Below are 143,349 nucleotides of genomic sequence, written 5' to 3' on the forward strand. Positions count from 1 at the left end.
AATTTACAAAGAGCTAAATCAATTGTACAAAAAATCAAGCCATTCTCCAATTGATAAATGGGCAAATGACATGAATAGGCAATTTTCAGATAAAGAAATCAAAACTATTAATAAGCACATGAAAAAGTGTTCTAAATCTATTATAATCAGAGAAATGCAAATCAAAACAACTCTGAGGTATCACCTCACACCTAGCAGATTGACTAACATGATAGCAAAGGAAAATAATAAATGCTGGAGGGGATGTGGCAAAGTTGGGACATTAATGCCCTGCTGGTGGAGTTGTGAATTGATCCAACCATTCTGGAGAGCAATTTGGAACTATGCCCAAAGGGCACTAAAAGACTGTCTGCCCTTTGATCCAGCCATAGCACTGCTGGGTTTGTATCCCAAAGAGATAATAAGGAAAAGGACTTGTACAAGAATATTCATAGCTGCTCTCTTTGTGGTGGCAAAAAATTGGAAAATGAGGGGATGCCCTCCAATTGGGGAATGGCTGAACAAATTGTGGTATATGTTGGTGATGGAATACTATTGTGCTCAAAGGAGCAATAAACTGGAGGAATTCCATGGAGACTGGAACAACCTCCAGGAATTGATGCAGAGCGAAAGGAGCAGAACCAGGAGCACACTGTACACAGAGACGGATACACTGTGGTACAATCGAAGGTGATGGACTTCTCTACTAGCAGCAATGCAGTGATCCAGGACAATTCTGAGGGATCTACAAGAAAGAACACTATCCACATCCAGACAAAGAACTGTGGTTGCATAAACCCAAAAGAAAAAACAACAGCTTGACCACATGGGTTGAGGGGGATGTGATTGGGGATGTAGACTCTAAATGATCACCCCAATATATACGTCAATAGTATGGAAACAGGTTTTGATCAATAACATATGTAAAGTCCAGTGGAATTGTGCGCCGGGTACGGGAGGGAGTGAGGGGAGGTGAAGGAAAGAATATGATTCTTATAGCCAGGGAAAATACTCAAAATTGACTAATTAAATAAAATTTTTTTAAAGTTTATTAGAATTCACTTTTAAAATCTTGATTGAGGGGATATCTTCTTTGCAAGGTCATTAATAGTTTACTGAAATTCTGTTTCTAAGGGTCTCAACCACCTCTTTCGTTCCTTTATAGATCATTTACATTTTTATAACCATTCCTTTATTTTGTTGGACAAAATCATTTCTGGTTATTTCCTCTATTTCTTCTCCAACGTTGTTTTTCCCTCTCTCCTTTTGATCTAATTTGCTAAGGATCTATGAATTTTGTTAGCCTTTCATTCTGAGGATAGGATGGATCATTACTATTGACCCAGAAACATTTTCTATCTTTGTATTTGGATAGCCCCCGAGTCAGCAATGACCATGACCTCTGATGAAAATGAAAAGCATGCAGCACTCAGAAATATGGCAGATTTCCTAGAAGAATACTTCTGTGAAACACGGAGAGTCGGCCCCTAGAACATGGCCACTCTCCTTTCCTTTTCAGATTATTCTTTTCAAATCAATTTCTACAGATCTTGTTTTAGTAGAAGGCAGCCAGACAACAAATGTATGAAACCAGAGGACACCGCCCCAAGTCCCAGCTCCTTCCTAGAGGCAGAACTTCATGCAAGCCATCCTCGAGAATGATTTTTAAACTCTCTGGTTCAACCCAGAAGAAAAACTGCTCAACTACATGGGTCGAGGGGGATATGATTGGGGATGGAGACTAAATGATCATCCTAGTGCAAACACCAACAATATGGAAATAGGCTTTGATCAAGTACACATGCAAAACCCAGTGGAATTGTGCATCAGCTACGGGGAGGGAAAGAACATGACTCTTGTAACCAAGGAAAAATATTCTAAATTGATAAATAAAATAAAATTTAAAAAAAGAATGTGGAATCCTTGAGGAAAAAAACTCTCTGGCCCATGAAGCTCCAAATTCCTTCAGAAAAATCATGGACAGCATGCTTCAATGAACAGAGGCCTGGGTCTGGAGTCAGGAAGACATGGGATCAAATCCCACCTCAGACACTTACTAGCTCTGGAACCTTGGGAAAGTCACTTAACCTCTGTCTGTCTCACTTTCCTAAATCTTAAAGTGGTGATAATAACTATGCCTGCCTCCCGGAGTTATTGTGAAGATCAGATGGCACTTGGCACAGTGCCTGGCACTGAATAAATGCTTCTTCCCTTTCATTTCTTACTGCTGTCTAACTGAAATCTTTCTGTCTACAAATTAAGCCCATTTGTCAGGGAAACAGAAAGGAAAGTAGCCATTCTTCTAGAAGTATGAAGAGGATTGTGGGGGTCTCTTCTGTTTTCTCTACTAGCCTGGACCAGATCTTTAATCATTTTAATTCTCTCTCTCCCTCCCTGCCTCTATCTGTGTGTGTGTGTCTCTTTCTCTCCTTCCCTCTCTGACTCTGTCTCTCCTTCCCTCTCTGTCTGTCTCTCCATCCCCCTTTCTGTCTGTCTCTATCTCTGTGTATGTCTCTGTCTGCCTCTTCCTCTATCCCCCTCTCCCTGTCTCTATATCTCTGTGTCTGTCTCTCTATCTCTCTGTCTCTCCCTCCATCCCCCCTCTCTGTCTCTCTCTATCTTTGTGTCTGTCTCTCTGACTCTCCCTCTCCCTATGTCTCCCTCCCCTCTGACTCTCTATATGTGTATGTCTTTCTGTCTCTGTCTCCCTCTCTATCTCTATATCTGTGTTTCTCTCTGTCTCCCACCCATCTCTCCCTCTCCCTCTCTGTTGCTTGTCTCTCTCTATGTCTGTGTGTCTCTCTGTGTCCCCCCTCTCTGTCTCTATCTCTGTGTGTGTCTCTGTCTCCCCGGGCTCTGTGTGTCTCTCTGTCTCCACCCCCCCTCCAGCCATTCTCCAAGTACTGCAGATCACATGGCTGCAGTGAGACAGCCTGAACAAGTCACCTTTACTCCAAGAAGGGCAGTGAGAAGAACTTCATGGTTCCTCGAGGGTTTGGGGCCTAGCCGCCATTTGTGCCCAGGCCTGGCACTGTGGGTCCAGATGCCAGTAGGAGAGCCTCTGGTACCTCAGTGTTATCTTGGCCTTTGGAGTATTTTAAAAAGCAACAGAAATGTGGCTCCCTCTCCCCTTTCCAATGAGAATGAAAGACCCCCACCCCTTAGAAACAAACAGATGGGGAGGGAGGCAGAACAGAACATGAGTGTTTCTCCTCTAGCCCCTGCTCTGGGCCAAGGCTAAGGATTTCCTTGGATCCTCTCAGCACCTTCATGGAGCTTACACTCTTCTGCTCGGAACTCAAGGCCTCCTCGTCTAATTCAGGGCAGGAGGAAGGGCATTTTCCACAGTCTCCCTCCTGGAGGCCAATGGCGTTAATTCTAAAACTTCTCCCTTCTCTTCAGCATCCGGAGGGAGAATGCTAGGCCAAAGGTGTGAGGGAATGGGACTCCTGTGCCATGGCTGAGCTATGAGGGGATGGCAATTATCTCAACATTATTACTCATCAGGAGGGAGAGAGACGGAATGCCAGCATGGAAGGGTGTCTGTGAGCAGCCCCAGCCAAGGGCAGCTCCCACACAGTGGAAGAGGTGATTTGTGGACATGGAGTCAAGCAAAGTTCTCATACTCTGATTAAAGGACTAGCTGGAGTCCCTCTGTGGAGAGGAATAGAGAATTCTAGATAAAAAGTCAACAGGACCCCAGAAGGAGGCTGCCCTATTATCTGTAGGCCCCACGAAAGTGAGGGCAGCTAGGGGATTAAGTAGATAGATGGCTGGACTCTTCTTCCTGAGTTCAAATCTGGCCTCAGACAATCCCTAGCCATGTGACTTTGGGCAATTCACTTTACCCTCTTGGCCTCAGTTTCCTCATCTGTAAAATGAACTGGAGAAGTAAATGGCCAACCACTCCAGCATCTCTGCTAAGAAAACCTGAGATGGGGGTCAGAGAGTCAGACACGACTGAAAAACAACCAAGTGAGAATATTTCCTATATTTCCTAATAAGGAGTGAAAAATGAAGGTCAGGGACGTGAAGAACTTCACTCCAATTGCGCCAATCTATCAAGAGGCCAAGGGGGGTGGGGGGTGGGGGGAGAGTGCCTGGTCTCTGAGTTAATTAACCTTGCCATACATTCATGCTGGGGCTGTGCTATTCAAAATAACTTTCCCCAGTCATTGGCGCCTTTGGAGGGGGGGGGGTGCTTCTCTGTTGTTTGTAATAAGAGAAGAAACCAAGAGATTCTGATCACACTGATGGGCCAGAAGACAGTCTTTATCTAACGATAACATGTTCCCATAATTCTCGAACATCACGTCCCTAAAGAGAGACCTCTGATCGCAGGGAAATTGATCTTTTTCACTCCTCAAATGCATGACTACATCCTTGGAAGTCTCTGATTTCTCAACACACGTTCCTGTCTCTCCAGGGACAATTTCAAGGTAGTTCACCCCAGTATAGCTTACGGCAGGGAGGGGGGTAGGTATTAAGACAGAAAAGGAAGAATGACATGGGCGTTTGGGGGACCAAACCCAGGTTTTTCCATTTCTAAGTCAGCTCTAACCACTGTGCTCATTATATTCAAACAAAAACAGGGCAAACCAAAGTTCAAAGTGTGTTAGGGGAATACCCACAAATGACTTCTGCTCAAAAGCATCAATAAAGCGTATTTTAAAGAGGAGTCAAGCGATTCGGGTCCTAGTATTGATTTTCTCCCTAAGTGCTGAACAATAAAGATCAAAGGATCCTCCCTGGAACTCATTTCCACATCTGTAAAATGGAGCTAAGCTAAAGTCGTCAGTCAGTCCTCAGAGGAAAACACACATTAACAGAGTAGACAGAACACAAATCAACTGAAGGTTCAATGAAAAAAAACAGAAAATATAGTAGCAGACCCCAAAGGAGGCCCAAGAAGAAAATTAGACAATCAGAGGAAGAAAATGCAGATGGAGGAGCAGAAGGCAGAGAATCTTGGTGGGGGGGAGGTTGGACGGTAAATCTCAGACTATACCACTGGATGTTGTTAATCATTTAAATGGGTTTGGTATTGCTAAAAAAAGCAACCCCCAGATCAACCAATAGGAGACAGAGAACCGAGTGTTTGAGAGACCCCCGTTACTAAGGGACAGATCCGTTATTGAACCAAGACTGCTGGGAAAGCCGGAAAGCTTAGGAGAAATTAGGTTGAGACTGAATAGTCACAGCATATGGCAAGATCAACTGCAAGACCTATGACTTACACATAAACAGTGCCATGATAAATCAGGACTGAGGTTTCTAGCAGAGAAATGAAGATAAGCTCCACAAATCCGTGACTTGGATATGGGAGGTCACACAAGGAAGAAATTACCTTTTAGATCAATGGCTAGGAGAAGAGTTCATGCCCAAACAAGTGACAGAGGATCAAACAAAATAAAATGGACACGGGACCATAGGGAAAAAAAGTTAAGACCCTTACCCTCTTTGGGAGCATCTCGGTGGTTCAGTGGGTTGAGAAGTCCTGGGTTCAAATTTGGCCTCAGACACTTCCTAGCTGTGAGATCCTGGGCAAGTCACTTGACCCCCTTTGCCCAGCCCTTACCGCTCTTCTGCCTTGGAACCAATACACAGTATTGATTCTAAGACAGAAGGTAAAGGTTTAAAAAAAAAAAATATTCTTAACTTCCATCTCAGAATCAATCCTGTGTATTGGTTCCAAGGCAGAAGAGTAGTAAGGGCTGAGCAAAGGGGGTCAAGTGACTTGCCCAGGGTCACACAGCTAGGAAGTGTCTGAGGCCAGATCTTAGCCTGGGACCTCCTTTCTCTGGGCCTGGCTCTCAACTTACCAAGCCACCTAACTGCCCCTATTTGGAGTTTTCTTGGCAGAGATACCAGGGTGCCTTGCCATTTCCTTGTCCAACTCATTTGACATATGAGGCAACTGAGGCAAACAGAGTGAAGTGATTTGTCTAGGATCACACAGCTAGGAAATATCTGAGTACAGATTTGAACCCAGGACCTCCCCTCTCTGGGCCTGGCTCTCAACTCACTGAGCCACCCAGCTGCCCCCTAGGTCATAGAAAATTTATAAAGGTCTTAAACAGATCAATTGCAGTTGAAATTAGAAGAGAAACTGGTAAATGGAGAAAAAATCTTTACAGCAAGATTTTCTGATAAAAGTTCTGACTTCCAAGAAATATAAGGAACTGAGTCATATTTATATGGCTGTAAGGCATCTGTGAATAGATAAATGGCAAAAGGATACAATAGAAGGTAGATGGTGAAGGTGAGAATGCTGGGCTTTGAAGCAGGAAGATCTGGGTTCAAATCCAGCCTCAGATACTTACTTGTTATGTGACCCTGAGCAAGTCACTTAACCCTGTGGAGTTGTGAAATGATTTAGAAATATATCCAAAAGGGGGCAGCTGGGTGGCTCAGTGGATTGAGAGCCAGGCCCAGAGATGGAAAGTCCTGGGTTCAAATCTGGCCTCAGACACTTCCCAGCTGTGTGACCCTGGCCAAGTCACTTAACCCCTATTGGCTCACCCTAACAGCTCTTCTGCCTTGGAATCAGTTGATTCCAAGAGGGAAGGGAAAGGGTTAAAACAAAAGTATATCCAAAAGTTCCAAAGCTTTCATCAGTGCCATCTGACCATACTGCTCGTAGGCCTCTGCCCCAAAGAAATGGAAGAAAGAAGAAAAGACCCTCCTATATGAATAAAGAGATTTTTTGTAGTTGTTCCCGACTGGAAATGAAGGAGGTCTCTCCCTACTAGAGAATGGCTAAAAAATGATGGTGTCTGAATGAAATGGGGAGAAAGGATCAACCAGGCAAGCAGTTTCAGAGGAAACTGAGGCACGTCTAGAAATCTATGCAGTAAGCCCAATGAGGAGAAGATAGATAATACAGTGAAAGCCGTGGCATGGGAATGACTCCCAAATTCTGATAAAGAGGATCAGGAACTTGGAGTCCTGAGAAGGGCAGATTAAAGGCAGCCAGAGAGGAGATAAAATGAAAAGACAGAAAGAGACAGGCTTGGGCTTTCAGGCATGGCCAAAGAGGCCCTGAAACCTCAGGGCTGAGGTGATTTATCAAAGTCATGACGCTGGACAAGGCCTCGGGAGGCCCAGGGAGGGGGAACTGGAGCCTTGAGTGTCAAGTGAACGACTAGGGTCACCCAGCTTGGAAAAACAAGAGGGCCCGGGCCAGGGAGGTGGCTAATCGGCCCCAGTGGAAAGCAAGAATGTGGCCCGCTTTGGGGGATCACCTCTTTGGGGTGCCCAGCTGTTACTGAAGGAGGGAATTAAGGAGGACAGCTGGGGATGAGTGTGGTTGAGGGGGGGTTGCCTGCTGGAGCTGGGCTCCCTCCAGCCAAGGTGGAGCCAGTGACTGGCCTTGAGCATGGCTCTGCTGCTCTCTGCTGGCCTGCATGGGCCCCTCTCTGCCACTCAGGCCCAAGCTGCAGAGCTGCCCTGGGGCCCAGCTCTCCCTCACTCCACATCCAGGGCTCCCTTGACTGACTCCTTGGTACGTCGGAGCCTGGGCCTCTCTCCCCTTTGGGCCTCAGTGTCCTCATCTCTAAAATGATGAGGTAATTAGACTATTAGATAATTATACTAATTAGATCATCGCCGAGGCCTTTGGAGCTCCTATACCCTGGCCATGCCGGGTTAGCATATCAGGGGGAACAGAGAGGCACTGAAAACCAGATCCGAGCGCCCATAGGCCTCTTAATGAAGGTGCTTTCCAGGAAGATGAAAGGCACGGAGGGCCTGTACTCACAGGGAGACAAAACTGGGCCCCCCTCCGAAGTACATTGTGTATTAGGGAATATAATGAATCTTTCCTTGTCAGGAGCCATCTCATCACGGCTTCTCTATCAAGAAGACCTCCAGGCTAATCCTTCCATTAGGAGCCAATTAAGGTTGTGCAAATGTCATTTCACAGCCATTAAAGCCACATACTCCATCATCACATGACCCAAGATTAAACACCCTGGTTTGCCCTCTCCCAAAATTAAAACATTTCTATTAGGCCAGAACTATTGGGGGAGACAGACCTGAGCCCTAACCGGGGACCGAAGGTCAGGCCTTTGCCTCAAGGCATCCACATGGAAGCAATTGAGATGGGGGAGGCCCTGGGAGATAGATTGAGCAGGAGTGGGGTCACTGGCATGGGGGAGATGAGAGAAGGGAGGGTCAAGCGCAGCTCTACTACTGCATCCCTGATTGGACTTCTCCTTCCCTTCTCTGCCCTCCCCAGGCCCAGGAATGGCCTCCTTTGGGCACAGGCGAGCCGTCCTTTCATGCTCACCACCACTGTCCCTATTCCCACCTCAGTTGGTTTGCTTTTTTCCCTCTCTGAATAAATTTAGTAGTCATGTTTCCCAGGCAGCTGGAGTTTCTGGGATGGAGGGACGTTTGGAGGCTTCTTAAAGGGTTTATCAGAAACCTGTGGCTATCTTCCTATTCCCGGGGTTTCATGATTGCCCCCTAAACATGAGAGGATCCAAAAATATTCGCTCCAGGGGTCTTAAGGGATGATGTGCCCCAGAATAGAGAGAAGCATGAGCATGAGCTTGGGTGTGGAGTACAAAGAAACAGACAAAAGAACAAATTCCAATCTGTACCCCAGGTCCGAGTGCCCACACTGCTCGGTCACCAGATCCCCCAATGTTACCATGAGAACAATAACCATCTAGGCCAACTGAGGCCCACAGACATTAAATCAGTGGCCTGGAGATAGGCAGAGCCCAGACTGGAATCAGGGCAGGGACTAATTACATTTAGTCTTTGTATTCTCAGGGCCCACATGGGGCAGCACCAGAAAGGAAATTGATAGTTACCCCATGAAATTAATTTGGTAGACTCCAATTATTTGGCAGATGAGGACCCTAGAGCCTATGGAAGTGACTTATCCAAAGTCACACAGCAGGGGAGAGGTAGACTAGCATTCCAAATTCAAGGCATTTTCCCTGACTCAGTCTCCTAACAAAGGGATGCCTTCCCTCCAGAGCTTTCAGCAATTCAAATTAAAAAAAACAACACATTTATTCAGGGGCCTGCTATCTATTTGCAAAACAATGTTGAGAGCAATGAGCCTTCAAAGATAACAAATGGCACAGGGCCTGAGCTCAAGGACCTTGGTCTATGGATATTTGATTGTAGTAAACAAAGGCCTTGGAAAAGAGTCCACTGGGCTCAGGACATCCTGGGTTCAAATGTGATCCCAGATAAATCCCAGCAGCGTGACCCTGGGCAAGTCACTTCACCGCCATTGCCCAGCCCTGACCACTCTCCTGCCTTGAAACCATTACACAGTATTGATTCTAAGATGGAAGGTGAGGGTTTAAAGAATTGCTTGTGGAGGGAGCAATGAGGTGGCTCAGTGGATAGAGCATTAGGCCTACAGAAAGGAAGTCCTGGGTTCAGATGTGATCCCAGACACTTCCTAGCTGTATGACCATGGACAAGTCACTAAACCCCCATTGCCTGACCCTTACCATTCTCCTGTCTTGGAAGCAATACAAAGTATTTTCCTAAGAAGGAAAGTTAAGAGTTTAAAAAAAGTCAATAGTCATGGCTTTAAATTCTAACCATGTGTGACCCCAGTCACATCACGTAACCTGACTCTCTGTTTCTCCATCTATAAAATGAGGATGACAATATTAGAAAGAGCACTCTCAGGGGCAGCTGGGTGGCTCAGTGGATTGAGAGCCAGGCCTAGAGATGGGAGGTCCCAGGTTCAAATCTGGCCTCAGACACTTCCCAGCTGTGTGACCCTGGGCAAGTCACCTGACCCCCATTGCCTAGCCCTTACCGCTCTTCTTCTTTGGAGTCAATACACAGTATTGACTCCAAGATGGAAGGTGAGGGTTTAAAAAATAAAAAGAAAGAAAGAAAGAGCACTCTCACAGGATGGTTTCAGGGAACAAATGAAATTACTAAAATGAAGCCACTGTACAACTAATATGGTAGACAAACCAATGCCAACTATCATTGTTACTGAAGGAGAGGTAGAGCCTAGAATGCAGAGAAACAAGTAGAACGCTGAGCATGAGGGGCCAGAGGGTCGAGTCATCGAGGCCCCGGGCCCTGGGACACTGGAGGGAGCACAGGAGGCAGAGGAGCAGCCTGGCACTGGGGCTGGGGAAGGCGAGGCTGACCCCCAGGCTCTGAGGCTGCTCGAACCATAACTGACACTCCTCCAGCGCCGCCTGCGTGCCACGCTCCGTCCAACGAGGGCTTCGAATGTCGGCTTCTTTCTGTCTTTCTCTGGCCTCCTCTGCCCAGGGCTGAGCACAGAGCCTGGCACATGGTCGGCACTGAAGCAGCTCTGGCTGCCTGGCAGGCCTCAGGCCTGGGCATCTCCGCTGGCTCTGGGCCGGGATGCCCCCCTCTGCCCAGCTTCCCCTCCAGGGCTGAATTGGGGGTGTGGAGGCCCTGGCTGTGCCCACGGGCACTCTGGGAATGAGCTCAGGCTGCCTCTGCCTGCACACGCTCCCTCCCTCACGGCTTAAGTAAAGGACAGAGAAAAGAGCTGCCCAGGATGCTGTTTCCCTGCTTCCCCTCAATTGGTCTTTGAGAGGAAACTGGGGAAGATGAGCCCAGGTGATCAGGCGGTGATGAAGGCCTCACAATTAGGCTGTTAGGAAAAGGAGAATGAATGAATCATGGCAGGCTGAGCAAGGTGCAAATGCAGCCAGGACCCAGCCTGGCCACGTGATGAAACCCATCCCTGGACATGGCTTCAGAGTAGGGAGTCCTGCTGAGGCCTCCCCCCAGCGAAGGCCCCTCACGGGGGTGGCAGGAGACCCTGGTACTTACTACAAGAGTTCTTATCCCCATTTTCCAGATGGGCAAACTGAGGATCACAGGAGCCCAAAGGCTTCCCCAGGGTCCTCACAGGAGGAAGTTTCAGAGCCAGAATTCAAACTGAGGACCCGGCTCCCAGTGTTCCACTGCACTCTGGCCCCTCTCCCTCCCAGCAAACTGATTTACAGGATGAGTTGGGGTATGGGGGGAAGTGGGAGGCTGCCATGCTCACAATATTAAGAGCCATTCTTAAAGATCTCTCTTGGGGGCACAAAGATCCAGCCTGCCCTGGCTCTCAGTTTCCCCTCTGACAGAATTACTCCTTAGAACCAAGAACTTTTTGGTTCAAGAAAGAAATCGGTCAGTCAGCTTTTTGTTGTCCACTGGCCCCTCGGTGGCCAATTTCCTCAGTCAAGATACTGGAGTGGTTTGTCATTTCTTATTGCAGCCCATTTTACAGATGAGGAAACTGAGGCAAACAGGGCTAAGTGGCCTGCCCAGAGTCACACAGCTGGTTAAGTGTCTGAGTTAGATTTGGACTCAGGAAGAGTCTTCCTGACTCCAGGCCTGGTGGTCTATCCACAGCACCACCTAGCTGCCAGGCAGCAGGCCACTGTTAAGTGCTTCCTAGCATCTGGCACTGGGATAAGTCCTGTGGGCACAGAGAAAGGCACAAGAAGACCTCTGCCCACAGGGGGCCCAGAGAGCAGGCATAGCAGCTGAGGGGGGCCCAAGGGGAAAAGAAAATCAGCAAAACCCAAACCAATCAACATACTGAAAAAACTCTGGATTCGGTGTGGCATTCCACCTTCAGGCTATGCCCAGGAACAGGGCCAGGTGCCTTCTCCTGTCTCCTCTTTGGGCCAAACTTCCTCTTCCTAGGGGCCCAGCACCCAGTGGGATGACTTGGGGCAGGGGCACGCTGTTCTTTCGATGCTCATTGTCCCAAGCATCTGCCCGTTGTGTCCCTGGCTCTGATCACTTCACTCTCACTCGGGCTTCTCTGTGCCCCTCCTTTTGGCTTTTCCTCCAGTCTCTCAGCCCACCGGCATTTGTTTTTTAACCTTTACTTTCCTTCTTAGGAATGACTCAAAGACAGAAGGGTAAGAGCTGGGCAAACAGGCTGAAGGGACTAGCCCAAGGTCACACAGCCAGGAAGTATCCCAGGACACATTTGAACTCGGGTCCTCTTGCCTCCAGTTCTGGCACCGTATTCATTGTGCCACCTAGATGCTCCCTCTACAAGCTTTTCTTAAGGCCCTACTCTGTGCCAGGCACCGTGCTGGGCACTGGGGACACAGAGAGCTCCTATTCTGTACCATGAGCCATTTAGTTGTTTCCCCACTAATGCTTATCCAGTTTGTTTCCAGCTCTTTGCTTCTACGAAAAAAGGCTCTTAGGGAGACTTTGGTTGATAGAAAATCTTTCTTTCTGCCATGACCTTCTTTGGAGGATCTGGCTGGTGGTGGAATCTCAGAGCCCAAGGTATGGGCAGTGCTACCACTGGAGTGGAGGGCATCAGGGGAGGTCCTGAGGACTTGAGCTGAGCCTGGAAGGGAGCTCGGGGCTCCAAGAGGTGGAGGTGCCAAAGGGGGGCATTGGGGATCGATCGCCTGTGCAAAAGTGGGTGGGTGTAAGAACATTCTGCATGAACAACAGCAAAGAGGCCAAGTTGGCTGGAAGTCAGTGTCATGGCTTCCCAGGTCCCCTTCACCTCTGAGGTTCTGGGCTTCTTACACACTGGGATTCTCCATCTCAGGAAAATGCCCTGCACTGGCAAGGGGGAAGAGAAAGAGCATGTGCATGAGGAGGCAGGATCCCTGGATTTGAATCGGGCCTGGTGCCTACCTCTCTGCTAGAAACTGACAAGTCAGTCCCCCTTGATGGGGCACAGGTTCCTTAACAAAGTCAGTGAACGACCTCGTACCTCAGTTTCCCCATTTGTCCAATGCCAGGCTTGGCCCAGATCATCTCTGAGGTCTCTCCTGACTCTGGCATTTGATGAAAAGAGAAACAAACTTGCCAGTGGCATGGAAGGGGAGGAAAGAAACTGTTGAAATGTGGCAAGGGAACAGAAAGAGAAACAGTAGAGAAGCTCATCCTGTACTTGAGGCACTAGCAGAAAAAAGACTGGGAACATTTTGTATACTTTGTATACAGGAATCTTTCTGAGTCACGTGGAGGCCATTGTCCTTCAGAACCTTGCAAGGCAGTTCCACAAAGCTATGGGATGGATGTATTTTATTTTTTGCTTGGATTAGCCAGTGGACACAGGGGTCTCCTAACTGGAGGTCCCCAGGGCTCTCAAGTGAAGAAGGGACTCTCTTAGAACCTAAGCAAAGGCACTGGCAGGAAACTGAAGATCGCCTAAGGAGAACAGCAAGTAACTCATAGGGTGATGCTGAACCCAGAGCAGGGACCACTTTGTCCAGCCCCAACCAGTTCCTCCTTGGAACTGTGAAAAGAAAATTCTTCCTTAACTTTGCCTATTCTGAATTCACACTTGTGAAAGGGAATCCTTTATTCCCTTTCCCTATTTTGAGTTAACACACTTTTTGATTGAATCAACAAAAACTTGAACTAGGTGGAAGAACTTGCAAACCACTTAGAGAATTCACATCCTTAGAAATTCAATCAATCAGGAAACTTTGAACCTATTGAAGAGAAATTGACCTTCAGAGGATGACCTTCAGAGGCCTTTGATAAGAGGTGACCCCTTCTGAGGATGAGAGGTTTGAATCCCAGACACTGCCCCCTGGGTAGTGCTAGACAATTTGGAAACTGTGATTGACCCTTATGAAAGGGGTAAGAGACAAGGAGCCACTATAAAAGCCCCTGAATTTCTGGGGCAAGGGAAGTCAACTCCAAGAAGGAAGTCAGCTTAAGGAAGAAGATCGGCTCAAGGAAGAAAGTTGGCCTCAGGAGTCACCTTCAGCTCCAGTCATGGTCTTGACCTGCCTCTTGGAGGGAATTTGGGTGAGTGAATAGTTGGCTTTCCCTTCCTGTCTTCTGGAGAGAGTTTAATTCCAGTTGAAGGTCAACAAGTCCAGACTGAGTAGGTCTTCTCTACACCTTTGTATTTCTCTACTTTCACTCTTTCCATCTCTTTTGTAAGAAAAGCTATTAAAGGTCACTTTGACTGAGCAATAATACTTTGAATCATATATTTTAGTCAAACCCTTAATTTTAACCCTTATAGAACCCAAACCCCAAAGGCCGAGAGGATGTAAGAGGGGAAGGTATAAGTCCTCCGTAATAGTCACAAGAACCAAAACCTCAGTTAGCACTTGTGCCCCATATCCTTATTTCCCATGAAAGCAGAGGCCTTGCTAGCAATGTGGGAAGAGTTTTCACCTTACCACTTCCCAAACTGTCTGCCTGCAAGCACTCAGCCAGGTTACCAGTTCCTGTAACAGGTTACCAGACTTGAACCTGGATTTGCATCTTGACTTAGATATTTACAAGCTTTGTATTCCAAGCCAAGTCTCTAAGATGTTGAGTCTTAAGTTTCCACATCTGTAAAATGGGAAAATAATGAACATTGTGGAGAGGATCAAATGAGATCGCATATGTAAATCAATCACATATATAAAGCACTTTCCAAGGAATTCCTATGGACTTAAGGCTGCATGAAAGGAATGAAAACAGTTTAGCCAATAACTCAACACACATTTATTAAGCTGTTACTCTGGGCCAGACATTAGGCTAGCTGCAAAGCCAGTACCTGCCCTCTAGGAGCTCACATTCCGCTAGCTCAAAGAGCATGAATGCTTGTTACTATATCCATAATAAATACAAATGGAATACAAGAGATAGTGAAAGGCCGAGACAAGGATGGAGAACGTGGCAGGTATTGGGCACAATTAATCCAAAAGAACAAATGGGAGATGGAGGACTGTGTAGCCAACAGCCTAGAGATCAGGATAACCCCACTCCAGAGTTTGGGGAGGAAGAAGGCTAAGAAGGGGCCGGGCCATACTAACTCTTAAATGCCAGCTAAGTTCAGGTTTCATCTTTGAGGCAACATGGAGTGAGTGCAGTTTGTTAAACATATAGATAGGAGCTGTGACCATGCCCGAGCTGTTAAAAAATGGCCTTAGCAGCTATGTGAAGACTAGATTGGAATGGAGAGTAACTTAAGGGAAGAAGACTATTATAATAGCCCAGGCAGGAGGTGATGGATGATGTCCCAAATTAGTGTGGTGCCCGTGAATGGTGTGAGGGTGGCTACTCAGTGGAGAAATGTTGTGGAGACGGCATTGGCGTGTGATTGGATACGGGGACTGAGAGGAAGGAGGGGAACATAAACCTGGGTGCTTGGGAGGATGACGGTACCTCAAAGTCAAGTGAGAACTGTGAAAGCCGAGTAGGTGTGTGGAAAAGACAGGAAGTTCACTTTGGGACATGTTGACATACAGATGTTTCTGGGATCTCCAAATGGAAACAATGGCGGGGACTGGAACTTGGGAAATGGACTACTGTAATAGAAAAATCTAGGAATCCTTTACACAGAGAGGCTAAGTGATGCCACGGGATATGTGACGAGTACAACAAGTGAGATACTGTAGAGGAAGAAAAGAGGATTTAGGAAAGAGCTTTGGGAGACACCCACAGACCACAGAGTGGAAGATGGATGATGAATCACCATGAGGAAGGTCAGATACATAGGAAAAGCACGTGCCATCACTCCCTTGCCCCTCTCTCTACCTCAACTCTGGCAGAGTCTCCTTTTCTTATTCTCTTGGAAGGCTAGAGCTGGGTGGGCCCTTAGAGATCATCTAGTCCCGTGCCCTTACTGTCCAGACGAGGACACCGGAACCAGAGGATGAGGAGCTGTGCTAGAGGGGGCAGAAGTCCCAAGAGGTGGCAGCGGGATGGGGCCCCACAGGCCGTCCAACTCCACATCCGGTGCTGACACATGGTGGCTGGCACATAGGAATGTTTCTTGGGTTGGCCTGCAGGAGGCTGACCACCCACATGGTAGCTTTCCAAGCCATGCATGCAAGTTGGGGGCAGAAGGCGAGGCGCCCTCTCTTTCTGCGGCTCTGCACCAATGAGCCCGAAGCTTGCAAACCTCTGTCTGCCTCCCAAAGCCTTGTAGACGCAGGGAGGGAGAGAGTCCCAACTGGAACACACCCGATGGGTGGTGGGCAGCCAGCCGCAGTGGAGGGAGGGAAATGGAGTGGAAATCAGGCAGAGACTTCTCTCCCGAAGAACTGTAGCACTGGCCAGATACGCGGCAGTCAGGGGAAGACTCCCGAGGGAGGCAGGGCTCTATGGGAAGGGAAGGGGAGGCAGGGAGCCTCAGAGGCTCAGGGCCACTGTCCCCCATTTCATCAGAAAGAAGAGAACAAAAGCTCTGAACCATGAGGGCTGTGTCAAAGTGGAAGGGCTGAGTTCCCTGTTCCTGAAGGGCTTTGAGCAGTGACTGGATGGTGACTGGGTGTGGATGGAGCATGGGACACTTCCTGTTCTACTATGGGCTGGAAGGAGGTGGCCTCTGAGGTTCTCTCCAAAAGGGAGAGTGACCAGTGGAGAGGATGGTGGGATCAGAGAAGGGAGGACATGGAGCCAAGCACTTTCATTGGACAGATGAGGGACCCGAGGCTCGAATCGGGGAAATGACTTGGCCACAGTCACACAAGAAGGAGACTGGAGGTCCTGGTTCAAAGGCAGAGCCTCCCCCCAGCCCCACCGCCAATCAGGCAGTCATGACCCTGGGCCACTGGGTTAGGGTGAACCCAAAGTCCTCTCTCGAGAGGGACCACCGCCTTGGGAGGGTCCTGGCCTCCATGGTGGGCAAAAAAGGGCAGAGCATGCTAAAGCAAGACAGATCCACAGAAGGGAGGGCAGCGCCTGAGACCCGGGCAATGGCCCCGTGCCTCCTGTTTCCATGACAGGAGGGACAACTGTCTGTCAGGCCTCCTCAAGAGAAATAGCACCTTGGCTGTCCCCCTCATCTGTGGCTTATTTTGGGAGCCCTGAACTGCTCAGATTACTGCAGGCAGTCCCCTCACCCCTCAATTTCCCCTCCAATCGAAATTCTTCCGAGGCCACTCAGCTGAAACATCTCTTCCTAAAGGTCACCAACAGCCTTTTGGGAGCCAACACCAAGGGGCTATTTTCAGCCCTCCTTCTCTCTGCCCTTTTCTGGAGCTTTGCCTTCCTCCTTGCACCTCGCCCCTCCCCTGCCTTGTGGGACAGGTGCTATCTCGAGCCTTCTCTCAGCCTCCCCTTCCTGCCCCCCACCCCTGCCACGGGAGGCCTCCTCTCCCCCTCCTTTGGCCCAGGCCCACCTCTCTCCCTGCCTTGCACACAGCCTTGCTTCCCATGGCCTTTTTAGTGGCCTCCGTGGGAAGAACCCCACATCTGTGTGTCTGCCTCTGTCTGCCATGTTCTCTTTTGGTCTGCTCGTCTGCTCCCTGGTCCCTCCTCACCACGATGGGCCCCCAGACACCTCCCAGCTGCCCTCCTCCCTGCCTGGCCCCCAAGGCCTCAGCTTTGTCCTCCTGCCCTTTCCTTTCTTCTAGCCACTGCCCTATTGCTGCTTGTCTTCCACTCTTCCCCTGACTACTGCCATCTCTCCTCCCCCCTTCCAGCCATGCCCAGGTCCTCCTCTCTAAGCACACCCTGATCACCAACTTCTCCTCCTCAAAAATCTGCCATTGGCCCAATGGCCCAATTGGTGCCCTGGCTCCCCGCCTCTCCTTCCCCCACTCCATCTTCCCTGGAAGCAGCCAAGGACGTCTTGCCAGGGCCCAGGTCCCTGCCACCAGCCTTCATGGCTTCCCCTGGCCTCGAAGAGAAAGGAGCCATTCCCGAGCCTGGCATTTCAGGCCTCGGGCTGCCATTGCCCTCCGTCTCTTTGGCTGTTCGGTTCTGTCCCGTTTTCAAGGAACGCGCATTTCTGTGGCCCCATTCCTTGCCAGCCTCCTTTCGCAAGCCTCGCCACCTTCACAGACTCTTCAGGCTGAGGTCACACACGCCAGTCTCCTAAAGACTGCCGGGGCTCAACTCTGCATCCCCTGCCTCTGTGCATTTGGCCGAGGAGGGATGCCATGGCTAGAAGGCAGCTTCCTCCTCCCCTCCATGTCTTTGCCTTTCATGGAGGTGACGCTCAGATGGCAGCCGGCCCGTGAAGGCTTCTCTGCCCTCCCTTGTCCCTCAGTGGATCTCCTTGCTCTGCCTCCAGTCCATCCCCAGGAGAGGGTGAGAGAGGGGACCAGACTTTTCTTTGCTCTTTGTGTCTGGCACTGTGCCACGAGGCTTGTGCAGTGGAACTGATTGGAGAGCAAGTGGGCAGGTTTGGGTGGCGACGGTGGATGGGAGGGAAGGTGAGCGGCTGTCCCCTGCCATCTTGGCCAAGGCCGGATGCCCGCCACTGGGCTACGGTGGCCCGGGACTCGAGGAGCACACTGGACTGAGCTCAGGGAGGGAGGGAGCTCTTCCGGCCTTGCTGGGATGAGCCGCCCACCCAGGTCAGGCCCTGGGCTCTCTGCTGGCCTTCCCCTGGGTCTGACGGGCTTGGAGGCCAAAGCGAGGCTCTGTCCGGGCCCCTTTAGAGTCACCAGCCTCATGCCCCCCCTTCCCCTCGCAGACCAGGCCGCCGGACCCCGAAGAAGGGGAGGCACTGTTCCGAGCCTGGCCCAGGGTGGCCGGGCTGGGAGATGAAGAGACGTTCCCAGCATGGGGCTCTGGGGCTGCCTGGTCAGTCCCGGAGAGGACCTCGAGGCGGCCTCTGGTCTCCTTCTCCATTGCAGGAGCTCAGCTCCCTGGAATTCCCCAGGGCCCAGGCAGGGCCAGCTGACTCAGTGATCAGCTTACAGATGCATTCTCTTCATGCGCCCAAGTATCCCAAGCATTGGCAGCAGATGATCCCCTGCTAAATGGAGCCCTTTCCACGGCTGCGGCAGGGCCACAGGCTCCAGTGGACGCCAGCAAAGGCCGGGAGGGCGAGGGGCCCCCCAGCCCTCTGCGCTTTACAGCAGAGGATGGTGGATGCAGGAACTGCCGACAAAGGCCAGAAGGAATCAAGGGTCTGATTCCAGAGAGCAAGTGCTGAGCGGGGTGCCGGGGTCCCCTCGGGGGGCTCTGAGAGAGAGTGGAGCCAGAGAGAGTTCAGGCGCCTGGCGAGCATCCACGGAGGCCCGCTGGGAGGGAGGCTGCATGCTCAAAGCAGAGGCCCTGCCCTCATGGAGCTCACAGTCTGAGGGGAGCCACCCCGCAGAAGCCCAAGCCAGAGGCACTGGAGACCAGGCCTAGAGAAGGTTCAGGCTGAACAGAGACTGGGGGAGGCTTCTGGTAGAAGGCGGGATTCTGGCTGAGACAGGGAGGAAGTGAGGGTGACCGGGAGGCAGAGGAGGCAGAGCGTTCCCGGCTTGCCATCGGCCAGGGAGAGGCGGGAGATGAGGGGGAGCCACTGGGGGACCCCAGGGGCTGAGACAGTCAGAGCTGGGCCCCAGGAAGGTCACTTGGGCAGCTGGGTGGAGGCTGGGCCAGGTGGAGGAGAGACTTAAGTCTCAAAGACCCAGCAGAGGCTCTTGTCAAGGCTGGGACGAAGCTCCCAGGAGCTGGGTGAAGGCAGGCTGTGCCCCTGCTGATGCCCCAGGGCAAACCAGTGCCCCTCCGAGCGCCCTCCTTTGCCCGTCATCCGGGGAGTGGCCCGACGCCCCCAAGGGATGCTTTGAGCTCCCACCCTAGAGACCAGATCGTGGCCGGGATGGGGCACGACTTGGAGAAGCCCAAGAAAGCGAGGCCACGTGACGATAGCGCTCCCCCTTTTCTCCCTCTGCTCTTGCAGAAAGCCTCGGCTGCTCTGCTTTGTCAGGTCCAGAACAAAAATCAGATCAAAGGATCTCTGAAGGAAGGCCCACGGCTCCTACGGGGCTTGGTGGGACCTGAGACACTTCCTAGCTTTGTGACCGAACCTCTGCCTGCCTGCCTCAGTTTCCCCAAGGGGACAAAACGGAGATGATAACAGCAGCTTCTTCTCAGTGTTACTGTGAGCACCAAATGAGATCGCATTTGGGAAGCCCCACAAGAGACACTCATTAAGTGCTTCTCCCCTTCCTTTTCCTTCCCAGCACCCTGTGGCTGTTGAACGAATGGCTGAGTGACTGAATCTGTCTAGTGAGCGGGTGTGCAGCCAGCCCAACTGTGCCTGGGAAGGGTGGTGCCAGCTCACCGAGGAGTTTCCCAGGGGTCCCCCAGAAGGGCGGGGAACAGGCAGAGTGAGGGCACGGGCCGATACCCCGCCTCTCTCGGCAGCGGGGGTCTCCTGGCTGCTTGCTGGCCTGGGAATCTCTTTGGCCTGGGGGGAGTCAGAATAAAGAGAAGGAGGGCACTCCGGGGAGTCTGCCTGGGCCAGAGCTGGCCTCCGCAGAAACCGAGGCAGCTGCCGGACCCCCGAGTCTAATGTGGGGTACGGTCACCCTCCAGGAGAGAACTGGGCCCCCAGAGCCAGCAGCGTCAGTGGCTTCCTGGGGGGCATTCGGTGCCTCCTGGGCTGCAGTCAGGGAGATTTCAGAGGCTCCAATCGGGCCTCAGACCAGCTGGAGGAGGGCACGGGCAACTCAGTGCCCAGGCAGTGGACGTGACTCCCGCCAATTAGGGCTCCCTTGAGATTAAGCACGTGGGAGACGACCAGTGTCAGGGCTGGGTCGGGGCGGCGGCTGGGAGGCCAGCTCGGGCCAGGCCAGAAAGCTCACTGGTCACAGGGCCTTGTGCATGTGTTTAGTGGAATAGGCCCAGTGCCCAGAGGTCAGTGAGCACAAGATGGGCAGGAGATGCAAGTCCTACTGTAAGTCCAGTGGGCAAAAGCTCCATGTCCAGGAATTCTGTGGCAAGAGAAGGGCAAGCTGGGCAGCATGGGCAGAGCAAAGAGCCAAGCCTGGCATCAGGAGAGCCCAGCCACACAGGAAGGAACAGACGGGCAACAAAGCCAGAACGAGTGGGCCAGTTCCAGCCCCTGGACACCTCAAGGAAGCAGGAGGGGCTCTCTGGGCAGAAAAGGAGGCCAACAAAGCAGGCTGAGGGCAGGGCTCAGGGGCTCTGACCAAGGAGGCGCAAGGAAAGCCTGGCAGGAAGCAGCATCTCATCTGGCCAAGCAATGCATGGGGACTAGAGGGAACACTGGTGGGGGGACTAGAGGGAACAGTGGGGGGGGCTACCACCAGGACAGAGGCTGGCTGTTGCTTGGGACCCCCCTCCCTTCCTTGGACCCCCCTCCTGCTGGGGGAGCACAAGCAAGGGCTGGCAGCTGTGAGCTAGGATCCAGAAAGAATTAGGGGCTCTCTGCTCAGCTCTCCAAGGGGGGTTGGAGCAGCTGTTGGGGACACAGTCTGGTCTGGCTGGTGGTGAGAGCAGAAAATCCCCAGCAGACCACATGCCCAATGAATCTGTGACCTCTGGGTGAACCCCCGCTTTCCTGACTTGAAGAGAGAGTCCATGGCGAGCTTGAGAATGGGGCTCTGGCTGACTTTCCCTCTGGGCCAGGGGGAGAGGGGCTGAGTGGTCTGGAGCTGGGATTGGACAAGGCACTCTGGCTTGTGTTGCCCGGGAGCAGGAGAGATGGGCCCCCGGGTCATCTCGTGCTGGGCAGGATGGGCACAGAGTCCCCACCGGTGTGGTGGCGTGGGAAGAACCGTCAATGTGGAGTCGGAGGACCTGAGCTGGAATCCCCTCCTTGCCACTCATTCAACCCGAGGCTCTCGGCCAAGTCTCCGTTTCCCCCCTCCCAGTGCTCTTACAACTTGGTTCCCGCCACAAGTTTACTGACCCCATGGCATGCCTCTTTGCTCCTCTTCCCCCAAGCCCTTCTTCCTCCATTCAAGAAGGGACGTGGCCTCCATGGTGTCTCTCTTCCTTCCCAGCCCTAAAGCAACCATCCTCTGATCCTCTCCCAGTGCCTCATTGCCACCAGACAGCCCGCCTTGGTCCGGAAGGGAAGAGAAGCCCTGAGGGGGTTCCCTGATTTAAGCACCCAAAGAGGGAGTCTATTCAAAGCAAGGCCCAGGAACCTAAGGTTAGGGTTTGGATCCCAGGACATCCCTGGTGGGGGCCACAAGGAAGGAGCAGGTTGAGGGCCTTAGCTGACAGCAGTGTTGGGGAGCTGACCAGAAACTCGAGCGTCCTAGAGCTCAGGCACCCTACGGAGGGCATTCAATGGAGACCATCCCTCTCGGGTGAGCTTTGGCCCATTGGCAGGTGCCACCTGGCCCCCCAGTGCCTGGTCACAGAACCCAGATTACAGGCTGGGGCTTCTAGTGGGGCGTGAGTCTGGAAATGGCTCCGGAAGTCAAAAGGATGGATGCCGGGTTCTCATAGACAATGTTATTAGCGTGGGCAACCGATTCTGCCTAATGTGTCTAAAGGCTGATTGATCGTCCAAAGGACCCCGACGCCATCTTTAATAACAGGGAAATGATTTACACCCAAAGCCCAAAGCTTTCTCGAGTCTATGTAAGATGAATGGGACCAGGAAATACAATAACCAACCACATCCATTTAATTCAAGAGACACAGAGGAAGGCCCTGTACCCCTCCCCACCCCTCGGTATGTTGGGTAGACCTCAGGGAAGGACCAATGGAGAGAGATGGGCACGAGTGGTCCAAGACTGGCAGGCGTGGATGAGTTACACAGTGTGTCGCCATTGGAGGGAGGACTCAAAGGATGAAATGACAGCTCTCTCCCTCCCAGTATACACAGTGTCCCCAAGGTCTTAGGGCTGTTTGAGGCTGTAGAAGGTCCCCCCAGAAACTGGCTATGTCCTGGTGGATGGCCGCGAGCTTCTGCCCCTCACTTAGCGGAATCGGCCTCTAGTGGTACAACCCACCGGACCCCCCAACACACACACACACACACACACATGCAGACTCCCAGGGCCAGAGAGGCCTGGGGAGGAAGGCTGTATGTAGCGCCAAGAGCCAGGGATGGCCCTAGAACAGGAGCTGGGTAGGAGGACTAGGCTAGGGGAGGCTGCTCAAGGCATGAATCAGTGCCATGGGGGGTGGACGGGGGAAGTGTGCTCACAGAGACTTTTGTGCACAGACCAGCCATGCAGGAAGTCACCCAGCCAAGTGGACACCAGCAGCAGCACCCAGTGGGCCAGTCCTGAGGGCCCAGAGGGAAAAGCCTGGTCCTCGGCAGGCCCTGGCAGGGGGAAGCTGTTCTCCGTGACACCCATTTGAGGGAGAAGGGCTCCTTCAGTGCCATCCTGCTCGGGGCTAGAGCTTGGGCAATTACCTCGAAGCTTTTCTCATTTGAACAGCTTAATTATTTCATTAAAGTAAAGCAGGCTGGCAGCAAGAGCCCTTTTCTGGGGGAAATAAACATGCTTGGATGGCCCGGCAGTGAAGGGAGATTGGGGACCGCAGGAGCCGGCAGGGGCTCAGGCCATGACTTGATTAGGATTTCCCATCTCCCCAGCCAGGAGCTGCCTCTGCCTGGAGGGGAGCCAGAAAAGGGAGGGTTTGGGGAGGGGGGGACATGAGAGTTCTTTATGGTGGGGTGGCGGGGGCCAGGGCCAAAGGCTACCATGAGAGGGCAAGGCAGCCAGTGAGGCCTCTCCTCTCAGGTGGCTCCGCCATTCTGCCAGGCATGGCGCCTGAATGGGATCAGAATGTCATCTTGGCAGCCAGTGTCTCTGTCTCTGGTGAGATAGTTCAGGAGGCTAATGGAGGCCTGGGCCCAAGGGTGAGGAGACCTGGGGGACCCCCAAGAGGTCATGGAGCCCCCCTCCAGCTAGAACAGGGCTGGTTCCTAAGTGTTTGGCTGAAATCTCTGAATCCCCTCCCCAGGGCTTCCATGCTTCTCAGTCTTGATTCCTCAGACTTGGTGACTGAGGGTGAGGCCCAGTGGGTGGCAAGGCAGGCGAGTGGAAAAATCCTAGCCCAATGGTTTCCCCTCTTGTCATTTCTCCTCTCCCCTGTCCAGTCCTTGGGAAGGTGCTTTATTAAGCACCCATTGCATTCCAGTTTAGAAATATCATCTCAATTGATCTCATAACAACCATGTGAAGTTTATGTTACTATTATCCCTATTTTCTCATTGGGGAAACTGAGGCAATCAATAATGAATAATGCTTGCCCAGTATCACACAGCTAGTGTCTAGGTGTGACTCTGTACTCAGTTCTTAGTGACCGCAGGTGCAGCACTTCATCCACTGACCCACCCTGCTTCCCCTAGGGAGAAAGTGGAAGGGGGTGGGGCAGAGGAAAGGAAGAGGGTAGCCAATGGGGAGGGCTGCTCTAGCATTTTGCTCCTACTTGGAAGTAAGAGAATGGAGCCCTCTGCCCATTAAGGACTCTGCCTGTCAAGCCACACAATTTTCTTTTCATGGAATCTCTGAGCAAGATGGGATAGGACCTCCATCATCCTTTCTACTCCTTCACTGGAAGTGGCCTGGAATAGTGAGTGCCATGGGAGGAAGATTGGATGGAAGCCAGAGGACATGGAATCAAATTCTGCTTGTCATTCATTAGTTGTGTGATTTTGGGCACTGAGGCAAAGGCCTTAATGTTCTTATGTAGAACAGATGGCCTGAATCCCCTCCTACTCTACACCTCAGCCTCCAGAAACATCTCTGCCACAGTGACTATGAGAGCTCCATTTCTGGGTCTAGGAGGCAACTTCCCAGGGTCCCAGATGCTCTTTCGACATGATCCAAGGGTACCTTTACATCACTCTTCCCTTGCATTGCTTTTTGGGATTGTCCTGATCTCTGCAATGTCTGTCACACTGGGGTTCCTGACCTTCCTGGGCCCTGAGCCTCCATGGCAACTTCAGGTCAGAAATTTACTGCACTCCAGCTGTAACTCCTAGTCTCCCCCTTCTTTCGGGGCCCACAGCAGTTCCTACTTTCCTCTTTCTCTGTGCCCCATAATCCAGACCCCCAAGACACATTCTCCTCAGAGTGATTTACAGGGAACAAGAGAATATACAATAAATGATACAACAGTGAAATAGCCTATTAAAGAAAGCTCTCTAGGCCCACACTAATGGGGTACTTAAAAATCTAAGCCCCCCTCGGCCAATACTGGCCTTAAAACCCTTTGGTTTTTAATATTATAATGCTCTGCTAGGCATCACTCTATTTCTTTCTTCACCTCACCAACTATCCTCCTTGAGACAGGTTCTCTATTCAGTGTCCATTTCCTCTCCTCTGCCTTTCTTCTAAACCCTCTGTAGTCCGACCTCATAACTGAACTGAAACTGTCCCTTTCCAAACCACCAATGATCCCTTCATTGCCAGTTCCAGTCCTCATTCTTCGTGACTTCTGGAAAGCCTTGGACACCAACAATTACCCTCTTCTCCTGGCTACTCTCTGCTTTCTAGGTCTTTGGGACTCTGTTTTCCCCTCGTTCTCCTCCTACCTTTCTGACTGCTCCTTCTCAGTCTCCTTTGCTGATTCTTCACCCAGGCCATGGCCACCAACTATGAGCAACCCCCAAAGCTCAGTCCTAGATCCTCTTCTCTTCCCCTGCTATATAATTTTGCTTAGAGATCTCATCTGTTCCCATGAGTTCCATTATGATCTCTCTGCAGATAGCTCTGAGATATCTGTATCCATCCCTAAGCTCTCTACTGAGCTCTAGTCTTGCCTCACTGACCATCTCATGAATATCTGGATGTCTCACAAGTATCTCATACTTCTAGATCTAAACTTCTCTTTCCCCAGAAACGCTCTCCTCTTCTGAACTTCCCCGATGCTAGAGAGATCACCAGCCCTCACTCAGATACCTCATTGTCTTCCCTGACTCCTCTCTTCCATTCATTTCACAGAGCCCATCCATTGCCAAGACCCATTGTTTCAACCTCCATAGCACCTATCCAGTGTAGCCCCTTCTCACCTCAGGCACTGCCAGGCCCTGGCTGCTCTCTCTGCTTCAGCTCTTTCCAGGCTCCAGTCCATCCTTCATTCCATTAAGTTTCTAGAATCATCTTCCTAAAGCAGTGGTCTGTGTCACTCTCCTTCCCAATAAACTCCAGTAACTCCCATTGCCTCCGGAATCAAATATAAAATCATCTGTTTGGCCTCTAAAGCCCTTCCTCACCTCACCTCTTCCTACCTTTCCAGGCTCCTTCTACCTCACTCTCTCCCACATACTCTTCTCTCTGTCATTCCTGGCTCTACCATCCAAAGCCCAATGAGTGGAGTCAGCTTCCTCATCCACTGGATGGCCATTCCTAGCCTAAAGAGCCCCAGTCCCTTTGATGAAATGCACACATTAATCTCCAAATTCACAACAGACCAGTTCTTCCATTCCTGTCTAGTCTCCCCCACCACCACCGAAGAAATGCAATCTGGCCCCCCCTTATGCCTCTCACCTCCATGTTCAGGATTCTGCCACTGCTTGGCTGTGTCGAGTGACCTCAGACCTTCCTACTTTCCTGGGTCTCCTCTGACAGACCAGATGTCCACTGTGGTCTCTTCCAGTTGCACCTCTATAAGCTATGGCCCATTACTTCATTTTTAGAAACGATTCAACCAGAAAGTTGTAGAATGAACTTCCCTTTCCTCCTAAGAAACTTGTTCTCTTAGAAAAGGAAGGGATCAATTTTTCTAACACTGGATCCAGATACCGGGACAGCTCGAGCAGTCATATTTGGGAAAAAATGCTCCAGTTCTATAGGAGGGGTGAGATTGTTCTAGGCACTGGTTCCAAGGAACCCTGGTGACACCCCATAGGGACTGCTTGTGGAGCTCAGTCTGAGTCCCAAAGCTTATGGAGCTGATTTTTCAACTCGGCTTCAAAAACCCAAGGATTCCCCTTTAGTAGACAGAGCTTCCACTTACAAAATCTGCCACTGAAGGTTCAAAATGTCTCCATCTCCTGCATGATGCCCTGGTCCCAGCCAATGACATTTCCCTGGAAACTTTCTGTAAGCAGATATCAGTTTGATCAATGGAGGTTAGGGCACTGCTCATTTCAGCCACCCAATCAGACCTTTGATTTTAATGAGAAACACCATCTCTCCGGTCCCTAAGCCTTTGAGAACATCCAATCGGTATAGGCTATTGGTTCTTTGATGACAGAGACCATTCAGTCATTCACTTCTTCCTTCCTTCCTTCCTTCTTTCCTTCCTTCCTTCCTTCCTTCCTTCCATAATCACTGAAGCCTGGATTTAGAGTCAAAGGATGTGGCTCAGACACTGACCAGCTGTGTGACCCTGTGGAAGTCATTTCTATTTTCTGGGCTTCTATTTCTTCCTCTGTAAAATGAGGATCCTTGATCCAACAACATCTGAGGTCCTTTCCTGCTCCTATCATCTTCTGCCCACTCTGGGCTAGGGTAGAGTAGTAGAACTGACCTTGGAGTCAGCAGACCAAGGGATAAGTACTTTCTCCATTACCCATTAGTCACGTGACCTAAGTAAATCATTTCACTTCCTGGAGCCTCATGTGTACAATGGGGCTAAGTATGAGGCCCCTGCCCTCACAGAACTCATCATCTAATAGGGGGAAACCTGAGATTTTGGGAAAACAATGTCAAGATAATACGGTAGGATCCAGGCGGTCCATTCCCCCACTTGCAGAGCCCCCCCCCATTCTCAGTGTTGCTTTGTCAATAAGAGCTGTGGGTGGTAATGTTGTGCTTGAAGGCTCCTGAAGGACTCTGACATGGTGCTGCCTCATTTTAGAGTATGGGGGCTCTTACCATGGGGTCCGTGGATAGATTTCCAGGAATCCGTGAACTTGAACAGTGAGAAAATGACATCTTTATTCCCATTAACCTTCCCGCCCTGCCCCCTGCCCAAAATGTGAATCTAAGTACATTTTTAAAAAAGCAATCTCTCTGCAAAGGGGGCCATAAGTCTTAACTGCCCAAAGGCTCGACGACCGAAAAGAAGCTTTCAAAAAAACAGTCCAAAGCCACTAAGGGAGTGTCACTTGGATTCATATGGTCCTCTCTGGGGACTCGAGGTGCCCCTCCAAGGGCCCAACCTCTTTGTCAGTTGCTGCACTCAGGCCGATGTCTAGCTGAGACAAGTTTGGGTCATGTGCCAGTTGCTGAGTAGGGGTTCAGCAGAGGGGAGCCAAGGAGAGAGAAGAAGAAGGGGGCCCCTGGAAGCTGTCTCCAGTCTCCCTCTCCCCACCCCCAACCAATAGCAGCTATGACTCTTCCACAAGAGGAAGGTCATGGCTTGTTTCTATTGGCCAGGGAGAGAAGCTTGGGCCCAGGGGCAACTGCCCTTCTGGCCATTGGCTCTGTTTTAGTGGGACCAGTGACTCTCCTTGGTCCCGGATGAACAGAAGCCCCTGGCTACCTGCTCTTCTGGGTCTATAGGTCAGAGGGTCGAGCTGAAGGGACCTCAGAGGTCCTCAGCCGCTTTGCAGATGAGGAAAATGAGGCTCACAGAGCCTTTCCCAGAGGAAAAAGACCTTGTTTAAGATCACCCAGATTATTTTGTAAGGATAAAGGCTCTTTCCATTGAGCTAATATTTCTTGGGATTTGATTGGACCTGGATTTCCCTGGGGAAGGCTTCCTCACCTTAGCTCTTCAATGCTGCCTTTTCCTCAGAGTCAATGAGGCCTAGGGAGAGGGTAGACAGGCCTTAAGAGAAACCTGAGTGAAGAAGAGGGGCCGAGGCCCAAATGTGGCCTGCTGCCAGGTTCTGCACATCAGGCCACATTTAAAGAAACTTTCTTTTCAAATGTAAAACCCATCCTTAGCTCCTTGGGTTCACCCAAATCTGGTGGGCCTGCTTTGGCCCTCAGCTATGGTTTGCTCACCCCTGAATTAGTCTTTAAAAGAGGCCTAGGGATGCTGAGGGGCCCCCTGCTTTGTCAGAAAAGCAAAAAGAACAAAGTAGGGAACAGGCATGGAAGCCTTGGGTATGAGGTGACCAGAGTCACTCAGAGAGGAAAATCCAGGGAAGGAGGAAGGGGGGCCTTGAAGCCTCAGCTGGGTGGGGAAAACAGACCAGTGACTCAAATGTGTTCCTCTGCTGCCCTCTACTGGTCTTTGCGCCCCATTGCACTGTGGTCTCCTCTGTCCCTGCCCCTCCTCCTTCCTGGCCTCCCCCTCCCTTTTCTTCTCCCATAAGACCTAGAGAATGAATCTGCTCAGCAACAGTCAGCCAACCCTGTTGGTCACTTCAGTGACTCTTCGGGGCCTTTCCACTCAATATACTAGCAGTGCCAGATGCATGACAGCCAAGATTAGGAGGGAGAGACCCTGCAAAACAGCTTCCTGGTGCCCCTTGCGCTCTCTCTCTCTCTCTCTGTCTCTGTCTCTCCCCCCCCCCCCCTTCCTTCTTGGAATCAATACTGGGTGTTGGTTCCAAGGGAGAAGAGTGGTCGGGGCTAGCTGGGAAGTATCTGAGACCACATTTGAACTTGGGACCTCCTGTCTCTGAGCCCCAGCTCTCAACCCACTGAGCCACCCAGCTGCCCCCCCCCCCATTGCTCTCTTAATCAAAATTCCCCAACAGGATGAAAGTGTCAAAGACCTAGATCCTTGGGAAGACAAACATGGGAACCCATTTTGGGGTTCTGGGTATTATGGACTATCCCGACTCTTTCCTTGTTGGGGCCTATCTCGCCTTGGTTTCCATATCATTTGGGGTTCCAGAATATTCCTTCAGTTGGTTACCAGTTATGGCTATGCAGAGCTACTTCTTAGCCAATAAAGTCACTTCCCTGTCATCATATGGCCTAGGATTTAATCCTTTTATTCCCCTTCTTCCATCATTGGGCCAGACCTCGTGGGGAAGGCAAAGCTGAGACAGAACCGTGTGTGGAAGATTGGAGCTTTGCCTCAGATATCCACACAGGTGGTAGCTTCTCCTTTGCAATAATCTCTGGCCTCATACTTTGTGGTGCTGTCCTGGCCCAAGTCCCTCTGAAGATATTGGGGTGAAGTGGGGTGGGGGAAGGCTTCAAGAGAAGGAACAAGAGTAGAATCATTGGCAATGGGATGATGATAAAAGGGATCCTCCTGCATTATCTATCTCTTCTCCAAACATCTCTGCATCCAGAAGTGGCTTGCCCATAAGCAGCCCCTTGTGAGTCACTTTGATGCCACCTCTGGGGCCCTTACACCTTTCCCCACCAACTTCTCCATCTTACCACCTATGTGACCCTTCTCACCTGTAACAGCTCCCGACTCTGGTCCTCGGCACTTTCCTGCTAACATAGCTGCTTCCTTGCCTGTGTGACCCTTTCTCCTCTTTGGGCATCCATCCTGTCCTCTCCAGCTAGCCCGTTTTGTTTCATTTTTTCCCTTTCACCTTTGGTAGTTTAATGGAAATAAAGGTCTCAATTGGGAGTGTGGTTTCAGCTCTTGGACAAACTTGCCCTGTGAACTTTGGCGAGTCATTTGTCCTCAGTTTCTTCATCTGTCAAATCAGGGGAATGGAGCTATTTAAATTCAATAAAAAAGTAGAAAGTGCTCTAATGCCAGGCTATGCCCCAGGCTGGGCACAAAATAACCAACACAAAATTGTCTGCCTTTGAGGAGGTCCGTAGCTTAGAGTTCTCCATTTCTGATATTCCACTAGATCTAAGACCCAAAGGTCAACTAGGTTACTTGTGTTCAACTGGACGACAAGGCAGTGCATGACTCTCCCTTCTCTCATGATGGCAAGTCCAAGTACCCCACTCCTACTCCTCTCTTGTGCCTCCCTCCCCCATTAAATCCTTTCATGTGGATGCCTGAGACAGTCTCAACTACTGGCTGAGTTGTCTCAGGTCTGTCTCCCCCATTGAGGCTGGCCCAATGGAAAAGTATTAACTGAGTGAAATAGCCACAAAATTCTGTGGCCCCGTTATACTCAGTTCTAGTTAGAATTCAGATCTCAAACTCTCTGGCTAGCTTGCTTATACAGTGTAGTTGTAATTACATATTCTTTATCCTGAATAGGTCTTCCTGGTTAATTTTCAGAAACTCCACTTTCTACAAGCCATTTTCTGATCCCCTTGTGCCAGGAACAAAGTGACAACTGCCATGGTAGGCCTGTGATCTGGAAACTCTATGTAAATTTCAAGAAGAGGGCACATCCTGTACTGTACCATGGAACATCCAGGGCCAGGGAGGCCACATTGCCCTCTTATCTCTAGCTGAATCGTTGCTCATCTGTCCATACTCTTCTGTGCTGTACTTGGCTGGGAGCATTAACTACCCATTCTGACCCTTCCATGGAGGACCTCAAGTGACCAATCAATCAAAATCCATGTTAAATGCATGTGATGCTCTGGGGGAAGGAAGATTAGGCTGCGTCTTAAGAGGAAATGACTTTAATGGCTAAAAGATGAACTCTGCACCATGTTAACTGGTAACTCCTGGAAAGAAAACTCTGGAACTCTTAGCAATATGGAAGCTAAGATGAAATGAATCTCCTCATAAGGAAAAATTCTGTATAGTCCATAATAAGCAATGTTTCAGCTCTTGGATATTAGGATATTAATCTTTGACACTTTGCAATATGGCTCAGTGGCACTCAAGAGGTCTCTTCATCGAAGCTCCCTAATGAAATGCAATGTTTTTCCAACCTTTGGCTTTCCTGAGCTGGGCAGGACTCTATCTTGGCATTGCCAGAATACCAGAGGGGAAAACCCCTTGGAGATCACCTAGTTCAACACCTAACATTTTTCAGAGGAAGGGACTGAGGCCCAGAGAGAAGAAGGCCCCAAGCCAGAGTACTGTGCAGCCAAAAGAGCACTGGACTTGGGAGTAAGGAGACCTGGGGTCACAGGTCAGGTAGTTGGGTTCTATGCTCCATGACCCTGAGCAGGTGAGTGGCCCTCTCTAGGCCTCAGTGTTCTCCTGAGGGAGTGGGACTAGGTGATGCTGAAGCTCTCTCCTAGCTCTGATCTTCAGAATCCTCTGCTTTCCCAAGGCTGGCTAGGGGCAGCCCTGGGATTCAGGCACCCAGCTCTGACTGTGAAGCCATGATAACGTTTCTCAGTGCTGTGGCCCAGGACTCCAAGTTCATTTCTCTCCAAGCACTCCAGTGAACTGAATCAAAATACAGAAAAGGGAACTGTGTGGAGAAACAGATAGGGGAGAGGACTCCCTGAGATCACATGGGCCAAAGTGGTCAAGACTGCCATTTGAACTCTGTTCCACCGCTGCCTAACCCAGTGCTCTCAGCTCCAACAGCAGAGGAACGTTCCCACTCTTACAGGAGTGGAAACCCAGGTCCATGGAGGTGGCCTGCTGTGCCCAGGCGCTGCTCAGGGCCAGGACAAGGACTCCTAGCCCAAGACTTGGGATTGGGGCACTTTCCACCGGCCTGTAAAAGCCCCTCTGGATTTGTGAGTGCATGGAGAGCAGGGAAACTAGGAATAGTCAGAAGTGCTGTGCATAACAATGGCCAGCAGGTGGCAGCAGAGGGCAAATTGCGGGACCTAAGCTGCGCGCGCACCCTCGTAGGCATACCTACGTACACGCAAGCAGCACAGGATGCTTAGGTTCACACGTAGGCTTAGCACGCATGGGCACGCACAGGCACGTACACACGCAAGCATAGCACGCACTGGCGCGCACACAAACACCGTCTGGGGCTTGGGGGTCCCTCTAGCCCACTTTCACAAAGGCAAAGCCTTCCCGTCCCTGCCTCTCCTGTACCCTCCAAGCCCCAGCAAATAGCAGCAGCTACACCAGGCAGAACCCACACCTAAAGCCTGGAAACAGTGCAGTATTTACAGTCAAATGTTCTGAGTTCAAATCCCAGCTCTGTGACCTTGGGCAAGTCTCTTCTTCCCTCTGGACCTAAGAGTCAAGAGAAGATAAGACATTCACCAAAGTGTCCCTTCCAAATGTGGAATAGTGTGAATTATGCAAATAAAAGGAAGGACTCAAATGATCAGACCCTTGCCCCAGATTCCCCGGTTGGGCACACGCCCAAGGAGCCCATTGATAGGAAGAAGGGCCTTATACACACTGAAACATTTACCACAACACTTATTGTCATTGACTAGAAACAAAGCAGAAGTCCATGGACCAGGGAATGGCTGAAGAGAGCATGGCACCTGAACGATGGAATTAAGTTACAGTGCTATAAGGAACGACGAATGTGATGAATACAGAGAAGTGTGGTGAAAGCTTCCATGATCTGATGCAGAGTGACATAAGCAGAGCCAAAGAAATAATAGCCACCATGATGACCACCAGAAAACATTCAGAAACAATAGGGCAAGAGGACAAACATACATGGCACTTGGGCAGTACTCAGGACAGACAGACAGAAGACTGCAGAGTCCTAGATATTTACTAGCTGTGTGAACCTGCGCAAACCACTTACCTTGGCCTCAGTTTCCTCAATTGTAAAATGGGGTCATAATAGCACATTCCCCCCTGCCCAAGTTACTGTGAGGATCATAGGAGATAATATTTATTAAGTGCTTAGTACCATGCCCAGCACATAGTAGGCATTTAAGAAATTTTTATTTATATCTCTTCCCAAAGAAGAATGGAGGGTGTGCATGTCTGTGTGTGTAGTTGTTTAGTCATTGTTTAGTCAATTAGTCCTGTCTGACTCTTTGTGACCCCATTTGGGGCTTTCTTGGCAAAGATATATGAATGGTTGGCCATTTCCTTCTCCAAATGAGAGAGAGACAGACAGAGAAGGAGGAGGTGGGGGGATAGACAGACAGAAAGAAAGGGAAGATTAGAGACAGGGTTGTGACCTATCTCAGTCAAACTGGAAGCTAAGCAGCCATTCACAGGCCTAATACCAGGTGACAAAGAAGTTCTGACCTTCTCTGTTTTTATTACTTAGAACTTTTTACCTCTCCTTAGGGACCTCGTATCTGGCCCCTCACCGCAGTGGGGACACCCTATCAGCTTTAGTCCTATTGCACTTTAGAACTCCCAAGCCTAAGTACTTTACCAATGTGAGCTTTACCCAGGAGCAGAGGTACCTGGAGTGGATCGTGATGCCCTGCCAGTGCATATTTTCATACTCTTAAAAATGTGTTGATTGCTTTTTGCCAATCACATTCTCTTCTTCCTCTTTTTCTATGTTCCCTTAAGAAATATTATCAATCATATGGTCTATTAGACATCTTGAATTGGACTCCCCTTGGTATCTCAAACTCAAAATGTCCAAAACAGAACTTACTACTCTTCTCCAAACTCATGCTCCAGTCACTCAGATTCTCAGCTCCTTGACTTCTCTTCCTCACTCCCTCCTCAGACCAGTCGGCAGCCATCATCTTGTTGTCTGGGGGCTCTACAACATCTCTTCCCTCCCATAGCCACCACCATCCTTCAGACCCTGATCTCCTCTGACATGGATTATTGCCATGAGCCACTGTCATTGGTCTTCCTGTGTCCAGTCTTGACCCACTAGAATCCATGTCAAGATGATTTTCCTCAAGTATAGGTTTTATACTATCACCAACCTGCTAAAAGAATTCCACTGGCTTCCTACTATGTCCAACACCCAAGAACTTGGTGGTGGGAAGGAGGCCTACTTGTCACTTTAAGTTGGAACCCACTCTCATCAGGGACAGAGGCATGGAGAGAAGAGTCGATCTTACTGGAAGGGACCTTTTTTGGTACTTTAATTCTTGTCATATTCTTCAGTAACTATCCCGTTGCCTACTGATATACTGAGATAATACTTGGTTAAATAGATAATTGCTGCTAATCACTGGCATTGATAATAATGAGATACAATTGGGAGATATTGGGGGACACAAACCACAAAGGGTATTGACCTGATGCTGGTAGGAACTGAAAAGGGCTACATGTATGATGTATTGCACTTGGAACTGAAAGCTCTCCACAGCCTGGCCCTTTCCTACCTCTCCAATCTTCTTATATTTTCCTCTACAATTCAGCCACACTGACTTACCCACTGTTCTTTGCATCCCTTTACCACCCATCTCCATGCCTTTGCATTGACCATTCCTCATGTATGGAATGCTCTGCCTCCTAACCTCTGATTCTTAGAATCCCTGCTTCCTTTAATCCTCAATTCAATTACCACTTCTTCCCAGAAGCCTTTCCTGGTCTTCCAACCTTGTAGTGGCATCCTGTTAGATGATTTTCCATTTCCTTCAAGCTGCATTTAGCCTTTCTACCTTCTGACTTATGTGGAGCTCCTTGAGGGCAAGCACTAGTTTAGCTTTTTCTTTGTATCCTTAGCTTTTAGCATAGTTCCTGGCACAGTGTAAACATTTTAAAAGCAGTCCTGGAGTGATTGATTGGCCTCAGGATTGACCTCTGGTGTTATCCTGGGCATTTTTGTTTTTTTGCCTCCCATCATCCCTGACATTCAGTTGGTTCATCTGCAAAAAGAGAAGGGTGGGACTAGATGTCCTCTATGGGCCTTTCTGGCTCAAAATCTATGAACCTTAGCTAAAGGTGGGCACTGGTTCTGTCATGACCCTGAGCAAATAAAATGCAGGAAAGAGAACACATGAATGAGGAGGAATCCATTTGGACACTTGGTGACTAACTCTTAACTGACATTAGATCTATGGTGTCAAACTCACATAGAAACAGATCACTGTGGGCTATGTGGTGACTTGGAAAACCTCAAATTAACATTATTTCTATTGTACTGTATATTTATTTATTTTGTTACACATTTCTCAATTACATTTTAATCTAACTGCTGTTTTCGTAGACCATTCTTGTTCTTTGCTCACACCCAAAGCTGGGTGCTACAGTGAATAGAATATAGGACTTGGATCAAAAGTACAAGAAATCAAGCCATTCCCCAACTGACAAATGGTCAAGGGATATGAATAGGCATTTTCAGATGAAGAAATCAAAACTATCAATAAGCACATGAAAAAGTCTTCTAAATCGCCTATAATCAGTCTCTAGACAGGTCAAACTTGATCGGGCTGCTTTATCAGCATCATAGCCTGCTTAATGGAAGGTTCTGGGCCACTAGCCTTGGCTTGTCCTGTCCCATTCCCAAGTGGCTCAGAGTGGAAAGGACATTCTGGAAATTCAGCCACCAGGTTAGGCTTCTGGGGGACGGACAATGTATTCTAAGATAGGAGCATTCAACTTAAAACCAACTTTGGGCACATAATTGGTATCAAACTGATGGTTGGAAGATGGTTTATATTGATCAGTTTCATGGCTCATCAAAAGAACTCGTACCCAACCTGAAATCTCCTATGAAGATGTGTTTCATCTCCATCTATCAGCCCTGATCTCTTACTCTCCAGTCATAGAAAGAGGCATTGCCAATACCTTCTGTACTCCTACATAGGCAGGAGGCCCGAGAAAGGCCACCTGGAAGAGGTGGCAGTTGAACCGAGGATTGGAAGAAGCAGAGGTTGGGAGGCAGAGCATTCCAGGCATGAGGGATGGTAATGAACCAGCAGAAGCCACCTCGCCTCTGCTCTCAGGGTCTTTGGGTCCTGTGATATGTAACAAATTCCAGAGAGCACACCATCCAAAATGTGCTGATAACTGTGAGGTGTAACTTGGAAATTTTGCCAATATGGGAGTGATGCTCTCTGCCTCTCCCCCCTCCCCATTGTCTTCTTCACTGCCTTCCTTCACCATCCCACTCCCTGGCCACAAGTCTCACCATCTGCCTCTGTACCCCTCTTACCACTTATGTCTGCCTTGCTGGGCTCTTTGCCCCCGTGCTCTCTGTGGTCATTAAAGTGCAATCACTGCCCTATTTCCTGCTGCAAATCAATCATGGCCTTGCCTGGTGAGTATCCAAAGAGCTGGATGTGCTTACCCCAGATTCAGAATTTCATGAGTTAGTTATCAGTTTGTGAGCCCTGACAGAGAAATACTCTGTATATTCTAGAGTACATGATATATTTCCAAAGGATCTCAGTCCTTGACATGTTTTATCTGGTTGAATCCCATGTGTGCCATGGAGGTGTGTTACAATGGGTTCCTTCCCAACGGGTGACTTGCCTACTCCATTTGGTACTACTCTAACCTGGCACTGGAACACTGGCAAGACTGTTCGAAATTATTTAGTCCAGCCAACCCGTAAACAGCGAATAAGTAAGTGGCTCTCTTCAGGTGGTTGTATAATCTGCAGCATTATCATGGTTGCCACCACTTCTGAAGTCTAGACGTTGACACCAACAATATATGAAACGCTGATTGATAACCCAGAGGTGTAGGTGCTCGCACTGAATACTTGGCAACCTTTCTCCTAACGACAATTCTACTGGTTCCAGTCATCCCTGTCCCCATCCATTTAGGGAGGAAGAAACTGGCAAAAGGGAGAAAAGGCCCAGACCGCAGAACTAGGAAGTCCAAGGGCACAGGACTTAAGTGGAGTTAGGACATCTGTGTTCCCAGGTCATTTCCCCACTAAGGTCCTCAGTGTTGTCCTCTGTCAAAGGAAGGGGTAGCCCTGTCTGCTAGCTCTGGCTTTCTGTGTGTCGTAACTTCGCGACAAGGGTCCGCTGGTGGGACAGCAGGCACTGGGACGTTCACCCCTTACTTGATCTCTGAGAGGCAGGGAGAGAAGGAAGAAAAGAGAGAGGAACAGAAGGCAGGAAGGAGGGAAAAGGAAAAAGAGAATTAGCTGGCTGTGCTCCTGGATGGGACAGCAGGAAGCCTCTCAAATAAGGCCAGGAGAATTGCAGTACACAACAATGGCCAGCAGGGGGAAGCAGAGTGGTAAATAGCCAAACCCAGGCCATGAGTGTGGGCCTCCACACAAACACACCCTGGGGCTCCCATTTACAAAAGGAAGTCAGTGGGGAACCCGGGTCCTTCTTCCCTGGTGTCCTCTGGGTCTATAACGTAGTACCAGATGGACCAGGCAGAGCCCAGAGCTAAAACCTGGGAAAATGCTGTGTCAGAGCCAAAGGCCTCTAGTTCAAATGCCAGCCCTGCCACCACTTACTATTTGTGTCCTCTCCCCTCTCTGGGCCTCCATTTCCTCATCTGTAAAATGAAGGAGTTGGACTTGATCAGGGGTTCTTAACCTAGGACCCATCGCCTTGTTCTAGATGGAAAGAGACTATTCCAATGCCAGGGGTCTTCCTTGGAATCTGAGGGATTTTACTTTGTGCCCTGAACACCATGCCCTCTGAGAAGGGGCCCACAGGCCCTCAGAGTGCCAGGGGGCCCACCCAGGACCCCCAAAGCCTAAGGGCCTTTAAGGCCCCTCCCAATGCCCAGGAGAACTTTTCTGCACCACAGCAGGAGCCCCCGTCCTCTCAGTCCACAAGCATATCGTAAGCAGCTCCCATGTGCCAGGACCGGGCCCAGCTTCTCCTCAGGCCTGGCAGAGCTCATTTCATCCACCATGCTTTTCAGAAGCATCACTGGCCTCCTCTCCAGGCCCTACACTTTGCTAGCCTGGGTGTGTGTGGCCCTGAACCCGTCGCTACAACTCTCTGGCCTTCTCATCCATAAAATGAGGGGGCTGGACTAGAGGGCCTCCAAGACCTCTTACACCTCTGGGACTATTTTACCAGAATCAGGTTGGGTGGGTGTAGACAGACTCCTAGAACCATGGTGAACCAATACAGGTCATTCATAAATGGGGGAAGGAGTCTTGACTCCTGGGCTAGGACTCTGGGATTCCCCCAACTGTTTCTGAGGCTTCCTTCAGGCACCAACTCCAACAGGAGACCTGACTTCCCCTCAGAACACACTGTATATTTACTTACCTGTTGTTTCCCCTCAATAGAATATAAACTCTGAAGGCCAAGCACTCGGGATTTTTTGGTTTGGTTTTTGGCTCAGAATCCCCAAAGCCTGGGGAATAGAAAGGCCTGCATAAATGTCTGCTCAATTGAATTAAATAAAAGGGGGCAGAGGACCTTGGGGCTCTCCCTCATAGGTATTTTAGACTAAGTAAGCCTCTGGGGCTGTTCCCGTGGCCTTCACACAAGAATGCCAGTATTTCCAGCAAAGGAAACCGTAAATAGCAGCTGCCAGGTGCTGTGGTACAGCTGAAGCCCTTGCTGAGATGGTGGGTAGGCTGGTACAATGGTCAACAAGCTGGTTTGGGAGTCAGAGGGCCTGGGATCCAACCTTGGAGATGAAATCTGAATCTCCTTCAGTTGATCGGGAGCTGTTGCCTGCCCACTTCTTCCCATGGCTTCCCCCCACTCCACTGCTCAGTGTCTACCATTCTTTGTCCTCCCCTTGGCACCTGACCCCCCATCCTCATTACTATCCCAGGTTCTTGCCCTTAGTGTGACTACACTCTTCTCACTCCCCCAGGTCCTCATCCCTGATCTGGCCACACTTTCTCCCCTCTGACCCCTCAATCCTGACTGAACCAGTCCAACTTTACGCCATCCATGACTCTTTGATAAATCCTTTGCTCCTCTTAGTCGACCAACCAGACTTTTTCCCAAGCTCCAACCCTGAATTACTTCCTTAATGTGCTGCCGAATGGAGCTGGGGAAAATCTCCAAACCATGCTTAGTCCACTCTAGAGGGACGTGTCCCAATCTCACCTCATGGGCATGGCCATCCTTTCACGCCTTCCTCGTTGATTCCCTGTCCTCCTGAGCCCAGCAACAATTTCAAACCTTTTCTTCTCCTCTTAGGCCCCTCCACACCACTCCTCCCTACCGGTCCCCGTCCTCTCTTCACAAGACTTTGCCTCAGTGGGTTTGACTGGGTTTGGGGGGTTTGTTTTTTACCAGTAGCACCATGAGATAGAAGGACAGCTCCAGGACTGAGATTTTCAGCTTGTCCAGGGGACAATCAGAGGGTAGTCCATTGAGAGCTGGAAACAGCTTTGCTTTAGAGGTGGTAGGGTCAGGGTCTGCCCCCTGGTTTGATGGATGAGGAAACTAGCCGAGTGAGGCTGGAGGACTTTCTGAGATCGCCCAGGCAGTGAGTGGGAGGCTCAGGATGTGAGCCTGGGTCCCTGACCCCCAATTGGACACCCTGCCCAATGTACCATGTTACTACCCACACCGCCATCCTGTGACTGTGGAAGACCAGAGCCTTCCAAAGACATGCCCTTTTCTTTTCCTTGCCCATGAAACCTGAGGACTAGCTAGATGGCTAAGCTATAGAGCTAAGAGAGCCATGAGAAATGGGAGGGGGCCAGAGCTAGAAGAAAGGGGAAAAGCTTTCTGTAGGCACTGTGCTGAGGGCTTACAAATATTATCTCTCATTTGATCCTCACAATAACCCTCCCAGGTAGGTGTGCTAATTGTCTCCATTTTTACACTTGAGGAAACCAAGGCAAACAGAGGTTAAATGACTTGCTTGCCTAGATGTCACTCAGCTACTAAGTATCTGAGGTCACTATTGAACTCAGGTCTTGGGGACTCCAGGGTGAGCACTCTATCCTTTGGGGTACCTAGCAGCCATGAATAGACAGAGTGGGGCATGGAAGCCATCTGGAGCCCCCAGAGCCATTGACAGCAGGAAACCGAGTCAAAGGACTCCTTTTTTTTTTCTCCTCTACTTTCAATAAACTGAGCTATACACACACAAATTGGAGACAAAGGCTCCCTGTCCTTCCACATCTCCAGGTGGAGAAGGGGGAAATGGGGTGAAAACATCTTCCATGTTCCCCTGGTTGGGGCTGAGACAAGACAAGGGAAAACATTTGACCAAGGGTCCTTTCACAATTTGTAGTTATGCAAAGAAAGTGGGAGAAATGTCCCGGGCCTCTGACCCAGAAATTCTGGGGCTAGAAGCACATGCTCCAAGGACGTCACGGACAGTTATAAAGAAAGGGCCCCGAAACTCCCAAATATTTAGAGAGGCACTTTCTGCAGTAGCAAAGAACTAGAAAAAGAAAACCCAACAAAAATTAGCTGCCCATTGCCGGAGAATAGTAGCTCTAGAAACTGCGACACATGGAGGTGATAGAATGTTCCAGCTCTGTGCTTTATGATGAATGTGATGAATACAGAGAACCCTGGAAAGATTCCTAAGAACCGATGAAAAGCCCACAAAACCACACACACACAATCACACAATGACTACAAACAAATAGAATAACCATAGAGAAATCAAGAAAGAGAGCTGCCCAATGACAAAAGACAAATATGGCCCCAGATAATAGCAATGAGAAGCCACCTTCACATCCCTTCTGTGCAGGGGGCTATGGAGAGAGTCCTCTGTTTAGCTGTTTGAGTCCCTTCCTACTTTTCCAGTCCCCTTGCAATCCCTTCTTTATATATACAATGCAATACAGGCATTCAGGAGTCCTTGCTGTTCCTTGCCCAGAACATTCTACCTCCCATCTTCATGCCTTTGACAGGCTGTTCCCGGGGACCAAAATGTTCCTCCTTCCCAATCTCTGATTGGTAGCATCTCTGGATTTTTCACCACTCAGCTCAAAGTGCCATCTCATTCAGGAGCCTTTTCATGTTCCTCTTACCTGGTAGTGGTATCCCCTTGTGTGACATTTTATCTCCTTCCATTTGTTTTTGTTTGGTTTGGTTTCTTCAAAATAAAACTCTGACCTTCCATCTTAGAATCAAGACTGTATATTGGTTCCAAAGCAGAAGAGTGGTAAGTGCTAAGCAATGGGGGTTAAGTGACTTGCTCAGGGCCACACAGCTAGGGAAGTGTCTAAGACCAGATCTAAACCCAGGTGCTTCCATTTCTAGGCCTGGCTCTCAATCTACTAAGCCACCTACCTGCCCCCCACCTCTTCATTTTTTCCCTGGATTTAGCAGCACATAACACAATGCCTGGCACACAGGTGCTTAAATATACTTGTTAAACCACTGCCTTCTGTCTTAGAATCAATATTCAGTAGAAGTTCCAAGGCAGTAAGAGCTAGGCAATAGGGGTTAACTGACTTGCCCAGGGTCACACAGTTGGAAAGCATGTGAGGTCAAATTTGAACCCAGGTCCTCCCTTTTCCAGGCCTAGCTCTCAATCCACTGAGACACTTAGGTGCCCCATTTCCATCAGTTTTTATCTTATATATTCTTATTTGAACATATTTTCTCCCTGTGGTATTGAGAGCAAGTTCCTTTGATATATATATATATATATATATATATATAATATTATATATATTATATATATATATACATACACATACATACATACACAGCTTTAGGCATGGTGCCTGACACATTGTAAAGGCCTTAAAAATGCTTATAGATTGACTGATTGATTAGCTTCCTGTGTGACCCTGGACAAACCACTTCCAATCCCTGGGGATGGGTTTGCAAATCTGTAAGAGGGAGAGAGTTGGAATTAGATGGCCTCAAGGGCTCAGGCCACTCAAAATCCAAGATCCTCAGCAAACAGGGGTCAATGGCTCTCTCCTAACCCTGAGCAAATCAAAGGAGAGCCGCAAACCCAGAAGAGAAGGACTCCAAAATATCTTACAAGCAAAGCCTCAAAGAATAACAGCTTGGGCACCAGTTCAACTGGAATTCCTGGAAGAAATGAAACAAGGGTTTAAAAAAAGAAATTAAAACTTTTTAGATGAAATGAGAACATTAAAGGGGGGGGAGAGGGAAGAAATGAGAGTTATAGAAGAAAGAATTGGAAAAGGAAAGTAATAGCTTGGCCCAAGAGGTACAAAACCTTCCCTACATTAACTCCGTGAAATTTAGAATGGAACAAATAGAAGCCAATGAGACAACAAGAAATATTAAAATAAAGTCAAATGATTGAAAAAAATAGAAGAAAACATGAGGTATTTCATAGCAAAAACAACTGACATAAAAAACAATCAAGTTGAAACAATAGAAGAATCTCTGAACTATGTGAAAACCATGACCAAAAAAACCCCTCAAGAAATCTCCCCAAAAATCCAGCAGATATCTTTGGGCCAGAGGGCAAAGTGGAAACAGAATCTACTAGTTGTCTCCTGAAATGGTCACCTAGAAAATGAAAACTCTCAGGAACACTATAACCAAATTCCAAAGCTTCCAGGGCAAAGAAAAAATCCTGGGAGCAGCCTGAAAGAAAGAATTCAAGTGCTGAGGAGCCAGTCCGAATCACAAATGAATTAGTGACTACTACTATGAATGAGTGGAAAGCTTGGAATACAATATTCAAGAAGACACACAAAGGGTAGAAACAGTCAAAAATGACTTACCCAGAAAAAATGAGTGTAATCCTATAGGGGAGGAAAATGGATCTTTAATGAAATAGAGTGCTTTCAAGAATTCCTGATGAAAAGACTAGAGATACATAGAAATTCTGAAGTTCAAACACAGCAGTAAAGGGAATAATACAAATAGTAATGAGGTAAAGACAAAGGCACATGCTTAAGGGACTAAATGAGGATAAATGGCTAATGTTCAGATAAGGGGAGGTGATGTTTGTGTCCCCTCTGATCTCTATCATCAGGAGTCCTAGAAGAAGTCTTAGGCATGAGAGTGTTCTCTTAGGTCAGGACTGTCTAAAAGAAGAATGGAAAGAAAGGTGAAAAGGAGGAGAGGAGGGCTGTGGAAATCATCTCATATGATCAGGGTGTGCAAGGAGAAGCCTATTTAAACAAGGAGGAGATGGGAAGAGGGACCAACACTCTAATCTAGCCAAAGGAGGAAAGAATTCTCATGGGTAGTTGGTAAGGTAAGGTAAATTTCCCTTAAGAGAGAAATAAGAAGGAAAGGAGTAAAAAGAGAATTAGAGGGAAGCCCTATTAGGAAGAGACAGCCCTAAGCAACAGAAACTCCAACCAAAGATGCACCAAAATATTTCCAAGTCTTTCTGAGGTGTCTTCTAGAGGACTTCCACCTCTAACTTGCTGGTCTCGTGGTAACAGAGAAGCAGGGAGGGAGGCAGGGAAAGAGGAAGGGAATAAAAGATGGAGATAGGGAGAAAGAAAGGGAGGAACTAGCTATGAGTGTTCCAGGATAGGGTAACAGGAAGCCTCTCAAAATATGGCCAGGAGAATTGCAGTGCTTGATGATGGCCAGCAGGTGGCAACAGAGCTAAATGGCTGAGGGATGGGGGGGCGGGGGGGGGGGGGGGACATAGCTGGCTACCCAGTTGCTAAGGGAAACCTATGAAGAACTCTGGCCCTGCCTCCCTTGTGTCCTCTAAACCCCAGCACACAGCAGCAGCTGTACCAGGCTGAGCCCAGCCTGAAACCCTGGAAAGAGGGCAGTATTTACAGTTTAAGGACCCAAGTTTAAATCTTGGCTTTGCCACTTACTACAGGGGGAACCTTGGGCCTCAGTTTCCACATTTGTAAAATGGAGTTGGAACTGACTAGGTGTTCTTAATATAAGGTCCATGACCATACGCATATAAATATACAAAACTGAGTTCAGCTGTGGACATTGGTCTGTGAGATCCAGTTTGAAGTGTCTGATGGGCAATTGTTCTATATATTTCTCTATCTATATACCCACAGAGAGTAGCTATTATACCATAATTAGTTTCCTTTTTATAACCCTAAATATTTTATCGTATGCATTGAAAAATATGACAGCAGATGGAGCACCAGGCCTGGCATACGGACGACTTGGCTTCAGACACTTCCTCATTGTGTGACCCTGGGCAAGTCACTTAACCCCAATTGTCTGCCCCTTGCCCTTTTGTCATAGAGTTGTTGCTAAGACAGTAAGGATTTTTTTTAAAAAAAAAAAGGGCCTCTGAGGAGGAGCCTGTAGGCTTCATGGAATTCCTTAAGGGGTCTGCCCATGACCCAGAAAAGGCCAGAAACCCTTGGTCCAAATGGTATCCTCCAAGTGGGGATCCTCAGATGCCAGGCTCATTTCTCTAAGCTGTACAAGGCAGCTTCTGGGGTCTTGTCTGTGCCACCTGAGAGGGAAACTCCTGATCAAGCAACGACTATGTGCTGGGCACTGTGTGTGCTGGGGATATTGTATCCCCAGGGAGGACAACAAACAGTCCCTGCTCTCAGGAAGCTCTAAGCCTTAACAGAGGAGACAACATGCACACACAATCTAGGCAGGCTAAAATGGGGGACTTTCAGAGAGAAGGCACTAGAATTACTACAGAGGACCAGGAAAGGTTTCTTGAAGAAGATGTAACTTTAGCAGAGCCCAATAGGCAGCCTAGAAGCAGAGAAGAGGTGGGAGACAGCTCTAGGCACAGGGCACAGCCAGTCAGACAAGGCAGCTTTGTGTCAGGACCCAAAGTATCTGCTGTGAAGAACAATAAGGAGGCCAGTGTTTTTGGATGCCAGAGTATGGAGAAAGGGAGAAATCGAGGCCGACAGAGACTGGAATAGTAGCAGGAGAGCCAGGATGTGCAAAACCAAACGAAGAATTTCCCTTTGATCCTGGCAGTAATACAGTTCTAATGGAATTTAATGAATGGGGGACAACACAGTCAGACCCAAACTTTAGGGTAAACAGTTTGACAGTTAAGTGGAGGAAGAATTGGAGTGGGAAGAGAAGGAGGAAGATGAGCAAGAAACGTATTGCAATAGTCCAGGAGTGAAGTGAGGATGGCTGGTACCAGGGTGACTGCAGTGTGAGAGGGACAGAAGGGTTCAGAAATGAGATATGGTGAAGGTGGGCAGCTGATTGGCTACTGGGGGGGTGAGAGTGAGAAGGATGACATCTTAGTCGGAAGGCTGGGCTCTTGGGAGCATGATGGTACCTGAAACAACAATAGGGAAGTTAGGAAGAGGAGAGCTTTGGAGGGGATGGGGGTCGAGGAGCATGGGGATGACAAATTCCAGTGGAGACACATTGGCTTTAAGGTGTCTGATGGGTAGTTGGACATGTGGGAGAGAGATTCAGGTGACACAATGATATCTGAGAATCATCTGCATCCAGATGATAATTGAAACTACATGAGCTATGTCTTCTATGAAGACATGATCAATATGGTAGTATGCATTGCATGAAAACACTCGTATAACCTATATCAAATGACTTCTTGCCTCTGGGAGGAGAGGGGACAGGGAGGAAGGGAGAAAATCTGAGTCCTAAAATGTCAGAAAACAATTGTCCCAAATTGTTTATACATTTAACTGACAAAAAAGAATTTCTTTTCAAAAATAAAGGAATGAAGCCATGTAAGCTTCAGTTGGATTCACCAACTGAAAGAATGTAGAAGGTCACCTCATACCTCATGAACTGGGAAAAAAGTCAAAAAACGACAACAGTCTACGTTGGAAGGGCTGTGGAAAGACATGGAAGCTAACACATTGTTGGTGGACCAGTGAGCTAGGACAACCACCCTGGAAAGCAATTTGGAAGTATGGAGATAGAATGATTAAAATGTCCATCCCATTTGAACCAGAGACCCATTACTGGATTGTGCTCCAAGAAAGCCGTATATAAGGAGAAAGTTCTTGTATATGCTAAAATATGTATAGCAACACTTTCTGGGATAGTGAAGAATTAAAAATAAAGTAGACACCCACAGACTGGGGAACAAACAAACTGCAAAACACGAAAGCAATGGATACTATTGTGCTACACGAAATGACGCTATCTGATGAATACAGAGAAGCATGGAAAGATCTACGTGAACTGATACAGAGCGAAGTAAACAGAGCCAACCAAATAAAATATACAATGAAGGCAACAATGTAAATGGAAAGAACAATCACACACCAAAAATCAAAAGGGAATGTAAGAAAATCATTACGATCAAACATGACTCTAATGAAGAGACAGAAAAAGAAACCCCCAACCTACCCCTTCACAGAGGCGAGACGTCCACTGGTGCAACACATTACCTCTGTTTTCAAATTTAGTCAATGTGTTTAGCAGTCGAGTTCATTTTTCCTCTTTAAAAACAAATTCTGATTGTTATATGGCACTGCTCTCTGGGAAGGGGAGGGATGCAGAGGATAACTATGATGATTTAAGAAAGATGACATCAAAAAAAAGTACTAAAAATAAAGAAGGAGAAGGAGAAGAGGGCCTAGAACTGAATCTTGGGGTACACTTCCACAGTTATCAGCATAACCTGAGCGAAGATCCAGCAACGAAGGCAGAGGAGGAGTGGTCAGATAGGTAGGAGAAGAACCAGGAGAGAGCAGTGTCACGAAAACCTAGAGAGAAGAGAGTATCGAAAAGAGGGTGAACAATAGCATTAAAGTTTCTAGGGCTGACAAAAGTCATTTAATGAACTATGCTTTTCTGAAGCTAAATGGAACTCTGCACCCTTTTGCAGTCCCTGAGCCTTCAGTGGCCTTGGACAGGTTCCTTTACCAGAACATCACTGCCCTCTTCTCCTGACCCTACACTTTGCTAGTTTGTGTCACCCTGGATCAGTCAGTCACCACGACTCTCTGGGCTTCTCATTGATAAAATGAAGGGGAATGACTAGAGGGCTTCAAAGATCACTTACATCTCTGGGTCTGTGGTACTATGCATTAGCTGGGTGTAGCTAAAACTCACAGGATCATGGGAAATTAATGTAAGTCATTCATGTGCTGGGGGAGCAGAAGACTTGGATCCCGGGCTAGGATTCTCCCTCTTGGATTCCTTAATTGCTTCAAATGCTCCCCTCAAGTACCTCTTCCTACAAGAGGTCTTCCTTCCCCTTCCCTTTATAGTGTTCCTAACTTCCCTCTAAAATTGCTTTCTCTTTACTTACCTGAGGCAAATATATTTCACCAAACCCCACCATAATCTCCCTGAGGACAAGCACTCTATCTTAGGTGGGGGGAAGAAGAGGGGTGTCTGAATCCACAAAGCCTAGCAAAGTGTCTGGTGCATAGACGCCCCTGAATACATGTTTATTGAATGGGATTAAATAGGCAGGAAGGGCAGAGGAAGGGCTAGCGTTGTTGGTGGTGCCCCACGCCACCAACTATGGGCTAAGTGAGCCTCTGGGTGTTCCTGTGGCCCTCGCCTTGAGAACTCCAGTATCTCCAATGAAGGAAACCGTAAAAAGCAGCTGCCAGGAACTGTCCATAGCCGAAGCTCTCACGGAGATGGTGGGGTAGCCTGCTACAAGGATAAACAAGCTGGTCTGGAACTCAGAAGACCTAGGATCAAAGCATGGAGAACCTGCCTTGCCTGTGCAACTTGAGGACTAGCCAGATGGCCACGCGAAGGCCCTAAGCCATGAGAACTGGCAGAAGGCCTCAGAGAGAGTCAGGTCTGGAAGCCACCCTGGGCCCCTGGTACCTTTGACCAGCAAAGAGTTGGACATCAAGACCCACATCTCTCTTTCTCTCTCCTCTCCTTTGACTTAAGGCTTTCCTTTGAGCTACATGATTACAAATGGAGATACCATCTGATTACACTAGGCAATATTGTGCTAACATCTTGCAGGTTTCAGAGACCCCACTGCTGGACGGAATCTCTAAGAAAGTCAAAGAGAAAATGAAAGGACCCAGATTCTTTCAATTGTTTTTATTTTTTTTTTATCTATACCTTCTGTCTTACTATCAGTTTTGAGGCAGAAGAGTGACATGGGCTAGACAGTTGGGGTTAAGTGACTTGCCTAGGGTCACACAGCTAGGAAGTATGTAAGGCCAGATTTGAACCCAGGTCCTCCAAACTCCACATCTGGTGCCCTATCCCCATGCTACCTAATTTTTCCTCCAACTACATTTTAGCAGCTCTTTTTCTAGAATCAAAAAACTGAAAAACAAAAACAAAAACAAAACAGGTGCCCATCAACTGGAAGATAGCTACACAGATGTTGTATAAATGTGAAAGAATGATACTTTGATATAAAAAATGACCAACATGATGACTACAGAGAAGCCTTGCAAGAACTATATGAACTGATGCAGAAAGAAGGTAACAGAGCCACAAAAATAACATACATGATTATTACAAGAAGGTAAACAGAGAGAACAACTACAAAGAAATCAAGAGTGAGCATTGTCAAATTATAAAGAATAAACATGGCCCCAGAGAAGGGCTATGAGAAGACACCAGCTTCTATACACATAAATTCCTTTATTTACCCATTAAAGCTTTTTACAACTGACCTCCTCCAACCTTTCCAGGTCTCCTTCTATTACACACACTTTGTTCCAGCCATACTGGCCTACTTATCTTCTTCTCACACAGGAGACTCCATCTCTCCTCTCTAGGCCTTTGCATTGGCTGTTCCTCATGCCTGGAATTCTCTCTTCAACCTCTGATTCTTAGAACTTTTGCTTCCTTTAACACTCACTTCAAGTGCCACAAAATTGAGGAAGCTTTTCCTGATCTTCCCACCTGGTAGTGGCATCCCATCACAAGGATTTCCATCTACTTCCATCTGTATTTATCCTCTATTTTCTGATTTATATATGTTTTCTCCCCACTTGAATGTAAACCCTTTGAGGGCAGGCACTGACTTTGTTTTTTCTTTCTATCTCCAGCATTTAGCACAGTCAGACTGACAAATGGTGCTCTATTTGTAAAATTCTTCTTCATTAATTAAATCTTAGGCATGTTCTCCACATTCCTAGAGATCAAACTCTTTGTTGGAAAGATGAAGAGGGGCAGAACAAAAAGCCTCTAAGATCTCTTCCAAAATTTCTGATCTTAAGCCAAGACCCCATCAAGTCATCTCAGCCCCAGGGTTTCAGTGCCACCTCTAGTGGCCTCCCACCTTTCCCCTCTAGCCTTTTCTTCTGATAGCCTGTGTGACTCTTCTTACCTGTGAGAGCTCATCTTTTCGGTCCTGGATGCCTTCCAGATACCACTGCTTCTTTCTTGCCCATGTGACCCTGGGCCAATTATCTTCCCTTGATGGGCAGCCATTCTCTCTTCTCCAGGCTCTCCTGTTTCTTCCCCTTCACTAAAAGAAACCAGAATAAAAAAAAAATCAACTGAGAATGAAGTTTCAGCTCTTGGAATAACTTACTTTATGAATTGTGGCAAGTCACCAGCCTCAGTTTCTTCATTCTTCAGATGAGGGAATTCTTTCAACTCCATAAAAACGTATCAAACAACTCTTGCAATTGGATGAAAGATATGACCCTCCCTTCCCTCATGATCCCAAGACATGTGCTAAGCCCTCTCCTCTTCATCAAATCCCCACCTGCCGATGCCTGAGGCAAGGCCTCCATATTCTAGCCACAGTTGTGGCTCAGGTCGGCTTTTCCCAGTGGCTCTGGCCCAAAGGAAATGTATTAACTCTGAGAGATAGGAAATAAGAGTGTTACATCCTCAAGCCTATGGTGAGACAGAGGGTAGTTTTCAAGGCTGACAAAAGAGCTCTGCCCAGGCCCAACTGGTGACTAAATGGAAGAATTCTCCTGGAACTTTTAGCAGTGGGGGCATCGGGATGAGGGGTGTTCTGAGAGGTAGACCATCGGGATCGTCCACGATACGTGACTGACGTGGGTTGCCATGAGTCCTTGACTCCTTCATTATGGGGCGGAAGCCTACTAAGAAGCAATCTCTGGAGGTCATTTAGCAGTGTTGCATTTCCCATGCCAGGAAGTATTCTCATCTGGGATTGCCAGACTATCACAGCTGGAAGGCTCAGTAGACTTCGCTGAGTCTAATGGAAACCAACTAATGCCCAGAAGAGGGAAGGGGCCAGGCCTCAATAGTAGGGAGTCAAAGGGCACCCCCCCATCATGGACTGAGGCGCCACCAAGGGAGGTAATGGGGGGAGCTCATTGCCCCACTTTGGTCTTGAGTCAAACTGCCTGCTAGCCCTGGCCTTCTGTGGGCCTGGATGTCACGGGGTTCCCTGCTGACCCAGCTGGCACCGAGACTTCTAGCTCTAACTGAATAAGACCATAGCCGGGTGGCCAGGATGGAAGCAAGGAGAGAGGGAGGGAAAGAGACTGGCCATGTGTGTTCCTGGATGAGGCAGCAGAAAGCTGGAGAACTGCAGTGTGCCATCATAGCCAGTAGGTGGCAGGCGAGTGCCAAATGGCATGGCTGAGCACACAAACACACCCTAGGTCTTGGAGGCCCCCCCCCCAAGGCAATCAGAGATCCAGCCCACATGCAAAGAGATGGGAAACCTGGGCCCTGCCTCCATTTTGTTGTCCAGGTCCCAGCACAAAGCAGCAACTGCAACAGGCAGAGTGCAGACCAAAACCTGGAAAAGAGTGCCGAGTTTAAGAACCAAAGGACCTGAATTCAAATCCAGCTCTGCTACTTACTACCTTGGTGACTTTAGGTAAGTCTTTCCCCTTCTCTGGGCCTCCATTTCCTCATCTGTAAAATGAAGGAGTTGGACTTGATCAGGGGTTCTTAACCTAGGACCCATCACCTTGTTCTAGATGGAAAGAGACTATTCCAATGCCAGGGGTCTTCCTTGGAATCTGAGGGATTTTACTTTGTGCCCTGAACACCATGCCCTCTGAGAAGGGGCCCACAGGCCCTCAGAGTGTTAGGGGGCCCACCCAAGACCCCCAAAGCCTAAGGGCCTTTAAGGCTCCTCCCAATGCCCAGGAGAACTTCTTTGCACCACAGCAGGAGCCCCCGTCCTCTCAGTCCACAAGCATATCGTAAGCAGCTCCCATGTGCCAGGACTGGGCCCAGCTTCTCCTCAGGCCTGGCAGAGCTCATTTCATCCACCATGCTTTTCAGAAGCATCACTGGCCTCCTCTCCAGGCCCTACACTTTGCTAGCCTGGGTGTGTGTGGCCCTGAACCCGTCGCTACAACTCTCTGGCCTTCTCATCCATAAAATGAGGGGGCTGGACTAGAGGGCCTCCAAGACCCCTTACACCTCTGGGACTATTTTACCAGAATCAGGTTGGGTGGGTGTAGACAGACTCCTAGAACCATGGTAGTCTCAAAAGGTCAACACTGAGGTTAAGGAAGACCACGAAAGAGAAGACAAGAGACAAGGCAAGAATGAGGAGGTAGATCGTGGAAGGAGGCAACCAGTCAGAAAAGAAGGAGGGGAGGGCACAGCAAAGGAATAGATATTTACGTAGCATTTACTATGTGCCAGGCACTGGGCTAAATTCTTTAGAAATGTTATCCCATTGGATCCTCACAACTACTCTGGGCAGTATGTACTGCTACTATCCCCATTTTACAGTTGAGAAAACCGAGGCAAACAGAATTTAGGTGACTTTAAGGGTCATAAAGCTAGAAAGTGTCTAAGGACAGGTTTGAACCCAGGTCTTCCTGACTCCAGGCCCAGTGCTCTATCAACTGGGCTATCTAGCTGCCTTGTAATATATTTTTGTGTCAAAACATGGACAGTGTTGTGTGAGAAGCAGCTAGGAGGTCAATGTCACTGTATTTCAGAGTGGAGAGAGGGGAGTGAGACATAGAGACTAGAATGGTAAGAAAAGACCAGGCTAGGAAGGCCGTTAAAAGCCAGAGGATGCTCTATTTGATAGAGGAGGGAATAGCAATCCACTGGAGTTTCATGAGTAGGCGGTGCCGGTGCCGTGGTCAGAAGGAGCATCAATCTGCCAGCTGAGTGCAGGATACAATGGAGTAGGGAAGGCTTTTGACAGGCACAGCCACAGCCAGGCAGGAGGTGATGAGGGCCTGCACCACGGTAGTGGCTGGCTCCGAAGAGAGAAGAGTGTGGGAGAAATGTGTAAAGGTTTGCAACAGATTGAACGGGGGGAGTAAAAGAAAATACAAGGTGGAGAATGACACCTGGTTGTAAGCCTGGGTGACTAGAATGCTGGTGCTACTCTCAGCAGTACGAGGAAGGCTTTTGGGAAAAAGACCAGCAGGCTCAGTTTTGGTCACGTCAGAATGAAGAGATCTGTGAGGCATCATCCAATTTGAGACACTTTAAGAGACATGAGGCTGGAGGGTTGGACCAACATATGAGAATCCTTTCCACGGAGATGATAGCTGAATCCATGGGAATTCATAAGAGAGACGAGAAGAGGGCCCAACCTAGAGCTCTGAGGGATCCCTGAGGGTCTGACCAGGATTAAGATTCAGTAATGGAGGCAGAGGAGTAGTCAGACAGGGAGGAGGAGAACCACAAGAGAGCAGTATCAAGAAAACCTAGAGAGAAGAGAGGATGGAGAAGAAAAGGATGATTAATGAGTGTCAAAGGCTACAGGAATGTCTCTACCTTTTTTCCAGCAGGACTCCATCCTATCTTTCCTAAACTTTGAAAAGTCTAAAGTTACAGGGGAAACTAGGTAGCTCAGTGGATAGCCAAGTCCTAGGTTCAAATCTGGCCTCAGATACCACCTAGCTGTATGATCCTGGGCAAGTCACTTAACCCCAACTGTCTAACCCTTACTGCTCTTCTGCCTTGGAACAAATACTTAGTATTGATTCTAAGACAGAAGGTAAAAATGAAAAAAAAAAAAGACTGAAACTACCCCCAGAAATAATGAAAGACAATTCCTAGAACCTTATGCTCAAGATTGGTATTCATAACTAAATTCAATATGTTTTTTCAGAAGTTAAATGGGGCAAAGCAACCTCTATCCCCAATCCCTCTGTGGCCCTGGGCAGGTCTCTTCACCTGAGTATCACTGGCCTCCTCTCCTGGTCCCACACTTTGCTACCTTGGGTTACCTTGGACTAGTCACTACAACTCTCTTGGCTTCTAACCTATAAATGAGGAAGGTGGACTAGTAGGCCCTAGAGGTCCCTTATTTAGGTCTGTGGTACCATGCTCCAGCTGGGTGGGGAATCATGGTAAACCATTCATTCACCTTCTGAGGGAGAAGGGTCCTGGCTCCGGGGCTGGGGTTTTCCCCTCTTAGTACCGGTGGGAAGGCTTTAGAATGAGCCAGGGAAGCCAAGTCTGATAGGAGCCCTTCCCCCTCCACTTAGAAGTACTCCTCTCCTCTCCTCCATCTCAAATCACTTTGTTTTCACTTACCTTTAGATACCTATACCACCCGCCCACACACAGACTATAACTGTTTCTTCATCTGAGAATGGGCTTTGATGACCACTAGCCTCCCGTGTAACCCAAGGCAACTCTCTTCCCCACTCTGGGAATCAGATCATCATCTGTAAACAGAAGTAAGTCCTTGGAAATAGTTTCTAACGTCCCTTCTAGAGCTTTCCATGGAGAATATATTCCAAGTAGGAAGAGACAATTTACAAACAACCTGGGCAGGTCATTGGCATTAAGTTTTGGGGTGGGAAATGGTTCCATCCATGAAAACCAGCATGGCAGCAGCAACTCTTAAAAAATCCGGTCTACTGTGATTACATGTCATCTCCATATCCCTGTCAGCCCTGGTCTCTCTCCCACTCTAGTCATGCACTGTATTACCCCTATCGTACACCTATCTCCACCTCAATATCCCATAGGCATAGCAAAACCATTGAGTCCAAAACCAAGTTCTCACCTTCCCACCTTAACCTGCCCTCCTCCAAACTGCCCCTTTTCAGTCAATTAAGAGCTTTGCCACCCACCAGGCTCCCAGCTTCACAGCCTTAAAATCATTCTGAACTCTCCCCTCACCTTCCAAACCATACTGCCAAGTCTTACCATGTGTCATTAGAAGTGCCACATCTCTCTCATGTCCTTCCCAGTCTCTCCCCTCACACAGATGCCACTCTAGTCTGGAGCCCCAATTTGTCTTGTCTGAATTAATATGATGGCTCCATGATGATCCTTTGAGTCTTTCTTCTCTCCAATCCTTCCCCCAAAGTGAATGTAACAAAATATATTCTGACCAAATCATTTTCCTAAGTCTCAGACCTGAACATGCTGCTCTCCTGCTCAAAATCCTTCAGTGGCTCCCCACTGTCTATAGGAGAATACAAACTCCTAACATGTAGGGCTTCCCACATTCTGGTTCCCATGCACTTTGCAAGTTTTATCTCAAACCGTTCCCTTTCATGAACTGCCTGGATGGTCTCAAAAGGCTTTAAATGCCATGGTTTCTCAGTAGCCAATGCGTTTGATCTATGTTTGACACGTTAGCCCAGCATCAGATACCAATTAAAGGCAGGATCCTGTGAGCTCTGGTGTAGGCAGGCCCAAGACAGGGAAAGGGCTGTGTGCTTTGGGACAATGACTTCTGCCTTTTTCCTACTGCAATATAGGACAGACATAAACAGAGACACCTTAGGAACACAGCCAAGGGCATAGGAAGGCCATCAAAGCTGTGGGCAAACCTTAAAGTGCTATATAAATGCCAAGTATTGTCTTTATTGTTGGACAGCCAGGTGGCACACTGCAATGGATGGAGCACCTGGCTCAGAATAAGGAAGACTCATTCTCCTGAGTTCAAATCTGGCTCAGACACTTACTTAGTAGTATGACCCTGCTGACCTCAGTTTCCTCATTTGTAAATTGAGCTGGAGAAGGAAATGGCAAATTACTCCAGGCTAAAAATGACTGAACAACAAAAGTCTAGACAACCACCAAAGCAATAAACAAGGAGTCCTGATTTGTAGCAATTACTGAGAGCTCAATGTGAACATTTAACAATCAGCTCAGGATGGAGCTGGCTTCAGCCCACACACAGCCCTAGGTAAAATATATAGCACAGCACCACTGCTGGTGGTCCTTAGGAGAGAGGAAACATGTGAATACTCTGGCCCTCTCTTCACACACAATCTCTCTGTGTATTGATGGGCAATTCTGTCCAAAGATTAACCAGCCCTATGCTTCCCTTGAATACCCTGGAGAAAATAGCCCTAAGACTAAGTCTCAGCAGAGAGGGGTAATACAATAGAGTTAAAAAAAGAATACTGACTTTAAAGTTATAAGACCTGGATTCTCACGCTTAGTAGGCTTCAGTCATAAAAATGAAGGGTTTGACTTAGATGGCTCTTTGAGATCTATGATCTTGAATCCTGCTCAGAAAGACTTCGGGAAGATCACTTTTCCCCTCTGGGCTCCAGTTTTCTCATCGACAAAAAGAAGGTTTGGACCAAATAACCTCAGAGGTTTCTTCCAGGTCTGAATCGATGGTCTTCAATCATCAGTGGGCCTTACCCTTGTTTCTTAGTAACTGGAACATAATGGCATCCTCTGGGAAGCCTCCAGCCCTAGTCTCTGCCCCTCCTTTCAGTTATCTTTGAAATGTCCTGGGAGGGGTAGGAAAGGCACCCTGGGACTGGAGATGGGTCAAAGGCAGAATATTCAAGTTTTCAGTCACTCAGCTTGGTGTTAATGCCTAAAATGATGGTTTGTGAGTAAGGACTTAGAACAGTGTCCTGGTCACAAAGAGCCTTTCTTGACACCGGACTGCTAAATCCAGAGCAAAAATGAAGAAAAAAAGGAGATGGGGTGGCTCAGTGAATTGAGAGCCAGGCCTAGAGAGAGGAGGTATTGTGTTCAAATGTGGCCTTAGACACTTCCTAGCTGTGTGACCCTGGGCGAGTCCTTTAACCCCCATTGCCTAGCCCTTACTGCTCTTCTGCCTGGAATCAATACATAGTATCAATTCTAAGATGGAAGGTAAAGACTTAAAGAAAAAAAAAAGGAAAAATGAAGAGTGGCTCCAGCTAGATTTCAGTAAGATGACGGACAAAATCAGGCTGGATACTGGTCTGGTTGGATGGCATTACAAATGGTGGAAGGAACAAGTACACATAAACCGTAATGATTAATGGATCAGTGGGAAATGGCTTGATGCTTTCTCCATTAATGACTTGGATGCTTTCCAAATTTCTTGGTGGCACAAAACTGTTAGGGACACATATCATGACAGAACTGGGGATCCAAAAACATTTCAGCAGCCTGGAATGATTGGTGAAATCAAATAATAAAAGATAGAACATAATAATAATAATAATAATAGAGGCAGTTAAGTGGTGAGGTGGATTGAATGGTGGGCAAAGGGCCAGGAAGACCTGAATTTAAATTCAACCTCTGATGCTTGCTAATTATGTGGCCCAGGGGGAAAGTCACTTAACCTTGGTCTGTCTCAGTTTCCTCAACTTTAAAATGGGGATAATAATAGTATGCATTTCACAGTGTGCTTGTGAGAATCAAATGACATGATATTGGTAAAATCATTTAGCCCAAAGTATGTACTTAATAAAGGCTTGTTCTCTTTCAAAAATTTCCCCCCCAGCAAGATAAAATTCAATAGGCATGAAGATAAAGTCCTACACTTGATTAAAAAATAAAATCAACTGTCAAAGTACAGGATAGAAAGCATTTATTAGGGCATAAAATCTCAACCAACAAATGCAGAAATAGCAGACATATTAAATACATCCTTTTACTGACCACAATGCAATAAAAATTATGTTCAGTAAAGGGCCTTTGAAGAAAGGATTAAAAATTAATTGAGACTCAGTTAATCCTAGGAACTGGTAGGTCAAAGAATAAATCATAGAAATAATAGAAAATTTCATCAAAGAAAGTTACAAGGAGACAACATACCAGAAGCTGTTGGGAAGCAGCCAAAGTAGACTTGAAGGGAAATTTTCTATATCTAGCCCCTTTCATCAACAAGAGAAAGATCAATGAATAGGGAAAACAACTAAAAATACTAGAAAATGAAGATTTAAAATTCCCAATGAAACACCAAAATAGAATTTCCAAAAGTCCCTAAACCATTGAACTGATGTATGAAATGAGAAGCTGATTCTAGGAGAAAAAAACAACAACAAAAGAAAACATTATTGATGAGCTATTAGCTAGTCTGCTTTTCAAAATGGAAAGGAAAACAAACCTGCCAACATAAAAAGTAAAAACAAAGAAATCACAACAAATGATTTAGAAGTAAAGGAAAAAAATAGAAACTATTTTCCAGATTACATCACAACAAAATTGGCAATTTAGAGGAAATAAATAGCTACAGAATATAAAATACCCGGATTACCACTATAAGAGATAGAGAAACTTGAAAAAAAAATGTCTTGAATATATCATAAATGAACTAAAGAAAAAAAAACAACTCCAGAACTATCTACCAGTATATTTTATCAAACATTTGAAGAATAATTCCAATATTAACCATCAAGTATTTAAGTGTCTACTAGGCATGAGGCATTCATCTAGGCACAGGGACAAAGAATGAGACAATTCCTATTTGCAAGGAGTTGATATTCTAAGAGAAAACAAGTACATATAGAAATAAATATAATATAAAGTGAGTAAATGTAAATATAAAACAAAATAGGTGTATACATGGTAGCTTTGGATGGAGAGCACTAAGAATTGGGAAGAACAGGAAAGGATTCCTTCAGAAGGGAGTGTCTGAGATTCATTTTACAGTTAGGAAGAAGGGGGTTATATGAGACAGAGATAAGCATAAAGGGATATTCATGGTAAAGACCAAGAGAAGGCCAATCTGGCTGGATCACAGGGTAGGTGAGGAAGTCGCGTTTGTGAAGGCTGGAGAGAAAGGTTGCATAGGGCTCTAAAAGTTAAACAGCCAAATTTGTATTTTATCCTCCAGCGAAGAGGGGGTCACTGGGGTTGGTTGTTAGGGGAGTCACATGGTCAGATTTGTGCGGAAGGAAAATTACTGTGGCAGCAGGAGGGACTAGAGTAGAGGGACAGCACAGGAGACAAAGGGGGATATTGCAAGAATATAGGTGATGGGGGCCTGAACGAAGGTGGTGGCCCATATGAATGAATGAAGAGAAGTGGTAAGTCCTAGTGGTAGTGTAAAAGTAGAAACAGCCACAGTTGACAACTGATTGGATACTGGGAGTGAGGAAAATGGAATAATGCTGAGATTATGAACCTGAGACATTCGAATGAAGGCTAGTGATGCCTTCAACAGAAATTAGCAAGTTTGGAGAAGAGGGGACAGAGGAGAAAAATAACAAACTAGCTATGTGAAAGATATTAGCAAATTTCATTGAAGAGGGAGGAAAAAAGGAAAGATTCTTCAGAGAAAGTGGGGGGCAGGGAGAATGGGAAGGAAGGGGACCCCAAAGCCCACAACTACCTGGGTACAGACTCACTATTCAATTATTCAGCTTGAACGAACAGGAAAACAGTCTGGCAGAAATTAGATTTAGCCTGACACCTCGCATCCTAAATCACAATAACAGTCGCATCATAAACAAACTAGAGGAGCAAGGGAGAAGATACGTTTCACTACTGCAGATAGGAGAAAATATCAGAGAAGCTCAAACTGACCAATTCGCTTACATAATGGAGTTAAAATTGGAAAGGAAACCGTTAACTGGGCTACCCGTTCGCAGCACGTTTGTCCGATAAACATCTCGTATCCTATATATCTCATATATACACATATATGTATATATTTTATCTGCATAAAATATTACCTATTAAACAGTGGCAGAGACAGAGAGTCAGAGCAAGAGAGGGACACATGTATCGAACGGGTGTTAGGAATAAAGAGACTTCCTAAAATGGAGGCACTCATGCCTATTTGAAATGGCTGCGCCCTGAAGAACACATTCTGCAGTCCCCTGACACGTGAGTGGGAGGAGCCTCTTCCCATTGGCTAGCTAATTCAAAATGCCCGCGACTGGACCGTTAACATCCGGGCACTGTCACACGTATACACTGGCGGGCACTCCCTTTATCCCGGCAGCGCCCATGAGGTGACAGGCAGGACAGGTTTAACCTTTCCATATCCATCCGCTGACGGCCCTATATCCATCCGCATCGTGGACACGTGATCCCTCTAGGCCCCGTGACTGTCTCGGCCCCGTGACTGTCCCTTTTAGGCCCCATGATCGGGCCTTCCAGGCCCCATGACTGGCCCTTCCAGACCCCGTGACCAGCCCTTCCAGCCCAGATGATGGTTCTTTCTGGGCCTCATGGTTCCAAAAGTCCCGGGCCTTAGTCTGTTTCATTAATCCTTTTCAGATCTTGGTGCCGGCAGTGGAGTCGCCATGGCCCTGAAACTTCGGAGACGGATTCCCGGCTAGATATCGCTGCCAGCCCAGCAGGTATGCTCTAAGACCCTGGGGTGCCCGAACACAAAGGGGGATGGGGGTGGGGCGGTGGACTCTGAGCTTGGTGGTACTGATGGTATATGAGGGCATAAGGTAGTGTTACGGGAACATTATAGCCATATATATAATAACATATAGTATTGGGGGAACGTTTGTATGTTCCCGCTATATTTTTGGTGTAAATATTCCTTTGTAAAAGGAATGTGACTCATAAGTTAGTTAAATGGAACTGGGATGGAGGGAACCCCTAAATTAGCTTCAGTTAATGTCGAGATTAGATGCCCTCTAAACTCCCTTCAGGGTATTGGAGAACCCTAGGGGAAAGGTAGAATGTAATATTCCTGGCTTTGGGGGATGGGGGTGGGGGGGAGGAACCAGAATAATCACTGATAACATAAGTAACTGATTCAAATTTATAAGAATAAGACACATTCTCCAATAAGTCAAAGGATATGAAGAGAGTTTTCTAAGGAAGAAATGTAAGGCTTTCGGTAGCCATATTTTTTTTAATGCTCCAAATCACCAATAATTGGAGAAATGTGCATTGAAAAAACCCTGAGGTACCACCTCACACTCATCAGATGGTCAAAGGTGATACAAAAAAGATGTTGAAAGGGACAAAGAAAACCAGCACACTGATGCACCATTTGTGGAAGTGGGAATTGGTCCAGCCATTCTGGAAAGCAATTTGGAATGCTCCCCAAACCCCCCCCCCCAAATTTCTAAACCGTGCACACTCTTTGACCCAGCGAAACCACTACAAGGCCGCCCATACCTCTAAAGAAATCAAAGAAAGAGTACAAGGACCTGTAGATACCACGTTGTCTAGAGCGGTTCTTTTTGGGGTGGCAAAGAACTGGAAACTAAGGGGATGCCCATCTACCAGGAAATGGCCGAACAAGTTAGGGTAGGTTTCTGTTATGGGACACTATTCTGCTATAAGAAATGATGAAGGGACAGTTTCAGAGGAACCTGGGAAGTTGTGTGAAATGATACAGAGTGAAGGGAGCCAAAATGGAAGAAGACTAGTTTCTACAGTGCCAACAACATTATAAAGACAAACAATTTTGAAAGTCTTAAGAACTCTGATCAAAGCAATGACTGAGATGACTGGAGGAGGCTTATTTCCCCTCCTGACAGAGGTGAGAGATTCAAGATGGAGTGGAAGAATCCCATTTTCAGATATAGCTCCGTGTGTTTTGGTTGACTCTACACATTTGTTAGCAGGGTTTTTTCTTTTTTTTTTTTTGCAGTGGAAATGGAGATAAAGTTGGTGCAGCCCCCTGCCCTCTCCCTCAAAATAAAACAAAAGGGGAAAAGAAATTGTTGGAACAGGTTTTTAATTCATAGAGGAAAGTGGAAGTAATCACAAACAGGGCAGTTTTGATGCATATGTTGAATTTATTATATACATAAAAAGAAAAACAAGCTATAAGTAATTGGAGTTCCACGGACCATCTGCTTTTTTCTGTTCTACTATGTATTTGGAAACACTCGTTTTATTTGGTGTTTTCAAGTTCAGAATAAAAAACAAAAATCTAAAAATCACGAAATTAAAACAAGAAGAGAAAGTTAACTGGGGAAACAAATCTTTGCTGCAAGTTTATCTGATAAAGGTCTGGTAGCCAACACAAATAAAGCACTAACTCAAGCATATAAGAATGTCAGTCATGTAAGTGGGCAAAGAACTCTATCGGGCAATTCTTAAAGAAAGAAATACAAGCTATCAACAAACCTGGGGAAAATGCTCTAAATCACTAATAATTAGAGAAAAGCCCATTTTGAAAACTCTGACATTCAACCTCACACCTACCAGATGACAAAAAAGGAAAATGACAGTTGTCGGAGAGCCTGAAAGAAAATAGGCACGTTGCTCCACTGTTGGTGGAGCTATGAATTGGTCTGGCCATTAAGAAAAAAACGATTTGAAACTATGCCCCCAAAGCCACTAAACTGCACATACTTTTTGATCCAGTGACATACCTACTAGGCCCCTGCCCCCAAAGAGATCAAAGAGAGAGGGAAAAGTCTTCTATGTACAAAAATATTTATACCAGCAATTTTGTTGCAGCAAAGAACTGGAAACAAAGAGGGTGGCCATCAGTTGGGGAATAGCTGAACAAATTATGGTGTGTTGGGTGTAATGCAATATTATTGTGCTGTAAGAAATGATGAAAGGGACTATTTCTGAGAAACCTGGGAAGACTGATTCAGAGTAAAGTGAACGGTACTAGGAGTTCAATTTATACAGCAACACCACGGCAAAGACAAACAACTAGGAAAGATTTTACAACTGTGATCAGTGGCGGGACCACCAAATAAGATTCCAGGCCTGTTGCCCACCTCTTGATGGACCTAGGGGGCAGAGAACCTGGGGGGAGGATTTGGTTTTTTTTGAACCAATGTGGTCAACATTGGGAATCTCTTCTACTGTGACTATGTTTATTTGGCAGATTGTGTTTTTCGTTCCTCATTGAGAAGAATTTAAAAACAAAATAACATTTATTAAGTGTGCCTGGCACTGTGCTAAGTTTTAGGGATAGAAAGACACATACAAGATGAGAAAGGTGTTTTCTGTCTTTTTCTTTTTTAAGAGCGTGGAGGGCTTTAAAGTGTGCTTACCCCATATCAATGAATGGTATGATATGATAACCAAACTGTTGTAATCTTAGATTACTTAAGACAGGACCCAACACAAGGGAGATAAAGAGTCCTACTATCCTCTACCTTCATCAGATCTCCTAAGACAAAAGATTAAGAGCTAAAATCTGACTCCTGCCTTTTACAGATGACATGGGAAACCAAGGCTTAGAGAGGGGAAATGATGTCCCCAAGTCACATGCATGGTAAGTGGAAGAGACAGAATTTGAGGCCCAGTCTCCTAAATCCCATCCACCAAACCCATGCTGCTTCTCTAGAGTGCTATGTTCGGTTGGGGGGGGGGGGTGTTCGGGGAAAGGACATGGACTAGCCGTGTGACCAGGATGTGGGGGGCTGGGAACTCTGCCTTTGTTTTCTAGTGAATCCAAAGCAGCATAAGGAGAGCTCATTTGGGGTTATTTTTGTACACAGAATGAGTGAATTTTAAAATATACCACCCTATTAAATGAAATTAAATGGATTTATGTTATTTGCTGGGGAGCTGACAAGAGAAACACCATCTCTTTCTTTTCTCATTCGGTGGTTAATCATGGAACTGGAACAAGGATAATTTTGCCTTCTTAGCGGGGGAGAGGGAGGGTCACTCCAAAAGACATTGTTCCAGGCTCCCTTGATGAAAAGCTGTCATCAAAGAGGCCTGGGGGTGTTCTTGGGGACTCTTTAAGACACAAAACTGCCAGGATTGGGGAGCTCTCATTGTTTTGAGCTCTTCCACTTCCCCCCTCCAGGCACACATGTACATGGGAAGGAAGCTTCAAACCTCAGTCTTTAATAAGCTCACAAGACAGTAAATCTTAGTAATGAGAAAACTGCATCTGCTAGACATGACACACTATATGTGTTCTGATAAATTACACTTGAAATTCTCTTTTTGGTGTTCCAAGATGAATTTGTCATGCCCGATTTCCATGGATAATTCAATCCAAGTAGCCTTTATTAAGCACATCACCATTTGATGGACCTCAGTTTCCTGATCTGTAAAATGACAGGGGTGGACTAGATAACCCTTAAAGAGTTAAGCCGTTCCAACTTGAAATCTCTGTTCCCAATTAATTTTTGAAAATATATATTTATTTTTTCATGTGTTTATAATCTTTCCCTCCAACCGCCCCTTTTCCTATGTTGAACAGAAAACAAAAACAAAGCCTATTATCCTACGCATCCATAGTCCAGAGAAGAGATTCCCTCCCACATTGACTGGAAGTGTCCGGCTCTGTATTTTACGACCGTCACCTCTGCGGCAGGCAGGAGGTGAGTGATGTGTTTCATCATCAAGCCTCACAGTATCTATGGATCAGCATTCTCAAGTCTTTCCAAGTGGTTTTTCTCTACAATGTTTCTGCCATTGTCTAAATTGTTCTACTGGTTCTGCTCACTTCACTATTTTATTAGTTCATAGGAGTCGATCCAGTTTCCTCTAAAATTATCCATTTCGTCATATCCTGTGGCAAAGTGTTTTCCGTTATATATAGTGACTTGTTCAGCCATTCCTTTCTTAATTTCCCATCCTGTGCCATCTCAAAAAGAGCTGCTCTAAATATTTTGGTACAGAAAGGTCCTTTCCTTTCTTCAGTCTTCTTCTAGGTACAGGACTAGGGAGTGGTTTACCTGGGCCAAAGGGTAGACACATTGTCTAGGGACAGCTTGGGCATGGTTCTTTGAGGTTCTTTGGCAGCAGTCTGGTGAAGTCTATGGTCCCTTTCTCAGAAAAATGCTTTTAAATCATTGAAAGGAATGCTAAATTTCAATTCAGGGCTAATGAAAAGAAAGGTATGATTTTCCTCCCATTCATTTTGACCGAGGTCCTGAAATAAGTGTGTGGACTCCAGGTTAGGAAGTCTTGCTCGAGAACTTTAAGCTAGATTTTTTTTCTTTATTTTTTTTAACCATTCCAAAAATTCTGTCTCCAGAATGGGCCTTGTTTTTGACCTGTTCTAACTTGGGGCCATGATAAAAAGGGAATTAGGGTTAGAATTACCAGCTGGATACAGGTAAGAAAAAGAGGTCCATTCCCCCCATCTCAACTTTCCCCAGCAGGGACTGGCCTGGCCCCCTTCTTGGACAGTATATCTTTGAAATGCTGTGAAAATGACAGACTCCAAGTGAGTCAGGTGCCCCAGCAGATCTGGCCATTAGCATTGATGCCAATCTGTTACCATTCCAGGAGCTGTGAGGAGATGGTCTTGAGCTTACCACGTCTCCGATATTGGCTTTGTGCTCTCTCAGGACTGTCCAAAGGATAATCAGGAGAGTAAAGGGTCTCAGATCTGCTTAGTTGAAGGGCCTGGGGAGGGGGAAGAGGAGGGGCTAGCTCTCTTCAGATATTTGAAGGGTAGTTTATGGAAGAGGGATTAGGCTAGTCCTGCTTGGCCCCAGAGGGCAGAATAGGGAACTCTGGGTAAAAGCTACAAAGAGGTAAATTTAGGTTTGGTTTAAGAAAAACTACCTGACCATGGGAAACCCATTCCACACTCCCCACCAAGCAGGGGTCAGATGACTACTTATTGGGTATGCTATAGAGGGGATTCTTTCTCTGGTATAGGTTGGACAAGACACTGAATTCGTAGGCCCAGCCCCCCTTCTTTTGGGGACTGTAGCCGAATGTGGCAGTCTGACAAATTAGGACAGTCGGGAAGAGGGATGAGAAGGGGAAATGGACATAGGATGCATGTCTCAGGCCCTCTCCTAGCTAACTGAAATTCCAACCATGCTTCATGGATTCACTTCATAGTGTGAAGTTCGCCACTGGACCTGAGACCAAAGAGAGCGAGATGGTCGGGCTGCCCAAGAGCTATACCAGTTACACAGGAACTTCAACTCCAGACCGTGGTTGGAAGCGAGGGGAGAGAGCCTCTGCTATGGTCTTCATCAGGGACAAAATCACATTCAATCACCTGGGTAAGGCAATTTCATTTTCAGTGCTTTCCTGTTTGTGACCCTCACAATATCCCTGGGAGGGAAGGAAGGAGGGCAGGCGGGCGGAACATTTAGGCCCAGAAAGCTCATTTGCCTATGGTACAAGAGATCTGAGGGTGAGTTTCAGTGTTGGCTCTGCCACTTAGGCAAGAAGCTAAGCTTTCCAGGTGGCCATCTGTAAAATGACTGGGTTGGGCTAGATCAATGAACTCTGAGATCCCTTCTAAAGCCAAGGCTGTGATCCGAAGTGAAACAGCCAGGACTGGACTCTGGTTTCCCAGCTCCACAGGCCTTCCCAGCATATCCATCAGGAATCATCCCTTTGGGGACATGCAAACATCAGGAAGATCACTCAGGCCCTGGCAGCCACATAGATCACCAGGTCAGGCCTGTCCATCCAGAAGTGTGAGCAAAGGAGCATTCCCCATGGCCATTTACCAAGAGCAAATAGGAGGTCTTCCAGGGCTTCTTTGGGCCTCCCAGGAAGGATTCTTAGGAAGGCTCAGCTGCTGGGGGAGGGAGGGAGGGAGAGGGCTTTAAACTGGGGCCATTTACTTTTATTGTCACCCAAGTGGATTTAGATTGAATGAAAAAGCACTTAATTGCTTACAAATGCAAGGAAGCCAGACTTTCTCAGCCCTCAAGGGGCTTGCTTTTTTATGGAGGGAAAGAACTCAAAGAGGAGAGCCCAGAAAGGGGGGGGGGGGGGGTAGCGTTGGGGGGGTGCATTGAGTGGCTAGGCTAGGAAATGATCCTAAAATGACTGGGAGGCCCAGTTGGAGAAGATGAAAGCCCTGGCTAAGGGCTAGTTCCAGTGGGAAGGTTGGAAGCTGTATGGTAATTGCTCTTGAAACAATGAAAAGAATTTAGAAGAAATTCCTTGCCCTTAGGTGAGCTCCCATACTAGATCCAGAATCAACTAGAGCTGCAAAGTCATCTCCCCCAGTTTGGTTAGCCTCAGTTTGAGGCTTAAAGAACAGCCCACTCTAAACAGTCACAGTAGTAATAACTAGCATCTATGTAGCCTTCTGTCTCATCCGTTCTTTAGAATCCTGCAAGGTAGGTGCTATTATCCCCTTTTATAGATGAAGAAACTGATGCATAAGAAGTTAGGTGACTGCTCAAGGTCTTATAGCCAGTAACTGGCAGAATTTCTGCTCAGACCCTCATCTAATGAGGACCCACATCAATCCACAGTTTCTGTAGCAATGGGGAATTTGCTCCTCAAAATGAGGGCAAGGACAGTGGTTTGCCATTATGGCGAGGAAAGTCTAGCAGCAAGAAGCAGAGTGGCTGAAGAGCTGAGCTTGAAGGCAGAAAGCTCTGGCTTCATGGACTGCCTAATTGTATTGAGGTTGGGGTAATGAATATGCATAATTAAGCAAAACAAATCCCTGGTGATCATCTGTCTAGTGCCCTGACCCAGAGTCCCTAGCCTGTGTCAGGAGGTGTGCCACAGGCCTCCATCATTGGGCCTCCACAACCAGGTTGGTCATTGCAGTAATCAAAGTTCTCTTCCCAGTGTTATTGTCACTAGAAATTGGTCATCCGCTTTGGCTCCCTTCACTCTGCATCCCGTCTCTTTATCATTTCATACAGCTCGCACATCTGCCGCACGCAGCTAGTTCAATCATTTTCCAATCGATGGGTTTCCGTCTCCTTGGTTTCCAGTTCTGTACCACCCCAAGAAGGAAGGGCTGCTGTAGACATTGTTGTTACACATAGGGTTTTTTCGTCTTGGCATGTCAGTTGAAACTCTGATAGTAGTTTTAAGCATTTCTGGATGCGGACAGACACAGTCTCCAGGCTGGAGACGACGTGAGAGGAGACTGCAGAAAGGGGCATTCATTCTGCTCCCATAGTCACCTTCTCAGACTGGTTTGGGTTGGCTTTGGAAAGACCATTCTAACAACAGTTACCACCACCATCCCTTTGCAGGAGCAAGGCGGACCCAGGAAAAAGAAAAGGAGTAAGTGAATGTCTCTGATGAGGAGGAAAGGGCCCTGGGGCCCTCCTCTCACAGATCAGTACCCAACCTCAATCTTGGCCTGGAATTTGGAGAAGAATATCCAGGTTAGAATAACCTGGATGCTGGTCGCTGCCTTCCCTCAGTCCAGGAGAAAAAGGGACCCTTCTGGTTAAGGTAAACCCCTCCACTTGTGTCCTTGATCCATCTCATAGCCTCCTGTTTCTCTCCCAGTCTCCAGAGCATCTTTACTGGCCCCCTATTCAAAGGCTCCCAAACCCCATTATCCCCTCAAACCACTAACCTCTACCTGGCTTCCCTTTCACTACCTAACTGTCTCCCTTCACTGCCTCTGCTTCCTCAATTCAAAGGAATTCAAAGATTGTTTATTTATTAAAGCACCTACTAAGGATCAGGAACTATTCTAGGTGTGGGGAAGTAGGAAGGCAAAAATGCAAACAGTCCCTGCCCTCTAGGAGCTTCCTTCCATTCCACAGGGGGCAAGCTAAGGAATTGGAATAGAGGGGGAGAAGCACTAGCACTGGGTAGTCAGGGCTCCTCAGAGGAGATGGCATTTGGCCTAACCTTGGAAGGGAGCTAGGGAGGGACTTCAAAAGGTGGAGGTAGGGAGAGAGAGAGTGCTTCAAAGGTCCCAGAGCCCTATGAGGAATCACAAGCAGTGGGTTTAGCTATAACAACCTGAAACCAGCCTGAATGTAAACTGAGGAGGGAAGACTTGGTGTTTTGTCCTAGGGCTACCTACTAGAGGTCAGTCAGAAGGTATGTTTGGAGGCCACAATCTGTTGAAACTACACTCCCAGAGATCCCCATTTAGTTGGTAAATTCCCTGGCATTTTCTCAGTCTTTATCCTCCCAGACATCTCGGCAACATTCCACACTGTTGAGCAGCCCTTCCTTCTGGCAGCTCCCTCATCCTCCTCCCAATGGAGCCTCTCCTCATAGTCCTTCTCCACTACCACCCCCTTCCCAGCCATGAGCCTGACTACTTCCTCTGAAACCCTGGGGTTAATTATTCATCTCTCGGAGGCAGCTTTTCCCCAAATCACTGGACTCTGGTTTCCAAGCTTCACCTGAATGGCCCAGAAGCAGCTCAGATTGAACCAGTCCCAGAGTAAGCTTCTCCCACCCGTCTGTTAATGGTTACCACTAACTTCCAGTCATCCAAGACAGGGAATGCCAAATCATCTTCCCCCTTCCTTCTCCTTCACAACACCTCCAACCCACTCCCACCCCCAAGCACACCTACACACAGACTCTTATCCAATCTGTTGCCAGATCCTGCAGTTCACCCTCCACAACATGCCTCAGATCCATCCCATGCTTTGTATTTCCATGGCCGCCCTTGACCCTAGCTCAGGCCTCTACACTGCTGACCTGAACTACTGGCAAAGCCACCTAACAGGTCTTCCTGTCTGGATCCCCTTCCTTCTTCTCTTCCATCTTTCATGCAGCTATGAAAATAAGCCAAGACAGGCCAAAAACTAATTAATTCTCTCCTTATATGACAAAAAGAATGGGCCAGAAGATGGATATGGAACTCAGGTTCCCCATCTCTACTTCCATGTTGGGCTCAGGATTGTCTTCTTGTGCTCCATCTGTTTCCTCCTGTCTGAGTGGTCTTTAGGCTCCCACTCAGGTGAGCCACTCATCTCCTCTGGCTTGGGACTCCAACCTAACTGGCCTCTTCAGACTCCAGTGCCACCCCCCTGCAGTTCATCCTCCTATGTCTATCCAAAATCATATTCCAAAGGCAGTGGAAGAAATCAGAGTTGGTACCTTTTATTTTTACATTATACAACTTTCCAAGTATATCCCTCCTCCTTCCCCACCCAGAAAGAGCCATACCTTATAGCAAAGAATTCTTTTAAAAGAAAAAAGAGAAAGAAGCAAAACCTATGAATACATCACCCAAAGTCGGGTAATATGTATAGTATGCAGCAAAAGATTGGGAGGGAATGTTGTCTCCTCGGTGTCTCCTTTGAGAAACCTTTCCTGACTATCTTAATCATTCTTTCTCTCTCCCTTCTCCCTAAATTAACATGAATATTTGCATCCGTGGCCATATTGCCTCTCCCCCAAAAGGTGAATGTGGAGGGAGGGTTTCCTTTTGGTCTTCACGCTAGTACGGTGCTGAATGAATGCGTATTGATTGGATTGGGTTGAAGGAGACCCTCATACTGCATTGTCCAGAGAGTCATCTCGCCTTTGACTTCCTGCCACTGACCTTCATCTAGGTTCTGGCTGCTTCCTGGGACTTTGGCATGATCAGGCTAGAATTTGAGATGCCATGAACCCGAAAGGAAAAATGGAACAGCAATACCTAGACATGGGCACGGCATGCATTGTTGTGTTTACAGGGAGATGTGGAAAGAGAAAATTAGTGAACCTGGAGTTTGGCTCCAGCTCTGACATGATGGCTGTGGCATCTTGGGCAAAAACACTTCTGCTCTGTGTCTGCTTCCACTTCTGTCAAGTGAGACGGGTTGATTGGTGTCTCTAGGGGCCCCCAAGCCCCCTTGATCCTTTAATCATGCCCTCAGTATATTTGCCTGACGAGTAATTTTCATTTTTAATTGTTCTGAACAAAACCCTGCAGTTCTGAAGAACTCATTCCTGTGTGTGAGTTTACGCATTCCATATTCACAAATTCACATATTCTGGCCTGGCACTGAGAATGCCAGGGCAGGAGGTCCAGCCACTTTCTATCAGTTAGATGCGGCCTAAAAAATATTGGTCACATGATTTTGCTCCACAATGGGAGCTTCCTAGGAGGGGAATGGGCTGCCCCAGAAAGAAAGGAGGATCCCTTCTCTGAGATGTCTTCAAGAAAAGCTATGAGGGGATCCTTCAGTTCACTTTCTAAAATACATTTAAGGGGGTAGCTAGGTGGTTTAGTGAATAGAGAGCCAGGCCTAGAGGTCCTGGGTTCAAATGTGGCCTCCAATATTTGCTAGCTGTGTGACTCTTGGCAAATCACAACCCCCATTGCCTAGCCCTTACTTCTCTTCTGCCTTGGAACTAATACTTATTGACAATTTTAAGACAGAAAGTAAGGGTTTAAAAAAGATACATTTAAGTACCTACTATGTGCCAGGCATTGTGTTACGTGCTGGGGCCACAAAGCCAAAAGGCAAATAATCCCTTCCTGGATGTAAACTCTTAACATTCTATTTTTGACCATATTAAATTTAGAAGGACCCTTTTGTCTCTGCTTTTTTAAGTCTTTCATTGAAAAGAGTGCTGCATTCCATTGCAAACTCTTTCCATATCTATTGCTATGATCACGTAGGGGTTTGCTTTTTCCTGTTGTTTATATGACTAATTGTGCTAATTATTTTACTAACATGGAAACCTCTTTGCATCCCTGGAGGAAATCCAACTTGATCACGGTCAGTGGTGGTTTTGGTTTATTGCTGTAATCTCAAGAGCAGTCTAACATACTGAACAGAATGCTGGCCTTCAAGTCCAGAAGACCTGCATTAGGGTTAGCTGTTAAATGTGATGAGCCTCGGTTTCCCCATATGTAAAATGGGATCATAATCCCAATAATACCTGCCTCACAGGGTTGTTGTGATGTTCAAATGATCAGATGTATTTAAAGTGCTTTGCAGTGTAAAAGTTAGTTATTACTGTTAAGATTATCACACGTGTGGGGCAGCTGGGAAGCTCATTGAACTGAGAATCTAGCCTAGAGACAGGAAGTCCTAGGTTCAACTCAGACACTTACGAGCTGTGTGACCCTGGGCAAGTCTCTTAACCCCCATTGCCTAGTCCTTACTGCTCTTCTGCCTTGGAACCAATACACAATATTGATTCTAAGATGGAAGGTAAGGGCTTAAAAAAAGATTTATCACATGTGGGGCAGCTGGGTCGCTCAGCGGATTGAGAGCCAGGCCTAGAGATGGAAGGTCTTGAGTTCCAATGTGGCCTCAGCCACGTCCTAGCTTTGTGACCCTGGGCAAGTCACTTAACCCCCATTGCCTAACCCTTACTGCTCTTCTTCCCTGGAACCAATACACAATATTGATTCTAAAATGGAAGGTGAGGATTAAAAAAAATGACTGTATATTTTAAAATATTTCATAGTTACAGAAAAGGCATTGGCAGAGGAAGTTCACTATCCCTTCAACTGTATTCTAAAAAATTTACCTCAGTATTCACTAGTGAAATGGGCCTTATAGTTCCTTGCTACCTCTTCTCTAACTAACTCCTTTGTGCAGGATTCAGAGAATCCTAGATCTAGACCTGGAATGGATCTTGTAGGCCATCTAGTCCAGCCCCTCTGTTTTATATATGAGGAAACGGAGTCACAGACAGGTTAAGGGACTTATCAAGGTCATACAACTAGTAACAGTCTGGATTTGAGCTCAGAACCAATGCCTCTTGCTACTGCACCACACTGTCCACTTTCCATGGTTCCTGGTGGTGCCCCCTGAGGCCAAGCAGAACAGTTCTCACATCCTTCCTCCCTAGGAAAGCTGTTTGTGCCCTTGAAGACAACTGATAAATACTAGAACTGCGATCTGCTGACTCCTAAGTCCAGTGCCTTTTTGGTGGATTCGATAAACCAGACATGAAAGAGCCAACCAGCAGCCAATTCCACAAGTGCCAATGAGGCAGGCACTTCAAGCAGCCAGCACATGAGTGAGTATGCGATCACATCTCATGCTACCAGGGACAGAGAAACAATGCTCTTCACTTCTGAAGAGAACCCCCCACCACACACACACACACCACAGTCAATCTCTCTCTCTCTCTCTCTCTCTCCCCCCTCTCCAAGTGGGCCAAAGGATGGGGAAACCCCCAAAGCAATTAGCTAAACTGAGCAGTAGTCTTCCCAAGGCCATGTCGCCCAGGCTCAGGTTGCCTTGCTCAGCCCTGTGTTCCTTTGAATTCCTTTGGATTTCTCTCCACTCACCCTTTTTGGCTTTCTTGGATGTGTTGCCTTCCTCACATATAAGCTCCCTGAGGGCAGAGACTGCCTTTCTTTTTCATATTAGTATCATCCCCAATGGGCAGTGTTGGGCCAGGCCAGGTCAGGGCCCTCAAGAAGATTTGCAACAGGCCAGATAGAAATTTCAGTGGATAAAGGGCTGGGCCTGGAATCAGGAAGACTCATCTTTCTGAGATGGAATCTGGCCTCAGATTCTTACTAGCTGGGTGACCCTGGGCAAGTCACTTAACCTTATTTGCCTTTGTTCCTTCATCTTGTCAAATGAGCTGGAGAAGGAAATGCAAACCACTCCAGTTATCTGTCAGGAAGGGGTCAAGGACAGTCAGACATGACTGAAATGACCAAACAGCAGTCATCTCCCCAGGGCTTAGCAGAGTGCCTAGGACTTAGTAGGTGATTCATAAATGTTTCCTTAGCAAGGTGGCCTGCAGAGCATCCACCTAAAAGTTTGCACGTACCCTTCCAGCTCAGATTTCACTGCAAAAATGAAGCCTGTACTTGGTCCTAGAGTTTTCCTGGTCAAACCAATCAACCAAATCCAAAAGGAGGAACTTGCCCAAGATCATCCAGCATGGCCCAAATAGCTAAGTACGGATTACTAGGCCTGAGCAGCCAGCACCTCCCAGCTTCCAGCCAGGCTATTTTGGGCAGCGTTGGGCCAGGCCAGGCCCCTGAAGAAGATTCTCAACAGGGCAGATAGAATTTCTTCGGCAGCATTCGGGGAACAGAGTTTGCAGGGAGCAGAAAGGAGGGATTGGAGGAGAAGCATGCCTGTGGCTGTGAAGCGAAGCCAGGCCCGCCACCTTAGGAAGCCCTTTGCTAAGGACTGCTGTACTGCCTACTTGCCTTATTTTCTCCAGGAACATTAAATTCCTGTTATACACCAGGTACTGTCCTCAGTACCTGGGCTATGGAGATAAAGGAAAGGCAGACCCTTCCCTCAAGGAGCTTATGTTCTAGATTGAGAGAGAGAGAGAGAGACACACACACACACACAGTCAGCAGGCTTTCCTAAAGCACCTACTATGTGCCAGGCCCTGGGGATTCAAAGAAAGGTAAAAGACAGGCCTGTTCTCAAGTTGCTCCTAGACAAGACACACGATAATACTAGATAAATGGGAAATAATGGGGGGGTGGGGGGGGGGGACAGGGACAAGAATTAAGAGAGCAGAAAAGGCTTCTTGCAGAAAACGGGATTTAGAGGGGAGAGAACATTCCAAAGATGCGGACCTGGGGGGAGTGGGGTGAAAATATTCCAAATCCTGAGGATGGACTGTCTTGTTTGGGGAACAGTAATGAAGGCAGTGTCACTGGGGGGGGGGGGGGGCGGCGCATGTTCTGAACATTTGATCATGTGATAAGCTTAAGGGATGACAGGTACATATCACATTGGCCCACTGGTTATTTTCTGTCAGGAGAAATTGAGGAAGGGGAGGGGGCAGCACAACAGATGGACCCTCTGTTGCAAATTTATGAGAGGGCATGGACATGGGTGGGCTTGGAAGGATTACAAGCTGCAGCTATCCTGAGGGAAAAATCTGAGTCAATGAAATGACAGCTCCGTTTTGAGTGTTAAGTAAAGGAGCAGCCACAGAAGATTCTTGAGCAGGTGAGTAATGTGGTCAGACCTGTGCTTCCAGAATAGTACTTAGGAACCAATATAGAAGATAGATTAGAGAGGAGACAGACAGCTATATGCTTCTGGTAAGAGAAGTCCCAAGAATCTATGTACCCAGAAACTAGCAGAGAGCACTGAGGCAGTAGGCTAGAGGTCTGGGATAGAGGAAACCCAGCTCCGTGGCAGTCCCTTCCCCCCTTTAGACTGCTAAAAAATGAGGAAGGCCTCTAAGATCCCTTCCACCTCTGACATGCTAGGATTCTATATCCATAGTGCTAGATTCTTACTGCCCGTGTGTCCTTGGACCAGTCCCTTCCTTCCTTCTCTGTGGCCTCCCTTCTCTATAAAATGAGGGGGTTGGCCTAGACGTAAGCTACTCACTGCCAACTCTGACATTTAGTGAGTCTGGAAGACCAGGCCCTGGAAGTAGCAGTCAGGTGAAGGACTTTTCACCTTGGATGCTGGGAGAGCACTCCCTGTTGGACTCTCCAGTAAGGCTTCTCTTCCCCATCCCTCGGCCTCTGCGGCTGAGGCTGTCTAGCTTACTTGGGGTTCCATGGGAAGGATTCTTGTCATCAGAACGAGAGTTACGCACAACATACCAATGGCTTACTGTATGAGGATTTGGGAATCTGAAAAGCACCTTCTTGGCCTAGAATCAGCCTGGGCAGAACTGGGGTGACTTTGAAAAGGCAATCCCAAGTCATCTCCCAATTGGGATACGCCAGGAGGAAAGCTCAGGGGGCTTGTGGGAAGGGGCTGGGGCCCTTGCCAGGACTTAAGTGAGAATGTCTAAGGGATAAAAGCATCGCAGAGGTTGCCACAAAGATGGGGCCAAGAGGAGGAGGAGAAAAAGACAGGGCAATGCAGTGGGAGCAGGCTATTGCTGAAAAAAGGGAAAACACCCAGGAACTTGGCAGGTCTGGAAAAAGCAGTGCTAGAAGACCTGAGTTCAAGTCTTGCCTCTGACATGAAGACTAGATGACCCTGCCAGGTAACTGGATCTCAGTACCTCTGGCAACTGAGACAAAGGAGGGTTAAACACACACCACCGCAGAGTTGTTTTAGAAACATTAGCAAACTCAACAGGGAAACAAGCAGGGAGCGGAAAAAGGAAGGCAAACCACGGAGATCTAAGGGGGAGGCCCATCAAGGGGGAATGGTGGGACAAATTCTATAGGAATGGAATCTTATTGCGCCATGAGAAAGGGATTTCCGAGAATCCTGGCTTATGGGCACCAATGGGAGCAGAACCAGGGAGCGATTTGTTCAGAGGAAAGAGGCCTCATGTTGCTTGGCTGGGCTTTATTACCAGGCTGGTGTTCTGCCCCCTCTCACTTATAATCTGAGCAAGGAAGGCCGCCTGCCTGGCGGGCTGGTTGTTCCCACTGTTGCCCAAAACAAGGCCAGGCCTCATTGCTCCCATGATTAGAACACAATACAGTTCAAAAGGAATGACAGACAAGCAGGAGAGCTTTGAGAATAACATGTGAGGTTTATTATAAACTTTCAAAAAGCAACTGGCAGGGCTTGGAGCTTCAGTTTGAAACCCAGCCCTGTGTGGCGGGTGTGTTTGGGGAGATCCCCCAAAGCTCATCTGCGTTCAAGTTCAGGAGTTACTACTACTGCTACTACTAACACCGGTTAGCCAGTTAGCTGGTTAGTAGGAACATAGTAAGAGTGACAAATAGCTTTCAGTGCTGGATGCCACAAAGAAGGGACTGGTGGACAGGCCACAGGGAGAGTGTCTGCTGTAAAAACCTCGTTTGAGCCCCCCCATAACCCCAATCCACTCTCCTTCGCAACTTGGGCCCCATCGCCCTCCCAGCTCTCTAGGCTGGCAACCTCACTGGTCCGGCCCTCCAAATGGAAGCCCCCTTCCCAACATCTGGGCCCACTCTCCTCAAATTTGACCCATTACGCTAGGCCCCAGCTCATCCTCCACTCAGCTTCCACCAAGTCACCCCCCCACACACCCCCATCAGTAAACACCTGGGAGAGCATCCAAAAAGGCCCTCCCAACTGGCCCCTCTGCCCTAATTTTACAGTCCCTCCTCTCTCTTCCCTCCCTCCTCCCCCCATCAATGTGACTCCTAATTTTCCTAGTTCCCTAAGAAGACAATACAACCCCCGCCCCCAGGCATTTTCATCCCAGGGTCCTCTCCAAGCTAAAATCTGGCCTATTCCTTCCCCTCAGGGTAGAAGAAACAATAAGAAGTTGCCTAAGGCCCCTGGGCCTCCACCACTTCCCCTCAAAGCTAGGGTTAATCACTATTCAATTACCTAACCAGTTTGGGCCTCAGTTTCTTCAAATGTAAAATGAGTGGGTAGTACTAACCGGCATAACCAATTTCCCTAATCCTTCTGGGCAGTCCTTCAGATGATCAGTAACAGTAATCAATCATCAGCCTAACAAGGATTTGAGCCTCAGTTTCCTCCAGTGTAAAAGGAGTGGGTAGAACTGAATATCAATGGCAGTCAAAGGTTTGCAAAAAGCTTGCCTGGGAACCACAGGTGAGTAGAGCAGTGCAAATACTATTGTTCCCATTTTATGGAGGAAGCTGCTACGGCTTGGAAGGCCACTGGTAAGTGTCAGAGCTAGGATCTGAAGCCTTGTGGCCAGACCGCACCCTTATGGCCCCAAGCCCTCCTCCAATGTGGGAATCATGATGATGCCAAGGACCAAGCACTTCCTGAGGGCAGCCCCCAACCTTTCTAGTCCAGTCTTTCCTGCCAAGTCCTCCGCCAGGGCCTCATAGTGGAGTGAGGGTGCCTACAGTATTCCAAAGACTTCTGTGCCCACCCAAAGAGGACAGAAAAGGAAGAGAGGTTGTTGAGGCATTTGCTAAGTGCAGAAGAGAGCAGAGGAAGCCAGACAAATAAGCAGGACAACGTGGAAATCTCCAGGCTGGATTTCTAGGTTTAAGAAGGACAGAGATGGACAGTTCCCATTGCATGCCTGTTTCTGCCCTAGCTAGATGGAATACCCATTCACTCATTTGGTTCCGGTTCCGAAGAGCCAGGAATTGTTTCTTTTGAGGCCCCAAAGAGCAAAGGCTGATCCCGAGAGGGTGGCCATCAGATGGTGCTTGGCATGGAGGGGCCATGGCAGACTGGTCAAAGCCTAGAGGCAAATGAAGTGAAGGCATGTTTACCAAACAACAGGGGAAAACCAAGCAATTTCTTGTGTGCCAGGCACTGTACTAAGTGAGATTCGAGGTCCAAAGAAGGGCCCAAACAGGAGCTCACAGTCTACTGGGGGAATTGATTGAGAAGGTAAACTTGGACAGCAGGCCATTAGGGGAGAGGGGGGCAGGTAGACCAGGAAAGGCTCCTCTTATACAAGATGGTGGCTGAGATTAGAAGAAGCAGATGTCAAGGGAGGGAGAGCATCCTAGGCAAGGGGGCTGGCCAGTGGAAAGGAACAAGAAGAGATGGGAGGTGGGCCAATATGGCTACATCACAGTGGATAAAGGGAAGGAGCGTATGAACAAAGGTTATGAAAAGTTTGAAGGACTTCCTCTTTGAAAGGCCACAATCGGGCCAACTGTTTGTCAGTGCCCAGGAGGCTTGACATCTTCTAATGGTCCCCCAATCGGACTTTTTCTGGTAGCCTCGACCCAGGTCAAATCCTATCTTGTGCCATCTTAACTCAGAGGACTGTCACGATCTTGCAGAAGACAGGTTTCAAGGTCTTGGGGGGCGGGGGAAGTACACAACAGGAACCTTTGAGCTGTAAGTCCTCAGATGCAAGGTTTTTAAAATGAATGTAGGAAGACTAGAAAAAGGATGATTTTTAATGTGCATTTCAGAAGAAGGCCAAAGGAGCCTAGAAGAACTGGGCAAATTTAGCCCACCAACCCAAGCAAAACATTTTGGGGAATTTCTTGCCTGATCACCCCACTGAAAACATGGGCAACAGTCAAGGCTATACTTGGAGGGGGGAAATGGGCTCTTTCATCCCAAAAGATCCAGAATGCTAAGCAGTCTCATGAAGAATGAAAGCATCTATCAAAATCAAGTCATCTCAATGTCATCATAAAAGGTCACCACCACCACCATCTCAGGGCTGCTAGCCACAAAGGCATACAGTAAGTTGTAAAAATGCAGGAAAGGGGTCAGCTAGGTAGCTCAGTGGCCTGAAAGCCAGGCCTAGAGACTGGAAGATCCTGGGTTCAAATGTGGCCTCAGATACTTCCCAGCTGTGTGACCCTGAACAAATCACTTAACCCCCATTGTCTAACCCTTATTGCTCCTTTGCCTTGGAAGCAACACACTGTATGGATTCTAAAACCGAGGGTAAGGGCTAGAGTTTTTTTAAAAGTGAATCTTTAAACTGAAATGTTCATTTCTTTTTTCTATCCAAAGCCAAAGTCCACCAGCACTTCACTGGCCCCTGGTGGAACTCTCAGATCCAAAGGCCCTACTTCTAAGAATCTGCTCCAGAATACATAGTGTCCTGAGTGTTCCTGGATTGGGGGTTGCTATAGAATTCCATCTCTTTCCTCTCTCCCAGATGAGCAGAATCTTTAACTTCTTTCAAAATGGAGCTGAGGGACCATCTCTTACCTACACAAGCTTTTCCTATCTTCTCTCTCTCTCTCTCTCTCACACACACACACACACGTTATTCCCATCTTGAAATTGCCATTGATCACTATGAACACACTTCCTGTATCCTCCCATCCCAGTTAGACTGCGTTTTGTTTTTGTCTTTGTAGCTGGCATCTAATAGGCCATCAAATTGAATTCAAAAAGCAATCAGAAGTGGTATCTTGGGGCCAGGCACCACATCTCATTTTGGGAGAGAGACAGTTTTGAACTGAAGCCATGGCCCCTTTCTGGACCACTTGGAGTCACTGAGCAACTTGGAGCTGGTCACTTGCCCTCTCTAACGTTTTTCTTTCCACATCTGTAAAATGAGGCAGCTGGTGTATCTAAACTAAGGTTTGGGGATCACCAGGATGAACTGAAGGAAGTGAACACGATGGACTATCACTATGTATGAGAAACTGCCCATTGGACATCTTGAACCCATTTTAACATGTGCAAAACTGAGCATCATCGCCAAACTCTTCTCCTCAGGTCTTCCTTCCTTTCCAACTTCCATATTACTGTTGACACCACACCACCCTCCCAATTCCTAGGCTTCATTCGGGCTTCATTCTCCGTCTCCCAAATTGTTCGATCTGTTGCTATTGATTCTGCCTTCCCATCTTCTCTCAGATGTCTGCTTCTGCCACTAACCTGGTATAGGTTCTTATCTGATCAGTCCTGAATATTCAGTAGGCTCCCTGCCTCCAGTTTCTCCCCACTCCAATCTGTCCTCCATTTCAGCCAACAATGACCTTCCTGAAGTAGGAGGCTGCCACATGACTCCTCAGTTGATTCCATTACCTCCAGGATCACACAGGAAAAACTCCATTTGTCCATCAAAGCCCGTCATAGCCTGCTGTTACACATGCACAGCTTTCCAGTCTGTTTATACTTTGCAATTCTGCAGTTGCTGCTCTTTGAAGTAGACTTCTTTCCTGAGTTCATTTTCACTGGCTGTCTTCTATGCCTAGAAATTTCTGCCTGCCTTCACGTAACAGCTAAAATTCCATCTACCAGAAACCTGTCCCAGCTCTGCCTCGATGCTGCTGCCTTCCCTTGGTTGCTCAACCCTAGTTACTATCTGGATCTTGTTTGTAGGATGTATCCCCGATTACACTGTGAGCTCTTGGGGGTAGGACTGCCTGTGGCCTTGTTGGCTTATCTCCAGTGTGTAGCACAGGTTCTGGCACATAGTAGGTGCTGCGGTAATGACTTTTCAGTTGACTGGCAAAATCCAGATCCTACTCATCTCTAAGATTACTAGAGATTTACCAGATGTTCACAATTCTTGAAAGTCACAAAGCTAATGGTTGAGGCAGAACTTGAACCCAGGCCTTCTGACTGGGAATCTAATTCCTCATTCAGACTACTTGATAGATAAAGCAACTGAGTGTTAGAGAGGCTAAGAAGTCATTTATTCGAAATCAGGCTGCGGTTTCTTACTGTTTTTCTTGTAGGGGAGGGCTTCTCTTTGTTGCCTGTTACAGAGATGATCCAAAGGTTATCCCAAAAGAGAAGTGGCCTGATATTTTTGTGGCCACTAGCCCTCAGAATAGGCTTCCAGAGACCTCTGTAACATGAGACTAGTTGTGGGACCTTTTAATAACAGTTGGCATTTAGATAGCCCTGGAGCATTCATAACACACTATACCTACAGTCTCACCTGAGCCTCATAATACCACATTTTGCAGATCAAGAAACAGAATCTGAATAGTAAAATGACTTGCCTAGGGTCTCACAGACAAGTGTCAGAGGTGAAATCTGAGCCCAGGTCTTTTTGACTCTGGGCCTACCATCCTTAGCCATGATGTCACTGCCTCCACTCACAAGCTCTACATAAATAAAGTTAATAAAAACCACAGGCACAAGAGTTCACAGAAAGACATGGAAATCAAGATGGTTCTGTTAGTACTTTCACAAGATCTCTTTAGGGAACTAGAACTCATCTTCTACCTGCCTGTAAGCTGTATTAAGGTAAGGACAAGTCTTTTCTAAATGCCTGGGACAGGGGGCAGCTGGGTTGATCAGTGGGTTGAGCCAGGCCTAGAGAGAAGGTCCTGGGTTCAAATGTGGCCTATCTGGATGACCCTGGGCAAGTCCCTTCACCCCCATTGCCTAGCCCTTACCACTCATCTGCCTTGGAACCAATACACAGTATTGATTCCAAGAAGGAAGGTACGGGTTAAAAAAATAAATGCCCTGGACAGTGTGCCACAAACAGCCCTTGGGTAAATGCTATTCAAGTCTAGGGAGCCATCAAGCATACTGTCCTCCATGCCTCAAATATTACATTCCTCAGGAGTCCCAGACCAGTTGACCAATCTCACGGTGACGTTCTGTAGTCCTCAGGCAGAGGGTATAGTGGACAAAATGCTGGACTGGGACAGAGATGGGACCCTACCTCACATGATTCCTAGCTGTTTGGCACTGGGCAAGTTCCTTAACTTCCCCAAACTTGTCTATAAAATGAAGATACTAGCAGTGGTCTTACAGCAAAATTATAACTAGCATTTATACAGTGTTTTCAGACATGCAAAGTACACGTCATCCAACTAGGTGCCCATTTTATTATTTATTTTTATATATATTTATTGTCCCCATTTGAAAGATGAGGAGCTGAGGCCAAGCCCACAGAAGGCAGAACTGGGAATAGCAGAAGTCATATAGATGGATATCTCTGGTGGAAATCAAATTTAGTGGTCTCAAAATGGACCAGGCCTTCCCTGAAAGCCAGACGATTATTTGGAGGATGTATCGTGAAGGAGGTTACCATTGGGGCATGCTTAAGCCAAATGCCACTGACACCTCTGCTAATACTAAAATACAGTTCACATTCTAAAAGCTCTCTGAAAGGAACATACATGTGCATGTGTATGTATGGTAAAGGGTGGTTCCTGGACTCAGAGTCACCAGATTTGAGCAGGGGTGGGTTTGGGAGGAAGCATAGCTTCATTTCATACAGACAGCTTCCTGTGGACTGCTGGGGCTCTTGAGTAGAGGCGTTCCCATGGATTTTTTTCTCCTTTTTGAGATTGGGTCTCCAGATCTCACTCAAACTGGAAGTGCAGCAGCCACTCATGAGAGCCCTAGCCTACTTTTTAAATTGTAATCGCCAAGTATCAGCTTTATTTTGTTGTTGATGACCTTCCATTTTGGTCACCACTTTATATTTTGCAGGGCTGGTTCATTTTTGCCAAGCCTACTTATGATGGGCCTGGGGTGGGGGGAATCGTGATCTGCCTCCTGTCCAGCCAGTCGGCCCCTCCTTAGGCTCATCGTCATTTTGATGCTGGATTTAGGAGCTCCTGATCAGCTTCAATCCTATTGCAGCTTAGAACTGGCAAGCATAAGCTCTTAGACAGCTGGGTGGTGCAGTGGCTAAAGGGTAGGGCCTGGAGTCAGAAAGGCCTGAATGCAAACCCAGCTGCAGACATTTGTTAGCTGTGTGACTCTGGGCAAGTTACTTCACTTTGGTTTCCTCACATGTAAGAGAGACATTCAGGACTGTTGTGGGGGGCGAAATGAGAATTTTATAGGCTTGGCCTAATGCCAGTGCCTGGCATTAGTGGGCACAATATGAAGTCTGATTCCCTTCCTCACAAGGGGTCGGCCAGCCTCAACCTCCCCTGTAGCAAGGGTTACCAGCAGGTGCCCCTCCCCACACACACACACACACTGCCAAGGATTGCTTTTTTTAAATCCTTCCTACTTCCAAGAGGACTTGGTGGTTTCTGGTTTGCCAAGCTCTTTTTGTCACCTGTCACAAGACGGATTTGAAGACGCATGATGCCACCCCGACTTTCAAGGCCAATGAGATCATCTCTACAAGGCAAACACATTCCTCAACACATTCTCCCACCTATGAGGATAATGACTTTACAGATGAGGAGACTGAGGCCCAATGAGACAAAGTGGTTTATTTGTTCACAGCACCGCAGCAAGCAGAACCCAAAATGTGATGCCCAGTTCTTGCCAATGAGGCCCATTTTTCAGCCTGTCTGCTCCCATTCCCTCTTAACATTCTGCCCCACTGTTGCCCTGTGCCAGGGTTAGGACCACACACAGTCTACTCCCTTTAGAGTTAACCAGATGGCATAAATGCCCAGGAAGCTGTAGCAGCCCCCGAAGAAAAAGAAGAGTCTTAAGAGTTTAGAAAGATAATTTATTATCTACATGACCTTAGGCAAGTCATTTTTCCTGTTTCCTCAGTTGAAAGATGAGGAGTTGGACTAGATCATCTCAGAGGCCCCTTTCCAGGCCCTAAATCCATGATTCTGTGACTTTCATCTTGCAGGGGAAGACCCTGACCATACAGTGGATTAGTATGAATCGGCAAGTAATCATGTTTTGAAATTCTATTCAGTGTGAAATGCCCAATCACAAAGAGTTCTTATGGTAGAATTGATTCCCAAGCCAGGATCTGCCTCCCTCACTAGGCCATCAAACTCCCCCCCCCCCTTTTGCCCCAGATCTGATCCCTAACCCCTCCCTTATGTCTAGGACATAGCTCCCTTGGATGCTATCCCTAGGGTTTCAGGAACCGGCAGTCAGGACTGCATTGGGAGGCCCCTGGGTCAGATCCGGCACTGAGTCACTCCCACCAGGATCACTGTAGTACATGGTGGCCAACTGTCATTAAATCAACCTATTAGCATTCAACTACACTGTGGACTCAATGGGTGCCTGGGAACCTGACCACCATTTGTCAACTTTGTTTCTGTGGGGAAACGGGCTCAAGCAAAGAACTCCCAGACTGTCTCCAAAATGAAACAGGACCAAGATGAGGCTTTATAAAGCAAGAACTGTGAGATACAGACAGGAAGGAGGGAAATGACAGAGAGGGAAGAAAAAAAGAAGATGGGGGATGATGGACTAGAGTTTGCAGTTGGGCCCCTGGCCAGGCTAGCACCCAGTCTTGAGCCAGAAGGGACCTTAATGACTTCCCCAAGTGGGCCTCTGGGTAAGGGAGCAGCCACCCCAGACCTTTGGGAGAGCTATCATTGTTAAGGTTTTTTTCCTTACACCAAGCTGGAATGGAACTCACAACAAGTTCCACCCATCCCTCCTAGATCTGCCCTCCAGAGCCAAGCAGAACAATGTTAATTCCTCTTGCACATGGCAGCCCAGCTCAATACTCATCTGGTTTGAACTTTCCATAATCTGTAACACCATCACTCGCCCTTTCCTTCTCTCCCAGTGTTCATGGCCCTAATTTCTCTTGCTTTTGCCTCCTGACCACTCCTCAGTCTCCATCTAGGGGCCCCCCACTTGTCACAGGGTGCCTCAAGCTTCTGTCCTAGGCCCCTCTTAGGCATTAGTTCCTTGAGTGATCTCATCAGCTCCCATTGACAGCATCCCTATGTAGATTGCTATCCATACTCTAAGGTCCAGCCATATTGAATGGTCTTCCTCATGCAAATGTTCCTTCTTTGTTCCTTTGCACTGGCAGCCTTCCCCATTCTTGGAATGTATTCCCTTCCTCTCAGAGTGGGAAAGCTTCCTCCAGAAAGTACCATTTGAGCTTTAAGAAAGTCTCCATGTATTTTGCATGTGCCAACTAGGTGTCCTGGAATCAGAAAGACCTGAGTTCAAATCTAACCGCAGACACTTAACTAGCAGTGTGATCCTGGGAAAGTCATTTGGTCTGCCTGCCTCAGTTCCCTCAATTGTAAAATAGGGATAGTAACACCCACCTCCGGAGGTGGTTGTAATGTATTTGTGTTTTGCAAGGACTGTTTTAAGTGTGAGATGATCTCAAAATAGATAGCAGGCCCCAGGAAAAAAAGATCTGGATTCCCTTTCCTCCTCTGACACATAATGGCTATGTAACTCTGGACAAGTCATAGAATTTTTTAGTGCTCTAGGCCACTCCAAGACTAAGCTGCAGAGAAGATGCTAAGCTGCACTGTCAGGCTCACCAGGAAGTTCTCTGTATCTCTATCCAATCTCCATTTTAGAAAAGAGTAAACAAGCTTAGAGGGCAGTCCTCAGTCACAAGGCTAATAAGACTGATGGGAGGCCAGGCTAGCAGATTTCCAATCCATAAATTCCACAAAGGCTTAGGACTTTGTAGGGTTCTGAAAGGCTTCTTCAATTTGTATTTCTATGAGTATGAAGCCCAAGTCCAAGAAAATCTGGTAAGTAATTTCCAGAAGACAAGCTTGGCTTCCTTTTGCCTCCCTCACCCTCTGCTCCTAGCCTCCTACATACACTTCCTTTCCCAGAAGTCCTTTCCTTTCTAGCTCTAAATCTATTATCTTAACTCCTTATTTATCCTCTTCATTTGACAGGGTTAGAAACTGAGGTACAAAGAAGAGACTTACAATGAGATGAGTGTAGATCCCCTTCTCCATCCCGCTCCCAAACCTTCCATGGCATGGCCACTGGCCCATAAAAAGACCTTCATCTCAGATGAGTTTCTCTTCTTCCCTATCCCCAGCTTATCCATCATTCCAAGCTTGCCCTAAAGTAGACCAAGACTTTCTAAATCTTTTATCTCTATACCAAAAGTGATTGAACTAGACAAGTTGGAAGCCCTTCCTGAGATACCTTATGGTACATTAAAAGTCCATTTTAAGGAATTATGGGATTTTGGAGAAAGCTGGTCTGGAGTAAGAAGTCCTGCCTATACCTAAGTAACTGACCCTAAATGGCCTCAGATCTGCATTGGAAATACCGTAAAACAAGAACTACCCTTTTCCCTTTGAGGGGGTATACACAGAGAATTCCTCCCACCCGAGGCCCAGCTCCAGAGTTTGCCCGCTTAAACCTAGAGAGCAAGTCTGATCAGGGGCAGAACACATACGCAAGAGCTCACACACACCCAGGCACACTCTTGTGCCCCCACTCCACCCCCCAAACAAAAATGATTTCTGCATTCTTCAGTTTCTGATCGGTCACCCACCCGCATTGAGCCAGCAGTTGCTTTCAAAGTGTAGGCTTTCCCAGTTGTAGCTTAACTGTACCATCTTCCATTTCATTATGTTGAGTCATAGGCCTCTAAAACCTTAATTATTATGATAACACCTCCCTGCCCCCCAACCAGGAGTCAGGGACTAAAGTCCAGCCTTTCAAGCTTCCCCCCCAGGTCCCCAGCACACTCATTTCACCAGATTTCTTTTTGAGAAGACTGATTAATAAACTTTATTACAGAAAATGAATGCATCCAAGAAGGTCCCTAGATACACTTTTTGACAAAAACATAAACATGGGAGAGACACTTTTGACAACAGTTGCTACATCATCAAGCTCAGGTTTTTTGTTTTTGAGTGTTTGTTCCCCCCCCCCCCAAAAATCGGACTGTTCAGGGAGGAAGGAGGTAAGAGAAGCAGAACAGGGGAGGAAAGAGTATGAGACTAAAGTATTGGGGGTACCCTAAAACAGGTCAGCATGGTAAAAAACAATGAAACAGACCTGGCCCCACCCCAAATCAAGGCCTTACAAACAGCCTCAAGTCTTAAAGGGGTTAGGAGATAAGAATATTCCTCTGATAAGCAAATGTTTTTCCTTAATTCCTAGACTAGCTTTAATTTGGAAGAAATCTAATTGGCAATCCTCCATCCCAATAGCCACAGGAAATTTATCATCCAGTTGGTCTTCAGAACCACTCAACACATTAGCAGTTAACAGTAAGTTAGACAAGATAGAGGGTGGGGGCAGGTGGGGAATGAACCTAACTTGGGCCACATGAGTCGTATTTGGGTGCCCTTTATTAACAAACCCCAGTTCTGCCTCTAGGTTTATAGTTTACAACCTAAAATGACAACTCAAGGTCAAGGGGAGCAGTAGACACAGGATCCAAAGAGAGTTCAAAGGGACAGGGCTTCTGGTTGGTCCAATAACTGATGGGCATGATGCTGACTGAGCACTAAGACTGAGGCACAAATCACAGGGGAGGCTACTGGGCAACCTTCAAACCAGCTACTCCTCAGATGGAAAAGCAGGCCGACCTCATGCCCCATTTCAGAACAGTTGCCCATGAACGTAGCTATCCCTATCCCCTTGGCTTTGTCTACTCCTGAGACTTGGTCCTTGGGATGAGTTTTTAGTGAGGCCTGGGAAATGCAAATGTAAAGATGGAGGCAGAGGGGCCTAGTATCTCTTTAGTCCTAGATGCCACCCCCTGGAGCTCAATGTGAAGGGGGGGGTGGGAATAAGGGAGGTGTTACAGAGAAAGGAGGTCTTTCTCATGGGAGGGAGTTAAAGAATATGCCTCCAACTATGCACTCAGCAGCCAAACCCCTTAATGGTGCTAGGTCTGAATTTAACACATACTGTGTCCTAACTTACAGAGGCTCCACAGGTGACCACATTGGTCAGAATGGCTCATCTCCACAAGACAAAACAACCCTAAGCCTTTGCCAGAATTTAGGATATAGGGAAATACCGTCCCAGTACAAAGGAAAAACCATCAACAAAAGACCATTTGACCAACTTTAGAATAAAAGACCAGCAGGAGAGTAGGGGAGAACAAGACCACAGAAAACAGGCCACACTGCTATTCCCTCACTTAAAACTGGTTTACTGAAAAATGACCACCTGATTACACCTTTAAAAGCTTAAAATCTGTTCTAAAGACCCCTTGAAAAAGGTTTCCTCCACACAAATAGGACGCTTCAGATGAACACTTCCGATCTAAATCCAATCCGTTGGACTGCTGGGCAGTCGGTGCCCTAAACCACGATAAGTTCACTCTTCTAGACACCGACATTCTCTCACCACACACTTAGGTACTTCTGGGCCATCCCTCCCACCTGACACTAACCCTAAACCCCCTGATGAATTTGCCAGCCAACTTGCCAACCGACAGCAGATTGCCCATTGGGTTTAAGAACTAATCACTTGAGCTTTAAATTTACTCTCCATTCACATGACAAGAAAGGAATCCAGACATCACAGACGTGATGGTATCATTTTTATTTTCTACATATCTTTAATGACTAAAAGGAAGTGGGCAATTGGGGGAAGGCATCCCAGTTGAGGGATGTACTTGCTGCAGGATCTCCCTTACAGGACCCAACTACTCCTACCTATATTGATGGGGGGGAGGTGGAGGAAAGAGGTTATGCCACAACTTAGTGGCCAGAATTACCCTTTCTAGATAGAAATGGTGGCTACCTGGGGCTTCCTCCCAGAATCCAGGAGGCTTAAGAAGCTATGCTACCCCTCCTCCTATAAGTTGGTAGAGCTGAAGAGAAGCTTCTAGTGTTTCTCTGGACAAAAACTATACCAAAACTGAGGGGAGGCAGGAAGGAACCCCCAAAAATGAGTTTGAAGCAGTACTAAAAAAACTTAAAAAGGCACATTTTAGTACGAATAGCAATGCACACCCAACTTAACCAGAAGGGGTGGGGTGGGGGAGCCAAAATCCAGTTCAGTGGGAGCAGCCTAAAACCTCATCACCTGCTTTTCAGGATTCTTAAATACTGTAGCTTCCAGACCTGAGAGGCCAGGAATGAATGGTCACCACCCCACTGTCCAAGTAAGCTCAGACTTTCTTAATGCTACTGGGAGATCAATAATCTAAATGAGCAAATAGCTTAAAGCAGATACTCCCTTGAACTCCCATCAAGGCTCAGGTTTGGTTCCTTGGTTTGTTTTTGAAATGGGGGGGGGGGGGGTTAGGGAGAGATAACAAGGAGAAAATATCTGTGGCAACCAGACTTCTGGGGATCCTGGTCTTACAAAGTACTGTTTTGTTTGGGACTTTGAAGTCAGCTTGAAACCCAGAAATTCTGAATGGTGTCAAGAACGGTTTTTAAAAGTGTAATACTGTTTATTTTGCTTCAAAAGACATTTCAGCATTCTAAACATACAAAAAAAAAAACCCAAAACATTCTAAATTTTGTTTAAGGACAGGCTTTTTCTTTTTTTTTCTCTCGCATCATTGGCCTGGCTTTCTGTTTGACTTACTTAAACAAGGAGGAGCTCTACAGTTTTTCCATTTAAAACTACTGCACTTCAACTAAAAAGAAAACCAAAAATCCAGACACTTTTCTCATGCCAGCTGCCCCCCACCCCCCACTTTTGACACCTAAGAATGGGAGCAGGGTGCTATTCCACTATATATACAGAAGGACAACTTTTTAACTAAATGGACACCCATTGCAGTATACCTGCAATCTACCCTCACAGTGTAGGCTTTGGGTTGCAGCTCCCTAGGAAAGGCAGCCAAGCCTCATGCCCCCTCAAGCCTGGACCCCAAGAATCTGGCTAGGGGTGTGGGGTTTTGTTTTTACAAACTAAAGATATGTACAGTTTATAACTCAAATGTCTAGCCAGTAACCATATAGTTAAACACCACCTTACAAATTAAAGAAAAATGCCTGAAACATTTGTAAATGCTTTTACACCAACAACAAAAGTGCACACAGAGTGAGGAGAACACGAGAACGCCTTTTCATTTTTAAAAATGTTTGGAAATATGTACAACTTTGATACAGTTTCTGGGTGCTCCGAGATACCCATGGCCACTTCATGGAAACCAGTTACAATGTCTATCTAGAAGCACTTTAGAGAAGCTATGTGATCAGAAGCCAATTAAGCCTAATGAGGGCAATCAACACCATCACAAAGGAGGTGTTTCATTTATGGTGTTTCCCCTACTCTATGGTATTCACATGGAGACAGAATATGGTACAGTTTCATTCGTCATCTTCTTCATCCTCCTCCTCCTCCTCGTCTTCCTCGTCCTCCTCGTCTTCCTCCTCTACCTTTTTCCGGGCAGCTTTAGCCGCCCCCTTTGCCCCATCGAACTTCCCTTTCGACTTATAATCTGCGACATCCTAGAAGGAGTAGAGAGGGGGCGCCATTGAAATTGACAAGCTCACCACCAGTGGGTCTTACTTTCATCCAAGTGTGTGTGGGTAAGGAGAGCATCCGGCCTGGCCTGGACCTTAGAGGTCAGTGCGGCACATCAGCCCCCAGCCCCAAATGCCCAGGAGCTGAGGGGTGTACCCAAAGTTACATCACAGTGGAGCCAGAGCTAAATTTCAGGCCTTTGGTCCAGGGCTCATTCCACTGTACCAGATCAGTCTGGGGGTGAGATAAAAATGACACTTGTACCCAACAGCCTTTTTTGCCTTGGAGGAAAGGCAGCAAACACTACAATAAACTCATTTGCTTTAGAAAAGGTTATTGAAGGATATCTCCCGTCCTTCTTTGCAGAGGTGGGAACTAAGAGGGTGGAACACTGCATATATAGTCTGTCACACCCGATATGGTAGTCCTGCTGCACTGCCATTTCTTCTTATTCTCTCTCTCTCTCTCTCTCTCTCTCTCTCTCTCTCTGCGAATGGAAGGGGATAGAAATAGAAAGTGGACCTGCCATTTCATTGATATAAGGAACCCCCAGGTGAGGGGGCTCCCTTTACCAAAGCAGCTTGCCACCTCCCCTTCAATTTTTCATCCTTGTAAGAGGTGCCCAGGGTCACAAGACAAGTATGAATAGGAGAAAAGACTTGAACTTGGGCCTTCCTTGCTTCAAGGCCAGCTGCTACTGCTACTGCTACTACTACTGCTACTACTACCGCTACTACTACACCATAATAGTGTTCTCTCATTTTAAAGATAATGGAAAAGACAAGATAGCAATTTTTACAAAGAAAATTGAAGATTTCTCAATACAATGAGATTTCATGAGGGCAGAAGAAGCAGGCAGACTCCCTCCCTTTTCCCTCTTTTAGGGAAGAGTCTCCATGTGTTGCTGTGGCCAACCTCTGGGAATAAGTACACCCCCAGCGCATACTTGGCTAAACTTTTTTGATCACACACATACATATATATATATATACATATACTCACATACACACATACACACAGTACCCCCCTCCCAGCACATTCACGGCACTGTCTTATAGCTAGGAATTTAGTGTAGCCTGCCAGTTGTTATTTTTTGCTCAGATCTCTAATTGAATTCTTGTAAGGAGCTCACAAATATTAAAAGATACTTGACCATAAAACGAATGCCGCTCATGGCTAGCGTACCTAGTAAATCCTTGTACAAAAAAGGGGAGAGGAACGGAAGGAAGAAGGAATCCCACAAAATCTAAATGCAAGTCTCCATTACAGATCTTACGATCGAGGTCAACCATACAGTGACTGTTTATGGCTTCAGTGAACTACTGATGATACAAGGCAAGCGACAGGATTGCATTCTTTAAAAGCGTTGAAGGAACCTTAAAGGTCCCCAGTCCAACCCCCCTCGTTTTACGGATGAGGTTAACTGACTTGCCCAGGATCACATATCAGTTAAGTGTCTAAGGTTGGATTTGACTCAGGTCTTCCTGACTCCAAGTCTAATCGACACCCTATCCACTACGCCAAAACCACTAAGGTAGACCAAGTCAATTCCAATTTTATATCATAGGAATTTGTGTCATAGAATTGTTTCCCTCCTATCAGCAGATACAGTCGTGCCCAGTGTGTTGGAGGGTTCTGTGGGGTTTGAAGGGGACAGAGGAGGGTCACTAGGGAGTGGCAATGATATTTTTTAAGTTGTTTTTTTTTCTTTTGAGTGTCAGAAGGAAAAAAAAAAGATAATGATTGGCCCTCAGAACTATTCTCCCAAACACACAAAACTCCAATTACACAAGATAACCAGTGAAGACTCAGGCACTATCCAGATAAGATCTACAGCAAGCAGCAAGATACCTCTTCGCACAAATTGAAGGGGCTTCCATCCGGAGTTTCTTGACATAAATTTTTTCCTCTTTTTTGGCCCTCAGCTGTGATCTCACAGGTGGCAGGGCACTTCTTCCAGAGATGAAGGCTGGCAACTTACCTGTAGGTTCTAGTCTTAGATAGTTGCCCGGGGGTGGGGGTGGGAGGGGTATGCACTGAGAGATCAGGTGATTGGCTCAGGGTCACACAGCTAGAATGTGTCAGGCAGGACTTGAACTCAGGTCTTCCTGACTCCAAGGCCAGCCCTTCTCCTCTACACCCCAAGTGAATAGCCCAAGCTCTCCCTGGGCCTGCACGTGTAGCTTCTTACCTTCTCATATTTCTCCTTCAGTTTGGCTGCCTTATTATTATAAGGTTGCTTCTCGTTGTCACTGAGATTGTTCCACATTTCACCAAGCTTCTTTGCCACATCCCCAATGGATATGCCAGGGTTTGTAGACTTGATCTTGGGACGAAACTCTGAACAGAAGAGGAAGAAGCCAGACCTTGGAGAAAAAGTCAGCAAGTTTAGATCAGTATTCATGAGAGCTTGAGCTTATAAATTAAAAAAAAAAAAAGTCCTGAGGGCTCCACAGTTATTGAAACTCTTTAAGGGGGTCTCAGGGCTAGCTTCTTTTTTTGTGAACATTTACTCGTGCCAGAATTCTGAAAAGGTTCCCTGTACCAGATTGTTGCCCAAAAGAACTCCCAGAGAAAGTTAACCAATTTCCTTTGTAAATAATTTAGTTCTGTGTTAAATTTTCTTTATAATTGGCTCATAAACAAGAAGACATGCCACTACAGGGGTTGGGAGGGAGCAGGGACCCTCAATTTCACTGAATTTTTCTCTCCTTTAAAAAAATATTTTAATTCTTTACTATGGCATCATGATCAAAAACAGCGCCCTTGGGAGAGGGAAGATAGAGGGGGTAGAGTGGAACAAAAAATCTCTTTAGAAAATTTGGCTTAAGCTGATAGACATCTCTGTAGAATCATATTTAAAGATAGGAAGGTGAGCAGTCTAATCCCATCTCATAGACTCAAAAAGTTTAAGAGGCCCAGAAAGTGACTTGGAGAAAGCTCCAGAAGTACTCAATCATTTCAGGGCCTATTGTGTACCAAGGGATTTAAAGACAAAGCAAAAAGAAGGTCCTGGGCTTCCAAATCCAGACACCAAAGTTCCCAGCTACTCACCTAAGCTACCTGTGGCCAATACACTACAGGCCCTGGAGTTTAAGTCAGGCTATTTTTTTTATTTTTAAACATAAGAAAAGCAAGAAAACAGGTCTTCAAAAGCTCATTGTAAGCCAGGTATAGAGCACAGGAATTTGCACACAGGAAGCCCCTCAAGTTCCAAGGCTTATGAACTATGTGAGCCTCATTTTGTTAGAGAAGAGGGGGTTGGTCCAGCTCTAAGTATACATAATCCGTGCAGATTTCTTATCCATTAATACAATGCAATTTTAGAAAGAAAAAAAAAAGCCACCTTAAGAATTGTGATAAACATAGGAGTCTCCAAAATGACTTACGGGGGCCTTTTGGGTGCATTAGGATCCTTCTTCTTCTTGCCACCTTTTGCTGGTCCGTAGTCCTTCATTTCTCTATCATATCGTACCTTATCAGCTTTTGCCATCTCATCAAACTTGGATTTCTCTTTCCCGGACATAGTCTGAAAAGAAACAAGGCATGTTCAAAGGCCAGACAACCATTTGGAGGTGCTCTAGTCAGTCAACAAGCATTCATTAAGCCCTTTACTATAGTGAAGTCTCTAGCACTGGGTCAAAAACAAAACAAACCAAACCAACTCAAAATACTTGAGGGATTGAAATCACAGATTTGGAATTGGAAGAACTCTTCAAGGTATTCTGGTCCAAGTTCTAATTTCATAGGGAAGGAAAGAAGTTGAGGAAGAGAAATTATTCACCCAAGATTTATATATAGTTAAATGGCAAAACTGAACTCAGATCCTCTGACTCTATAAATTATAAAACCAGCCTCTTCCTTCCAGGAAACAGTTGAAGAAGACCTAGGGAATGGGATTAAATATTCAAATAATTTCCTCAGCAAAATTTCCTGATGTTGCTGGGTAATATGCTTGTTAAATTCAGATCTTATAGGCGAAAAGTTAATTCTCAAAGGGACACCAAGTAGTCTTGACTAGAACTAAGCTCAATGAAGTATACCCTCTGGTTTGGGAAGACTGTTTCAAGTCCTACTTCAAAGCAGAGTGCCCCTGGTTAAGTCACTAAACTCAATGGCTCCCCTCCCCTTAATTCAAAGTGACAGAGGAATTAATTTATCCTGAATCTAGGGAGAATTTCAAAACCCAGAAAATATATCCTATGGAAGAATATATTTAGTTTAAATAACATTTTTTTTTAGGAAAACAATACAATAAGGTACCTTCCACCTCTCGGAGCACTTTTTAGAAAATTCTGCGAAGTTAACAGGAACCTCTGGGTTCTTCTTCTTATGCTCTTCCCGGCAAGTTTGCACAAAGAAGGCATAAGCAGACATCTTGCCCTTCGGTTTCTTGGGGTCACCTTTAGCCATGGTGAACTCTGGAAAAGATGTTTGAGAGCATGAATGATTGCTGATGAGAGAGAATTACAGACACCTACTACAGAAAAGGTGAGCCAATTCTTTCGATTGCCAAGAAGAAAAAATTCCAGGGAAGGCAGCAGTCCTGAAAATCAAAGAAATGAGCCCACCAGCCCATCCGAATGGGTTAGAATGGGGAACCTAGAAAGCACTACTGACAACAGCTTGTCATACACAGAGCATCGCTGCTGGCATGGATGGTGATAGCTGGAACTCCTACCCTGGCCGGCAAAGTTTCTAAAGATTGGTGCCCGAGAAAGAGAAAATCGGATCCGGTGGATGTGTGTGTGTGTCATCACCCACAAACATCCACCCTGGCAGGCTGATCTGACTTCAAGAATCTCCTCCCTAGCTTATTAACAACAGATAGCATCCATTTGGGCTTTAGAAATAAAATAATTAAACCAATGAATAAATAAAACTTTCTAAAACAACTCCCTCCCTCCCCATCGCTTCGAAATGGTCCAGATGAAAGCAAAATTTGAAGTTAATGCCAAAAAGCATTTCATCTTTTAAGAAATTCTCCGCAAGAGGACTTATTTGTAAAAGGCGGCAAGCATCCCCGTTAGTCACGTTATCTAAAGGGATAAAAGTTATTTAAAAGGCTGGTTTGCCGAGGAGCCATCGACATGCCCCCCACACCTCATTAAAGTAAAATAAACATTTTCCTAGCTTATACCTCTCCAAAGTTTTCTTTAAAAAAATATTAGCCCACCCCCTCAACTCAAATCCATTTCCCCTGCCCCCCAAGGTCACCACATACAAATAAACAATTCCTATTAGTGCACAGTATGGGGGGGCCCTTTGTGGGGTCCCTCCTGCACCAGCTCGGGGCTGCCTGCTCCCCGGCTTGGATGTGCCCTGACCCAGTAACAGGAAACTCTATTTGGAAGGTAAAAGGAAAAAAAAGAGAAAGAAAGAAAGAAAAAAAAGACAGGTCACCAAGACACCAATAATTCATCTTCCATTTTGTGAAATGCTCCTTGATGAAAGAAAGTCCCCCTGAAATCCTTCCCTCTACTCTCCTGGGGTATTCTTACCCCAAGGAAAGCCGCCTGAAAGGAGGGCCGGGGTGCGAGCTCTCGCCCGATGCCCTTACTGAGGAAGCAGAAAGGCTCAGTGCTATTGAAGGATGGAGAGAAGTGGGAGCTGCTGTTCTGGCCCCAGCAGCAGTAGCAGCAGCAGCAGCAACTCCAGCTCCATTCGCTAAAATGGCTTCTCTGCCTGTGCAAGGCTCAGGCTCAGGCAGCAGAGGCTGCTATTCCTAACAAAGCCACAAGCTCGCACCCCCAGCGGCTGGTGGCTGGCTCCGGGGCGCCAGCGTTGGGGATCCCCAGCACTCTGGGGCCCCCCAAGAGCCAGGACCCCAGAGGAGGCGCCCCTCCAGCCCCCTGGGCGGGTTTGCTGCAGTGGGGATGAGGGGCTCCAGGGACAGAGGCTGGTTTGCAGGGTGCCCCCCTCCCCTCCAGCCTAGCGCAATACTCTGTATAACAAAGACTCCAGTTCAGCCATTACACTCTTCCGCGCCAGGGGGAAGGGAGAAAAAAGTGAAATTCGCCCCCCAAATCGCCCCAAAGACTCCACAAGGGCTCAAGACCAGCAGAGAAAGGGCTCCAAGAGGGGGAGAGAAGAAATGGGGGCCCCATCGGGCCGCTGAAAGGTCTTTTCTCCCCCTCTAGCCCTGCACACATCTACACACAGACAGCGAGCCACTACACTGCCCCCCCACTCCTATTGCTGCCTGCTTTCTCCCAACGCCAGCCATGTTAATGTCCAACAGTACAAGGAGAGAGCGCAAGGGGGGACCTCGCAGAGGGGCCACCGTAGGGTTTAGGGCTTTCCACCAAGACAGAAGGATGGGGGAAGGAGTGAGCCAGAGAAGGAGAATCTGGGTGTGCCTCGAGGAGCTTTCCCTGGGGAGGCGAGGAACCTGGGCTCAGGGAGAGGGGACCCCCCCCCCGGTTGTCCCTTTTTCGCCCCCCCACTCGCCCCGACAGCGCGCAAGCTTTAGCCTGTCAGATGCTCCAGTAGCGACAGCCATGTTAATGCAGAAGGCTTGGTAAAAGAGTCCCCCCAACCCCCCAGCACTGCGCACGGCTGACTGGAGCGAACAGTGAAGTTTCCTCCCTCGGCCCACCGGCCAGCAGACCGCCCACCCTGGGGACCGAGCGCCCCAGCCCAAGCTCCAGCTTCGAGTGTCCACACAATGCCGTCCGCACTGCGCCCCGGGGGAAGGGCCGGGGGGGGGGCAGCCGGCTCAGGGCAGCCACTCTCCCCAAATAGCTCGTCCTACCCCCCACCCCGAAAAAGAAGGCATGCAAAGAGTTAGTCACGGTGGAAGGGACTGCACCAGCCATATTACTAGAGGCAGAGAAATAACTCCGAAACGCTGCTCTAGACCGCACTGACCGGGGGGAAAAGGGAGGGGGGGGGGCGCGGATAAAAACTGCAACGGCATCCCTTCCTCCCCGCCCCGTACCCCCAAACCGAGCCTGTTAGAGAACACTCCGCAAAGAGACTCCAAGCCCTGCCTTCCCAGCGAAGCTGCCCGTCCGGTGCTGGCAAAGCCTAGGCTGAGCCCGGGGCGCTGGGGAAAACCGCTGCTACAGCTGTTGGAAAACAGCTGGATCGCAGAGCTTTCCCCAGAAATCGCCTCAGACTGCCAGGGCATCGGCCAAGGGCGGGGGACCGGAGAAAAGCGGGGAGGGGGGGGGGGCAGAAAGAAGCTGTGAGAAGCCCGGAAAATGGGAATAATAATTTTAAAAGTTTAAACACCTGGATTGCTTCTCGCCGGTCAGAGAAGAAAGGTAGAAAGGAGAGCCTAGGAAGGGACAGGAGGAAAGTGGCAAAGCGGGGTGAGAAAGCAACAGAGAGGAGAAAAAAGGAAAAGAGGGCAAAGGAAGGGGAGAGGGTGGGAGGGGAAGAGAGGAGGGATCGATGCAAGGCTGGCCGCAAAGTTGTACAGAAGAAGCGGGGCCCGCGAGGCGATAGGCGGCAGAAGCGGCTGGGGCGGCGGTGACCGCGGCGGTGGTGGTGGTGGTGGCGGTGGTGGTGGCGGCGGCGGCGGCGGCGGCGGCGGCGGTGGCGGTGGCGGCGGGAGCGGGCTGTGTGGAACGTACCTGTATTGTTCGCTAGTCTGGGCAGCGCAGGGCACGACGCTCGGCTAAGCACTCCCCCAACCTCGCGCTAGCTGACTCCACGAGAGCCGCCTGATTGGCTAGCGGGCTCCGCCGTTTAAAACAGCCTCCTCGCCTGGCCATTGGCCGCAACCCTTATGCATATTAATAAGGCGGAGGCACTGATTGGGTCCGGCCACTTGGGTCATTCATTCAAACAGAACAACCCGCCTGGGATGGAGACTAAGATGGTGATGATCAGAAAGAAAGCCTTACTGTAACCTAAGTTAGTGGGAGGGAAGAGACGTGGCGGCCGCTCCCCCGGCCTGCTTGACATCGCTGGTCGCTAGCTCAGGGGCCCTTTCTCTGTTTCGCCTGGGGCCATTCGGACCTGTGGCAAGCAGCGTGTCCCGAGAGTACCAGTCCTGGCTTCGCTCTGCAGAGCTCACAACGAAGAGCCACGCTCTGATCAGCGAAAAGTTTTCTTGTCATTCCAACACATTCATCTCACTCCTCTTACCTTCGCCGCGGTTCAGATCTGGCGCCACTTAGGGGCACGAAACGGTGAGATCTGATCCCTGGGCTCCCGGACTGCTCCACTCAGACACGCACGAGATTCTTGCACCAAGATCTACCTCCTCCCAGAAGACCCGGGCGAAGGCACCGAAATGCCTTGGGAGCCCCCGGTATTGCTTGAACGACCCCGAAGATGAAGCACTGATTGTCCTGGCTCCTACTGATTTCCAATGTCTTCAGAACCAAAACCCCCGTGGCATCCAGGAGGGGTGATTTCTTTCAAAAGAAAAGGAAGAGACATTGGGAGAGTAGCTAAAAGGAGAGAGAATGTGAGGAGAGAGATGGGGGGCAAGGCTTATTATTCCCCACACTCGAAGAAACCCCCTTTCTATAGAACAGTGCAAAGCTCAATTAGTGTTTTCAGTGGAAAGAAGACCCACAGAAAAGCGTGCCAGATTCTCAATCGGGAAACTGAGACTGAGTTTAGGATGTCCAAAAGGACAGATGGGGGTGGTGGGGTGGAGGTAGAGCTAATCAGTCCTTACTCTGGACCCTTGGGTTCCATCTACTGACAAAGGCCCCTTGTCCCACCCCCACACCCCATCCAAGCAGATTCCTGGAGGTATTGCGTTCTGAGGGAATAGTGAAAAGGCATTGATCCCAGGAACAGACTAAGACATTACCCCGAGCTGACTGACAGGCACCTCAGGCAAGTAGGGATGCTCCAAGGAGTCACCGTTTCAAAATATGGGAACTTCAGAAGAAGACAGCATTTCTGGAGGTTCTACACTTCCCTCTGCTCAGAGCAAAGTGATTTCCAGCCAAGTTGACCTGTGTGTGGTTCCCCCAACTGAATCTCTTACCGCTGTATCTTTGCTCAATCCATCCCTAATGCCTATAATGCCATTGTTCTGAGAATCTCTGGTTTCTCTGAAGGTCCAGTTTCCATGCCATCTCCTAGGGAAGCTTTTCAGATTCCCTTCTTTTTCTTTTTCTTTTTTTTTAACACTTACCTTCTGTCTTGGAGACAATACTGTGTATTGGTTCCAAGGCAGAAGAGTGGTAAGGGCTAGGCAATGGAGGTTAAGTGACTTGCCCAGGGTCACACAGCTGGGAAGTGTCTGAGATCAGATTCAAATTTGAACCCAGAACCTCCTGTCTCTAGGCCTGGCTCTCAATTCACTGAGCTACCGAACTACCCAGCTACCCCCTTCAGATTCCCTTCTTGATTAACACTTATTTTCTCCTCCTCCAACAGTCATGTCCATATATATACACATATGTGTGTGTCTATATATGTTTCTGTGTTTACCTGTTGTATCTCACTCCCCATTAAAACAGAAGCCTCCAGAGAGCAGATGGTGGTTTTCTATTTTGCCTTTATGTCCCCAGTGCTTAGTACATGTTATTGTTCAATTGTGTCTGACTCTTTTTGCCCCCATTTGGGGTTTTCTTGGCAGAGATACTGGAATGGTTTGCCATTTCTTTCTCCAACTCGTATTATAGATGAAGGAACTGAGGCAGAGTTAAGTGACTTGCTTAGGGTCCCACAGCTAGGTCAAATTTGAATTCAGCTCTTTCTAACTCCAGGCACTCTATCCACTTGCCATCACCTGTCTATCCTGCAGAGCACATAGTTGGTTCTTAATAAGATCTAATTAAACTGAATATTGGGACTCTTGCTCATTCTCGTGAGTCATGCCAATTTGAAGCATTACAGGAAACACATGCAGGTACTTGAGGTCCAGCTACTCCACCAAAGGCATCTCCACCAAAACCTTCTACTGGTGAGTCAAGACTTGACAGACAAAACATAACAACAGGCTGGGAAGCCCAAATCAGCTTGGGAGCCAATCAGAAAAACCCCCTGCAAATTTGGGTCTCCAATGGGAATCCTAACAACTCCGATGAGACAAAGGGGGTCTTGTTAGATAAGAGATGATTGCAAAACAAAACAAAACATCATGGAGGCAGAAAATGCTATTTACAGAGGTTTCCAGTCCCTATCAGGTTCAAAGAAGAAGAAAGCTTTGTGGAAGCCTGATTGCCTTCTAGGGGCTTCCAAATTTTGCCCTAATTCAATTTTATACTTTCCCTCAGTGAAGGTGAAGGACATCAGGTCCCTTTCACCATTGGTGGGTGCACTCCAATTCCTGAAGGTACAGGTAGTCTCCCTTTTGCAAAAGAGTTCTCCCTGAAAGGGATATCTGATTTCTAACTCAAAGCATTTAAAATGTACTAAGGGAGCCTGCAATTACAACAATTCTATAGTAAGTAGCAGAGGAGCCTTTCTTTTTTTAGGATACTAAATTTCTCCTTTTCTGGTTCCTAAGGTTAGACTGCAAAATCCAAGGAATACAAATAACAGAGACATTTACAATATCCTTCCCCTTAGGGGATGTCAGTAAATCTGTGGGTAGCTGTCCAGGAATCCGGACTCACAGGATAAGAAAGAATGACTATACTAGCCCTCTGGGAATGTTTCTTCCTCCCACCCTCAAGCCCCCGGGAGGAGAGGGAGGTAGATTATTGGAAGGATCTAGCCACCTGTTAACTAGGAAGAGGTTCAAGACAGTTTGTAAGAGGACTGAGAGAGCGGTAGAAGCCAGAATACCTTCATGGAATCGCTGGTGAGGTGGAATGGGCTGGGGGAAGACTCCTATCCCTTTGGACAGGGAGAACAGGGCTGGATCTCGTCCTCAAGGAACTAGGTAAGGAGTCACAGAAAGAACGCAGTGGAACTAGGATATAAAGTACTCATCTAGTTACTAGCCCCTAGGTTCCAAGTTAAAAAAAAAGACTAACAATAGCAAAGCTTCTGAGTTATCCCTAGTCCCTATATCTCCCCTGCCCCAGGACTTGATTGGTCCCATGACAGGGATGGGGCTAATTATTTCTAGCTGAGTTACCAAAGGGCCATGGAGCTGAGCTGGGCAAGTCATTAAAGGGATAGGGTTTGGGGCAGGGAGGTGGCCCAGTGGATAAAGAGCAAAGCTTAGAGACAGAAGATCCTGGGTTCAAATCTAACCTCTGATACTACCTAGCTATGTGACCCTGGGCAAGTCACTTAACCCCTATTGCCTAGCCCTTCCTACTCTTCTGCCTTGGAATCAATACTTAGAAGTGATTCTAAGGCAGAAGGTTAGGGTTAAAAAATAATAATAAAGTGATAGAATTCCAGAGAGTTTTAGAAATGTTGCTCAAGAACTTTTTAAGTACAACCCTGCTCAATACAATGATCAGCTCTGATTCCAGAGAACTCTCTAATGGAACATACTATCTAATCTCCCTATCCATGATGTATTCAACATGCAGAAGGAGACTTACATTTTTGGACATGAGAATTTGTTTGAATTTATGCATGTTTATTACAAGGGCTTTTTCTTTTTCCATTGGGGAAGGGCAGGTGTGAGGTTTAGAAATTTAATTATTAATTGAAAATAAATAAGATTGAAAATTTTAAAAAGAAATACTAGTCAAGAACAGATTTAAAACTGGGGGAGGAGGTAGGCAAAAGATCATTGGAGCAGGAGATGAGCCCTGTCACCAATCTTCTACAAATCCCTTCCTCTCTCTTGGCCTCAGTTCCCTCATCTGTAAAATTAGTATGGTAGACTAGTAGATGACCTCTGAGATCCCTTCAAGGGTTGAAAAAATTATTCCATAATGCTATAATTCTAGTATCTCAGAAGCAACTTTATAATCATTGTTCAGTCATTTCTGACTTTCATGACCCCACTTGGGATTTTCTTGGCAGTCCTTTGCCATTTCCTATTCCAGCTCATTTGACAGATGAGAAAACTGAGGCCAACAGGGTTAAGTGACTGGCCCAGGGTCACACAGCCAGTAAATATCTGAGGCCAGATTTGAACTTATGAAGATGAGTCTTCCTGATTCCAAGCCCAGTGCTCTATATCAGAGGTCCCTCAGCTCATGGGATGGAACCCCATGAAAACTGGCAACACCTGAAAGAAATCTGTTTTCTCCTTCTAGGATCCTGGCTGAGGTCACTTGTATTTTCAGAATACTCAGACTTTTCTCTCTCATTTTTTCCCCCACACACCTCCTCCCCTTTTGAAGCTCTGAGTTGTTTCCCTTTTATTCATTATCCTGAATAATTCCTTTCCCCTTCTATCTCCCTCCTCCTTTGATCTCTTTGGCTCCCTCTTCTATTCTGTCTCCCTCTCCCAACTCCCCACCCATGGAAACTCATCGAATTCTATTACAGGGTTCCCTTGTCTGGATCTTGAAGGATACCCCAGTTGACTAGCTGGGAGGACCAGAGAATGTCTCCCGGGATCCTATTAGCATCCCTCAGGGAGTCTAAGCTCCCCCTAGGCCAGGGCAGTGGTAGTTACCTTTATCTCCCCAGCACTAGGAAATATTTTCATTCAATTTCATTTAATAAGCTTATATTAAGTGCCTACCATCAGCTGGGGAAGGAATAGAAAAACAAAAGAACAAAAGGCTTCCCTGCTCCAAGAATTTAGTTAGTAGAACTCTTCCTTTCTCCCCCTCCCCTAATCCTTTGTAATGCCTTCAGTTCTTCATCCCTGTCTCTGTTCCAGGCTGGGCTATGAAGCTGCCTGAGTGGTTCTTTTGCTCTTCCTCTAAGGTCCCCCCTTCCTGCCTTATCCTCCAGGGTGCCCAGGGCTCTCCTGGGGAACGAGGGCCATAACATCATGGTCTTTATTGGTTTCTTTGAGCCTTCTGGTTCATTTCCTGGGCTTTGGCTTCCTGCTTGGGGGCAGGAAGGGTCTCTGGAGACTTCCCTAGTTCTCCCCAGTGACTGCCCCTGAAGCCAATCATCCAGCTAGTTCTATCTTTCTTTGTGCCCCGTATATGACAAGCTATTAATATATGTTTAATGGCAGGCTGACATTGAGCACTTCTCATCCACATTCTTAGGTGCTGGGGCCAAAAGGAGATTGGATTCCACTGGAGAAAAGTGATATGTCCACAGGTTAGTTATTATAAAGTCATTTCTCTAGCTCCAAGGACTAGTGAGGTATAGCAGTGATACAGTGCTGGGTCTGAAGGCAGGGAGATCTGAGTTCAATGACTAGCTATGTGATATGACCCTGGGCAAGTCACTTCACCCTGTTTGCCTCAGTTTCCTCATCTGTAAAAATGAGCTGGAGAAGGAAATGGCAAACCACTTTAGTATCTTGGCCAAGAAGACTCCAAATGGGGTCAAGAAGAGTCAGACATGACTGACCAACAAAAATTGCTTGGAGGGGGAAGCTGGGTAGCTCAGTAGATGGAGAGCCAGCCCTAGAGAGAGGAGGCCCTGGGTTCAGATGTGACCTCAGACACTTCCTAGCTGTGTGACCCAAGTCATTTGACCCCCATTGCCTAGCCCTTACTCCTCTTCTGCCTTGGAACCAATACAGTATTGATTCTAAGACAGAAGGTGAGGGGGTAAAAAAGTTCTTGGGTGGGAGGACACTAAGATTGGAAGACTGGAGAGAAGGGACCAAGTTAGGCCTCTTGTAGGAGATGGTTTGGCCAGTCTTGGGATCACTAAAAGAACTAGGGATTTGAAGAGAGAGAAGGAAGAGCATTCCAGACATGAGGTGCAGTAGCCTATGCAAAGGTCTGGAGACCAGAGATGATGCATCATGTAGCGTGAGTAGCCAGGAAGCCGTACTGGCTGGACCACAAAACAAAGGGGGAATACAAATGAACACCCAATAAGCCTGGGAGAGTAGGCTGGAGCCCAATTGGGAAGGGCCTTAAATGTCAAACAGATGTTTGTATTTCATGCTACAAGCCATAGGGATCCATGGCAACTTCCTGAGCAAGAAGGAGCCTGGTCAGGCCTGAGTTGTCTGTCAGACAGCTTCTGTGTAGGATGATGGAGAGGAAAGAATGGAGACTGAAAACAGGAAACCCAATGGGGGAACTTGGAGGCCTCCACCAGCCTCTCTGTTGATCAGATCAGAAGACCCAGGCTCAAGGATTGATTCCACCCCCTTTTTAGCCCTTTAAAGCTTTTTAGCTTTGAGCCTTTGCCTCAACTCCGAGTCTTAGTTTCCCAAAAGGCACCAATCAATAGAGTAATTTTTATTTCATATTTACTTCTTTCATAATAAAACGACAGGGGCTTTCTCAAAAGAGGAGAATGGGTAACAAATGGAGCAACAGTATCCAAGTTCCACACTGTATACTTTGCAAGGCTACATCCTGTACCTCGGGGGTTACAATATATGTACATCCAGCTCTTGTAGCTTCTCAAACTTTCTTGTAACAAGTGAAAAATGTTAAAAAAAAAAGGAAAGACTGTAACAAGTCACTCCTTGAGAAGGCATTAAGCACAGTAGACTAGAACTGGAGGAGAAAGGCTACTGGTGGTGTAGTGGTTAGACCGCTGAGCCTGGAGGCAGGAAGATATGAGGTCAAACCTGACCTCAGACACTTACTAGTGTGAGACCCCAGCAAGTCACTTAACCTCTGTTTGCCTCAGTTCTTCCAACTGTGAAATTGGTATGATTGTTTTATAAACCCTTACCTTCTGTCTTGGAGTCAATACTGTGTGTTGGCTCCAAGGCAGAAGAGTGGTAAGAGCTAGGCAATGGGGGTCAAGTGACTTGCCCAGGGTCACACAGCTGGGAAGTGTTTGAGTTCAGATTTGAACCCAGGACCTCCTGTCTCTAGGTCTTGACCCCCAGGTCACGGTAAGGGTTTAAAAATAATCAAAATTCAAATGGACAGGGCTTCATGAGTCTGAGAGGACTTGAAAGGTTTAATCCAGCCTTTTCATCTTGCAGATGAGATGAGTAAATTGAGGCTTAGAGAAAAGAAATGACTTATTCAAGATCACAGTAGCAGAGACAGGACTAGGATTAGAAGCCAGGCCTCCTAGAATCCCCAGTCCAGAGACTGATTTTGCTGTAATACGCTGATTCCCCAACATTTGTTCAGTCATTTCAATTGTATTTGATTCTTCGTGACCCCATTTGTGGTTTTCTTGGCAAAGGTACTGCAATGGTTTGCCATTTCCTTCTCCAGCTGATTTCACAGGAAACTGAAGCAAGCAGAGTTAAGTGACTGGTACAAGGTCACAGCTAGTAAGCATCTGAGGCCAGATTTGAACTCAGGAAGACAAGTCGTCCTGACTCCAGGCCCAGGATGTGTCTTTGATCCTCTTGTGTGGGCATTTCCATAGTCGGGCTATTTATAACAAATCAGAGCATCATATCTGGAATCTCAACACCTGACATGCAGGGCTGAATGGAACCTACTTTTCCTCTCTAGACCCCTGTTTCCTCACCTATAAAACGAAGAAGGGTCCAGTAAGAGGAGCTGATTTCTAAGCACCCTTCCAGCTCTCGCATTCTCCTCTATTCTACCTTGTCTCCCAAAGCTGGGAGAATTATGGAGAGAGGAGAAAACATGGGCAGAGAACTTGGGGAAAACATGTTTTTGGTCAACATATGTCCTCTATTCCAGGGAACCTCAAGTCCAGGCTCCCAAAAGAAGCATCAGAGCCTTGCTTCCCCTTTCATCTGACTGTCCATGGCCCATTAAATGTGCTCTAATCTCCTGGATCCTCACCACCCATGGAAATTGAGGAGGTCCTGCCGTATGTACTCTGTCACTCGAATCCATGTCCTGCTTTGACTGTTCACCTGGCTTCTGACCCATGGCTTCCTGGGACCCTCCAACTCCCCACAAGCCTACGGCTGGCCTGGTGCCTTCTCTGACCTCCTGCACAATGTGTAAGCCCCTCACTTTTGCTTCCCCCTCAGTCTGTTCTAACCTGCTGCTGCCCAGACCTGGTATGGCACATGTGAAAGACACAGCTCTCCAGGCGAGTTGGTATAGCATTTAATATCAATCTGAGTGTGGTCTGAATTCATCATGGGCCCACTTTCACTCTGACCTGGCCTGGGTAATTCAAATGACCCGATAGGCTGGAATTTCCACTTCTGGTCCCTTCCTGCCTAACTCAGTTAGCAAGGGCTTAACGCATTTCTGTTTGCTTGAATTTTGGTGACATTTCCCCTAAAAACAAAGATCAGTGACCTACTTGTTTTTGGCTTTGTTTTTTTAACCCTTACTTGAAGACAGAAGAGCAAGGGCTAAGCAAATGCGGTCAAGTGACTTGCCCAGGGTCACATAGCTAGGAAGTATCTGAGGCTAGACTTGAAACTAGGTCCTCTGGACACCAGGCCTGGTGCCCCACTTAGTTTCTTACTCAACCGTGGCCTCTTCCCTTCTCTGTATCTTCCCTTTTCACGCACGCTCTTTCTCTCCCTCTTCCTCTCTATCTACCTCTCCTTCTCTCTCTCTCTCTCTCTCTCTCTCTCTCTCTCTCTCTCTCTCTCTCTCCCTCTCCTTTTCCCTCTCCCTTTCCCTCTCCTTATCTTCTCTCTCTTTCTCTTTTTCTGTCTGCCTCTCCTTCTCCCTTTATCTTTCTATCTGTCTCTCTCTCCCTCCCTCTCCCCCTCTCTGTGTCTCTCTGTCTCTGTGTTTGTGTGTCTGTCTCCCTCTCCCTCTTCATCTTCCTCTCTCTCTCTCTCTCTCTCTCTCTCTCTCTCTCTCTCTCTCTCTCTCTCTCTCTCTCTCTCTCTCTCTCTCTCTCTCCTCTCCCCCTCTCTGTGTCTCTGTGTTTGTGTGTCTGTCTCCCTCTTCCTCTTCCTTTCTCTCTCTTCATCTTCCTCTCTCTCTCTCTCTCTCATTCCCATGAACCTTTCTTTCTACTAAGAGAGAGTCATGGTTATTTGCTGAAGCATGGCTCATCTAGTCCTCATCTCCATTTCCGGAAGAGTTGGAGCCCAATTGTATTAATCACTCCTAGTTGGTTGTCCCTTCCCAGAGCACAACCTCCTTCCTTTCTACCTCATCAGTGGCAGGAGATAGACATGAGGAAACCTCAGTCCCTGCCCTCAAGGAGACTCCATTCTGTGGGGGGAAGACAGCCAGTGTGCAAATCAGGAAGTAGACACATGATCAATTGAGGCTGGAGAGAAAGAATGCTGGGACCTAGAAAAATCACAAAAGGCCTCCCAGGTGAGACACTTTGGAACTAAGCCCCTGATTTAAGGGGCCCAAATGAGGCAGAAGGGCGTTCCTGGTCTGGGGGATGACCTATGCCTACAATGGTGGGATGGGGAACACTGTGGAAGCCAATGTACCTGGATCCGAAAGTGGGAGAGGGGGAAGAAGGTGCTGGCAGCCATCCTAGGTGGGAGCCGGATCTTCAAAAGATTTAACTGTGGGACTAAAGAGTGAGTTGCATTCTAGCGGCACCCTTAAGCAGGGCAGTGATGTGGTCAAATCTGAGCTGCAGATAGCCGAGAGAAGATGGATGAGGCCAGTTGAATTAGGAAACCGGGTTAGATGATGGTCATTGCTCAGGGAGGAATTGTGAGGAATTGTTCAGGAAGGAATCAACTGTTCCCTCCCTCCCTCCCTGTCTAGCTGAAATCTGCTCCCATTAGCCAGTTGCTGCTTGCACTTGAGTAGGACTTTATTTTATTTTATATTTTTATAGGCAATGGAGGTTAAGTGACTTGCCCAGGGTCACCCAGCTGGGACATGTCTGAGGCCAGATTTGAACCTAGGACCTCCTGGCTCTCAATCCACTGAGCTACCTGGCTGCCCACTTGAGTAGGACTTTAAAGTTGATGAAACATGTAAAATCTATGATCTCATTCAAGTCTCACAACTACCCTATGAGGTAGGTGTTGTTCAGTTGTTTTTAAGTCACATCCAACTCTTCGTGACCCCATCTGGGGTGTTCTTGGCAAAGATGCCAGTGTCTGGGGGCAGATGGGTGGCTCAGTGGATTGAGAGTCAGGCCCAGAATTGGGAGGTCCTGGATTCAAATCTGACCTCAGACATTTCTAAGCCGTGTGACCCTGGGCAAGTCACTTCACCTCCATTGCCTAGACCTTACCACTCTTCTGCCTTGGAACCAATACACAGTATTGATTAGAAGATGGAAGGTGAGGGTTTAAAAGAAAAAAAGATATTGGTGTCTTCCTAACTCAAAGGAAGAGAAGATTCAGCTAAATAGCCATCGTGCCATCTAGCTGCCCTAGAACAGCAGGGGTTTAAGGGCCAGAGTGAGTTTCAAAGGTCTCTTCTCTTACTGGACTCTGGGCTATATGGGGGAATATTAATTAAGCACAGATCCCTTCCAGCTCTCAATCCTACAAACTGGAAGGCAAAATTCCTGTATTTAGGTAGCAAGGGAAGAAATCACCTTTGGGCAACTGAGAGTTGGAGAGATACAGAGATTCTAATCTTACATTTATTCCCTCTTCCTCTTCCCCCGCTCCTGAACAATCTAGGGATGTTCCTGTGGGTAGAGGAGTACAAGGACTCTGGCTTGGAGATCAAAAGGCAGAATAATGAATTCTGCCTCTAATATACTGAAACAAAATAAAAGAATAATGGGGCCAGCTAGGAATGTCATTTAATTAGCCAAGCAATCTCAAAAAATCACAGTTGAATGATCACCCAAAGCTTGGCACAACTAAAATTCATACCTAGCCTTTAAAGAATGTGAGTCAAGAAATAACACCCACATTTGGGGATTTTCTCCTCCCACACACATACCCTATACCCAGACCTTCCTGAAAGCGTTGGATCCCATCGTAAAGAGTCAGCTACCAAGGACAAAATGATTTACTTGGTCATATTGCCGGAGAGGGACATTTTTTAATGGATAAAAGTTTCTTAAAATTGTCTAGGAGGAAAATAAGTTCTATAAATACATAATATTCTTTTATATTTAATTATTTTATATTTTATATATAAATATGTATTTATATATAAATATAAATAAATATATTATATTTATAATAGTTTAATAATTTAATAAATGAATAAAATAGATGTATGTATATAATATTATATGTACATATATAATAATTCCAGTTGCATTTCTGATTGGGTTTGTGTGTGGTGTGAAAAGTTTAAGTGCTTTGTTTTGTTTTTTTAATCGATACTTTTTAAAAATTATATACTTAGTAGCCACCACTGCCACTACCACCAAACATTTAACTAAACAAATGTATAAAAAAGATTATGTGCAAGACCACAAACTTGACACTGTTTCCAACTTGTTTAAAAAAGATGTAAATTCTCTACGTGGGCTAATATCAACATCCTGTGCTCTTGAGTTTCCTTTAGGTTTCTTTTCCTTGGATACTTTTTCTCTTGATTTTGTTGCCACTATTTTGTTGCCGCTATTTTGTTGCCGTAATCATGGGATGTATTGTTCTTTCTCTCTTTTAATCTCTTCATTCTTTTCTTTAGATTTACATTATTTGTCATTTCGATAACAAAATAGAACATTCCGATATCATAATCTCTGCAGCCATTTTTTCCGTTCCTTACATTTGTATTATTTCCAAAATTTTAAGTACTTTGAAACCCTTCTTTCACATATCTAAGGATGTCAGACAAAGGCAGCTTGGGACCTTTGCTGCAGCAACCATCCATTTCATGATGGTGGAGGTATCGCCCAGTATGAGTACTTGCCACCCAATAACCCTTCTCTTACCATTGGGCATCTGTGTGAGCTATATGTATGTTACAGCTCTATGGTCCATGCCTGGATTCAGGGAAGGACCACTCCCACTAGACACAAGACCCAAGATCTAAAGAGTGGAGCTGCCATTTGAGCCCCGAAAGGTGTGAACCTTCTCTGAGGTCAGAGCTTGAAAAGTAGCTGCTCTTATATTTAAACAAGATTTTTCCCCCAATAAAGTGCTTTTTTAAAACATTGTTTTATTTGACTCACAGCAATCCTGGGAAGTAGGTGCTATTTTCACCATTTTACAGATGAAAAAACAGAGCCTCAGTGGTCAGATGACTCACCCATGGTCACACAACCAGAAAATGCCTGAGTAACTTAGTAGGAAATCCAAGAGAGGGCATGGCTTTGGAAATAGGAAGACAAGTTAGTAGAATTTCCTTGCTCCTAGGATCTTTGAGCTGTGTGACCCAGCCACTTATCATGAAGCTGGAAGGGCTTAAAAGGCATTGTCACTTGTCCAATCTTTCCTGTCCTTGGTGATTATCTTGCCCCACATCTCCAGCAGTTTGGCAGGATGGCCTTGCTATATATTCCCTTTTGTTTTGTTATTTTTAATTTAATTTAATTTTTTTAAACCCTTATCTAACCATCTTGGAATCAATACTGTGTATTGGTTCCAAGGCAGAGGAGCAGTGAGGGCTGGGCAATGGGGGTTAAGTGACTTGCCCAGGGTCACACAGCTGGGAAGTGTCTGAGGCCAGGTTTGAACCCGGGACTTCCGGTCTCTAGGCTTGCTCTCAGTCCACTGAGTCACCCAGCTGCCCCCCCCCCCATATTCCCTTTTGGAGGTGTGTGACAGCACCTAAAGCCAATACTCAAGCTTCTCTGCCTCGTTGCAGCCTGTCTCTAGGCCATTGGCATCACCAAGGCCAGCCAATGGCTGCTTCTCCTGCTTTCAGTGTAGAGCTTCATGCCTACTGCCCAGAACTGCTGCCATCACACCCCATACATAGCTCAGCTGAACTGGCTCCCTTGCTGTGCTAAGAGTCACAGCGCTCATCTATGGGGGACATAGGCTTCAGGAAATGATGGTGGTTGTCATGGAGCCTCCATAGCCCCCAGCCTCTTGGGTTTGAAGAAGACATAGGCCCAGACGCCAGCCTAGAACAAAGAGGCGGGAAAGTCAAATTCCATAGAAAGAACAGAACTGGCCTTAACAGCCAGCTGGTGGATGCCAACTAGTTGCTTCAGGTTAATTGACCAGGCTAAAAAGGGGAAGACCAAGAAGTCCAGTGAAGAATAGATGCACAGGAGAGCTGAAACCTAGGAAAGGGACTTCCGCAGCTAGGGAGCCGCCATCGAGGGCAAGATCTCAAAGGGGACCGGAGCCTGAGCTCGACGAGGAGTCTGAAGTACATGGGAGGGTTCTTTAGGGGCCAGAGCAGGGAGTGCCATCTCTGAGCAGGTGCTCCCAGTCAGAGAAAAGCTGAGCAAGCAAGTTCTCAGTGGGGGCTTGATTGGAATGCTAGCAGTCTTGTCCACCAAAACCCTCCTGGCTTGGGGGAGCTTGGTCCCATTACCCAGACCTGAGAACCTCTGAGGAAGCTTGAAAAACAGGAGGAGAGAGCTATGGAAGCTCAAGGCCCAGCTCCGTGGACTTCTACCACTCACTCTGAGCTATGTCACAACTCTGTAACTTCTGATTATCTGGGGGGGGGGGATCCTTAGAAAATTGAAAAGTTGGGGGGCAGCTGGGTAGCTGAGTGAATGGAGAGCCAGGCCTAGAGACAGGACGTCCTGGGTTCAAATCTGGCCTCAGATACTTCCTGGCTGTGTGACCCTGGGCAAGTCACTTGACCCCCATTGCCTAGCCCTTACCACTCTTCTGCCTTGGAGCTGATACACAGTATTGATTCTAAGGTGGATGGTAAGGGTTTAAAAAAAAAATTGGAAGGTGGGCTGAGTGCCAAGGAGAGCTGGGTGCAGGAGCTCTCCTAGAACAGAAGGTTGTAGGGGCATGAGTAAATGTAGCAATGAATACTCAATTGGACTTGGGCTCAGTTTCTGTTTCTGCCACTTGTTAGGGAGGTAGCTTTGGGTGAGTCACCACCTTTCATGGGACAAGGAAGCCCAATAGAGGTCAGCCAGCTAGTGAGAAGAAGAGTTCAGACCAGAGTAGAGGCCTCCATGCCTTTTCCCCACTATATCATACCATGTCTTTGTCCTCAAGAGGAAATGAGTTGCCATTGGAGATGGGGAAGGAGGGAAGACCATGGCCACTCCAGGTGTGTGTCATGGCTTTCTTGACCGGCTACCGTTAATGAGAGCAGCTCATCAAAGCCCATTCTGCAGTTGGATGAGAACCTGGACCCCTTAGATTCCAGAGAGCCCTTGTGCCTATTGGAAGGGTCAGAGGGAAGGGTGCATCATCTAATTTGTTTCTTGGTTAATGGCTTGGTCTGGGGAAATTAGAAAAACCCTGAAGAATGCCATCCAATTCCATTTGTCCAGCATTTATGAAGTTATGCATTCCATCCACACCTCTCGAGCTTGACTCTTATCAGTGTTCCCCCATAAATCCTTCACAAGGAGGATTCAATTTAATTCAGTGTGATGGGGACCTTGCACAAGGTCTCCTTGCATTATGTGGATTCCAGTGGAGGCCTCAGGCCATCCTTTGGTTTACCCCTCACTTGGGCTGATTACTAGACCACTTCCTTTCCCAACTGCACATTTCCTGGGCAGAACAAAACAAAACAAAACTTTTAAAAATACAAATCATTGTAATGTGTTACAGCCTACTTCTACCCATTGCCCATCTCTAGTGCCCTTTGAGTGAGTACAATTTTTATTTATTAACTTTTTTTTTTCATTTAAAATTTTTATTTTTTAAAAATATTTTTCCATGTTCATATGATTCATTTTCTTTCTCTCTCTCCTCCCAGGGTCAACAAGCAATTCCACTGGGTTGTACAAATGTTATCACTTGATACCTATTTCCATATTATTCATTTCTGCAGTTGAGTAATCTTTAAATTTTAAGTAAAGTTAAAAATTTTAATTTTAAATATGTTTTTCTTCTGTGTGTTTCTACTCCCACAGTTCTTTCTCTCAACATGGATAGTGTTCCTTCTCATAAGTCGCTTGGGATTGTCCTGGATCATTGCATTGCTGCCAGTAGAAAAGTCCATTACATTGCATCATTCCACAATGTTTTGTTTTCTGTGTACAATGTTCTCTTGGTTCTGCTCATTTCACTCTGCATCAGTTCATTGAGATTCTTCCAGTTCATATAAAAAGCCTCCAGATTATCATTCCTTATAGCATAATAGTATTGCATCACCATCATATATGTGGGTTTAAAATTAATATACAATAACTCAAGTATTATATTTATAAGATTTATTAATAATAAATAAAATAAAACTTACACCTAATTCAGCTTGGGTCACAAGAGAAGAGTGCGAGGGAGGAGTCACAGCAAACTTAAATACAATCACTGAAATGTGAGGTTGAAGGAAAAGGGAAAAGGATTCTAGGTAATATAGAAAGGAATTTCCGGTAATGTAGTTTTAAGGGGTTTAAGAACTTCCAACTCTACATATAACACAATCACAATTTTTATTTGTTGCACATTGTGGGGATCCAGGTTAAGTCTCTTGGGAGTGGAAATCAATTCATCCATTGCCCTTGGATCTCTAGTGAATTCCAAGTATATGGTAGGTACTTAATAAATGCTCATTGATTGTATCTCTTGAATAATATTAGTATTGGAGGCAGCTGGGTGGCTCAGTGGATTGAGAGCCAGGCCTAGAGACAGGAGGTCCTAGGTTCAAATTTGACCTCAGACACCCTGGGCAAGTCATTTAACCCTCATTGCTGAGCCCTTAGCACTCTTCTGCCTTGGAGCCAATACACAGTATTGATTCCAAGATGGAAGGTGAGGGTTTAAAAAAAAAAGATGGGGGGTTATTTTAGGGGAAAACAGGGTTGTTAAAGGTATTATGTGGCTTTCCCAAGATCAATTTGTTCCTCTCTCTTTCTCCTATTCTATTCCAAGCCCAGGTCTTTTTCCATGACCGGTATTAGTCCAAGATTCATGGATCATCCATCCCATGGCATTTCAAGAATCTCCTCCCACAATGCATCTTCCACGAATATGTCAACTCATGTGAGTACTTGAAAGATACAACGAAAGAGAACTATGGCCCTCTGTTAGCAATCCAGGCCCAAAACAGGGAAAGGCATTCTCCCCAAAAGTATTTGCCAACATCAAGGAGGATATCCAGTACAAAGTCAACCCATCAACAAACATTGAGTAAGCTTCTACCATATGTCAAGAGCTGGGAGTCAGACTGATAAAAGGTACCCTGGAGATGGAGGGGTTCTCTGGACGTTTCAAGCTCCAAACCACTGCAGGGCCTCCTGAATTAGATAGATCCTTAATCCCGAATCCAGCCCTGTAAAAAGCAAGTGCCTGAAGATTGCATACCTAGGAAATAGAAAATTCCTGAAGCTGAGTAAGAGAGCTATTACTTAAGGTAGAATCTCGAGGTCTAGGTTCTCCATCCTTTCGGATTCTCAATGTCTTTGTAGTCTTTGGCTCTTTGAGGGCTAGAACTCAAAGAAGAAACGACCTCGAGTCTTCTTACTTTCCCAATTCAACTGCTGTGCCTCCCCAGTTGTGGGAACAATGACTCTTAAAGGAGGATGAGTCAAAGCCCCCCCCCCCATCTTTCCTACAGAGAGGATCCTAGGAGCTGATCTAGTCCAGTCACTTCTTTTTTGTAGCTAGAGAGTCAAAGAGAGTTGGGGGAGGAACTAAAGCTCAGAGAAGAGAAAGGACTTGTCCAAGGTCACACATTTGTCCATTGAGTCAATGGCTGAACACTCCTTGTCCTACTCTTTCATTTTCCCTTGTCTGATTTGACTCAACCATTGTCTCCTAAACAAGAGACTAAGAAATCTGTATCACTGTGATTAATTCTATACCTCACATCAGTTTGTTTCAAGCAAGGGCTGCCAACTATGTCAAATGTGGCCAAGTTCCTATGAAATATTGGTTTGCAAGGCACACAGGCTATTAAAGCATCCTGAGAGCTTGAAGGCCATTGCATTATTCTTTCCCTTTCTCTCCACCCCTTGGCCTTGAGTGGTGTTGGCTTCCTGAAACCCCTGTGTGTGTACTCTCAAATTTAAATGACTTCTGGGATACTCAGCAATATAGATTACCCCCCCCCAAAATAAAGGGGGGGGCCAGAAAAAAAGAAATGGGTTTTTTTCTCCCTTGAAACTGGATTATTTTAGTGCTGAAGGTCAGGCCTGCTGGGAGGCCTTTTATAAAAAAGCAAAACAAAACTATCCACTGAACTTTTGTGAACAAGAGTAGACTGAGGAATGGCAACCGAGCTCTCTCGGTGGAGATAAGGGCTTCCCTTCTCCAGCCCCTGCTCTGGTATATAGTCCCCAACAAGAAACCTGAAGCATGAAGCTGGGCCCAGGAGAGAGCAAAGGGAGCAGAGCCTGGAGCTTAATGGTACTAAATGGCCTGCCCTGGGACAGCTATCTGAGAATGGAGGAGACAGAGGCAAACACTGGTAATTCATGCGATTCTCAATAGTACTTTCCACACTCTTGCTTTATTCCAACGTTCTCCCAGGGTGACTTGGAGGACATCTTGTTTGGCTTTTCTTGGGGTAGAAGCCATCTTGCCTGGGAGTTGCTGACCAGAGAGAACCCCAGGTTTCTAAGGACTGGTAAATGTGGAAGAGCTGGGAGATGTCCTGGGCCAGAGGCCTAGTTGAGCCTTTCCAGCTTCCAGACCTTGACCCTTTCTCCTTCCGGGTCTCTGGTGGCTTATTCCTCCAAAGGGGACGGCAGTACGCACTGCTGCCTTTGGCCCGTAATTGGTGGAGAAATGCTGCCCAACCCTTAAAACCTTTGAGAAGGGAGATGGGTCTTTGGTGGGGACTCCGTGGGTCATTTGGAGACAAGAGTAGCAGCACTGTCTTCATAACTCAAAAGGCTTTGAATGTAAAACCCAGTGGAATTGTTCATTGATTATGGGGGGGGGGGTGGAGAAGGGGAGGGAAAGAACTCAAATCATGCAACCATGGAAAAATATTCTAAATGAATTAAACAAATATTTTTAAAAAGCCATGATCAAGTTTACATTCTACTGGGGGAGGAGAATCTATGCAAAGTAATGGAGAAGGTGGGTGGAACTGATCTAAGAAAGCTGGGACAAAGTTAACAATCTAGTATGGAGATAGGACAATAGATCCAAGGGTGGGGTGAGGAGGAAGGGGGCATGAGGGAAGTACAATTTGAATTGGGCTTGAAAGGAGGAGTAAGATTTGAACCTGTGAAGGAGGGGGTAAGGCATTCCAGACAAAGGCTTGGAGGTAGGAAAGTACTTTACTCCCCACTCCACCCACTACCTGCCTCTATTTGGGAAGATCCAAAGTATAATCCCCTTTAGTGATAGCAGAGAGTACTTGGAGGGCTGCCTGGGCAAACAGAAGAGGGAGCTTAGAACTCTGCCTAGTTCCGAGCCAAATGCTGGTGCTGTTTCCCATTCTCTGCTCCTCAGTGTTCTTCCGCTAGAGGAAATGTCTGGAAGGTAAGAGATGAGGCCTGGTACTAGGGTCAGGTTGTCATTCTGATGACACATCCATGATTTGGGCTGTCAGCAGCCCAAGCACCAAGAGAGGCAGGAGCTAGTCTTTGAGGAGGCTCTGAAAGGTGATGACTCTTCTGACTCCTTCTGGCCAATTTAGCTTCAAATCATTTTCTTGGCTACAGGCTATGGGGCCCAGACTCCTCCCTGCCCCCTTAGAAGCCTCAGGGCATGGAAGGTGGTCCTCCCGGCCCAACCTCCCAAAAGATATCCAAGGAAAGATCAGCCTGCTTCTTGGTGTGGCCAGAGGCCCAGAGCAGGGGTTCCTGGGAAACACCCCAAACTTTTGGAGGGATCACAGAGACTTTGGAGTTACTCTTCCAGCTCCTTCCAGGTTTCTCCCAGGGGTCTTAGGGGCCCCTCTTGGGGTGTGGAGATGGCCTTCTGATACTATAACTCCTAAAGCCTCCACCTAGAGGTTTTCTCTAATCATTGCCAGGCAGAATGAACTTTTAGGAAGAGATATTTGGGAAGGTAACATATAGTAGGGACACCGCCCCCCCCAAAGTCTGTAACACTCTCCCAGAAGTGCAGACAGAAGCCAGGAGAAAATGGGCTCAGGCTTAGAGGACCTGTGACAAAGCAGGTGACTCACTTCCCCCAGAAGGTCTCTTTGTTGGTATCTTTATTTATTTATTAACCCAGACCTTCCATCTTAGCATCAATACTGTGTATTGGTTCTAAGGCAGAAGAATGCTAAGGGCTCCGCAATGAGGGTTAAATGACTTGCCCAGGGTCACACAGCTAGGAAGTATCTGAGGTCAGATTTGAACCCAGGACCTCCCTCTCTGGGACTGGCTCTCAATCCACTGAACCACCCAATTGTCTCCTAGATCTAATTAAAAAAAAAATTTTTTTTTTAAATTTTAAACCCTTACCTTCCATCTTGCAACCTCTACTGGTTCCAAGGCAGAAGAGCAGTAAGGGCTAGGCAATGGGGGTCAAGTGACTAGCCCAGGGTCACACAGCTGGGAAGCATCTGAGGCCACATTTGAACTATAGGCCTGGTTCTCAATCCACTGAGCCATCCAGCTGCCCCCTGCTGACATCTTTGAGACATATCCCCTGCTGGTGGAGCACTTTGCTGGGCTTCTCAGGAGAGTCCTACAATGAATGATCTTTGCTCAGGGCATCTAGTTTGGTTGTTCCTGGGATGCTTTGGAGGTGCCAGTGGGAAATCCAAATCCTCTAGGCTTCTGGAGTTCAAAGGTCATCCTCTGATCAAGGTGGGGAAAGGAAGGTGCTCCCCCTTTCCCTACTCCAAATCATTTCCTCTCAGAGGCTTTGCGGTAACTTCCTTGTTCTTCCAGTTGCCTGACATTCGAATCCTGAGCTCAGGACAGGCCTGGTTGTTTTTTGCTGAGAAGCCCAACAGGCTGGAACAGGGTATCTAGTAGTGAAGCATTTGTGGTTGGTTGATTCAGGGGACTGTTCTCCCCTGATAAAGGCATCAGGACTAGAGTATTTGATTAGCCACTTTAAGGGGGATGAGGCGATTGGCTGATTGCCTCCACTGACCCTCCTCCTGTCCTTCCACTGAAATCAGATTTCTAGATCATTTCTCTCCCCATCAAGAGCAGGAAAGGTGCTATAGGATCCAAGTATCTCAGTCGGATTTTTCTGCAGCAGACCCCCAGGGGTGGGGGCTGCCAAAGAATGAGGGATGTCCCATGGTGTATCTCTAAGGCTCGGAAGGAAGGGAGAGGCTGAAGGAAGAGTTAATAATACAGAAACCATGCTTGATGGCCAGCCACTGTTGAATTTCTGTGTCCTCGAGGCCCTTTCTCCCTACCACCTCTTGTTTTAGTCCTCACTCTTGTGACCTTAAAAAAGTACAAGTTACCCCCCTTGGACTGCTCAGCAAATGCCATCTGTAGTTATCTGATGCTGTACAGAGGAGAAAATCCCAGAGGCCAGTCATTGGCAAGGTATTGGATGGGATGCAATAAAGAGCCATGACAAGGTTTGGAGGAGTGGGAAGCTAGAGTCTCGTCCCAGGGTGCCAAAACTTAGGGGGTGCTAACAGCATCTGTTTTGGCCTTCTGGAGTTAAAATAAACATCTGGGTCTTTTCCCCCCCCCCCACCTTCTTATATGTGTCTAGATCTCATAAGATCAGTGTGAAAGAACTCTGGGGGTACAAATTCCCTCCACAGACACAGATTCATAGCTTACTTGTAGTTTCTGGTCATGGAGAATCATCGGAGACTATGAGGGACCTTCCCATTGTCACATGGTTCCTATATTTCAAAGGCAGAACTTGAACCCAGATGCTCTGATCTAGAATACCCTTGGGTCTTGTTGTTGTTGAGTAGGTTCGATTGTGTCCAATCAATCTTTGTAAGGCTATTTGGGTTTTTCCTTATACTGGAATGGTTTACGGTTTCCTTCTCCAGCTTATTCTATGGATGAGGAAACTGAGACAAAAGGAGGCAAAATTTCCTGCTCAGCTAGTGTCTGAGGAGAGATTTGAACTTGGAAAGATGAGTCTTGCTGATTCTAAGCTCATTTCTCTAACCACTGGGCCACCTAACTGCGCCTAACCTGAATCTGGTTGGCTGGAATAATTAGTTAAAGTATGAAACTAACCAGTAGCAAGTCTCCTCTTGCCCCATTGGCAGCGCCTCAGGTGGCTCTTCTTTGCTACCTCCCACATTCATTATCTCTGTCACATGGGGAGGAGTGGTGGAGGCTCATAGAACCTCTAAGGTGCCTTGGAGGAATCTACACATCTATGACTAGTGTCCAGGCCAGGGGCTTAAAGGCGCAAATCCAAGAGCACAGTCTGGGAAATCTTAGTCCAGCTGCCAATCCCAGCATGCCCGATAGCCACCAACACCCCAGAGAGAACAGAGGCCTTCTGGACTGGCGCTGATTCGAGGTATTGCGTTAACAACTGTACTTTCCCCACAGGAGGCCCCGGGACTACTTACAGGATTTATCAATTCCAAGCTTTCCAGGAGACCCAGCACAAAAGCCAGAAGGCACGTGAGCTCACCACTTACACGTCTTCCTCCGTCTCTTAATGCTACATTTATCACACTCGTGAAAACAACACGGAGAAAATTGCTCTCAACTCTTCCCCAAGTTTCTGCCCACTTAGCAATCTCTCAATACCGATTTCCTGAGAGTCTTCTCCCGACCCCACAAATCACCCAACCTCACTTTGGTACATGAGGGCTGCTCTGTACGTGCATCTTCTGAATTACTGGAGACTAGAGATTCTGGGAGGATCGATAGGCCTCACTCACACATAAGTGGCACGATGTTTCCAGGAGCACAGAATATCGGCTCGGCTCCGAAGGGGCTCCTACTGATAACTTTGTCTGAGAGTCTCATTTTCCAAGTGGGGAAACTAAGGCCCACACAACTGGTAGAGGTCTTGAGATGAGGGAGGCTTAGCGTCCCCACACAAACAGGCCTGTATGGCTTGGATGCAGCGCTGGGCTGGGGAAAGAAGGCCCAGGCCTCTGAGGGAGTCCATTCCCTTGTGGGCTAGTTCTAATTGGGAAGCCTAAATTGGCTTCTTTGCAAATGAGTTGTCTGGGGCCAAGCAGAACAACTCTGTTAGCCCTTTAAATACCTGAACAGGTGATCAGGTGTCTCCCCAAACCCTCCTCAGGATAAGCAGAGCTGCTTGTTTTTTAACCCCTCACCTTCCATCTTGGAATCAATCCTGGGTATTGATTCCAAGGCAGAAGAGTGGTAAGGGCTAGACAATGGGGGTCAAGTGACTTGCCCAGGGTCACATAGCTGGGAAGTGTATGAGGCCAGATTTGGACCTGGGATCTCTCTAGGTCTGACTCTCAATCCACTGAACTACCCAGCTCCCAGCTGCCCCCCAGAGCTGCTTGTTTTTTTTAATAAATTGTCAGATGATCAATAAAATGTCAGATGGGAGATCTTAGGCTCCTTTACCAGTCCTTTGTTAACTGGTTCCAGCTGTGACTGGGAGGCTGGTTCCTCCATAGGTCAGGAGACAATAGACCGGGTTGGACTCAGAGTAGATGTGTGTTCCAGTCCAGTCTCTGCAACTTTCTCCCTGTGTGACCTCGGACAGGTCCCTTGCATTTTTTCCAGTGTGAAAGAAAGGGGTTACTTCAGAAGATCTGAGGCTCCTTCTGAGCCACCCCCCAAGGCCTAAGAATCTGGAAGTAAATTGCCCCCAGTTTCTGCTCTCTCCCCCACCCTGACATCCCCGGGCCAGCTAGTGAGGCCCCCTGGAGTTAAAAGGAAACATTCTGCCCAGGGCTGGATGGGAGAGACCTGGAGAGCCTCTTTCAGGATGCTGGAGCCTTGTCCCTGACCCCAGAGCAGGGTGAAGAAGGGATACTGTATTTCATCCCCCAGATAAGCCCAGCAGCAACATTCACAATGGCCTTCCTGTCTGGGAAAGTTCATCAGGTAGCCATCAGAGGCACTGGGCCTGATCTAATGGGCTCAGCTAGAACACACAGGAGACTTGAAAGGGCTCTGGTCTGGCTCCTTGTGCCAACCCTTTGTCTGCCCTTCCTCTCCCTTCCTCTCCCTCTCCCACCGCCCACCTCCTCCCCCTCTTTCCCTTCCTTCTCCCCTCCTTCTCTTAGAAGAGAGGAAGCTCAGTCTTTTGGTCCAGTGGCTCTGGGCAGGGCATGGGCACGAGCATGAGGTAAAAGATGGAAAGACCAGATCCAAGCCCTGACACTACTGCTGCCACGCAAGGCCCTTAGTGGGCAGGGGATGAGTTCTTCAGTGGGGGTATTATCTTTCTAGTTCTCAGAGGGCCAGGTCTGAGAGAGGATCACAGGGGCTGGAACAGACCTTAGAGGTGAGTCTCCAACTCCCTCATTTGACAGAGGAGGAAACTGAGGCTCGGAGAGGCTGATTGATTTGCCTTGGGTTTGAACGCGGTCTCTCAGGCTTCCTGGCTAGGTGACCATGGGCAAATGGCTCTACCTCACTGATTTTCAGTTTATTCACCTGAAGAAAGCAGGGATTGGGGGAATAACATCATAAAGAGAAACAGAAGCGCTTTGATCAGTGCAATGACCAACCCCGGCTCCAGGAGGTAGATGATGAAAGCCCTTCTCACCTCCTGATCCAAAGGCGGTGGACTTGGCACTGAATGAGGTATACATTTTTGGATATGTCCAATCCAGTGAAGGAATTCATTTTGCTTGACTATGTATCTTTGTTCCAAGGGTTTTCCTTTTCTTTTCTAATGAGAGAGATGCTTGTCAGAAAATGTAATTTCAAAAAGGAAGAGGGAGTTGGAACTGATGACCTCGAAGGCCTCTTCCAGTTCCCAATCCAGTGAATCCAACCTGGGCCAGCTGCTTTAGCTCTGAGCCTCAGTGACCGCCTATGTCGAATGGGGAATGATGATTCTAACACTTAGCTAGGGTAGGTTGCTGTGGGTGGTCAAGTGACATCATTCATGCCATGATGGATCCTACTCATGATAGCCCCTGGCATTATCCCCATCGCCATGCCTCTTCCTTCCTGGTTCCCATGGGGCTAGGGCCCAGGCCCTACTCCTTCCTACCCAAGCAGTTGTCAGCAGGAACTCGGGCTTTCAGCAACTGATCAGCTCAGACTACCAGGGGACTGTGACATAGAGCCTGCCTCTCTCTGCTTCCTAGTACTGATCCGCCAAATCCAGGAGGTCACAAGAGGATTCTCCTCTGTCCTCACAGACGACCATCGATTTTGAGTCGGAGAGGGTCTTCGAGGCCAGGCCGTTTATTCCAATGGACTCCTTGGAGGGTGAGAGACCTGAGGCCCAGAGAAAAGCAACTGGCTTAAGATTCCACGGTAAATTGCCAAGACAGAATTAAGACCCTGGACCCTGGATTATGGAGCCAACACTCTACGCCAGGGGTCCTTAACCTGGCATCCATGAACTTGGCTTAAAAAAAATTGATAACTGTATTTCAGTATGATTTTCTTTGTAATGCAATGTCTTTTATTTGATGTCTTTAAGATATTCTACAGAGGAGGGTCCATAGAGGAGTCCAGGATGGTGCGATAAGAGCTAAGAATCCTAGCCGTACATTGAGTCACGCATGGGGCCTGTCGTGAGTGTACCCTGCTTGTGCTGCCACTAGGAGTTCTCCCTCTGCATCCCATCCCCACTCAGGCACCTTGGTGACCCCAAAGACTCTAGTGGGGAATGGCACACCAACCTGCAAGCCTGGTATTTCCTGCTTTCTCCCTGTAGCAGGGCTTCCAGTCAGCTTGCCCAGACTTAGTTCCAGGAATGTTGCAGGCTAGAGAGCTGGGAGGGGCACCAAAGTGGAAACTTGTGGGGGGAATGGGCTCTCTTACATGGGTTTGCAGGGAGGGGGCCCAAGCTTTCTTTCCAATAATACAGAAGTCATCCTTCCTGCTGTGGAGGCTGGCCAGGTGGCAATCTTCTTCCTTTGGAAGATGCTCCAGCCTTATGGCCCTACCCATGAGGGATGCTTCTCATTCCTTCCCCTTGTACCACAGGGTGTTTTCAATCTGACACTGGATCTCCATGTGCTCCCATGTCACATTCCTGGGGAGTTCTCGATGCATCATCCTGAAAGAGTAAGTCCCCCTTATAGGAATATTCCTTCCAGAAAGTTCCTAAAGCCCTGGACTCTGGAAAGAAAGGCAACATTGTCCACATCAAAAGCAACCAGCCACCAATATGTCAACTACACCTAGAACCAAGTCAGACAGTCCACAAACATGTGCTTGGGGTGCGGGTTGGGAGTGAGATGGTAGAGGATACAAAGCTGAAATACCCATTTTGTAGAACCCTGTGCTAAGCACTGGGAAAGACAGGAAGGACGGGTAAGACTCAAAGCCTGCCTTCCAGAAATGTGCACTGTGCTGAAGGGTACAGTGGATAGATAGATAATTTATTAAGCTCTGTGTGCCAGGCACAGTGCCAAGTGCTGGAATACACAGACAAGTACTATAAAAGGAAAAAGAAAGAGGGAGTGAATGTGAACAACTGAGGATAAGAGAAAAGGCTTCCTGGAGGAGGTGGTACCTAAGCTGGGCCTCCAAAGCGGGGAGATGGAGGGTCAAGTTTAGGACCTGGCCTAGTAGTCCACTTGATGACAGGCAATCCAATCATATGAGAGAAGGCTGGAAAAGGAAGGAGGCTGGCCAACTGTGGAGAGACTTGGATGCCAGGCTAAAGTGAGGTCGGTTGAATGACCTTTTGGATATGATCAAACAATTGGAGGATGGGGGGAAATGTTTTATCTGATTGTACATGCAAAGTCTTTATCAGATCGGAGGGGAGGGGGAGGAGGGAGAGAATTTGGAATTCAGAATGATGCTAAAATTGATTTTACATGTAATTGGGGAAAATATTATTTAAAAAAAAAAACAATTGGAGATTGGGAAGATGGTGGCCACTAATGGAGATTGTCTGCAATACAAACCCATCTAACCCTGTCTCCCAACATTCTCCCATTCTGCCTCCTCCACAGCTCAAACTCCCAAACTCCCTCCTGAGACAGCATTGGTTCCTTCAGGGCAGTAAGAAGCTAACTATTACCTGGGTATCCACAACATCATGTACCAGTGGGAAAAGCCACCCCTTTTTAACATAGCCATCTCTGTCCCCCAGATCCCCTTATGGCTACAATAGACCACTCTTGGAGAGGTGATTTGCATTCTGGGGCAGTTGACTGGTAAGAGCTCCCCTCCCCACCTTCCCATCCCCTTTTCATTTTGGGTGGGACATAGTGAGTGGCACAGTATGAGCCGCCATGAGTTGGTTGTGATTTATTTTTATATTTGAATACTTTGCCTTCCCTCCTCCCCCAACTCTTTTCCAAACTCACCCTTCTTTCAAATTTCCCTATTGTTGTCTTTCTCCCGCTCCCCACCCACAAACCCTTACTGTCTGACTTAGTAACAACCCCAAGACAGAAGGGCGAGGGTTTGGCAAATGGGGTTAAGTGATTTGCCCAGGGTCATAGATCTAGGAAGGGTTTGAGGTTAGATTTGAATTCAGGCCTGGCACTCTATCCCCGGAACCACCTAGCTGCCTCTTATGCCCTTTTCTTTTTTTCCCTACTATCAAAAGCACTTCTGTTCTCCCAGTTTCTCAGGTTTGCATCTTTGATTCTTCATTTACCCACATATCACATGTCCAGGCATTTCTACCTAGACAATAATATTAATAATATAATTTATATGGTGCCTACTCTGTGCTGGGCATTGTGCTAAGATTGTCATTATGACCCTGGGAGGGAGGTGCTATTATTATCACTGTTTTACAGTTGAGAAAACTGAAGCAGACAGAGGTTAAGTGACTTGCACAAAGTCATCTAGCTAATGTTTGAGGTCAGATTTGAATTTGGGTCTTCCTCACCCTAGGTTTGAACTCTTTCCTCTGCCCCTTGCATCTGTTGCTTCCTCTCTATTAACACTGATGCTGCCCTGCAGCAGGCCCTCATCACCTCTCATCTGAACTCCAGTGTCTCATTACTCCACTCCGTCATCCCATTAGGGGCCAGCCTGCTCAGGTCTGACCGTGTCACTCCCCTAGGTGGGGGCCCCTCTATTCATCTCTCCCTTTGATCAGTTTCTCCTTTTGTAAGTTTTATAATGTTCAGAATTGTTAGTCCAGGATAGCCTGGATAGATCATAGACAAGGAAACAGATACACATTGGGGTGGGGGCGGGGGTGGGGTCCAAACTTTCTTATTGATATGAGCTTGGAATGGAGGTTTCGAGATCACTCTTTAGGCAATGGAGAATGGAAAGGCTCCGGAGAGCACAGGAAGATCTATGCCTTTAAGAGGATGCTGTTGGCAGGACAGGATGCTTATCCAGCAGCAATAATGTCCTGCCTGAGGAGATGCTGTCCCAGGGTGACCCAGAGCATTTCCCCAAATGCCACTATGGGATTTCTCTGATGTGTCCACATTCAATTCATTTCACCCTGTAGGTGTCCAGAGGAGGTGAAGCCAACTGCCGAGCCAGAGCACTTACCCAAGTGGTAGAGTCACAAAGAAGAAGAAGGAGGCACTGGGGCCAGGGTAGCAAGGGGAACTGCCAAACCAGGGTTGGGCGGCCTGGCACCTGTTCCCCCACCTAGCTCAGTTCCTTTCAATGGGGACTTAATGAGTTCCTGTCGTGCACCAGGCCCTGGACTGAGTTAGGGGGTACCAAGACCAGGGAAGAGCTTCCAAGGCAGGATGCAGCAATACAAAGGCATTTGGGGGCAGAGCACAGCATGCCAGCTTCGGCGGGGAAGATGAGGCAGCGTTTGGGCTGAACCTTAACCAAAAAGAGAGAGAGACAGAGACAGAGACACTGAGAGGCTCTCAGAGACAGGAGCGGGAAGAAGGAGGGAGGGATGAAGGGAGCTCCTGCATTCCAGGAATGGGAAGCAGATTGTACAAATTACTGCACAGAGGAGAGAGATGGAGGGGCAAGTCTGGCTGGAATGTGAAATGAATGAAGGCGAGTGACATTTACCGCTCAGTTCAAGTTGGCAAAATTCTGTATAGGCAGCATCCCATTTGAGCCTTACAACAACCTTGGGAAGAAGCTGCCGTGGGCACTTTTTAAAATTATAAAGATATTTTGTTTTACCAATTATGTGTAATAATCCACATAAGTTTTCCAATGTTCTATGATCCAAATTGCCACTGGCATTATTATCCCCATTTTATGAATGAAGAAACTGAGGCACAGATAGATTAAATGACTTACCCATAGTCATAGAACAAAGAGATCACCAGAGGATGGATTTTTATCCATTTGAGTAGAACTCTTCCACAATGTCAGATCTGATGTTCTTTTCATTATTCCATACCACCTCTCACAGTAATCAGTCCTTTAAAAGGCACTGCATTGGGGGCAGCTGTGTGACTCAGTGGATTGAGAGCCAGGCCTAGAGACGGGAAGTCCTAGGTTCAAGTCTGGCCTCAGACACTTCCTAGCTGTAGGACCCTGGGCAAGTCACTTAACTCCTATTACCTCACCTTTACCACTCTTCTGCCTTAGAACTGATATACAGTATTGATTCTAAGACGGAAGGTGAGGGTTTGAAAAAATAAAATAAAGGGCACCACATTTGGCTTCAGAGGGCTGGGATCTAAATCCTAGCTCTGCCTGGGGACATTGATCAAACCACTGACTCTTTCTTGCCTCAGTTTCTCCATCTGTAAAATGAGGGGTATGTGGTTGGAGGATCCTTTCAACTCTCAGTATCTAAGCCTTTGATTCTCTGATCTTTTGTCTCACAGAACTTTGGCCACAGGTCAAAAAAGCCTTTGGACAGAGTGATTCTCAGCAGCCTTTCAGAACTGCCTCGAGCCGGCTCCCTCCCATGCCAATCTCTCCTCCTGTTGGTCAGACTTGTTCCTTTTTATAGCTCTCCATCATTCTAGGCTAAGAGCAGAGACGGCTACCTCTGCCTGCAGATGATGAGCTTGAGACGTTCTCCCATAAACCCAGCTTCTCCTGGAGACTCCGCACAGAGGTCAGAGAGCAGGGGAGGCAGGAGAGATGATTTCTGGAGGCCCCAGTTTGATGTCTTTTAAATCTGTGCTGAAAAGATGCCTTTGCTATAACTGCTGGGATGTGGCCAAATTCAGTCCTGGAGAAAGTATTCATTTCTTTCAAAGTCGCTCGTTTCCTTGGACTGTGGGCACCTGGCAGGAGGGGCTCAAGAGGGTTTGCCAGAAAAAAATGATCTCTGTCACAGCACAGAAGAATAATTAGCAAATGCCCGAAACCCAGGGGAATGCACAAAAGACTCCAAAGCCATCAGGACGTCTTTGTTCCCATCAAGAGGGAAGGAAGAGATGCTTTCAAAAAGTGAGCACATTTTAAGGAAGGCGCGCTTATGGTAGAATTGTCTGTGCTTGTGGATGTTTACATTTTCCCTGGATGTTTACTATGTTAGAAAAAATGTTCCAAAGAAATCAAATAATAATTGAGTGCAGTAAGTGTTTCCTAAGTCCTTGTTATATGCCAGGCTAAGTACAGAGGATACAAAGATGGAAAATAAACAGGCTCTGGCCTTTAAGAAACTTACATTGTGGGGGCAGCTGGGTGGCTCAGTGGATTGAGAGCCAGGCCTAGAGACGGGAGGTCCTGGATTCAAATCTGACCTTAGGCACTTCCTAGCTGTGTGACCCTGGGCAAGTCATTTCACCCCATTGCCTAGCCCTTACTCCTCTTCTGCCTTGGAACCAATACATAGGATTGATTTCAAGACAATGTAAGGATTTAAAAAAACAAAAGAAAAAGAACTTACATTGTGTCCAGGAAAACAACATATACACAGAAATAAATATAAAACATGTATAAAGTAATTTGGGTGGGGAAATACTACCAAGTGAGGGGATCGGGAAAGGTTTTGTGTACAAGACAGACTTGATCTGCCTCTAGAGAGGAGCTAGGGGTTCCAAAAGACCAAAGTGAGCAAGAAGAACATTCCGGGCATAGGAGATGGCCTGTGAAAAGGCATGGAGTCTGGAGAGATCACAATGTATGGAAAACAGCCGGCAGGCCCATTTTAGGTAAGATGTTAAGTGTGTGAAGGAGGAGAATATGGGCTGGATCAGGAAACATAGGCTCGAGTCAGACTGTGAAAGGCTTTAAAGGCCAAACAGAGTGGTTTGCATTTTATTCTTGAGACAATGGGGTGCCAAGGATGCTTCTGGAACACTGATGTGGTTTGATCAAAGTTGGGCTTTGGGATATCCTTTCTGCAGCTGTGCCCAAGACGGATTCCAGAGGGGAGACACTGGAAGCATGGAGACCACCTAGGAGGCCATCTAGACCAGACAAGGTGATGAGGACCTGTCCTGGGGTGGGTGTGATGTCGGGAGAAATGGAGACTGAGAGGAGCTAGAATCAATCCAGTTTTCTTCTTAAATATGGGGTGCAGTTGGTGAAAGTGAAGAAGCCAAGATGACTCCTACGTTGTCACCTGGATGTCAGGAAAGACAAAAACAGGAAAGTGAGGTGGAGGGGGTACGTTTTTATTTGGGGGGGGAAGATGAGTTTGGTTCTGGATATGCCATTTTTCAAAAACCCTCACCTTCCATCTTAGAATCAATATTGTGTGGTAAGGGCTAGGCAATGGGGATCAAGGGACTTGCCCAGAGTCACATAGCTGGGAAGTGTCTGAGGCCACATTTGAACCCAGGACCTCCCATCTTTAGGCCTGGCTCTCAATTCACTGAGCCACCCAGCTGCCCCTTTGGATATGTCATTTTGGAGGGGCCTCCAAGTACAGATGTCCAGACACCTAGCAAGTGGTTAGCCACTGCTGCAGGACCAAAACTCTGTACCAATTTACAGTATTTTACAATGGTTGCCAAGCCTGTTGTCAGAATGAGAATGCAGTGGCTCTTGCTAAGCCCTTCTGCTTTCATTAAAGGCATTTGGGCTCTTTGCAAATGTCATTGTATTTGTATTGCTACAAAGCAAAGCAAAGGTCTCCAAGTGGGCACAGTGTGAAAATGGACTCATTAGCAAGTCTGAAATTGGGAATTTTTCTTTAAAGGAAAAATGACTGTGTTCCTTCTCTGGACCGCTCACCTTCCTACAGGACCTTTGGGTTTGCAAAGTGCTTTCCTTATTTGCCAGGCAAAATCCTGCCAGGATTGTCCACAGTTTACAAATGAGGAACTGACTCAGAGAGTTTATGTGATCTGTCTAGGCCAGTGTTGGTGAAGTATTGGCTTGTGTGCCAGGCCAGCACAGGGAGCTGCTCTGTTCCCCCTCTCCCCAACACCTGAGGACATTTTTGTATGCCTGCCCCTCTGTCCAGGAACTCAAAGCAAGTACTTCCTCCACTCTCTAAGGTAATTCTGAGGGTGGGGGGCGAAGAGGGGGGGCTTATAGGCAGCTTCAAGTTGTAGTTTTGGCATGCAGACTTGAAAATGTTCACCAACACTGGTCTGGGCTCACATAGGTAGGAAGTGTCAGAGATGGGATTTAAACCCCACTTGTCAGATTCCAAGTTGAATGCTCTTTTAACTTTACTTCAGAGTAGCTAAAAGCTTTCGATTCATTACATGTAAGTCTACCTGGTGACTAATAAAGTCTTTCCCTGAAGAGGTCCTGAAGGGACTTGCTTTGATGGGTAAGAATAATTCGTGAGAAGTACTTCAGTCTGTATATAAATGATCTGCAAGTAGTCAAAGGGATGGTTCTCCTATGCAATTTAAACATTTCCCCTGTAATCCTACAGTAGTGTGCAGCATCTCTGAAGAAAGGTTTTGTTCTACAAAGGTAAACTTCAGCCTAGTCCCTGGAGGATTTTCAATGAATTTCAAATGAGTGGGATGTCAGTGAATGAGCTTTTATTGTATTCTGGGGAAAGTTGCCTGAATGTTCAGCCTCCTAGAAATCTTTTTTTTTTTAATCCTTATTTCTGTCTTAGAATGAATATTGTGTATTGGTTCTAAGGCAGGAGAGTGGTCAGGGCTGGGCCATGAGGGATAAGTGACTTGCCCAGGGTCACACAGCTAGGAAGCGTCTGAGGTCACATTTGAACCCAGGACCTCCCGTCTCTAGGCCTGGCTCTCAATCCACTGAGCCACCCAGCTGCCCCCTAGAAACTTATTGTTAAACTTAATGTTATAGCAAAGGAATTTTTCTCTGTGAAAAGGAGTGGTCTTCTGAACAGATCAGTACCAGGTAAAAGGATGGGCACATTTCCTCTGCTTTGTTTGGGTGGCCTAAACTGATGAGACATTAGAGGTTATTCTACTGTCTCCATTACTGGCTGTGTCAGTCCTAATTTAGGATTTGAACATTTCAAGAGATCCTGGTTTTCATGATGAAGAATAAAATGAAGGCCTTAGGATGTCGGGAAAGAGTGCGGGGTTTGGCGTTGGAGGACTTGGGTTCTCCGAACTGTTATCAGCAGGTTTTGGGAAAAATTACCTAACCGTTTGGGTCTCAGTTGTCTCCCCTGAAAAATGAATGAGTTGAACTAGATATTCTTGAGGAGGTATTCCAACTCTAAATCTATGTGTGATCTCTCTCTTTTTAAAAATCCCTTACTTTCCATCTTAGTAAGAGAAGGGCAAGGAATAGGAAGACAGGGTTAAGTTGACTTTCCCAGGGTCACACAGCTAGGAAATGTCCTGCTAGCTGTCCCTATGCACGATCTTATGATTTCTTTCCTTATCTGCCCTTAACATGTCACATGTATGTCAAAACATTTAATATCTAGGGCCACAACACTCTTGTTTGAGCTTTCAATAGTCTTATGAAGTAGTTGGGGCAAGGAAGATTATCTCTACTTGATAGAGGGGGAACTGAGGCTCAGAGAGACTTGTCCTATGAGGAAGCAGTTAACTAGTGAGGAAAAAGTGAGCAAGTAATTTTCCGTTACAACAAACATCAAGAGACTATCTAAATGGTTCTAATGTGTTAGGATTTGATTGTAGATAACAGCAGGCAAAAGAAATAGACTGGAGGGCAGCTAGGTGGCATGGTGGATGGAAGGCTAGGTCTGGAGTCAGGAGAATCTTTGTTCAAATCTGATCTCAGACACGTCTTAGCTGTGTGTCCCTGGGCAAGTCACTTAACTCTGCTTGCCTAAGCCCTTGCCCTTCTGTCTTAGAGTTGTTACTAAGATAAAATGTAAAAAGTAAAGAAAAGAAAAGACCACCCAGCCCACTGAGTTGACTTCATGTTGTGAATTTATGACCAAACATGGGTAAGACTCACAAAGGATGAGCAGGCCATTATTGGGTTGTAATCTACTCCATTAGAGGAGATACCATATTAGTTCGATCCTAGATGCACTGGAATTTGGGAGTATGGAACACTAATTATTAATGGCTACAGAAGACAGCAGCATGACTTGAATTCTATCAATGCGTGAGATAACTTCTTGTCATTGACTTCCTTATGATGAAAGTCCATTACTGTTATTTCTGGGTCAAAGGGTATGAGAATTTTAGATACTGTACTTTTGTGGCATAGTTTCAAATTGTTTCCCTGAATAATTGAACTAATTCATTGCTCCACCTGTCATATAGTCAGATGCCAGTCTTCTCACAGCCCCTCCAACATTGACCATTTCTACTTTTTTATCTTTGATGGGGATTAAGTGCCATCTTAGGGTTTTCAGTTGCATATTTCTTATTAGTGATTCAGAAATTTTTTTTGTTTCCATTGATAGTTTGCCTTTCTTTTTAATATTAAGTTTATTTGACTAATTAATTTAGAAAAATTTCCATGGTTACATGAATCATGTTCTTTCCCTCTCCTCTTCTCACTCCCTTCCCATAGCCAACGAGCAATTCCACTGGGTTTTACATGAAGTCATTGATCAAGACCTATTTCCAAAATATTAATATTTGCACTAGGGTGATTGTTTAGAATCTATATCCCCAATCATGTCCCCATCAACCCATGTGATCAAACAGTTTGTGTGTGTGTGTGTGTGTGTGTGTGTGTGTGTGTGTGTTTCTTCTCCCACAGTTCTTTCTCTGGATGTGGATAGTGTTCTTTCTCGTAAATCCCTCCAAGTTGTTTGGATCAATGCATTGCCACTAATGGAGAAGCCCATTATATTTGATTGTGCCACAGTATATCAGTCTCTGTGTACAATGTTTTCCTGGTTCTGCTCCTTTCGCTCTGCATCACTTCCTGGAGGTTGTTCCAGTCTCCATGGAATTCCTCCACTTTATTATTCCTTTTAGCACAATAGTATTCCATCACCAACATATACCACAATTTGCTCAGCCATTCCCCAATCAAAGGGCATCCCCTCATTTTCCAATTTTTGGCCACCACGAAGAGCGCAGCTATGAATATTCTTCTACAAGTCTTTTTCCTTATTATCTCTTTGGGGCACAAACCCAGCAGTGCTATGACTGGATCAAAGGGCAGGCAGTTTTTTAAAGCCTTTTGGGCTAAATTGCCTTCTAGATGCTTTTCGTCTTTTGAAAACAGTTGGTATTCTTCAACCATTTGTTTATTTTTGGGGGAATGAGTTTTAATCATATATTTATATCACTTCCATGTTAGCATGAATATCAATTTGATAGCTCAGAGACTAAAAAATATTTTGGTGATTATTGAACATTAGCTTATTAAGTTAAATTATTTCTGATTTTTTCCTTGTGTCTAGTCTATGCCACTGATTGATTTCTTAGAATCTCTAACCAGTACCAAACAGTTTGGATGATTATTGTTGTGTGATACAGTTTGAGGTCCAGAAGTGCCATTCCTTCTTCATTCCTATTTCATTGTTTCTCTTGAAATTCTTAGCTTTTTGTTGCTATGTTTAATTTTGCTATCATTTTGTCTAGCTGTATAAAATAATCCTTTAATAGTTTGGTATAGTAGTAAATCCACAAATTAATTTTAGTAGTCTTATTAATTAAAATTTATTGGATTGGTTCAACCATGAACTTATTTGTCTTTATCTCTTTAAAGAGTGATTTATCATTATAAATATGTATATAATATATAAACATATATTTGTCTGTATGTTAGTTAGTTTGTTCCCAGATATTTTATGCAGATTGTGATTTTGAATAGAATTTCCTTCTATCTCTACCTGTAATGTACAGAAAGGATAAGAATTTTTATCAATTTATTTTATATCCTGCTACTTTATTAAAATAATTTATTGTCTTGATTATTTTTTTTCTTTAAATCTCTGGGATTCTCTAACCAAAAAAAGTTTTATCGTCTTATTGCAAAGAAATATAACTGTTTTCCTTTTTTTCTTCTGCTTATTTATTTAGGCAGTTTCTTTTTCTTTTTTTTTAATTTAATGTAATTTAATTTTTTAAATAATATTTTATTTGCTCATTTCCAAGCATTATTCATTAAAGACAAAGATCATTTTCTTTTCCTCCCCCCCCCCCCAAGCCGACGCGTGATTCCACTGGGTGTCACGGCAGTTTCTTTTTCTTATCTTAAAGATCTAGTTAGCTTTTTTAGTAGTATATCAAATTGCATATTAAAATGGAAGGCAAAATGGTATAGAAGATAGATGGAAGATTTCAGAGGCAGAAAGACCTAAATTCCAGTCCTACCTCTTTTACATACTGACGGTATGATCTAGGCAAATCATTTAACCTTTTGGTGTTTTAGGACCTAGAGGCTAGGAGTTTCCTCATCCAGGAGTTCCCTACACCATTGAACTTACATAGCTATTCCCCATCTCTATTGAATTGTGGAGGAAACGTTGGACATTCTTGCTTTATCCAGATGTTATTGAGAAAGTTTCTATTACTTATTTTTTACAGATCATGTTCACTCTTGACTTCAGATAGATATTTTACGTGTAGAAGGGTTCTTTTATTCCTTTGCTTTTTATGTGTTTTAATATAAATGGGTTTTGTATTTTTTCAAAGGCTTTTTGTATATCCATTGATATCATGAGATTTTTACTTTGCAGTAAATATATGTCTTATGTTTTCCTAGTTTTCAGTCATTCTTGCATTCTGATATAATTCCAATCTGGTCCTAGTAATATTTTGAATCTATTGCTATAGTTTCTGGGTTAATATTTTTTTGAACGGTCAGTAACTTTATTTTTTCTATTGAAAAACTTTTTTTCAGTTTCATGTAGAAACAATTTTTGACAATTGTTTTTTGATATTTTAGAATTTAGATTCACCTTACCCCCTGTGGTGAATAGTCTGATATAGGTTATACTCATTCTTTTCTACAATAGATTCATCCATATTGTTTATATCAGTAGAGAAAACATATCACACATACAATAGAAATCTCATGAAGGAAATAAAAGGGAAGACGGCATGCTTTGATCTGCACTCAGACTTCAACAGTTCTTTCTTAGTTGTGGAGAGCATTTTCATCATGAATCCCTTGTGGTTATCTTGGAAACTTGCTTTGCTAATAATGGTTTAGTCCTTCACGGTTGATCATTATACAATATTTCTGTTACTGTATTTATTGTTCTCCTGGTTCTGCTCACTTCACTTTGCATCAGTTCATATATGTCTTTCCAGGTTTTTCCAAACTCACTGTGTTCATTGTTTCTTATGGTGCAATAGTATTCCATTATATAGGTTAATATTTTATTCAATAGTTTTACATCAGTTTTCACTAGTGGTATTTGGCAAGTAACACTAGACCTAGTTCAAACATTCTTTCCTCATCCTCCTTTTTTTACACACCCCTCCCCCCAGCCAGAGGTAGTCTGTGCCACTTGTGAGCATCCGTGGCCCTGTGTTTCCCACTATCATGTCTCTCCCCACCCTCCCACCCCCCACCTTAGGGCAGTCCTGTGTGTCCACATCTCACGTCTCTCCTAGCCAGACTTGAAGCTCCTATAAAAGGAAGTGATATGTAATGAAAGACAGATATATAATTAGGGAAATTTGCTGCTATGCCACTACTACAGGGTCTGGGCTAAGAGAAAAACCCAGAGCTGAAGGCTAGAGTGTTCTAGAGTCTATGGCAGTCCAACAAGGAAAATATTGAATACACACTTTCTCTGATCCCTGCCACATGCCCCAGTGGTCTCCAGAAGCAATCTGTCCTTGTCTACTCCTTTGAGTTCAAAGGCTTCCTAGGCCTGGTAAAACTGGAAAGGGATATCACTAGTTTAACCCTCTCTGTATTTATAACAAGCTGAGATGTAGAGAAACAAGGGACTTGCTCAAGGCCACAGCACTGAAATTTGGACACTTTTTCACTTTAGAGTGCTTTGTAACAGGTCTTGTTCAATGACACACGTAAAACCCAGTGGAATTGCTCTTTGCCTATGGGAGGGGAAGGAAAGAAGGTGAATCATGGAACCATGGAAAAATAGTCTAAATGAATTAATTAAAGAAATAAACTTAATTAGAGTGATTTCTATCATTGCTTTTTGAGTACCTGTATTATCCCTACAACTTGATTATCAACTCCGTGAGGGCAGGGACCAGGGTATGTTCACTATGTCTCTTCCGGTCCCCATCACAGGTCCTCAAACCAAAGAATTCACCAGTGAATGAGTTGCTTTTTTTTGGTTTGTTTTACCTTTTTGTCAAGTGGAGGGGGAAGTGGGAATGAGAGAAAATTAATTTTTGTTAAATAAAAAGCATAAAGTAAAAAACAATCACCACGTGAAGCTCGTTGCTCTCTCTGTAGACGATGCTTTCTGGGCTCTCTTTATTCCTTCAGTTTCTTTTTCTTGTTTTATAGCTATAGCTAGCATTTGTAGTACTATATCAAGCTGTATGTCCAAATAAAAGGTAAAATGGCATAGTAGATAAATGGAAGACTTCAGAGATGGAAAGCCCTGGGGTCTCATCCTGCCTCTGTGTGAGAGCATCCCTTTCAGTTTGGCGGGCTTGGGGATTGCATCATTATAGTTGTTTGTCCTGCGTTTTTCTGAAGAGGACCAAGGACATCATGGGGTGATGTCTTGACTTGTTTGTGAATTGGATTTAAGTGAGATAGAGTTGTTCACCTAAGTCCAAGGGCAAGACAAAAGTCAGGACAACTGATGATGGCTGGGGATGCAGTGGATGACTCTGGTGTCTTCAATGTCTGACCAAGTTCTAGGGGCTCCAGAGCGCCTGCCTCAGCCCCTTGGAACAAATTGTTCTAATCCATCCAATTAGCCTTCAGCTTGGGGAAGTCTTCACAGGGCTGGGGTAGACCCCCCTTTAACTCTTTGATGGGTTAGTGGCTCATCAGTTGCCCTCATCTTCATGGTTTAGCCTGCCTGCTTTGAAGGTTTACTGGGATGTGGCCGCTGCACATGCTACAGCTTCTTGGAGCCACAGGTGGGAATCGGGTAAAATGTAAACATCAAAGGTGGGTGAGCAGCCCTGAAAAGGCCTCTGCAAGTCTTCACGCCAGAGGTGCTTGTCTTTCCAGAATACTCTGGACACCCTTATGAGGGCCTTCCAGATATATTCTAAGACCTATTGGGGATGGCAGTCTCCCACCCCAACCTAGTTGCCCTCCCCCAGAAACACCCTAAAAAATAGTGAGAGTGGAAGCAGAAGCGACTGCCACAACCACTGGGGGGCAGACTACTGCCACATACAACTTCCAGGGGCTTCTCACTTCTGGCTGGACTTCCGGTGCTTCTAGGGCAGACCTCTAAGCTGTTCATGGAGCAGAGCTCCAGCACTTTGGGGGTGACTGCTGATAATTGAAACCATGGGAAATAAAACCATAGATAAGGAGTTTCTTTTAAAACCCCAGGGAGTCCCTGAGTGCTTCGGGAAAGAAGCCTTGTGATTTGGTAGCAAGCCTTCTGGCCCTGGAGTCAACCAAGACATCCTTCACATCTTACCTCCACCAGGGGTAAGTCATTTCACTTCCTTGGGCCTCAAACTCCTCATCTGCAAAATGGGGATGATTATATTTGTACTATCTCCTTCTTAGGACTTTTGTGAGGACAATACATTTCTAAATATAAGTATATTATAAAATATCCTACAAATGTGACCAGTTCATTGAATATTAAGTATCTCCTAGGTACGGGAAACAGCTTATACCCTTGAGGAGCTTACGCTATCCTGAGACTAATATATATATACAGAGATAAGTAAATATAGAATATACTCAAAAGAATTTTGAGGGGGTCCCTTTGGAGGAGGGGGATTTGAATTGAGCCTAAAAGGTAACTAGGAGTTCCAGAAGCCAGAGGCACAGAAGAGAGGCTTGTGCAGATAAAGGCACAGAGTTGGGAGATGGCTATAGCAGGGACGGCACGAGGGAGAATGATGTGAAATCAATCTAGAAAGGGAAATCAGAATGGAGCTTTATTTATTTATTTTATTTAGAATATTTTTCCATGGTTACAGGATTCATGTTCTTTCCCTTCCTTCCTTCTCTCTTCCCCCCACCCCCTCCCGGAGCCAATGCCCAATTCCACTGGGTTTTACATGTGTCATTGAGCCAAACCTATTTCCATATTGTTAATATTTGCATCGGGGTGATCATTTAGAGTCTACATCCTCAATCATATCCCCATCAACCCTTGTAATAGACCAGTTGTTTTTCTTCTGGGTTTCTACTCCCACAGTTCTTTATTTTTAATTGAAAAATTTTATTTAGTTAATTCATTTAGAATATTTTTCCATGGTTACATGATTCATGTTCTTTCCCTGCCCTCCTCCCACCCCACTCCCATAGCCAATGCCCAATTCCACTGGGTTTTGCATGTGTCATTGACCAAAGTCTATTTCCATGCTATTCATGTATTTAGGTACAGTTGGGTTTTTTTTAAACCCTTACCTTCCATCTTGGAATCAGTCCTCTGTATTGGTTCCAAGGCAGAAGAGTGGTAAGGGCTAGGCAATGGGGGTCAAATGACTTGTCCAGGGTCACACAGCTAGGAAGTGTCTGAAGCCGATTTGAACCCAGGACCTCCCATCTCTAGGCCTGACTCTCAATCTACTGAGCCACTCAGCTGCCCCCTAGATAGTTTTTAGTAATTGCTTTCTGACATTTTGCTATCCCTGTTCTCTTCTTCCTTCCCGTTTCCCTTCCCTGACAGCAGGTAATGTGATATAGCTTCTACATGTCCAATCCCTCTTTTAATTCCCTGGGTCAGAAAGTTCTCCTTAACTGAGGAGCCTCCTCCATTTCAGAAGGAGGAAGGAAGAGCTGGGCTGACAGGATACTTTGAAGCTAAATCTGCATTATTAACATTTTCTCCATCACTTTCTTAAGTCTAGACAATCATTAGAGCCAGAAATCAAGCCCTGAGCTGTCTCATTTGCTGATTTCCCAGCAGTAAATGGGGACTGAAAACTGAACAGTGGCTCATCGCCAGCTGTATCTTGCCCTGCTGAATGAAGGCCACTTACTGTATTCAGTCTTAGCTCCATTTTTCTCCTGTTCCTGGATCCACTAAGCTTAAACTGAGTAACTCCTGGCCACAGAGTAATCCCAAGTGTGGCCTTTCCTTATCCTTTTCAAAATCATAAGATGACAGCACTGGAAAAGATCTTGTCACCCAGGGTGTTTTCAATCCCTTTTTGGGTCTCACACTCCTTTGGCAGTGCTGTGGAGCCTCAGGATCCTTTTCTGAATAATGGTTTTAGATACATAAAATAAAATTCAGAGTGCTACCAAGGAAACAAATCATACTGAAATCAAGATGTAAATTTTTTTCTCCCAGGCCAGTTCATGGACCACCTGAAATCTATCTTTATAGAGCATCTTATCCAACACACTCTTACTTTCATTGACCTAGAGGTGGAAGGGACATTGGAAATCATCTTGTCCAACCCTTTCATTTTGCAGATGGAGGAACTGAAGCCCAGAAATGATGCAATGACTTTTCCAAGGTCATACAGATAATAGATGGCAGAGGCAGGATTTTAACTCATGGCATCAAACCTGGTATTTTCTACTGTACTATGCATTTCCACATTGTGCATAAATGGAAACTGAGGCCTAGAGAGGAGAAAGGACTTATCTAAAGTCACACAGTTAGTGGGGGAAAGCTGGGACCAGAAGTAGAGCTCTTGCACCCATGCCATACTGCATTAGGCCTGTGCAAGCCTTTTCATAGGTAGGAGACAATGCAGTGGGAAGGGTGTTTGGATTCAGAGGATTATTCAGGAAAGTGACTTGGATGGACTGGCACCCAGAGGCCCAAATTTTCCCCATTTTTTTCTTCACTCCCCATTTCTAGCCATACCTTGTTTCCCTCCCAATCTGATCCACTTCCTGAATTCTTTTTTTTTTTAAATTTTTAAATTTAAATATTTTCCATGGTTACATGATTCATGTTCTCCCCCCCCCCCCCTTTTCCCTCCCTCCTCCCAGAGCTGTCAAGCAATTCCACTGGGTTATACATGTATTATCACTTGATACCCATTTCCACATTACTCATTTTTTGTAATAGAGAAACCTTTTAAAACCAAAACCCTATATCCAATACCCATGTAAACAAGTGAAAAATCAAATGTTTTCCTTCTGTGTTTCTACTCCCACAGTTTTTTCTCTCAATGTGGATAATATTCTTTCTCATGAGTCAATTACATTTGATCGTCCCACCGTGTTTCAGTCTCTGTGTAGAATGTTTTCTTGTTTCTGCTCATTTCACTCTGTATTAGTTCATGGAGGTCTTTTCAGCTGGTCTGGAAATCAAGCAGTTTGTCCTTCCTTATTGCACAGTAGTATTCCATCACCAACATATACCACAATTTGTTCAGCCATTCTCCAATTGAAGGGCATTCCCTCATTTTCCAATTTTTGGCCACCACAAAGAGCGCAGCTATGAGTATTCTTGTATAAGTCTTTTTCCTTATTATCTCTTTGGGGTACAAACCCAGCAGTGCTATGGCTGGATCAAAGGGCAGACAGTCTTTTAGCTCCCTTTGGGCATATTTCCAAATTGCCATCCAGAATGGTTGGATTAATTCACAATGCATTAATGTCCCAATTTTGCCACATCCCTCCAGCATTCATTACTTTCTTTTGCTGTCATGTTAGCCAATCTGCTAGGTGTGAGGTGATATCTCAGAGTTGTTTGATTTGCATTTCTCTGATTATAAGAGATTTAGAGCACTTTTTCATGTGCTTATTGATAGTTTTAATTTCTTTATTTGAAAATTGCCTATTCATGTCCCTTGCCCATTTATCAATTGGGGAATGGCTTGATTTTTTTGAACAATTGATTTAGTTTCTTATATATTTGAGAAATTAGACCTTTGTCAAAGGTTTTTGTTATGAATGATTATTTCCTAATTTGTTGCTTCCCTTCTAATTTTGGTTGCATTGGTTTTGTTTGTACAAAACCTTTTTAATTTAATGTAGTCAAAATTATTCATTTTACATTTTGTAATATTCCCTGCCTCTTGCTTGGTCTTAAATTCCTTCCTTTCCCATAGATCTGACAGGTATACTATTCTATGTTCACCTAATTTATTTATGATTTCACTCTTTATATTTAAGTCATTTATTCACTTCCTGAATTCTTGATGGATAAAACAGTGTTGTCTCCTCAGAGTTATTTTCTTTGAGGAGAAAAATTTCGGGGGAGACGTTAGCTGTCTCACAATCAATATATGCTTGATAAAGGGTTAGACCTCACTAAAATGCCCAGCAATTCCATTTGCCATGTAGTCAACAAGATATAGGAAACTTCAGACTGCAGGTCTCCTGAACTAGCTGATGTTTTGACAGCAGAGTGTGAAGGGCTTTTGGGTATGCATAGCCTGCAATTAAGAGACAACTGGTAGCTCTGAGCTTCCTGTTCCTGCTGCCCATACTAGGAGGGGACACCCTGAGAGAGGAGGAGGGTCATTGGTTGGGTTTCTTCCTTGCTTTTCAGGAAATGTCTAGTTTCCAAGAAGCCTTTCTTCTGGGCATTCTTGTTGCCTGCTGCTTCTCATGCCACAAAAAGTTCAAAAGACCCAACCCAGTCCAGACACTGTCTTCCTTTTGTCACTTCCTTTAGAAACTGCTTTCTGCTGCAAACCTGGTGTTTTCTCTTGTATTATGCTATTCCACATTGCACAGAAGTGGATACTGAGGCCTAGAGGGGGAAAGAACTTGTCAAAGGTCACCCAGCTAGTCAATTAGGGGAAATCTTGCACCAGAAGCAGTGTTCTTGAACGGTAGTATGTGGATATGATATTCATATACTACTGATAGCCAGAGAGGCAGGTAATACACATCAGTTGCCCAAATGATCAAAGAAAATTTGAAAAGATCCCCTTCCAACCTCCTCATTTTACTCAGAGTCTTGTGCCATTTAGGCCCCTGATATGACAGACCAGATTTTCCTTGGAGGGTGTGTGTGTCTTTTTCTCTCTCTGATGATCTTTGTGGCTCACATTACCTTCATAGGAACATGGGAACATGTTTATTTTACTTGTCTCTCTAAGAGTCTTTAGGTCTGCTGCAAGAATTCAGTCTAAGATGGTGAATATAGAACAGATTTTATTGAATATCACAGCAAGAAAAACTTAAAACAGATAACTGGCTCATATCCAGGCTTCTACTGTCTTGCTCACTCTGGAGGTCATGGGTCCTACTTTCTTTCTAGATCTCTCTCTAGTCCATGCACTCATGATCCCTGAAAGGGTTCATGTTGCTCCTTGGGACATGTGATTCCCTGCTGAACCAACTCTTTTTCCTTTATTGGGGATGTGTAGATGGTCTGGCCTCCAGGTTGGCATCTCCCTCTCCTTCCATGGTTCCATTTGACACTATTTCTTCAGTGCATGTGGTCCTTCCCTGTAGAGGTTGTAGGAATTGTCAACGTGGAAGATAGAAGTCCCCAAATTTGTAGCTTAGAGGGATTTGGTCATCCCCAGTTTATTTAGTTTGGAGGTAGAAACCCCAGGTTTGACCTTGTCACATGAGAATTTCCTCCCTGAGGGAAAGTCCTACTTTGCTGGTCTCAGACTAACAATAGACTTTAAGATGTTAAGTGCCTCTTTGGTCCCAATGGTTTTTCCCCCTAGGCTAAAGTCCTTTACCTTGGTGGCCTGGCCCTGGGCTGGGTCATTCCCTTTTGTGTCCATTGCAAAGCATCTGCCCTACTAGCTCAGTTGGTAGGGTGTGAGACTCTTGATCTCAGGGTCTTGGGTTTGAGCCCCACATTGTCTGGGAGTTGTCATCTAGTATGGTGGCACTCCCAGGGGTCAGTGTCCAGAGCGGCCAGAGTTCAATCCTTGGACTCTGAGCAGTCAGGTGGTGCACAACTCTGTGTTGAGGCCTACTATTGCATTGAACTCCTTTCCCTTAGTTAAAGAAATGATTTCGACTATTTAATAGTTCTGTGTTTTTTCCCCAGTCAACATTTTGGAGGTCCTACCGAGATCCGAAGTCCCAGCTTCCTGAGCTGCTCTGCTAATGAGGACCCCAAGACTTGAGGTACCCACACAACTCATTTGGGGTTGAGTCAGGAGTCCAGTTAGCAGGGGGGCCAGGTAAGTGGCTCTGGGAGGAAGGACTCATTCTCCTGTATTTGGGAGTGACTCTATCCTTGGAAGGAGGGTGTGACATACTGGGAGAGGCTTCTGGAGACAAGGAGAGTCATTTGACATCTTAAAGTCTATTGTTAGTCTGAGAGCAGTGAAGTAGGACTTTCTTTGCCTCAGGGAGGAAACTCTTGTGACAAGGTCAAACCTGGCGTTTCTACCTCCAAACTAAATAACCTGGGGATCACCAAGTCCCTCTAAGCCACAAGTTTGGGGACTTCTAGATTCCCCGTTGACAGAATGTAGAAATCTTTCTTGAGGCCCATGAGCAGCCATGTTTATCCTTTGAAGGACCAAGTCATAAGGGGCCAACTCAAGCATGAGTACTCATTAATTGGGCAATGAGGACTCAGGAAAAAAGACTACATGTCCCTCTCAAGAAAGGGGACTCATATGACCCTCCTGGATGTATGTCTGGGAATACTGATGGGGAAAACCATGGTCCATAAAGCAAAGAAGACCTGCCAAAGGTTACACGGCAACCTTCCTCACAGAGCCAGGACTAGAACTTGGGTCTTCTGACTACTAGCCCAGAGCTCTACCCATTATGTTTACCTCTCCAAAGGCAGATCTCCTAGCAAAGTGCCCAGGGATGTAGGTCACTGTCATTCCTCATTCTCCTAGGCAAAGGGCAGGTGGGTTCGACAGGGCAATGGCCGTTGGCATTCGAAGCCCTTTATTACCCTTCCTCCTTTCCAGTCTTCTTATGAGTTACTCTCCTCCATAAACTGTCATCCAGCGACACTGGCCTTCTTGTTATTACACACCTAGACACATACACAGACACGGATACATGCTCTCTGACGTTTAATCTCCAGATTCTAGGCATTTTTGCTTGCTGTCTCCTCATGCTTGGAACTCTCTCCCTCCTCATCTCTGCTGACTTAGCTGAAGTCCCACCTTCTGCAAGAAGCCTTTCTCAGGCCTCCTCGATGGATCTCCATGTGTTCCCTCTGTGATTATATATTATTATTATTTTATCACACTTATGCCTTATTTGTACGTAGTCATTTCCATGTCAGGTCATCCCGGTAAAGCAGCTATGGGCCACAGCAGATAGAGCTCTGGGCCTGGAGTCAGGAAGATCTGAGTTCTAATCCAATCTCAGAGACTAGCTGTGTGACCCTGGGCAAATCAATCTGGGGTTCCTTAACTTTAAAATGGGTATAATAATGGCACCTCTCTCCCACGGTTGTTGTAAGGATTAAATGAGACAATGTAAGGTGCATGGTACCATGCTTGGCACATGGTAGGCGTTTATAGGTGTTTCTTTCCTTCCTTTCTTTGTATATATACATGGCTAGGCATGTGGTATCCAGCACGTAGTAGGCCCTTTATTGATACTTGTTAACTTGGCTTGAGCTAGATGGCTTGGCCTCTTCTTTCCTGATGCAGAAGTTCCCCTTGATACCTCCTTCAACTCAATATATTACCTTTTTGTTTACAGTCTCTTTGGGCAATTTTCCTTGGCTTATCTCCAAGCCAATTTGAATTAATTCTTTAAGCATGACCCTGTGAGTCACCGAATTAAATGTCTTCCAGATATTACAAGTTGCCACGTACTCTGCATTTGAGCCATTCATCTGAAATAACAGCAAAACACCCTGTGTGCTGCCATCGTCCTTAGTGGTGAGCTCAATACATACTCATTGATCAAGACGACAATGAACTTCAGTTGGCATTCTGGGTCCTTCAGGAGCGTGGGCCAGGGATTACTCATGGCTCTATTATTCTTCCGAATGGTGTCACCCAGATTCTGTCTGGGGGACAGACCTCTGGGCCAATGAATACCAGATTCTATGCTGGGTTCCCAGGGGACATGACTCTATTAAAGATTAGAGACTAGGACAATATAACCTCAGGACACAGAACTTTCCAATAATTAGACTTGCACAGAAATGGAGTGCGTTGTCTTAAGATGAAAGAAGCTCTCTATAACTGGTTGTATTTAGGCAAAGGGTCAGTGGCTGTGCATCGAGGGGGATGAACCAGGGTTAGATGATCTCAAAGCAGGGCGTGTTGGTGAATATTTAACAATCAGCTCTCTGAAAATATATACAACTTTTTTTTAAACCCTTAACTCCTGTCTTAGAATTAATACTAAGTATAGGTTCTAAGGTAAGAGAGTGATAAGGGCTATGCAATTGGGATTAAGTGACTTGCCCAGGGTAACATGCTAGGAAGTGACTGAAGCCAAATTTGAACCCGGGTCTTCCCAACTCCAGTCCTGGTGCTTTATCCTCCAGGTTACCTATCTGCCCCTGAACCATCTTCCAATCTTAACTAAAGGTCCATCTGTGCCATGAAGCAGGCTCTTTGTGAGTTGACTCCTCTTCTGACTCTTGGTGTTTTTATTTCCTGTCCTATCTGGACTGAAGTGAATCCAGT

General features: G+C 46.5%; 1 protein-coding gene and 2 long non-coding RNA genes across 6 annotated transcripts; 2 read left to right on the plus strand and 1 right to left on the minus strand.

Moving 5' to 3' along the window:
* The first annotated feature begins 12,864 nt into the window (after nucleotides 1–12,864).
* LOC103106546 (uncharacterized) lies at nucleotides 12,865–93,942 on the plus strand. Of its 3 annotated transcripts, XR_008914784.1 has the most exons (8): nucleotides 12,865–13,746; nucleotides 50,524–53,443; nucleotides 59,187–59,269; nucleotides 62,064–62,121; nucleotides 63,067–63,187; nucleotides 64,668–64,834; nucleotides 66,791–66,995; nucleotides 71,313–86,483. It is a non-coding gene; the product is annotated as an uncharacterized LOC103106546 (long non-coding RNA). The 3 variants fall into 3 exon arrangements; XR_001625480.2 differs by lacking the exons at nucleotides 12,865–13,746; nucleotides 50,524–53,443 and adding an exon at nucleotides 93,050–93,942 and having other exon boundaries at nucleotides 55,098–59,269; nucleotides 71,313–71,483; XR_001625479.2 differs by lacking the exons at nucleotides 12,865–13,746; nucleotides 50,524–53,443 and having other exon boundaries at nucleotides 58,236–59,269.
* On the minus strand, nucleotides 41,078–93,225 carry HMGB3 (high mobility group box 3). Of its 2 annotated transcripts, XR_008914337.1 has the most exons (5): nucleotides 93,071–93,220; nucleotides 92,197–92,336; nucleotides 90,999–91,173; nucleotides 49,171–49,311; nucleotides 41,078–46,612 (listed from the first exon to the last, which is right to left on the minus strand). XR_008914337.1 is itself a non-coding variant. In NM_001163679.1 (4 exons), the coding sequence occupies exons 1-4, from the start codon at nucleotides 93,218–93,220 to the stop codon at nucleotides 88,651–88,653; spliced, it is 606 nt and encodes a 201-aa protein (NP_001157151.1). In that variant the 5' UTR covers nucleotides 93,221–93,225; the 3' UTR covers nucleotides 88,439–88,650. The 2 variants fall into 2 exon arrangements, 1 of the variants encoding a protein (NP_001157151.1); NM_001163679.1 differs by lacking the exons at nucleotides 41,078–46,612; nucleotides 49,171–49,311 and adding an exon at nucleotides 88,439–88,791 and having other exon boundaries at nucleotides 93,071–93,225.
* Nucleotides 93,943–119,440: 25,498 nt separating the features above from the next.
* Nucleotides 119,441–131,675, plus strand: LOC103106416 (uncharacterized). Its single transcript, XR_474690.2, has 4 exons — nucleotides 119,441–120,865; nucleotides 121,035–121,624; nucleotides 122,664–122,727; nucleotides 125,299–131,675. It is a non-coding gene; the product is annotated as an uncharacterized LOC103106416 (long non-coding RNA).
* Nucleotides 131,676–143,349: the final 11,674 nt, after the last annotated feature.

The sequence above is a fragment of the Monodelphis domestica genome, chromosome X, assembly GCF_027887165.1.
Source record: "Monodelphis domestica isolate mMonDom1 chromosome X, mMonDom1.pri, whole genome shotgun sequence".
Taxonomy (NCBI): Eukaryota; Metazoa; Chordata; class Mammalia; order Didelphimorphia; family Didelphidae; genus Monodelphis; species Monodelphis domestica.

Coding starts and splice junctions, on each gene's coding strand:
- HMGB3 (NM_001163679.1), bottom strand. CDS start 93,220: ATGGCTAAAGGTGACCCCAAGAAACCGAAGGGCAAGATGTCTGCTTAT. Junction 92,337..93,070: donor AGTGCTCCGAGAGGTGGAAG/GTACCTTATTGT, acceptor GTTTCTTTTCAG/ACTATGTCCGGGAAAGAGAA. Junction 88,792..90,998: donor TGAAGGAGAAATATGAGAAG/GTAAGAAGCTAC, acceptor TACTCCTTCTAG/GATGTCGCAGATTATAAGTC.